Here is a 120,498-nt window from a genome sequence, read left to right on the forward strand (position 1 = left end):
GGACATAGTGAAGTTTATGAACTAACATAGGATTCGTATAAAGTGTCATCTAGATGGTCAATACAGCCAGGGGAATATGAAAACAAATAAAACCTGCAGATGTGCGACAAACAAAACCACCTGCATTTGGGTTTTTAAAAAGACTTGTAGGTGGTATGTTGCAAATTTGTCAATCTTAAAAGAATTTGGTTTAAAGAAATTAAAATGAATGCAAGTAGAAACACACACACCATATGCAATATGAGAAATTCATGATCCTAAAATGAGTGTGTGCATTGCATCACATAATGAAAATTGAAACATCCCAGTCTCTCCAAGCGTGAGCCAGTGCCATGCACAACCTTTTACATATACATCAAGTTTTTACAGAACTTGTAATTCATCTTAGCATCTGACCACATTAATCAGCAGGACCATAGGCTACAGAACCAGTACCCTCCTGTTGTATCAGATGGATCGTGAACGTGCAACACCAGGTGTTCTGTCTCTGTATACTTCACCTAATGATCTAATATTCAGTAAGACAGAAGTATTTCCGGCTCCTTGTCGAGCCTAGCATGTTTGGTTCCTTCAGGACGATAAGACTTTGCCTGATTTCGGAGACAAGCTATGTTTTCTCCATACTTCTGTACTTCAGCCACGATTCTGATGCACGATACATGGTATTTGCAAAACTTCACGCTTTTGATTCAGCTGCCTGACTAGTACCTGTATTGTCAACGTGATCTTTTACAAATGTTCGAAGGCATCCATTGATTACCCGAGGAGCACCACCGTCACAAAATCGTTTTGCCAGATCTACTGCCTGAAAAATAAGGTGTATGAAGGGACATTCATTCTATGAGTACCCAAATATAGATAACACCATTCTTTTTTTTTTACACTGCACAGATTGGGGGTGGGGTGGGGTGGGGGACCTCATTAATGACAACTTTGTGAGGTGTTCCTTTTGATGTCATCTCTGCCATAGCAATATGGAGAATGCAGAGCTCAAGTATCCTTGCCACAGGCTCATCCTGACCACAAAATTTTCCATGTGTGAACAGCAAGTTTTTTTCCAACCAAAATACTAAAAATACAAACAGGCACTACATGGACGCTAGTTTCAATAGCAAGCAGATTAAAAACTGAAGAACAAGGAATCAACAAAGTATAGATTATGTTTGCTTATTTTTTTATTCAAAAAGAAAGAGGCTTCTGAGCTCCATATTGTAGTAACAAACATTGAAATAGAACAATTAAGACCGAGGAAAACATTGGTGCATATAGCAAATAACTAATTAACTATGCAGGAAAATTAAGTATAGTGATGAGGTAAAAGCATAAAGTGTAAAAAGAGCATGGATTATGCCACAATGAAAACATCGGAGACCTCAAAATTCACTGCATCATACTGAACAAGTGACCAAGCAATGTCAAAAGGGAAAACAGGAAATAACCCTTGATGGCTATACAGCTTTTGGCATGCACCAGAGTGATTATTCACTTGTTCAGTGTAGTGAAAAAAGGTGATGCCACATATTATACATAATAAGGACACATATGAACCAAACTTATAAACATATGAACAGCTTCATGAATGTTGGAAAGATCTGATGGATAGAAACAAGATTAGGAAAAGGTACCCGACCTTCCAAGTCTGGGGAATTATTTTGTCGATGATATCAACATGTTTATCCCATCCACTGGCAACAGCCACTAAAAGTTCCCTGGACAACCTGTATTAGGAAACATCTAATCAGAAATGCAAGTATAATAGCAGTGGTACTAAATACCAAATGCGCATTAAATTTTATCGTATATATCAGAACACAGTGTGTCAATACCCAATATATGCCTTTATAGAATGGGACAGGAAGGAAAGTATACCTTAAGACAAAGTTGTTGTAAACCAGCTTTGGAGGAGCTGAAAGAACTTCTGCTTCTGATTATGAGGCAGTAACATGTCAAGTTATTTGCACAACAATAACCAAACACTAATGGAACATATTTACAGAAAAAGAAATCTATAGTTACTCAGTTGATTTCGCAAGAGGCTAAAGGAAGAAAAATGTATCCGGTTAGTTCAAGCCATGTAAATACATTATAAGGATATGTTTATGTGTTGAACAGTATAGATGCCATTGACCTGATGGAAAACATGCACACTGGTGAAGGTGAAAAATTATCAACTTGCCAATTTCAAGTGTTCCGTTACTTAGTTTGAGAATAGAACAGACAAAAACGAACTAGAGCTTCGAGTGAAGGATGCATGGCTCTCTTAAAACTAGGGATGTAAATTGGTGACCTTTAGGTGCACCTCCAATCCTCTTTAGTTCAAATATTTGTACTGCTTCTCCAAAATGAGATCCTATTTTAGAAAAGTGGCACAAATATTTGAACTAAAGAGGGTTGGAGGTGCACCTAAGGGTCACCAATTTGTACCCCCACTTAAAACTCAGCCTGCAAACAAAAAATTTGAGATACACACCCATATGAATTTTGAATTTGAGTTCCAACTCCGAAACTCATTATGTCACTGTTCTTAAAGGTGAACACCTAGCCTAATCTAGGCATTACATGCCACCCACCAGCCTAGAGCCTAATTGCCTACTATTCCAATCAGGTGTCATGCGCCACCCAGCTGCTCACCTAGCACCTTGCGCGTTCAAAAGTCAGAACACTGCATTAACTATGCTAGTTTGATGGTCTGAAGTTCACAGCACCATGTAGAAGTTTGCTACAATAGAATTGGCAGCCAACAGAACTCCATATTAGAAGCCTGAGATGTCCCAAATTTTGGAACAAGTTACTTTGCTATAATGGAATTGGCAACCAACTGAACTAGTCCTCTTTGGGAGCTCCCTGGATTGGGATATTCCATCTTAAAACTATGATCAAACTGGAAGCCTGAGATGTCCCAAATTTTAAAACATGTTACGGCTCCTAGCCTGAGATGTCCCAGAACACTGCATTAACTAATCAGGAAGCCTGATCAAACCACATTGACATCTAGAAGTGAACTGTCTTCAGACATGAACTGGAAGTTGCATGGTCATATAGAAGTTACCATTGGCCGAATCCATCTCGTTCTGGCTGGTCAGCTTTTCAGCCTCCTCCTCCGTCCCAACCTCGAGAGGTCCTCCGCCGAAGCTCATATGGTTGTAGCTCAACAGGCACGCCTTGTCGAAAACATACCCGGGCTCTGACCAAACGTGGTGGATCCGAAATAAGAGAAGGAACAGCAAACCGAATCCAACTAGAGAACGCCACATATTCGAGCCGAGCAGCTCGACACGCTGGTCCTCGAAACAAATGCGCGAGGAAGCACGGGAGGAATCCTGACCTCGCCTCGCGCTGATCCTGCGGTCGAAGAGCCGGACGACGTCGGCGCCCTCCAGGCACGCGGCGTAGGAAATCATCCTGCGACAACGCGGAAGCAGCGGTTCACCCCCAGAAAAGGCGCGGCCAAAGAAAAGGCCACGCGGAAGGAGAGGACTGAAGCGGCGGCTGAAGGCCTGAAGCTGGGGGAGAACGAAACTCACAGCGCGAGCTCCCGGGCGGCGCGGGGGCTGCAGAAGCGGCCGGAGCGGTCGACCTTGGCGTGCGCGGGCGTGGTTGCGGGCGTACCCGATGTCGCGGGCGGCGGCGGCGGGCTGGAGACCACCAGCGGCGCGCGGGAGGAGGCGACGGCGCGGGGCGGATGCGGTGCCGCGAGCGACCGGGCGCGCCGCGGGGCCGGGCCCGCCAGAACACGGCACGGCCTGGGTCCCGCTGGGGAGGACGACGAGGGGGAGAATGTGCGTACGGCCGGTGCTGCTTCCATTTCGTTCAGTGCGTGGGGGAGGCCGCCGGCGGAAGGAGCGGAGGGGAGCAGCGACCAGCGAGCTCGGAATGGAGCGGGCGAGGAGGGGATAGCGAGGGGATAAGGCCGGGGGGGTTGCTACTTGCTTTGCCGGAAGGAACAACTTTTGGGCCGGGCCCGTCAATCGGGAGCAAAGCTTCTGCACGGGCCTCCCGTCGTTTCGGGCCGTCGTTCCTATCAGCATATATTATGGGCCGCATCGCGCCTGGACGGCCTCTTGCCAGGCATATAACTGGCGAAGCTTCAGTCAGTTGCTCAGGACAGGAGGTGACGCCGTTGTACGTCACTCTCGGGCTCCATTCCAAAGCTGATTTCCTCCCGATCTGAGGTGGGGACGTGGATGATTGGCTGGGGCTGGCGTTATCCATGGCAAGGCATCCTCATCGTTAGTTCTACATGTGAAGCACGCACGCGGCACGCATGCATAGCCAGCAGCGCCGCTGGCGCTGGGAGGTGGGAGCCTGGAGCGCGACGAGATGACGTTGACGGGGAAGAAGGCGGAGCAGAGGCAGAAGGCCGGTGGCCAGTCCCTGGCTCCAGGTCCTTCGTTCTCTCTTCTCTGCGTGTCCACCGTGCTCCGTGCACGGCCGGTCGCCGACTCGCCGCCGTTCGTGTCCTCGTCAGCGTCTTGGCCGGATCGGGGGCGCTAGCTGCTAGCTCGTCGCGATCATACATGCCGCGCGAGCGCCAAACTGTAGTTTGAACAAGCATCAATTAGGACCTCAATATTTCTTACGTATATATATACGTCCCTTAAATCGAAAGGGATTACATTATGGACCTCAGAATGATCTGATAACACGAGATTATCTACAAAAACCGAACAAAAATCTTTACAGGCGAGATCCCCTCCTCTAGCCGTCAGCACCACACGCCAGTCACAGAGCAACCTGCAGGACACCACGAAGAACCAAGAGGAGCAGCGCCATCGCCGCCGGGGCGCGCCGCCGCCTCCCCGCGGCCGCCGACACCGCGATCTGTATGGTGAAGTTGCAGGTGTCCGTGGACGGGTTCTGCGCCGTCGGCGCCGCGAGGCCCTGGAAGTCGCAGCTGCCCTCCACCTGGTTCTGCGTCTGGAAGTACATGTTGAACGCGTACGACGCGTTGCCGACGGCGTCCATGCCGTTGCACGACGAGCCATACCCGAGCGCGGTGCAGTCGGAGAAGGTGCACGCGTAGGTCACGCTGTCGCCGATCTTGCCCAGGTCCGGCGCGTTCGGGTTCACCACGCACCACTGCCGGGGCAGGTACTGGACCCCGCGCGCCGCCACCAGCGCCGTGTTCCCGCCCTGCCCGGACAGGTCCATCGGGTACTTGGGCTGGCCGTCGTACCGCATGATGCCCCAGTGCCGCTCGAAGTCGCCCGGCGCCACGCTCTTGGCGTCCTCGTCGATCAGGCTGAACAGGTACACCTCGATGTACTGGCTCTGCCGCAGCGGCGTGCCGGCCTTGGCCGCCAGCTTCCGCAGCAGCCCCGCGTAGAACTTCTGCGCGTACGCCGCGGTGGCGTGCTTGTCGCCGTCGGTCGGCCAGCCGACCTCGCCGACCACGACGGGGAGGCCGCCGACGCCCGCCGCGCCGAGCGCGGACACGAGCGTGTCGAAGTTGGCGTCGAACACGTTCGTGTACTGGATGCCGCTGCCGGTGTCCACCACGGGGCTGCTCGTGCCGTCGAAGAAGGCGTAGTCCAGCGGGAAGCCGTCGTTGCCGTAGAGGCTCAGGAACGGGTAGATGTTCACGGTGAAGGGCGCGCCGCTCTGGTTGAGGAACTGCACGATCTCCGTCATGAGGTCGGCGATGTCCGCGCGGAACCGGCCGGCGGACGGGACGGGGTTGCTCGTCGGGGAGTTGTACACGTCGGCGTTCAGCGGCACGGTGGCCTTGATGGTTTCGCCGAGGCCGGCGTCGTTGAGCGCGCGCTGGATGTTCTGCAGGGCGGGCAGCGTGACGTTCAGAAACGTGCCGTTGAAAGACGACAGGAAGGGTTCATTCCCAACGGCTACGTATCTGCACGCAAAAATTGACAATGAGAATGCTTCATGCTTGTGTGGTAGAACTGGAATCAAATAATCTGCATTGACTAATTTACGTTATCTGCCATCAGGTTGTTTTCAGACAAGCTACAGTGCCATGAAGTGTTGTAAAAGCTCCTTTTCTGAAGATCTTCCAAGCGATGAACTTTACGCGCAAAACTAAAGCATTTATCAGAAAACTTTAAAGTGATCTCATGTCCTACAGACTAGTGCATGTCCAGTAGGCGCCCAGTGGCCACTGCAATTAGATAATTGTCCTACTTTAAGAGAACTAATCCCCAAGAACTTAGGGGGATTATTCTTGTGCGTTCAGGAGTGCATGTAACTTATCTTCAGACATCCCACCCCCACAAGGCCTAGCAGATAGTAACACCCAAGGTTAGATTCTTCAGACAGCAAGTGGATAGCACAAATGCAATGGATACCCATAGCTTTATGTCGCGACTTGTTGATGTCAAGTTTGACACTTTACTGATCATAAAGACTTACTCCGAATCAGCTGACAGAATAACCACGTCACCCCACGGTTAGTACTTTTAAGCGACAACCTCATAGTAGATCATACTATAAACCAAGAATAAGAGCTTCTAAGGATTTTTTTTGCATTACATGCTTGAAATTTGGAGTAAAAATGGTCAAATATGCTGCTGAAGAATCATGGACAGTACTGACATTTACATCCTTGAACCAGCATAAAAAGTATGCTTCCATGCAGTGTTTGCTGGACCCAAGAATGTCTAGCATGTCATAATCAAACTCAAAAAATCTCATTATGTTCATTAAAAAAAGATCAGCATCCCCATCCAATCCAGTGATTACGGGCCAGTTTTTTTACTGTTATGCTTATGGAATTCAGTTTGTTAAAGTGTATGTTTACGGTTTCGGATAATATTTTGCTGTGACCAATATAAAAAATATGAACTTTCTTCTTTGAGGGAAAATATAATTTTGAAAAAACAATTAAATTATTTAGAAAAGCACAGCAGACGCAGCCTACAAGCATGGCACGACACTGAAGCACCAACTGCGCAGTTGAAAAGGATTGCACCAAGACCAATTCGCCATCAAAGTAAAGAAGAACCAGAGAGCAGGATCATCATGTCAAAGCTAATACAGATAGATGGAGGCTCGAGCACCAGGACTCACTTGATGTTCACGCCGCCGTCGAAGTTGTAGCGGCTGACGTTCTGGTGCACCCAGTCCCTGGCCGTGCCGTAGTCCGTCATCATGTCCAGCATGTTGTTGGGGATGCCCACCATCACCTCGATGCCGCTGCCGGCGAGCGCGTCCATCGGCCCGGGGTCGGCGTCGAACAGCTTCACCTTCCTGATGCCGTTGTCCTCCAGCATCCGCACCACGATGTCCGACGGCAGCCTGTGCGTCGCCATCGTGCCCCAGTTCACCCCGAGCGCCCCCGCCGCCGGCAGCCCGGCGACCGCCGCCGCCGCCACCAGAGCGGCTGCGAGGGCCTGCCGGTAGCACGCCGCCATGGAAGACGGCGGTACCTGTCGCTGTCAGCTGTGCACGTGCACGCGCGCGCGAGCACGTATGAGCTCAAGAGACGCTCGGCTTTCTCTCTTGGGGCGTCGGAGGAAGAAGCCGACGCGAAATTGGGTGATGGAGAGAGAGATTGGAGGGAGTGGGCAACGGGTGTTGTTCTTCTAGTGGCCGGCTGCCTCGCTTTTGTTATTCGAGGGGAACAAGGACAGGGGATTTTGGATAGAACAACGTGTGATGACCAAGAACCACATAGGCGGAAGAAGAAAGGCAGAGCAGCTGCACAGCTCAAGGGAAAAAAGCTTCAAACTTTTACCATCCAAGAACTTGTACCGCACTTCGCTTTCGTAGACATCCGCAATGAAAGACTGTACATGAGGCTGCTGTCAATTTGTCACAAGGCCAAGCAGAGGAGAGGGAGGAACTGAAAGAAAGATCAAGCGACAGATCAGAAGGATGGTTTCAGCTGTTGATGACAGTCCTTCGTCAGGTAGTAGGAGAAAGGAAGGTGGAGACGGTGAAGCCTCAAGTCAAAATGTGACGCAACGGTTCAGGTTCAGTAGCCGGTGGATCCAGATTTTTCTCGGCGTAAAGGTGGAGGAAATGAGCGTGAGGCGGAAGGATTTCTCTGTTCTTGAGGTGATGGTAAGCCACGGGGACAGGTTCGTGGCTAATGCGGTAACGCGAGTGATGGGAATTGAAAGCGAGGGCCCTTTGGAGTGTTGTGTGTACAAAAGGGACGTCCACGATTCCTGCTCGACGCCCGTTTGTGAGCAGCTCCTTTCGACCAGAATTGGATTTGGAGAGCACATGAAATATCTAGGTTTTTCATTGAAATTCTTCAGGAATATAGCTGGCTGGAGAGTGGATTGAAGTGTCGAAGCATGTTGCCATTGTTTAGGGAGTAATGGAGGAGGTTAAAATTGGCACCAAGCTGTCGTGCTTAGCATGTGGATGACATTTGACAGGGGAGGGTTTGTGATGCACGCACGTAAGCACGTTGCTCTTGAGAGATCAATCGGCCACGGACAGGACGACCAAACGTTCATCGTGAAGACCTAGCAGGTTAGTAATGGCCAATCATTCGGCGTTAATTAAATTAGGCCCTCAAGTGATCCTTTTTTTGTCGTTTTATTTTCATTTTTTTATACGCAAATTAACGGGTCAGCCTTTCACTTCAGCTTGGACGGCTCGATCCTGAATTCCTGACCATCCACGGAGCAGTTCTAGAACAGCTGACGGGAGGAGAGAGCGAGTTTCCTCTTCCCTTTTGGGTGTTTTCATGATTTCATCAGACAAGACAGAAAACATCATGAAATAAAGCTTCTTTCTCAATGGCGCACATAGTAGGTTAGCAGAAGCAGTACTAAAAGCTTCTTTCGGGCATGTCGCTGTAACCAAACCTGCCCAGTGTGCTCGCCGGAGAAGAAGAACCGAGCAACCTTTTCTTTTCCCCACCGGTTCGCCAGACGAGATGCAAATGCGATGCGAAATGGAAGAAGCGAACAAAGCGCCAAAGCAGGGTCGAGAACGACGCACGGGAATCACATGAAAAGACGGACGGCATCTGCCGTTTTTTTTCTCTTCGCGGCGCGGCGCGAGACGACGACGAGAGAGGGAGCACGCACGGCGGCTCGCGCCTCCATCGAGCGTTTTCCACGGCCACCGCGCCCTAACGAGCTGCTCGCCTCCTTCCTATGGGCGGTTGCTTGCGATCGACCCGTCCGCCCAGGCGGCCGGGCGGGGCAGGTCGCGGGGCGTCGCTGTCGGCGGTGACCCCTGCGTGGCGTGGCTGCGGCCCGCGGGGTTCTGGAAGACGGCAACGTCTCGCTGCTTCGTCAGAGGAGGGGAAGCCTTTCGGTGGCCAGTGCGCGCAACGCAACAGCTCTCGACGCTTCTGGGGCGCCGTTTTCGGCTTGGAGAATTTGCTTGCTGGCTGCTGCAGCTGCAGTCAGGGAAGGAAATTCAGACGCAAACAGCAGACGGTATGGGCTCATTTCCTTTGTCTGACGAGGTATGATACCGTCGCACCTCTCTTCTATTCCATCTCTTTCATCCAGCATTCTCAGGCCTCCCGTGGGCCGCTAGGGTAATTACACGTAGAATTCAGTATTTTCAATAGCTTTTACAAATATTTGTTAGGATAGTTCTATTTTAAATAGTTTTAAGTATTTTTAATAGTTTTTAGATATATTTCTTAGGGTAGTTATATTTCGAATAGTTTTTATAATTGCAGTAGTTTTTGGATATATTTTTTAGGGTAGTTATATATCGAATAGGTTTCAGCATTTTGAATAGCTTTTAGAAATATTTCTTAGGGTAGTTCTGTTATAAATAGTTTTTAGTATTTTTAATTGTTTTTACATATATTTTCAGGGTAGTTATATTTTGAATAGCTTTTAGAAATATTTGTTAGGTTAGTTCTATTATAAATAGTTTTTAATATTTTCAATTATTTGTAGGAATATGTCTTACGGTACTTATATTTTTCATATAGATATGGCGCAGACACCAGAGCTCCTTGACGCGCACATCGACGAACGGCACAGGTCGTACCTGGCAGCGGTGGAGGGGCAGGAGCTTCACGAGTTGCGCCCTCGTGTAGCAAAGGAGTTGTTGCACCTGGACGACCGCTGGCTTGATAGGTGATACTTTATATTTTTTTACGAAACTAATGTATAGCTTGTACGATAATTGTAACCACAATGCAAAATATACAGGTTACGTGAGGCTGGTTTGCTGCCACTCGCATGTATGCTTCAGGCCGGCGACGGCCAAGACGGTGGCGCCAAGAAGCGGATGTAGCTAGACCGCTCTCTACTTGCAGCGTTGGCGGACAGGTGGCGTCCGGAGACGCACACGTTCCACTTGCCGTGCGGGGAGATGGCCCCCACGTTGCAGGACGTGTCGTACCTGCTCGGTCTTCCCATTGCGGGTGAAGCTGTTGACCCGGTTGCCGTGCCACCTTTCTGGAGGGCGGAGCTGCAGGAGCGGTTTGCTCCAGCGAACCCGCCACTTGTTGTGAACGTACCTGATTTGCCCGGCCCCGCCAAGAGTTGGGTAATACAATTTAGGGTACGTCCAGTTATTTTTTATTTAATTTAATTGAATCATATGTGAGTACCTCTAAGTTTTGAATAAATATATTACATGCTCAGGATCTGCACCCTCTGGCTGGGCAGTACGAGGTGTCACGATACCTGGAGGCATATCTGTTGTGGTTGTTCGGATGGACTCTTTTCTGCAACTCTACCGGCAATTATGTGGATAAGGTGCTCATGCAATACGTGTGCGATTGCGGATGCGGAGCCGGGCCAGGTACCTGGGTGGAGCTGGGGATCGGCAGTGCTTGCTGCCACGTACCGAGGCCTTTGCCAGGCCTGTTTGAAGACGGAGAGGACCGCCGTCATCATAGGCTGCCCACTTCTGCTGCAGCTATGGTCGTACGAGCGATTCGCCATAGCACGTCCCCTAATCAGCGAGGAGCCTTATCCGCCCGAGATGTATGGGATGTGGGACGAGGATAGCCCCACGATGGTTTCGCTTTGGACCTCCGCTGGTACCTCCTTCGCACGCGTCCGTACGTCACTCTTTCACGCATTGATGACGCGGAGTATCAGCACCAGCCGACCATCTCGGACACGTATCCCTCGTACCGTGATCAGGAGCACCGTGGCGCGGTACGTCTTTCGCAACTTGAATTATTTAATCTTTTTTATAAAAGATCGATAACAATATTACTCTGCATCACATTACGTATGCAGATTGATCTGATCAACTACGCGGAGGTCGAAGCTACATCTCAGATCACGTTGCTTGAACGTGGAGTACGTGTACCACAGTACAAGGACACCTTGCGTAAGATTCAAGACAACTTGACGCGAGCGTTACGTGCATTGACGTGTCGCGGCAGAGGCGACGTGGGGGCCTCTAGTTCATCTCATGCGTCAGCCCATGTGTACACAGCTGGCCCGTCGACCTCTGCAGCACCGCATGCAGCGTCCAGCGGTACTGCCGCTACTTCAAGCTGTAAGTCTTTTATAATTGCCATTTCAATCACCTTTAATTTACACGACTAATTTCATTTATTTTTATAGTCATGCACTCGACGGCAATGGGACCTCCTCCTGCAAGAATGGAGCCTCAGACGTTTGGCGCGTATGCTCCAGGAACGTCTCTCCCGTCAGATTCGATGCCAGCTGCACCAGCTGCACCGTACTCTCAGGGCTACGCTCAGCATGCATGGTCGGCGGGAGCTCCTGCGTACGGTGCTCCATTCGGTGTGCCGGACTGGGACGACTGGGAGGGCGGCTCTGCCACATGGTCAGAGCTGGTGGGCGGCGGCGCCGAGTCTGACATCATTGGTCCATCCCAGACGTATGACGCTCCAGGTCCGCAGTCCCAGGATGACCCCTTCACGCCTGCACCTCCTCCGCCTCGTCCTCACCGTGCTCCAGATGCATTTACATACTCGGAGGATCACATACGCCGACGGGTTAGGACTAGTGGGGGAGGACCAAGAGAGCGCGAGGTCCGGGACATGCGGGGTAGATACTCCTGATTCGGTCGACTTTTTATATTTAAACTGTTTTTGTATGATATTATTTTTTTAATTGGTTGATATATCGTAGTATCGTAATATTTGGATTCTACGTTGCAAAACGTTATCGTTTAACCATATTCATACGAGTTTTAGATAGAGCAATCTTCCTCATAAAATTGAATTAAAATTTTAAATGTATACAAAAGAGTATGGCGAATCAATATTGTATTTGAAAATAGTCTGAATTTCAAATAGACTGTAAATCATAAATTCCAACAGAAAATAATAAAAAAATAGACATTCAACATCCCGCCCACTGGCCGGGCGGGATGCCTCCCGCCCTGTGGCCGGGCGCGATGCTTCCTGCCTGCTGATCGGGCGGGATCCCTGCCTCAGGGATCTCTTCGCGAATAAGAAACTTTCTTATTCGCGAAGGGGCCCTCGGGAGGGGCCTGCAAAAAACTTTTTGAATATCCCGCCCTCTGGTTGGGCGGGATGTTCCCTCCCACCCGATCAACAGGCGGGAGTCACCCATTTTTCTTAATATTCGAAGCCGGCACCCCTTTTCGAATTTTAATTTTTTTAACCCTTTTTTTGAAAAAAACTCACCTAGTATACCCATCCGAGTAGGGTAAGCCCATACTTTCAGCCCATCCGGTGTAAATCCTGGGCCATGAACCCTGGGCCTTTCGGTCCATGTTCACCAGTGTCCATTCATTCGGTCTGCTCCTGAGAAGGAAGAAAGGGTGTCAACAAGCACACACGACATGAGTCAGAAGATGAGGTGCACCTGTCGCCGAGAACCTTGAAACTTGAAAGCTGGACCGACCTTAGTGACTGCCGTCTGGTCAACGGCTGACACTCTGTTACACGCTAGCATACCCGATCAGGTAAGGTGCAAGATGCGGCAGGTACCGGAAGATATGCCTTTCCCCCTGTTCTTTTAAAGACTTCGCCCTCTTTTTTTTCCCCATTAGACGAAGAAAATCTTTCCTTTGTGCACGTGCACCAGGGGTTAAAAGAAAATCTAAAGCTATTTAATGAAGCAATTACCTGAGAATTGTAGAGTTGCTAGAGACATGGCGCAGTTGTACACCACGGTGATCTTGCATCTAGCTTCGCCACTGGCATGAGCTAGCTCGATATGATCCAGATTCTAGTGGCACATAATTTATCATTAGGAAAGACCAGCATACCCCCCCCCCCCCCCGGGTGTCACAGGAGTGACTCACCCGGACGCGGTCAACCCGGCCGTCGGCACGTCCGCCAGCGTAGCGTGTTCGTGGCCGCAGCTCCCGCAGGTGCCCGTCGCTGCTTGCTCGCCCGCCGCCCCGCCGGCGCATTTATCCGTCCGCGCGCGACCCATCAAGATATCTATCCATCTCTCCACCTGCCGCTGCTGCCCATCCACGGATAGAAGCTTTGTACCAGGCTAGTAGGCTACCAGCAAGCTGCCGTGTCGCACCAACCCAGCGGTCCATCAGTCCATGAGTCCATCCTCCATGGTCCGGGCGCGGGCGGTGGTAACGCCCTAATGCCGAACGATGATGAATCGTTGGAGTGGGCGTGTGTGTGTGGTGCCCGGTGTGGACAGACACAGGACAGTCGTGGTCGTGGGGATGGGGAGCGGCGCAGGCGACCTGTCGACGCACGCGTCGAGTGGCAGGGGCTGGCTTTGGAAAGGGAGCGGCGGCGCCTGCAATCAGCTGGTGGTCGCTCGGCGTCGACCACATGCCGGGATCCGGGAATGCCGGCGCGGCGGCCCTCCAACAGAATTGAGCGTCTGAGCTCAGGCGTGCAGCAGCGGCAGAGCAAAGTACACCTGGCGTCCTGGCGATGGCCGATGGGGTACCACCGCCCCAGTGTGGGTGTGGCTGGTCCAGGCATCCCGCGCAGTGTGCCGCCTGTCCCTCCGACGGCAGCGGGGTAGAGCAGGAGCAGCCGCGCGGGAGAACATTTTGGTCGGGCCCTCGAACGCGATCGTTTCTCGTTGTCAAATCAGATCGTCGTCGTCAGGATCGAAGGCACGGCAAAATCGACTTTTGAGAAATACTTTCATGAATGTCAGCTGAAAAAAGATATAAAGAAGGAAAAAAAATGCACCAGCCGGGAATCGAACCCGGGTCTGTACCGTGGCAGGGTACTATTCTACCACTAGACCACTGGTGCTTTGGTGCTGCGAGTAATCGTTCATATATATCTGTTCTGTGTACGCTGTGTTGTACTAAGGCTGTCCCCAACGGTATCCTCCAGACCGTTCTGTACCCTATATATATAGAGAAGATTTCATTCTCTATTGCTCCAGCAGCGTTCTCTAAATGGTCCTCTAAAATAGAGAACGCTACAGGTTTCCTCTATATAGAGAGATTCTCTCTCCTCTTCTCTATTTTTTCTTTACGTTTTAAACATTGAATTAAATAAAAATAAAATATATCCATAGCATTTGAGGTATGATAAATACGTACGTACAAAAATTTAGAACAAAATACGTTTCTAATATAGGGTTTAATGTATAGAGAACGAGATTTAGAGAACGTTGTTGGAGAGAAATGAGATATAGAGGAGAGAATCTTGTAGAGAATTCTGTAAATTAAGGATATAGAGAAGGATATAAAGAACGACGGTTGAAGATAGCCTAACAATATACTAACATGACAAAAGCTAAGGCTACGGGGCCTGTCCTGTTTCCTCATCTCACTCCCTGTCCTTCCCTGTCTACATACGCTGGTGCTGATGCAGCACAGGCCTACAGGAGAAGGCGACAGAGAATGACGCGCCGTGGAGCACGATGCAGAACGGACGGAGCAGACATTGTCTTGTCCCGGAGTTTACCTAGCGGCTAGCGCGGGCGCGCCCAAACGCGCGGCGACGCAGACCCGGCTAAACGAAAGCGATCCAAGGCCGGGCGGGGCTCTAATGTTCCTGTCGGCTATCGCAGCGGTCGCGAGCGATCAAGGTCGCTGTGACAGGGCGGGGGCAACTGTTGGTTGAGAGTCGAGACATCAGCGAGCGGGCGGCGTAGGAGAGGGACGCGGCAGCAGTGCGCTACGCGTCTAGGCAGTCCTCGTAGCACTCTTATCTAGCAGAAAAGGCCCGGTGCCGGAAGCAACTTTAGCAGCAGCACCAGCTGCTGCTGCTGCTCCAACTCCAAGCAACGCACCTGGTGACACCAAGCTCAATCGATCCGCCCAGCTAACCCACAAACGCGGAGGGAAAGAACATCAGAGGTCGGTCACTTTGCTGATAAAGAATATGACTAGAAAAGTAGAGACTAGAAAAGAATCGGAAAATGGATGGTCCCGGGTTGTCCTGTTGTACTTATTTGACAGGATGCCACTCCATTTGTTGACGACGGCGAGGCCGAGGTCTCCCCGGCGTTTGCGCGTGAAGACCTGCGCGGATCGAACCGGAGTTACCTGCCGTCGCTCGTCAGTAAGCGCGTTACATGCTTGTAAACTTGCAAAAAGAAGTGATTAGTAGTCAAGGAGTCCACTACCGCAACGCAATTCAGAGGTAAACAAACAACCCTCGCTCGCTCCATCAACCGTCGTTGCGGCAACCCGGTCCGCGTCGCGATCGGCGAGAACAAGTTGTAGACCACGACGACGACGACGCCGCGACGAGCCAAGCTACGAGCACGCCCCGTAACACGGCAGGTTCTAACGACGGGAAGTACAGCGAACGGGAAGGGAGGTGGGCGCATTGCCAACTGCCTGAAGGTTTCGGTTCGCGTCAGTTTTATCGCGGGAAGGGCGGCAGATCCCGTTCCCGCGTCTCAGGCTGTCAGAAAGCTCGCTCGGGGAAGGGATCCCGGATTCCCTTGTCCTTCACGGGACAGTCAACAACGACGCTGAACGAGCGCCCCGACGAAAGAGGGCGCGGCGGGAGGCGTCGTTCCGGAGGAAGCGTGCGCCAACCCGACTGGGATTCGTACGAGAACATGGGGAGTTGGGAACCTTGCTTGCTTGCAGGGTAGAGGGAGACCGTGGTGGGGCGGTGGCGGGGCCTGGAGCCCTGGGCCGAGTTGAGCCCAGCGATTTCATCATCAACCAAAAACTGAGCGAACCAACCACGGCTTCGATTGAATTTTGACCCCCTGTGTTTTTCAACTAACCCTGTTATTTACCAGGGATTTTGAACAGTAGCAGACAATTGTCTGCCATCCTTCAGTCAGAACCCCTACCAAGACGGAAGGAGAGGGGAAAAGAAACAAATTCTCGGACACAACACTAATCAACACCTACGTGTGGAGTAGTGCTAGCACCTTTCTGCTACAGTAATATACAAGATTACCTATCTTTCACCCTTTTTTTACTATAATTTACTACCAATCTAGAACTACCATTACCCAGTCTGATGCTTCTTTACAACGACGATCAGCAGCAAGAAACAAACGAACGCGGGCAGGGTGAGGGGTGTCAGTCACTGGGAGCGCAAGCGAGGTGCCCTCGGCAGCTCGGCTCGCCTCTAGGTCCAGAGCCCCAGCGTCTCGAAGACGCGCACGGCGAAGAAGCAGAGGTAGATGGCGACGAGCCCGACGCCGTAGACGCGGTCGATGCGCATCCCGCGGACGGGCACCACGAACAGCGCCCACGCCAGCGCCGCGCCCAGGAACCCCACCGCCTCGTACGCCGCCGCGTCCGCGGGCACCACGAACGGCGCCGGGTGCTGCGCGCCCGCCGCCAGCGCCAGCGACAGGCCCAGCCCCACCACCGTGTTGAACAGCGGGCCCGCGTAGCACCCGGACACCGCCGTCTGCGCGCCGCCGGGGCCGCCGTGCACCGCCATCGCCACGTTCGACACCAGGTCGCCCAGGGAGTCGCCCCACGCCAGCACCGTCACGCCCAGGACGCTCGGCTTGATCCCGGCCACGTACCCCATGGCCACCAGGAGCGCCACGAGCTCGCGGGCCAGGGTGTAGGCCCACAGCACGCTCATCAGGAACCCCGCGGCGAGCCACGGCACTCGGTGTTTACGGCCGCGGGGAGGGGAGTTGGCGTCCGTGGTGGCCGCGGCGAGCGCCGCGAGCAGGAGGCCGAGGATGGCGCCGCCAAGGAGCTCCGCGAGGCTGTGCCGGTGGGAGGAGGACACCAGGTGGTGGCGCTGCGAGGTCCAGGTGAAGGCGAGGAGGACCGGCGCCAGCGCGGCGGAGGCGACGGCGTAGGGGCGGGACCAGCGGTGCGCAGCGATGTCCGGGATGGTGAGGCGGCGCGGGAGGTACAGCGGCATGCAGAGCGCGCGCGCGATGCAATGCAGCCAGGCTGTTCCCCTTGATGCGGCACCAGATGCCCCCGACTCTGTCTTGGAGTAGGACGGCAGGGACGGGACGTCGTCGCCGTAGTCCTCATCGAGGAGGAGCGGCGCGGCGAGCCCGGCGGCCGGCGGCTTGCCCTGCTCGGCGCAGCAGTGCGAGGTCCAGACGATGATGACGTAGCCGACGTAGAGCGAGACGAACGACACGGCGACCCAGACGGTGACCGCGCCGTTCACCAGCACGGCGAGCAGGTAGCAGAGCGCGAGGAGGAGGAAGCAGAGGTCGCGCACGAACCCGCGCCACTCAACGACGACCCCGCCGCGCGCGCCCACGGCGAGCCCGACGGCGCCCGCGACGACGGTGGACACGAACAGCGCCCCGCCGAGCGCGCTGCTGAGCCCGACCCCTCCGCCGTCGCCCTCGGCGAACGAGACGACGCTGGCGAACAGGTCGGGCGCGCCGTTGCCGAGCGAGAGCAGCGTGACGCCCGCGACGGCGGGGGGCAGGCGCAGCGCCGCGGAGAGGCCCTCGAGCGACGCGCAGAAGTACTCGGACGCGGTGTCGCCCAGCAGGTAGAAGAGCACCGCCAGCCACAGCGCGAGCGCGGCGCACGCCGTAGCCGGCGCGCCGGCGAAGCCGCAGTAGAAGAGGCGGAGGTAGTCCACGTACCCCGCCGGGGAGCAGGGGGAGTGCGCGCGGAGGTACGCGCACCGGGCCGCCCCGCCGTCGATGGACTGCAGCTCCGCGCAGTCGTCCCCCTGCCCCTTCCCGGAGGACGACGACGGGGTAACACCGAGAACCGCGCCGCTGGCCGGGGCGGTGGAGGTGGAGGTGAAGGAGTCGCCGTCGCGGCCGGGAGCAGCGGGAAGGGAGGAGGAGGTGAGGAGGAGCACGAGGAGCAGGAGGAAGCAGGCGCTGGGGACGGCGGCGGGGGCAGTGCGCGCGCGCCCGTGGGAGAGCGCCATAAAATGGGGAGCTTTGCGGGGGGTTTAACCGGAGCGGGGCTCGGCCGGCATGCCTTGCAGGGCGCGCGCCCGCGCGCGGCGGCTGGGGATCTCGGTCCGGTGCGGGGGCGGAGGCGGTCGTGGGGCTCGTGACGAGATGCGCGGGGGCGGGGGACTCGTGGGCGGCTCTGCTCGGTTCGGAGCTCAGAGGCCGCACGACTGGAGGAGAGGCAACCACTGGCTGGGCTGGGGGGCGGGCGCTTCCCAATCCCTCCGCGTTAAGTAATGGCCGGGAACAGTGGAGACGAAGAGGAGGAGAGGAGTCCGTGCGAGGCGACGGTGTGGTGGCGCGTCCGCGTGGAGGACGGGCGGGGGGAAGGGGATTCTGGTGGCCTCCTGGGGACGGGGGATTGGGGCGGTCGGTGGCGACGCCGTGAATGGGAAGGGGAAGGAGGAGAAGCGGCGGCGGGCCTGCCGGCAGTTGCCGTGTGGTGGTGTGGATTCGGAGGCGGACGCGCGCGGTTCGAGCGGGTACGTGGAGGAGGCGTGTGATGGTGACGGTTGGCTTCGGGAGTGCTGCCGGGCGCCGTGGCCCGTGCCGCGTGGCCGTGTCCGTGGCGCCGGCCTCGCGAAAACGAAAGGAGATTTCTGCGGCGGGCACCGGCGGAGCGATCGGCTTGGCTCGATGGGGCAGGGCGAGCTTGCCGACGGCGCTCGGCTTTGGCTCGGCCTGCAAGACGTCCGCGTTGGTCTCTGCGGCTTGGAGCGCGACGGGACCGCGTGCTGGAAATGTTGTTTCCACAGAGGACGAACTTGAGAATACATTTAGAGCTCACTGGAATTTGCACCGAAATGTTGTTCCACAAGAGGAGGAAAATTTCTCACGCCGCGGTCTCTGTCGGGCGAAAAGGCAGCATCGCTGTTAGCCCTCTGCCGAGATTGGGTTGCCATAGGCTCTCCTAGACATGATCAAGTAAGCCCACCCTCGTGCTGCGTAGGGGCAACTGGCAGGAGCGCCTATAATTAGCACAAAGAGGCGAAGGCGATTAAGGTATCCTGAGCCTTGAGTTATCCGCCGCAAGCCAAAAATCGGCAACCACTCGTTAGTTCTCGGACGGTCCATGTCCGAAACGGACGCGCGAAACTGCAAAAGGCGATCTTGGGCGTGCGCGAGTTCCCGGGCCGGCGCTGAACCCGGCCGTGACGCTGACGGCGCGCGACGCTACGCGCCGAACCAATCGGACGAGATCCCGCCGGCCGGAATCACCCGCGGATCAGGCAGCGAACCCGCGTTTTCCGCCAGCTCGTGCCGTCGCCGGTCGCGGTCGCTCTCCGACATCTGCCGCGCGGGGAGCCGCCGACGGCGAGGGCGAGAAGATGCGAAGTCCGGGCCTCCAGGGGAACGCAGGAGAGGGAGTTGCGGGCCGGCGGAAGAGGCGGCGGCGCCCGCGGTCGCCGTCAGCTCGGAGCGCGCGCGACCACGACGGGCATGGTATGGTATCAGCGAGCGCCGTGCCGTGCACGGACGAGGCGAGACGGCGGGGCTTTCGGTTGGACGCGCGCCGGGCGTTTCCACGTACGCGTCGGCGCAACTGCTGGAGTGCACGTACGTACGCGTGACACGAGCTTTCCAGCTGAAAGTTCGGATTCGATGTTAGAGTAATCCTGGCAGTTCCGTCGTTTTGGGGGGCAAAGACAGAAGCCTGGATGGCTGGATGCGGCGTACATTTTCGCCTCGATTCGCCTCTAAAAGGCAAGCCCACCAGAAACTGTGGTCAAACTCCAATCGTTCAGGTCTTCCCGTGCCCTTTGGGGAATGCAGCGTTTTTTTCTCTCTTTTTGAGAAGGAAGAAGAAGGCGATAACCTTTCAAAAAAAAAAGAAGAAGAAAAGAAATAGAATGCGAGAGGCGGCGGCCGGCGGCAGCCGTGCGAAGGACACCGCGATTGTGCGCTGGGATCTGGGGAACGCTGCGTCTGGTTTGGGTGGGTGCCTACCTACGTGGAGGCGACCGAGGATTCGGTCGGTCGGTCATGTTCTCCTCTGCTGTCTGATCCTGTGATTCTGATTCGTGTGGTCAGGGATGTACGGTTTCCGTGTGGTCCGCCGCCCGTGGCCTGCCCTGCCGTGCCCTCTGTCGCTCGACATCGGCTGTTGCTGGCCTGCCAAATCTTTGTTTCCTGGCGAGGGTAGAGTTTTTTTTTCCAGAAATTTTACAGAAAACGCAGCAAATCATTGGAAACCACTAAAACGTGCTGTGTCCCTGCGCTGTGCGCTTCTTGTGTCTGTCTGACGAAAGACAAACCTCCTGCACATATCTCGAATTTTAGCGGACAAAAGTGGGGGTTTAGCACCGAATTATTCACTAAATCCAAAATCCGGCAATGATTCGGTGATCCTGGGATTCGTAACGGCAGTTTGAGCATCTAAAGTCTCTCTCTTTTTTACTGTTTCTGATAAATCCCTCCAAGAAAAACACCCAATGCGGCCCTGCTCTTAAGCTTTCAAAATGGCACACCACAGCCGATGATTGGTTTTTAACCTAGGCTACGATGTGCGATCATTATCTACAGGTCCGCCCCCACTTTTATATAAGAAACGAATAGATAAGATTCTCCACTTGTGGTGACTGGTGAAGGGCGACGGTAAGGTCGTCGTCGTCGTCATTTTCTTCTTCTTCTTCTTCTTCCTCCTCTTCTTCTTCTTATTCTTCTTCTTCAGCGTGCAAAATGATCTTGCTCCGATTCTCTCTGGTTTTAGAGCATAGGCTTTCTGTAACACAGTGGCTGCTGGCTCAGGCTTCAATTCGTCCCAACGCATGCGTCGTCCTGCAAAAAGCCAGCACCAGCAGTGGTGGTGCACTACTCACACAGTGGTACGACAGCGGCAGATCAAGATCATACAGGAGTACATGTACATGACAGGAGTATGGCAACGGCAGATCATACCAGTACAGACTACAGACAGAGTCCCGTGTATGAGAAATGTTGACGTCTCTGGGCTGTAGTCAATTCTGGAGATGGACCAGCCCACCTAACAACAGCTGGCCCTCATCATTTGCGATTTGTACGCAACGGCCCAGCTCGCCATGTTCCGTATGTTTTTCACACTCTTGACGGGCCAGATGGACCACCCAGAAACCGGTCCAGCACTACACGACCGACTCTCTCTCTGCAGATGGGCCCTCTCCCGCCGGGGGCGATGAACCCGAAGCCGGTGGGGCTTGGAAATCTGAGAAGCAACAAGAAGCAGCTTGGGGGAAGCTCTCCGCTGCGACGGCGAGGCCAAGGAAACTTTCTTCTTGCAGAGCATGGGGGTCTCCGCTGGGCTCCGGCAGCCGCCCGTCGCCGCGGCGGCGGCGTCGCTCAGAGGCCGTCGATCCGTGCGGCCGCCGCGGCGCGCGGCTTCCCCTTCGACGCGGTCCGTGTCCCGCGCGGTTAAGGTGGCCTCCTTTTCCCTCTCCCCTCCTTTTCCGCCCCCCTCGCGAGGGATGAATAATCCGTGCCATTAGGGTCTGCGGGGTGTGTGGGAACTGACGGGTACTCAGCCTCGTCCTCCTGTTCGAGGTTGCTGCCTGCAGAGCTCCAGGGTCGTTGTGCCTTGGGGACAAATTTTTCCTGTAATTTTGGTGCGTCATTTTCGCCCCGCTTTTGCCTATATAATGTTTTCTTGTCGTAGCGATTGGAATGCAAATGGGCAGCGTTTTGATTGGAAGATTTAGCACCTGGACAGTACCTTGTGAACAGGGAAGGCCCCTAAATTTCCTTGGCCACTGAATATATTGTCGTTCCACTTGTTACTTCTCTAGATGGGCCAACAACATGCTGAAACCGACAAATTGTGTGGATTTGCATTCTCTGTTGTTAAACTGGCTTGCTACAAGTTTTGTAGGCAATCATGCTACCGGTGTTTTAGTTATTTTTGTTCCTGAAGGGATGATAACATTGGTGAAAATCCTCAATGCAATGATGAACTCGTTGCTTTTGTTTTAGGAAATTATTAGCAACAATAATGCATATGCTGCACATTAGTAAACTAAGCTACATTGAAGGATCGCTTAGTACTAATGAAGAGACTACAAGACATCTTGAGGAAAGTAGTATAGTGTAACCTGTCTGTAGGCTATGCCATTCACATACAGCCTTACTAGCTATCATAGGAAATTGTAGGTTGTACCAGTGGATGTGACATCATAGCTTGATCACCAGCAGAAAAGCTGTGTAATTAACCTTGTGAATATATCTGTACCGTGTGGGCATTTAGCTACCAAGGGTTTGCAAATACTAACAATATCATGGTGTTCAGCATTCACAGACCAATTGCCTATATGAATCGTTCACATACATACATGTGTGCACTGAATACACCAGGGGAGCAATCACTTGAATTTGTTGCAATTTTACATTCACATTATCTATCTTTTTGTTACAACCCCAGAACTATGCTTCTGGAGGTAGTATGTTAGACAAAATATTGTTTCTACCGTCCTCTTTTGCTGTGCTTGATTGAAATTTTGTCGTTCATATCATATATCTTTCTATCAAACCTCAATCTGCCAGATTATGCTTCTTGGTAAGAGTGTTCTTTTGTAGTCCTCGATTGCATGATTTGGATTGTGTTTCTTTTAGTGGACATTCAGTGGTAATGGGAAATTGTTTCAAGAGTCTCATAAGTTTTCTTGGCACATAGGTTAGAGCAAGTGCAATCAATGGCCTGCAAAGAAGTAAGAGTAACCTCGAATCCTTATTCTGCTATGACAAATCTGTTCCGGAGGAGGATATTGGTAAACCTACTGGTTTAAATGTGGAAAAGAAGAACGTTGGGGACAATCCTCCCTGCACAAGCTGTGAAGCTAAAGGTGCCGTGCTGTGTGCAACCTGTGCTGGTTCAGGCTTGTATGTCGACTCGATACTGGAGAGCCAAGGAATCATCGTAAAAGTCAGATGTCTAGGTAAACAAGATCGAAAGCATTTTGTGCAACAGTTGTGTTCATGCTATAGACATAATGCATGTTCTGATATTTCAAGTTACTGTAGGTTGCGGAGGAACTGGAAACATTATGTGCTCAAAATGCGGAGGCCGCGGCCACACATGAACTCCACTAGCATCCTTGTCAAGTGACATACGTTGGGATTTCTGTTCGTGGTGACAGTATAGAGTTCTTCCCATACGACTTTATGTGTGCTACTTTATGTCAAGGTAGCTGCTTTTTATATGGAGGCATGCCTCCGACGCTGCTGAACCAATCCTCTTTTTTCATTTCATTTTTGAAATCTCGATGTGATGGTGTGTCGTAAGGGTGTAATGGATTACTGTGAGGTATTAAATTACTCCAAAGAACTGCTTGACGATGTCGATCAATAGGAATTTTTGCGGGATCAGGTGGGCCAAGGCAGAGTTCCAATGAATAGAAGGGGATGTAACTGAATTTGTCTGCGAAACTGTATAAATAACTTGCTGTGCCGTGCTGCGTGCAACCACTTGCATCCCGCTGCTAGTGCAGTTTATGGTGTAGCACATCAAAAAATAGGACACAGTTTCTCCATCTGCTCGCACAAATATATACCACAAATTGTTCGCAAAAATATCAAAAATGGACTTGAGCTAGGCTCCACAATAGAAAATTTCATCAAAGTTGCACTGAGAAAATTTTGACACAAAATTGGAGGGCCTAGCCAAGCCGAACAGAGCCGGCTGAGGCCCATCATATCCATCACCTTCATTTGTTACTCCAGCAGACTGCTCCATTGCCGGTCCTGAAGTCTAAAAATACCTATCCCACTCAAATCAATATGCTTCTCCTGAGCAACCGACCAGCATCTCCTGCAAATTCACATGGATCGATTTTCCGTCCCCTGAAAACAATGCAAGCAAGGAATACTTCCCATGCTTTGCGTTGCCCGGGCAGGGAGGTGAGAAAATCCAGCGGCTCACTTCTCCACCAAGTCAAGTGCACGCTCGAATCTATTCTTCTCCTCTCCTAATCCATCTGCTCGATCTGTTCATAGAAGTGTTTGTATATATACATCCAGCACGAATAGCCATTGCCATCAACACATACCACCAGCAGGAGAAGCATTCCGATCGAAAGCACATCACATTCAGCCAGTTCGAGGGTAGCATCGTCGAAGAAGCCGCGTCCATGGACAGGGCCAGCAACCGCGCCTACGAGGAGTTCGACCCCTCCGTCGCGTGGAGCCGCGGCGCCGAGGCCGACAGCGTCAAGATCGTACTCCCAGGCAAGCGCGCGAGAGATTGACGATGACGCGGCTACGTCGCTGTTCCATCATCGCCTGAGAAACTAATGGGAAATTGTTGGTCGGTGAGATGTGGGTGCAGGGTTCAAGAGGGAGGACATACGCGTGCTGGTGGACAACCACGGCCACCTGCGGACGCGCGGCGAGCGGCTCGTCGCCGGCACCAGGTGGAGCCGCTTCCAGAAGGACTTCCAGCTCCCGGACAACTGCAGCGTCGACGGCATCCGGGCCAAGTTCGAGAGCGAGACGCTCACCATCACGCTCCCAAAGAAGACCCCCTCGCCGCCATCCGCCCCCGTGACGCCCGCGCCCTCCATGGGGAGGGCGGCGGCGGCGCCGTCGCAGAGGATCCCGCCGCCGGCGCTTCCGGAGCCGGCTGCGCCGCCCGCGGTGCCGGCGGCGCCGCTGGCTCCTGCCACTTCCCAGAGGCAGCCCGCCGAGCGCAGGCCGTCGCTGCCGAGGAAGCCGTCGGCTGTTGATCCGGCGCCGGAGCTGCCAGCGCGGCTGCCCTCCGTTCCGACGCCTGCTGCGGCAGCCACCAAGCCCGAGCCGTCGCTGGCCGCCGTCCAGAGGGCGAAGGAGGAGGAGGAGGAGAAGAAGCGGATGGAGAGGGAGATGATGGGGAAGATGGAGGAGGACAGGAAGGCGGCGCAGGAGAAGGAGAAGAAGGAGACGGCCCAGGAACGGCAGGACGAGGCGGCGATGGTAGAGATGGCGATGGCGCACCAGCCCAGGCCGGCATCCGCGAGCCGCCGGCTGCTGGTGAACGTGGCGGTCGCGGCGGCGTTGCTCCTCGGGATCACCGTCTACGTGTGGCACAACCTGCGGAACGCAGCCGGCGGCGCGGGCGATCACACCCACGGCCATGGGCACCTGGGAGCCGGGAGCTACGGCGACGAGATGTGAGCAGGCTGACTCGAGGTGTGGCGGTGGCGTGCGAGTGGCCGAGTACCCAGCAAACTGGCTAGGAGCCAATGCAAGTATATACACATACACACATACATGGGAGGTGGGGTACATATACGTGTGCTGTTTGTTTATCATCTGGTGTGACGGCTTAATGAGCTTAAAGACGGGTATTTGCTTGGTCGATCAAATTCAGAAAAAAGATTAAAATGATACACAAATATTGTATTACTGTTTTTCTTTGTTATATTACTAGCAGACACCACAAAATAATCGATGTGTTATGTGTGCGTACGAGAGAGTATGAATGGAAATAGAAAAGAGTAAATGGAGATCGGGATTTGTACGTGTGAAGTTGGAGGAGGTGAAATGTAACACATGGAAAAGCAAGATGCAAATATGAAAGATTCCTGTAACATATATTTTCTCGAATTGTCAATGTAGTAAACATAAAAATGGTGTAAATTAAGGTGCTAAGCCCGCCTGCTTTAGAAAGATTCGATAGTTGCATCTGCAACAGCCAACACAATTGAACGGGATGATACTTGACTCTCATTTAGTCTATACTTTTGATTATGTAAGTTTATACGTGTGCGCATGTGTATTAAGTAGAAAATTCCTCGAGTAATTATGCAAGCACTTGTGCCAATATAAAACGTACACAATGTGAAAGAGATATATACATAGAAACTAATAATAGATGATAAATGATACTGGTTATGTAAAAATAAAGTCTGAAAGGATTTTATTAAATTAAAAATACTTTAAAATGCGAACCAAGCATCCTCGAGGGGAAACTATGTTCAACTATGTAACACTGTAACCAATGTGAATGCGAACTCTCAGAAGGCGTGATTGGGTACCGAATGTGATAGCGAGCTGCGTCAGCTGTGTGCGTTGGGCGTTGGCGTATTTTCGTTGTGTGCGTGGAGCCCACTCGCCACTGGGCAGGGTGCGAGATGGAGATATTCGATAAACCCATCCCGTTGTAAAGAACCAGACATGTTATCTTGATTAATCAGTAAAAACAGACAGCTTCCTCGCAAAAAATAAAGACAGCTGAGGCTTCGAAAGGCAATCTTCCTCCTCGAACCACTACTACCTTTTAAGTCTTGCTGTACTGTACTGTCTAGACTCTGATCTACGAGTACTCAGCAGCGTATAGTTTACACGTGCTGCCGTGCAGTAGCTGTACAGCTCGAGAGCTCCAGTAATATTCTGTATAAAGCTATTCCCAGGGCATTCCCAGGATTTCATTGCACGATTTTATGGAGTTGAGTTCGCGAACGAAACAAGGTCTCCCAATGCAAAATTTTATTTCACCATTTCATAGACTAGCCATGGCATCTAATTGTGAGATATGTGATTGGGCGCAATTGTATGAAATGGAACTCTATGGCCTCCAATGCAAGTTTCAATAAGTTTCACAGTCTTGGAAACAGTGTATACATAGTTTCATCCTGATGAAACTTCTTCCTCTCTTTCTTCATAGTTACATTATTATGTCATAACAAATACTGACGTGTCAGTATTTAATGCGTATGAAATCTCTATAAAACTTGCACTGGGATTAGCTTAACTGCTCACATCGTGACGTTATTTGTCATAAATTAGAGAAAAGTTATATAATTTTGTTGGTCTTTTATTGTTGTAGATGTTTGCGTTATTTCAAACAATTTGCATTTCATTTTGCATAGCTTGCCAAACTGCTCCAGGTGTGAGTTTGTGATAGGAGGATAGAGTAAGGTGCAAATTGCAACCGTTTAATTTGTACGGGGTTATTTGCAGCTGATGCTGAGTTTTGAGGGTGTACTTGCAATTTTCCTTAGGATTGATATACACATACACACACCAGCTGCCTGATCTCATATATGTCCAAAAAATGATTTCTGCTTTGCCACTATCTTTTTTTTTTAAAAAAGAAATGCACAATTATCTGTTTTGCCACTATTATGTAATTCACGCACAGCGGTGCACGTTTTGCAGCTAAAGCAAGGCATCTGCAACTGGCTGAAGCAAAGCAAGGAGTTGCCTAGCAACAACCATCACCGTAGTCCGTCTCGGAGGCAATCTACTGTAGCGCTCACCGTCCTACCCCCTAATCCTCTGTCATAACCAACACTTCCTGCTCAAAAGCTTCAAGGATCGTGCCAGCCCTTTCGCTTCAGAAAAAGGAGGACCGTCAGCCCAAGCCCCATCATCATGCAGGCAGCCGCCGCCACGGCGCCGCCGCCGCCGCCGCCGCCCGCGCGCCGCCGCGTGTACACGGCCCTGGACCCGCGGTGCGAGTGGACGAGCACGGATGAAGCCGACACGCTCGCCGTCGACGTGTCAGGTAACGCTGTAACTCGCCATTCTGCGTTGCACCATGCCTGTCGCATCTTCTGAACAGATAGAGATAGATGATGGGACTCCATTCAGGGTTCAGGAAGGAGGAGCTGAGGGTCCTGTACAGCACCCGCCGGAAGCTGAAGGTCACCGGCGAGCGCCAGGTCGGCGGCGCCCAATGGGCGCGCTTCCTCAAGGTGTTCCCGGTCTCCAGGAGCTGCGACGCCAGCGCCATCCAGGCGAAGATGAACATAGAGAGCGCCCGGCTCGTCGTCATCCTGCCCAAGGGATCGACGGCGGCGGCGGCGGCGGCGGCGGCCAAGGACAAGCACAAAGAGCATCGGCCTGGGAGATCCCAGACTCTTGGAGAGCTGATGAAGCCGGGCAATGCGGATGGCTCGTCAGGTAGCAGCAGTGGCAGCATGTGGAGCGCCCAAGAAGATCCAGGGAAGGGCAAGGTTGAAGAGAAGGAACGTAGACAAGACCAGGCCATGGAGGAACCAAGACAAGATCAGGCAATGACCGCACAAGATTTACCAAGAAGTGACGGCGACGCAAATGAGAATGCCGGCAAGAACAATGATGACGATGGCAAGGGTGAGAGCAAGAGATGGTGGAAGAAGATCAGAGTTCTCCATGTTCTTGGCTTCGTTCTCGTCCTCACATTGGTGGGTGTTGGTGCCACCATCCTGTATATAGTGTTGCTGTGAAGAGTGTAACAGTTGTGTGTTCAAATGTATCATGTGCAAACGCAACAGCATGGCAATCCTCATATAAAGGAAAATTGAAAGATGGCAAGTAGCTGGTGATGCAATTTGAGGACTGCATATTTCATTTCTGTTTATACCCAAAGCTCACATGCCTGAAAACAGCCTAAAAGAAAAGACACACCAAACTTAGAATACAACTATAACAGCATACCATACCAATGAGACTAACCTAACCATGGAACAGGGATGAGACCCAAATTATTCAAAACAATTGGCCCTGTTGGGTGGCCCTGTTGGCTTTGTGTTCAACAAACCGTGGAGCTAACAAACGACTCATTTCGCGCTGGCAAGCTGGGTGCGGATGAGCTTGGTGGCAGAAACCATGTTGGTCAGGGCGGGCTTCACCTCTGTGTACTTGCGGGTCTTGAGACCACAGTCAGGGTTCACCCATAGGATGTTGGTGTCAAGCACAGCAAGCATCTTGTTGATGCGGTCAGCAATCTCCTCGGTGGAGGGGATCCTGGGAGAGTGGATGTCATAGACACCTGGGCCGATGCCAGCACCATACTTCACACCCTCACGGAATACGGACAGAAGCTTCTCATCAGATCGGGAGTTCTCAATGGTGATAACATCAGCATCCATGTCGATGATGGAGTGGATGATATCGTTGAAGTTGGAGTAGCACATGTGTGTGTGGATCTATCCAAGAAAAAGGACCATCAGGAGCTATGCTAACGAAAAAATCCAGATATCTCAGAACATTGAAAGATGGTTACCTGAGTGGTGTCCTGGACCCCACAGTTGGTGATTCTGAAAGAGTGGACAGCCCAGTCCAGGTAGAATGCATGCTCTGACTTGCGCAGGGGCAAGCCCTCCCTTAGAGCCGCCTCATCGATCTGGATCACCTGCAAAGAGCAAAAAATGTGTTGTAGCACATGGACATATTGATGAAATAAAAACTAGAAAACCAACTTATATTAATATAAGATACAAACCTGGATACCAGCAGCCTCAAGATCCTCAACCTCCTTTTTGATTGCAAGAGCTATTTGGTAGCATGTCTCAAACCTGTACACCAAGAAAACATAAATAATTACTCAATTCCAAATGAAGGAGCAAAAGAGCAAAACAATATTTGGAACTGTCTAAGTAGAATGTAAGAAATAACAAACCTGGGCTGGTCGTTCCTGACAAATGACCAGTTGAGGATTGTGACCGGGCCAGTCAACATTCCCTTCATTGGGCGAGAGGTCATGCTCTGTGCCATCTTGGACCAGAAGACAGTCATGGGGTTGGGGCGGCTGACATCACCATAGATAATGGGTGGCTTCACACAACGTGATCCATAAGATTGCACCCATCCGTTGGCAGTGAATGCAAAACCAGATAATTGCTCCCCGAAGTACTCAACCATGTCATTTCTCTGTAAACACATAGCCATTATGTTACATAATAAGTAAATGTTTCATCTTGTAGAAAAGTAATACATCAAAATGCTGTGGTCCATTGAGAAAAAAAGCTAATGCAAATACCTACAATGAACAATATCAGTACTCAAAAATGCTCACCTCAGGCTCTCCATGCACAAGCACATCGATGTCAAGCTCCTCTTGGATCTTGACAACCTTGCTGATTTCCTCCTTGATGGCACTGACGTATTCCTCCTCAGAGATCCTGCAACAACACATTTCGATAAGAAAAAAATGAAGACATGACAGTAATAATATCTCTGGAGCCACTTACTTCTTTGCCTTGTACTCACGGCGGACCCTCCTGAGCTCCACAGTCTGAGGGAATGAACCAATTGTAGTTGTTGGAAGAACTGGGAGGTTGAGCTTTTTCTGCTGAGCATCCAATCTAGTAGAAACATTGGTAGCACGGCGGTGGTCAGAGCCCTTCAAAGCAGCTGCCTGTAAGAAATGTATTTCGGGTTTAGAATTGATGTGCACTAACATCCAAAAGAGCATTTATTGAGTAAAGCTGTGTTACTTACCGCCTTCTGGACCTCCTCATTTGTCACTCTGGGTGATGACTTCCTTGAGGCCAGAGCAGCAGCATTGGCTGCAAAGTAAGCCTGTACACAAACATGTCAATATTACAAATAAAAAATTAATTTAGGTACAGAATGAAAAAAGTACTCTGCTAAAGTTAAAAGGACTCGGAAGAACAAAGGGTAAAGAACAGTGTCAAACCTCATCCTTTTGACCTGCCAAAGCCTTGGCAAGGGCATTGACCTCAACCACCTTCTGGGCAGCAAATGCGAGCCATGATTTGATCTCGTCATCGAGCTTAGTCTCATTAACAAGATCAACGGCAGTGTGCATCAGCGAGCAGGAGGTTGACACCACAAGCTTGTCTGAACATCATGTACATGGTTATTGAATAGCTTATGCAGTATGAGAAAGACAGATAGTAGCAATATATCCTTCACCACTTACCCTTGCCAGCAACAGCCTCAAGAGACTGAAGAGTGCTGAGAGAGGCAGCAAGATCATCAGCCCAAATGTTCCGGCCATCTACAACTCCGGCAAAAAGGTATTTTCCAGAGGGGAAGCTGCTCCTAATAAGATCAAGTGTCTTGGCCCCACGGATGAGATCGAAACCATAAGCAGTCACAACACTCAAGGATGTGAGGATCCTGCATTTGCAAAAGAAGTGTTAGTGTTTTCTTTCTCAACAAAATTACTTTGAAAGGACATCATGGTGAAGAAGACAATGTATTAATACTGGAAACCATACTTGTAGGATTCAGCAGGAATATCGGCAAAGTATGTCTCGATAAGCACATTCAATCCAGAGAGTGCTGACTCTAGTTCAGCATATGCTGAAGAGAATGCAGCCAATTCGTGAGCATCAAGGTCCTTAACAAGGGTAGGCTCATCAAACTGAATCCATGAAGCACCAGCTGCCTTCAGCTCAGCAACAACCTCCCTAAATTTCAGAATATACCACATTATCAACTAAGGAGGTTCGTGCTGGAAAACAAAGTTGGTCGCTTTAATGTGGATGCTTACTTGTAGATGGGAAGGATGCTACCAAGAAGTGAAAGAAGAGAGAACGACTTCTCCACACCCTTGGCAGGCTTAGAAAGCAACAAGTAAGAGACTGGTCCAATAAGCACTGGGACAGTATCAATGCCAAGCTGCACAAGGGGCAAAAACATGCAAGTGAGCAGGCAACATTTTCATAGAAAATAGCATGCCACTTCCTTTCCAGGGTAACAATCACCAGTACATAAAGAATACTCTGGATGGTCCTATGTATTAATATTATGTAATGTGGAATGAGTAGTTTTATATGGCAATTACGCACTATAATGTAGAACTACTGTTATATGGCAATTACACACTATAATGTAGAGCTACTGTCTTATGGCAAAGTTTGATTGTTCAGGACTGTCCATTTTTGTTCTTCAAATAAGGCTTGCAAAGGCCAACTAGTAAGTTACAATTTACTTCAATGTTGTGGAATGTCCATATATACACTGAAGGCATCGAACTAGTAAAGGACTCAAATAATGACTTAAGGTCTATTAACAAAATAGACATGCTAAACTAACAGTGTATGCCAGAGACAGATCATATTCAGATAGCTAGGAGTTAGAATGGTGCACTTTTTTCCCTTACATTACTTAATCGCACGGGCATACAGACTATGACTATATAAACTAAACTAAAGCTAGTGAGACAACACTATGGTTACAGGGAGGTTACAGGGACATACCGCCTTTGCCTCCTTGTACTCAGAGACAGCCTTGTGAGAAGCGTATGAGAACTTGGTGCTCGGGCCGAGTTCAGGGACAATGAAGTGGCTGCAAAGCGAAAGGTAATAATGTTAGATCAATACCACAAAAGGCGACCTGTTGGTAAACATTCAAGAGATGGGAGTTGACTTACTAGTTTGTGTCAAACCACTTGGTCATCTCCATAGCAGGAACAGTGGCATTTCCCCTGGCCATTGAGAAGTAGGTGCTCAGGCCAATCTCTCCTCCGGTCCAAGAGTACCGCTCTGGGACAGCGCCAAGCATGGCCGTTGTATCAAGGACCTGGTCATAGTATGAGAAGGTGTTGCTGGGAATGTACTTGATCCCAGCTTCTGACATTTGCTTCCAGATGCTAGATCTGAGGTCAGTGGCAACTTTCTCCAAATCCTCTGCGCTGCTCTTCCCATCCCAGAAAGACTCCAAGGCAAACTTGAGCTCCCTCTTGGGGCCCATGCGAGGGTAACCAACAATATGGGACGCCATCTTTCTATACAAGTGAAAACTAAAAATCAGCTTGATTCACAGCAACAGGGAAGATAGCTAAATGCTACTGAAACTAGCAGCAAAATAGGACAAAATGTATTCCTGTATGTTCCAACAGATCATAACTAAAACTTGGTTCTTCTCCCACTGCATTGTTTCTACAATGAGATTCGAATGCTTCAGCGCACAGAAATACCTTTGGTTAATCCGAGCCATTTCTCTAAATTGGGCAGGGTTAACCATACCATGGAGGGATGATATATGCACTAAGCTCCTCCATTTTGATTGCAACCTATCCTTCCCAGGCTGTGGGTACAGGAGAGCTAAAATCGGTCGGAAGGCAAGTACTGTCCCTCTCAGACATGAAGGTATCATGCTACAAATAACAGTCGTAAGAAACTATAATTCGGAAAATTTTGACTAACGAGTAGGATAATAAAGTGTGCATTTCTACGGGAAGCGTGCCAGGTGCAATAAGTTCATCAGTATAAAATTACTGCTACCCGCTCAGAGACCCAACCAAGGTAATCTCAGATCGTAAATGCGTAAACATGAGAAATTCTAAAGGTATGATCAGATCTAACAAAATATGTAAAGACTACGAACCCGTTTGTTGGCATCAATCAATATAATAATTAACGGTCCATGCTGCTGTTACCGAAAGTCTATGATCTGAGAAGCCAATCCACTTTAATCACATCAAAATACCTAGATAAATTCCGGCCAGCCCCTATGATCACGACACGAAAGCATCACATCGGACACCAAACAGAAGGAATTCGCTCTAATTCCCTAGTAACCCAGTGATCTCAACGACATACATACGCATAGAAAAAACCCACCAAATGATTCAACCAGCCATTCCCCAACCAGAACCACCAACCCCAGTCTCACACCGAGCCATAGTAACCCCGCAACGGAAGGAGACAACGGCTACGGATCTAGACGGCCGCCAGAAAAACACGAGAAACCGCGCGCGCGCGCGCGCGTCGTCGGACCACTCACCGCGCACCGAGGCGATCCGAGAGGCGCGGGAGGTGGCGGAGGCGAGGGAATGGGGGAGCGGGCGAGGGAGAGTGGGAGGGGTGCTATGTAGAGGGAGGGAGCGGTGGGGAGGCGCGCTTACCCTTGGACCGTGGAGCGGGGGAGTAGCGCCGGGGGATGAGGAGGACGAGAGGTGGGTGGCGATGATGAGCACGGGAAATCCGAGGGGTTTGGGGGTTTCATTTATAAAGGATCCACCCTGCGTGTTAGGTGGAGCGCGCTCGGGGATTTGGTAAGATGCCATCTGGCAAGCCCGTTCGTTGGTGGTGGCTGTGCTGTGCTGTAGACAGGCGAAATATCTCTCGAATGGAGGAGAGGGTTTAAAGCTCCTCCGTGCTTAACTCCAGGGCTAGTTGGAATTTGAAATTTCAGGAGAATTTCACATGAAACTGTTCAGATTTTATCATTCTAGGTTTAATCTTTGTGTCTCAACTCTCAAGAGGGATATGTTGTTTGGCCGCTTGGGAATTGGCAGATTGCACTGCCAACATCCACGGCGCCATCGGATCGTTCTAGTAAATTCAGTGTTCGAGCACTCGGTTGAGTTTTTCACTCTACCCATTGTAAATTTACTGTTTGTTCTCACGTCCTAATTTATGTATGTAAAGAAAATAATTGCAGCAGCAGTCTTGAATTTCGAACTCTAAGCAGCGTGACAGCGAATGCCAACTAATGGATCACAAACGGAAATTTTAATTCTGCAGGGAAAAAAATAACGAGGCCCTGCTGGCAGCCAAGCTGGTAGAAAATGGGATCGGAAAGGAAAGAAAAGAAAAGGAAAAGATAGTACTAACGGGGGTTGCCAACTAATGGAGATGCTGGTGAGACGTGCTTGCAGGACGGATGGGGGGTTGTTGGTGATGTGACGAAGTCCAATCCCAGTGAATAAACTCCACCTCCTTTTCTTCTCCGTTTTCTCCTGGGGAAAAGGAAAAGAACTTAAGCATGGGCGCAAAGAACATGCTCCCTCTTGTGAGTTGTGACCATACACTTCACTTCGTCGTTTAAACACTCACGAAAGAGCAGAAGACAAGTCAGCAAGGTGACACAAGTCTTTGGATAAGAAAGTACGAGTTCACTAGAACATGCTTGTTGACGGTTCTTCACCGCATCACTCGCCATGTAGGCACCAACTGGATCAGGCCATCTCTCACTAGCTTCGTTGCGTTCGCTTTTCAGCTAGTTTCGCTTGTCTTGCTGTTCCTCGTTTATTTTTCCTGACAGATGGACACTGGTAGAGGTTGGGACAAAACGTCAACTCTTTTTCTTGGTGCATTTTTTTTTGTTCAAACTGTAAACCATGATCGATTGGTGAAGCTACTAACAACACAAACAACCTCAATTCCTCCTTAAAAATGGGCCAGCTGCGAAAGCTTTTGCCATTGCAAAACAACCCAAATTCCATCCAGACAATGTGGAGTCGTGACGCCACTAAAGTTAGTGTTTATATATGGGATCTGATTAGACGATAATGACACTCATGCAATTCTAACAGATGTGCACTCCCCAACATTCCAACCATCCCAAGTGGAGTAGGGGCAGCTCCGGCATCCTGCCTGCCCCACCAACCGTGAAAGCTCCATCCAGCTACTTTTCTTGAATCTGGCTTACATCACACTCAAGACACACGCTGCATGAGTGTCTGCATTTTTTTTTCCTTTCTGGTTGAACAAAGGGTTGTTTGATCATTGGCTAGGCTATCATCCTCTCAGAAGCAAGACATGTGTGTGCCCCACTTGCCGGCTTTGGGGCCCACCAGGGAGGAGAAAATGGGGCCACGGTAGGTGCTCCTACCTCCGGGGTTGGTGGACGACGGATGACATGCCCGCATAAACGTGCGCACGGAGAGCACTCGTGCTTGGAAAAAGAACAATACGACTATACGAGTTCAGTCTAAGTGTAAGATTCTTGACGCTCATTACGGCAAGTGCCGTTTTGAACTTTTGATCGTGTGCTTCGTGCAGCTACACAATTCAAACTTCACGATGTTGCCACTTTTTTGCTATTTAATTGATTGTCGAAGTCACGTTCAAAAGGACCAGGCCATGGTAGTGTCAAAACACTGTATTTCTGTAACCGAAGGAACCAGTTTCATTAGTTCAGGTTTCAAAAGTTAGCTGATGCTGGCAAAAATGCATTGGCCAGGGCCAGTACTCCAAATTGCATGCGCGTACCGGCATGTAAAACCTTTACGAGACAAAAGTTGCACCACGTCCCAGGCATGCCATGATTCTGAAAAACCTATGGATCCGGATGACGCGTAGCATCGTCAGCGAAAGGCATCAGCAACAGCCTGTATCAAGGAAACTTTAACATATATTTCCGCTTGGACGTCGCTATGGAGAGTAATTTCGTCAAATTCACAAGTCTCAGGAGCATGTCACGATCCAAGAATCAACTTTGTTTTTTTTCCCCAACGAACCAGCCACTCTTCCAAGACAAGTCAATGGGCAATGGTTTTGTGAGCTCAAGTCTAGCAAGTCTCTTTCCAGGAAGAGAAACAAGGGTACAAAATTTTGGACTGTTGAAAGCAGTTCACCAGCATACAACTCATGCTGTACATAACATAGCTAGCAAGCTACACATGTGAACTGACCCTCAGACCGACTGACCAACCTCACCAGGAGCCAACCAAAAAAAAAAAAGATTCAGAGAGCTCAGTGTCTGTGATTAGGTTAAACAAGTGGGGTTTCTAGGCATGCTAATGAGAAAGAAATTTTAGAAGAATTCTAGGCTCATGGAGGTGACAGCTGGGACCTTAAATACAGGCTATAAACATGTATACAGCTATGCTCTAAGTGATTCCATTGGTGAAGAGGTTGTTAAAGATCAGCACCTCACAAGCCATTAGGGGAGGTTAGTGCAGGGAGAGAAGATCATTCATGCTCCGCATCGTCGCCAGTCAGCCCCTCATCTTCATCATCAGTGTCGTCATCGTCATCGTACTCATCATCACCACCGCCATCCGAGGAACCAAAGATTGCATCCTTGGCAGCTGCGGAATCACCAAAGCTGCGTTGGCCAGGGGTTGCATGCACCGAGTTGGGTGTGTTCACCGGTGGTAGCGAGGAGAGCGGTTTTGGTGCTAGTGGTTTCAGGTAATTTGGGAGGTTTTCACCAGGCCTGATTCGGATGGCGCCTTTTGACTGTGCTGCTTTTATGATTGAAGCTGCATCAGATGGAGACGCGATGCGCGCACCAGCTGCAATGGCTGCAGCCCTTATAGAAGAACCCTCAGGATTTGCACGAGGATCAATACTCTCAGGCGTTTTTGTCTGTGAAGGTGTAGCTGGCTGTTGTGCACACGAGTCCAGTTGATGAAGACCAAGTGACAACTTGCCATTGCTATTGGCATCTCCAGAATTTACAGAGTTCATACCAGCTGCGTCAAAAGTAACCCTTTTTAGTAAAATGGATTATGATATATGCACTAACTTCTAAAAAAACAAAATACCTCATATATATCACAGCTACAGCTCAAATAAAAGGTTCAGGCTAAATTCGCAAAAATTATGACATATAAAAAAGGAACTTGATTGGATGTTTGTTTGGAATAGCTTATAGATTTGAGTAGCAAGTAAAGTCATGGTTCATGGAGACACATACCTGCAGATATATTGGAGCCATCCATGGATGGAAGGCACAATCCAATAGGAACAGTCACAAGCTGTGGCGCAGCACTTGAGTTTAATGTATTTACACTGCATCCCCTGTTACCATTAGCTTGGGATAATTCATGGTTCTGCAGATTCCATAGACTTATTGTTAGAACACTGAAGCAAATGAAGTATATTATGATTGAAACTGCAATAACTCTGTACATGTAATAAGGAAATACAAGCTACTCATGACTACAAGGGGCAAGAGGGAAAAGAAGCTATGGCAGTAAAACTAAGCTGTACACTGAGGCTTAATAAGAGGGGCTTTGATATAGTCTCTACTGGTAATAACTTAATTAACTGATGTGCTAAATTCTTATAAATAAACCACTTTCTCAGAAAGGACTAAAGATAAAATGCTTGTTTGCCTGATGCAACTGAAATAGCTCCCGACCCAATTAAATGTCAAGAAAACAGGATTGCAGCTATTAACAATTTGACTCAATTGAAGACATCGGAGACTTAATTTTTTCATAAAAGATAGGTAGCCACATAATAAGCTAATAATATTTATCCTAGAGAAAACAAGATAAAGAGAAATGCTACAACTGCAATATATGAGATGCAACATTTCTGATATGTCAAACCTGGAACTAAAATTGGTAAGCATACCATGATTCTCATACACTACACTATTGACAGTTACAAAGCATGAAAGCAAACATGCCATATCCAGGATATAACTGATATGCATCAATATCCTGATACAAACTAACAAACCCATCCCAGTTCTCACTTAATCTGGATTTGCCACAACAATCCTGTGCCCATAGATATTTTAAACATTTACTAATAGATATGTTTCATAGCAAGAAAACCTCAAGCATAAGTGTTTATCAGCGCCTTATTAATGAATCATTCAAAGTAACTTTGAGAAAGTGGCAGCTATGTAAATCAAAATGAAATCACTTCAGGTTCTAAAACTTCCTTTACTAATGCAAAATAAAAAAAAATGATATGAACCCTTGATTCTCTCAAACCTAACTATCCATAGAATCACAAATTACTTATATGTATTCAAGAAAAAAGATAAATTACTTATATGGTTCCCACTTGGAGGTGAAAGGAAAAAAAATGAGATAGGCCAAGCAACATCTAATCAAGAATCCCAATGAAGAAAAAAGAATAAAATATAAAATGAAAAGGTTCGATTGGATGTATTTAGAATCTCAATCCAATAGGAAAGAATGCCTGCGAGCAAAGAAATACATAAAGACAACTTATTTCGCTAAAAAGTGAAGATTCCCTCTATATGCATTTTTTAACCTTGTACCCTATGTTCACGTGCAAGTGGGGAAAGGTTCTGAACCTTCATATGACATAATATCCCTCCATCCTAGATTTGCAAGCACAAATTAAAGAATATGTGTAATATAACAACCCTAATCCCCTATAGTTGTTGTTCATCCAATATGCGTCCAATATGACACCCTATCCTACCATTTTATCCTAAGAAACCAGTGAAGAAGGTGATCAATGGACGCATACAATACAATACTGATTAAACAAGGAACGGCAATCTGGGACACAGGGTTAGATTTGCTATTGATGATGTAGATCATCTCTTATAATGAACAAGAATTCACCCTAAAAAACACTTCGAAAAGAAGTGTGTATTCACAGGTATGGTGCCCTTTTTCCTGGAAATTCTGTAAGAACTGGCTAGAATAGAACATTTGAAAATACGCAGCATATGAACTTTGGTAGTCAGCATAATAAACTACCTCTTTTATTTGTGAAGCAGCCCCTGTAGATTTTGTTTCTCCTCCTTGCAGGTTTCCTAACGAAGGTGCTGATGCTGATGCATTTCGGTCAGGTAACCCAGAAAACTTATCAACTACAGAAGCAGGAGGTATTTTGTCATCAACCGAATTATTCGCGCCTGATGTTTGTCCATATTGGGTACTCAAAGAAAGAGGAGGAGCAGCAACTAGCTGACTAGGCCCTTGTAAAGCACTTGATGAACCAGAAGCAACAAAAAGAAAATTAACAGGTTGTTGCACATACATAAGTTGATTTGATGTGGCGTTCTCCCTTGAGCTGTTTGAATTCCTTTTTCTCTTCTTTTGCTTATTAGAACTAATCTCCTGAATTTTTCCAAAACTTTCTGGTGGTTGGGCTGCAATTGGCATCACTGCTAATGGTGCTACCTGTCCAATACCTCTCTTGGCCATATTAACCCTGTTGGTAGCCTCTTGAAGAGCTTGCATGGCCACAATATAAACCTCTAATGATGACGCTCCCTCTTCAGCATACCGTAGTGCTTCACGACACAAACTGTTGTAACGCCACGTTGGGGACTGCTCATCATCTTCAGCACTACTTCTTTGTTCCTCCTTGGGCTCCTCAACTCTGCCAACTTCATCAACTTTCTTGCTTGAGCTTCTATCCATGGCATTCTTTGTCCATCTTTTTACAAAATACTGAGAAGGAAGCGCAGAGACACCTCTTACACCAAACACAGCAAGTATGTGCCTACAGACAATACCAAAATATTCAAACTTCCGACAGCTACATGTTGCAGAACTTCCAGAAGAACTGAACTGAACAGTTCCAGGCTTCTCACTTCCTTCAGATTTGGTCACTATATAAGTGGAAACACTGCCCTCCTCTTTTACCGTTTCAGCCGTGTAAACAGAGGCATCGATCAATTCCTGTTGGAATTTCAAAAACATTGACCTTGTATATGACTCTGCTCCTTGCTTCTCTATAGGAGATGATGTCTTGATATCTGGAGGTGAATATTTTGTTTCAAATTCTTCCTTCACCTCCTTCTCATAACAACAGTCTAGAGCTTTTTCATACTGTTGAATGAATGACTGTGAATCAGTCTTGGCACTGATATAACCTTCAAATAACGAACTCCTGGTTGCACACTGCTGCTTTAATGCCACATCCCCAAAGAATGTATCCCTCAAGTATACTGGGACCCATTTATGACGGCAGTTGTACATTGAGTTGAGCCATTCAGTATTTTGAGAGCTGACCTTAGAAACTAATGCCTTCCAATTTGCTTCGAACTCATCAATTGTCTCAGACATGTTGATACAATTGATAAAGTCCTCATGGAAGGATGGGAATACATTCAGGAGATGAGAAAGCTTATCGTGTGCTTCATTGATGATGTGCCACTTACAAAACTGGAACCTAGTTAGAGGAAAAACTTTCGCAGCAGCTGATTGTAAAGCATTATCATGCTCCATGGTAAGAGAAGCAGGGTGTTGACCAGACATCGCTAAGAGAAATGTCTCAAACAACCAAACAAATGATGCCTCATTGTTATCTGTAATGATGGCACAGCCAAATAGGACTGATTGGCAATGGTGATTGACTCCAGTAAAAGCGACAAGTGGAAATTCATGCTTGCTCCTTTTGAAGTAGTCATCCAAGACAATGGCATCTCCAAAGTCTTTGTATGCCTTCCTAGCTCTCGCATCAGCCCAGAACACATTCCCTACTGGGCGCCCCTCAACAAACTGCATGGCATAAAAGAACGCTGGGTCTTCAGCTTGCATGCGTTTAACATAATCCAAAATCACTCTAGTACCATTCCCAATACCATCCGAAACATACTGAGGAACCACTCGAGCTATGGTTGTTTGAGGCACAGACGGCATAAGAGGTGTTTGCGGCGGTTCAATTGACAGAAGCGTACCACCATTTCGATGCCCCCCAAATGGCCGCTGCTTCCCGCACTCCGACAGTGGCTTGTGCGGGCGTAGACAATGTGCCTGGTTCGCAGGGACCAACGGATGGTTGTGAGCAGTCTCCAGCTTGGTCACAGTCCACCGGCCATTGTCCTGCTTCTTCACCCGGATCATGGCCTTGCAGCCAACCCTGGTGACAGCCCGTGTCCGCCGGCCCCTCGCACTATCCTCGTCACCTGCGTCGGCCGCGTCAGCACGGGCAACCTCGTTCTTCCCACGGTAGGTGCGGAACCCCTCCTTGGCGCAGACGAACTGTCGCGACATGACGGAGCCGTCCCGGCGCGACCGGTGCATGACGCTAATCCGGGTGCTGAAGCCCACGCGGTGGGCGTACACGTTGTAGAACGTCCAGGCGTCCTCCTCGTCGTCGAACTCCATGCCCTCGAACGGGTCGACCCCGTCGTAGGCGCCGGCGCGCGCGGCGTACGCCGACGCGGAGGCGGAGGCGGAGGCCGACGCCGAGCTCGCCGGCGCCGAGGCCCCGGCCGAGCCGCTCCCGGCGTCCACCTCCATCTCCGCGCCGTAGCCGACGCTGTCGTTGTCGCCTTCGCCCATTTCGCTCTCGGGCGACCCCTGCTCGCTCCCCGCCCCTCTCTCCATGGCCGCCGCGGCGGACGCCCCCCCAAAAAAGGCGGCGCCCGAGATCAATCCGTCAAGCCAGCGGCCTCTCCATATCCGTCCAGGACGCGAACATCCGCCCGAGGGCTGCCCCCAGGAACCGGCTCCTGGCCGCTCCGCCGGGGAGGGGGAAAAAGGGGCCGAGGCGATCCACGCGGCGAGTAAGCGCGGGGAGAAATAAGGGGAGCACTTGGCGGTGGCAAGGGCGGTAAGGAGGGGGGGCTGGGCGAGGGAGGCGGGTGTGCGCTTCGGCGAGGGGGGCGGTGCTCCGGCGAGGTGGAGGGGGAGGAGGCGAGGAGGTGGGGGTCCGTGGGGAAGAGGGGGTTGGGGGAGGGGAGCGGAGCGGAGCGGAGCGTGACCGGGTGAAGGGGGTTTGACCGGGCGCCCCGGATCAGAGGGTCCGGGTCCGGCTCGCTAGGGTTTGTTCGCTTTGCGCCGGGACCGGGTGGGGGTGGGGCTGCCCGGCGCCTGGGTTTGTTCCGTGGCCCACCGCGATTGCCTGTACTTTGACGTGCAGCTGGGTGGAATGGATCATCGGATGGTGGTCAAAAAGGCCCAAAAATAGGGCTTTGCATTTCCATTTTCTCTGCAAAAAAAAAAGGTCTGGCTGGCAGTCAGTGCATTTGACGGGCACCTCTTTTTCATATATATAAAAACTACATTATGATACCAAAAGGAGATGCTAGGAAGTGGATTGTGGGGTCATATGTTTTCCTATTTTAATTATTCACCTGGTCCCCCATTCAGAAATATATATCGGACAGTTGGAGATTTGAGTGGTCAAAGCATCTCAACTTTGGCTGATGTGTACAACATTTTCTTTCAAAGAAAGAAAAGAATGCCATTAATAACCTTGAGACAATAGAAAAATTAAATCCATTATGAGTTATCTGCATTAATAAGATATTATTTCATAGGCTCATCTTTTGTTAATCACCAACAACAGAATGTAACTTAAGCTAACCTGGTTATGCTATTAAGTTTATAAACGGCTTCGGTATGATGTGGGAATAGACCTCTACAATATTTCGCTTTCAATATTTTGTGGTAATAAATCACTAGTTCTAAGTGTTGAAACGGCTCTCATGAACTTTAGTTTTACTATACTAAAATCAGAAATCATTTTTGCCAAACTCATAATGCTCATTCCACTTTAGCTGAAGTTTGTACGGATATTGTTGACTTATTTTTTTTTGCGAGGAGATATTGTTGACTTATAGCCCCCCATAAAATAAAAAGGACTTCTAGTTCATAATTTATCCAAATTTCGCCATAGAATCAAATGAGACCCGAAATTCGGAAGCAGGATTGAACTTCCGCTTGAGACTTTGAGAGGCCGCCAAATCAAACTACGTTGTCTCCCCGTCCACTGGGTCAAGCAATCCCCTGAACCCTGACCTGCACAGCCGCCGGCCGCCACGCCGCCTCTGCCAGTGCGCTGTCGCCGCGCTCACGGGCTCCGGTGCCCATCCTCCGCTTCGAAGGCGGTGGCCGCGGGAGGCACCTTCCAGTTGCGGCGGAGAGCAGCTCGGCGGCAGAGGAGGGGCAGGCGTGGCCGGCGGTGTGACTGGGCGGGGAGGGCGGGTCGATGCTGTACTCCCGAATGTAGCCGTCTTGCGCAATGCTGTGTCCGCGGCGAGGAATTCACGCGTCCGCCGCCACTGCTCTCCTCACCGGTCGTCGTCTCGTTGCTGGATCATCAAGCCCAGCACCCTTCCGCCACGGCGGCCGCCCGCTCGCGCCATGCGCCTGCCGCGAGTTCATCTCCGGCTCGCTTCCACTGCCGCCGTCCGCCTCCACCCACCTCCGTCCGGCGCCATCTCTCACGAGGTCAGGGACAAGAAAGAATGGCAGCTGGAGCTGGAGCAGCACATCGCCCGGGGGCAGCTTGCCATTGCCCGCCAGGTGTTCGACAGAATCCCCTCGCCGGACGCGCGCGCCTACAACGCGCTCATCCGAGCCTACTCCTGGCGCGCCCCCTTCCACGCCGCCATCGACCTCTACCGCTCTATGCTCCACAGCCGCGTGCCCCCCAACAAGTACACATTCCCCTTCGTACTCAAGGCCTGCTCCACGCTCGCTGACCTCCGCTCTGGCCGCGCTGTCCACGGCCACGCTGCCGCTGCGGGCCTCCACACCGACATGTTTGTCTCCACTGCCCTCATTGACCTGTACATCAGGTGCGCCCGCTTCGGCCCTGCAGCCAACGTGTTCGCCCAAATGCCCATGAGGGACGTCGTGGCATGGAACGCCATGCTTGCGGGCTATGCTCAACACGGCATGTACCAACACGCCATTGCCCACCTCCTCGACATGCAGGGTCGTGGCTGCCTCAGGCCCAACGCCTCCACAATCGTCTCCCTCCTTCCTCTTCTTGCCCAGCATGAGGCGCTCTCCCAAGGAACAAGCATTCATGCCTACTGCCTTCGTGCCTGTCTCGATCAAAAGGAGGAACAAGTTCTTGTTGGCACTGCGCTGTTGGATATGTATGCAAAATGCAAACACTTGGTTTATGCTTGCAGGGTCTTTTATGCCATGCCTGTCAGGAATGAGGTCACTTGGAGCGCGCTTATTGGAGGCTTTGTGCTGTGCGACAAAATGGTGCAAGCTTTCAGTCTGTTCAAGGACATGCTGGCTCAAGGACTGTGCTTTCTCTCTCCAACCTCTGTTGCAAGCGCCCTTAGGGTCTGCGCCAGCCTCTCTGATGTTCGTATGGGTACACAGCTGCATGCTTTGCTTGCTAAATCTGGTATCCACACTGATCTCACTGCAGGGAACTCACTTCTTTCGATGTACGCCAAGGCTGGCTTGATCAACGAAACAATGGCACTCTTTGATGAAATGGCCGTCAAGGACACAGTCTCTTATGGTGCTCTTTTGTCAGGGTATGTGCAGAATGGCAAGGCAGAGGAAGCATTTCTCGTCTTCAAGAAGATGCAAGCCTGCAATGTGGAACCAGATGTCGCGACAATGGTATCTCTGATCCCAGCTTGTTCACATCTGGCCGCTTTGCAGCATGGAAGGTGTAGTCATGGCTCTGTTATTATCCGTGGGCTTGCAATTGAAACCTCTATATGTAATGCTTTGATAGATATGTATGCAAAATGTGGAAGGATTGATCTCTCCAGGCAGGTTTTTGATAAGATGGCAGCTCGGGATATTGTATCGTGGAATACAATGATTGCAGGATATGGAATTCATGGACTCGGGAAGGAAGCCGCTACATTGTTCTTAGGCATGAAGAATCAAGGTTTTGCACCAGATGATGTCACATTCATCTGTCTAATATCTGCGTGCAGTCATTCTGGACTTGTGACTGAAGGGAAACACTGGTTTAATATGATGACACAAAAGCATGGTATACCTCCAAGGATGGAACACTATATCTGTATGGTTGACCTTTTGGCACGAGGTGGTTTCCTTGATGAAGCCTATCAGTTTATCCAGACTATGCCACTGAAAGCTGATGTCCGTGTATGGGGAGCCTTGCTTGGAGCTTGCCGGATTCACAAGAACATTGATTTAGGAAAACAAGTGTCAAGGATGATCCAGAAACTAGGTCCTGAAGGGACTGGCAACTTTGTTCTGCTGTCCAACATATTCAGTGCTGCTGGGAGATTCAATGAAGCCGCAGAAGTCCGAGTGATACAGAAGGTCAAAGGATTTAAGAAGAGTCCTGGCTGCAGTTGGATTGAGATAAACGGCTCCTTACATGCATTTGTTGGTGGAGACCAATCCCATCCACGTTCACCTGACATATATCAAGAACTTGATAATATCCTGATAGACATTAAGAAACTGGGTTACCAGGCTGATACCAGTTTTGTTTTGCAAGATCTGGAGGAAGAGGAAAAGGAAAAGGCACTCCTTTATCATAGCGAAAAGCTAGCGATAGCTTTTGGTATCCTCAGTCTTGGTGAGGATAAGACCATTTTTGTTACAAAGAATCTCCGTGTATGTGGAGACTGCCATACTGCCATAAAGTACATGACATTAGTTAGGAAAAGGGCCATCATTGTCAGAGATGCTAACAGATTTCATCATTTTAAGAATGGAAAATGCAGCTGTGGAGATTTCTGGTGACAGCACCACCACAAAAAAGAAGAGCATTTCATAAACTATTGGTATAATGGTATCTGAGGACATCATGTGAGAGAACTCATGTCCTAACACAGCATATTAGCTCAGCTGTTCCTCATGAAAAACCATGTACATTGCTTGCCTCGCAATGTGAAGCTGAGAAACACGAGATCCGATCCAAGGAATTTGAAAGGAGGAAGTCTAAGCAAAGCAAATGCAAAGTAAGCTAGGGTTTAAGGAAAACTTTTTGACACATGGTGAACATGACATGAACCACACAGCCCATGGTCTGCAGTTTATAACACAATGTATATAAACCAAGGTTATGGTAATCAGATTTACGTGGGCATTCTTCATTCTTGCTCATGCGCCAAGTTGATACAAACCTTTAGTATGCATCTCATCATTTTCATAGTTGCAGAGTTAAACTCTGGATTATATATGAAAGGCGGAGATGAAGTGATGTTGGTTGCTTTTCGTTTCCTTCAGGAAAAAAAAACATGGGAGACCTGTCAAGGGCCATTGACCAAAATGAAATGTCGTAAGGCAAAAATAAACCTAACAGACTATTGACATATGAGACATGAGCAACATTTTGACGGCAGAAATTTGGGTCCCTATTTAGTGGTATAGAGGATTATTTTTTCCTAGTACCTGTGGCCCTGCTAATCTTCTATCCTTTTGCTGTTTGGTGGAATTTATCCTTCACTTTGAAAACAGAAATGTGGCACGTTTTTCTCTAAACTATTTCCAACTTCTTAGATAATTCAACATATACATATAGGTACAAAATTATCTTCTTGTGAATTTATGCTATACTGTATCATGCAATTTAGTTAGCCATTGAAGTTAATTCTATAAACCCAATGTATGCAGGACACAACCAAGCGGTCCTTTTAACTTCTTTCAGTTTTGGTTGAAATATATATATGCCCATTAATAATAATTATCCCAAAATATGATGAAAAGTAACTATTAAGGCTTTCTGGGGGCGCTCAACAATGACTTTCCACCTTTGTACTTAAATAGAAATTGTAGCACCAGAACTCAAAGATTGATCTATTGCTCTCCTTATTTCAAGATAAGTGCTTCTTTGACCATTGTTGCTCGTTGCTTCCATCATCAAATATACTAGATAGGTTGATAACGGGGACATCAAACGTTAAGACCAATTCGAATCGCTTGCGTATGCACATCGTAAGTCAGAGTAGAAATTGCTGAGGGAAACTAAGAAATCTACTTGGTTGTCTGTGTTGGATTCTGCTGTCTTCAGTGACTTGGATACTGCAGATTCTCATGTTCATTCTCTATAATATGTGCTTGTACCTCTGCATCTGTTTGATTTTGTACATTTTTGTTTCCAGGCAGCAGGTGCGTTGCATGGCATGATTTTTACTAAATCTGGTGAAGTAGAGCTGTTACGGCTGTAAGCTCATGGCTGCTTAACCACTATGTAGTATATATTATATCTAGGTAATCAAACATTCGAAACTTTAAACAATAAACAATTTCACTATGGGTCACAAGTGAAAGTGAAGTGCTAACAGAAATCATAGTGCGACGATGTGTAAGGCGGAAAAGATCGGCAAGTGCGACTCACTGGAGCATGAATACGACTTGAGTATGGAAAATAACCCTCTGTCATTTAAGCATGCCTGGAATGTGATATAACGCCATGAAAGATAAATTGAAATCCATGTAGTATGACAACAAAGTCTGAAAATTAGTGCAATGGCCTTAAGATTCATGTCATAGATTGAGCGGTAAGCTTCAATATCAGGCTAATTACAATGGGGGTTTCATGGCGAGTTTCGTGATATTAATTACCATGATACATCAGCATTTTTGATGATGTGGCACTGATTTAATGAGGGAAGAGAAGGAACCAGTTTCATCTCCACGACACTCTGCTAACTCGTTTCCAAGACGTTGGAAATGGTGTGAAACGACCACTGCGACCGTCGTTGTTTCATGGGGATCCCGTGCGCCAATAGATCAACTAGCATAAAATTACACTGGTTAGCTTTGGAAACAGTGAAATGAAACTCTCTATTGAGGCATAGTATTTTATTCATCCTCCAAGCTGACGAGGCATTCTTGGGATATAAAACCCTCCATTATGATTAGCCTCGGTGCTGTGGCATCAACCTTCAGTTCAGTACAGCTGTCCAACCTCGAGGTGCCTCGATACTGCAGTTTCACTCCCAGGAGTGCTCACCGGTGCACTCACTTTAGGCCAGCTCCAATGACAGTTTCATGGGAGTTTCATAAGTATTAAGTACATGACACGTCAGCAAAAATGATAGATTAAGAGAAGGGGGGGAGGAGGAGGAGGAGGAGGAGGGCGCCGGGGGGGTTCATCACCGCGACACGCTCTCGGTCCACTTACCAAGGCCAAGGCCACGACACGCGATGAAACTCGCGATGAAACGAATCCCCCCTCAATGCGAGTTTCATCGCGGGATCTGCTGTGCTCCCCGCTCCGCCGCCGCCGCCACCCTCCTCCGCGCGCTCTGCTCCCGCGCCCATCTGGCTCCCGCGCTCACCTGCGCGCCCCGCGGTGGGAACTCGCGCGCTCGCGAATGCCTCCGCTCCCGGCTCTCCCGCTCGCAAGCGCCGCCTCCCCCAACCCCTCCTGCTTCCCGCGCCCTACATCTGCCCTAGCGCGCGAAATCGTTCCAAATCCGCCCCCTCCCCCACATATCCCCGCCCCTCCATTGACTTCCGGAGCTCGCCGACGGGGAGGGTCGTCGGTCTCGGTGGGAGGGATGTCCCGGCGGGGGAAATCAGTACCCCAGCTCGGCGGTGGCCCAGAAAAGCGCGGTGGCGGCACTCCTCCAGCAGTTCCAACTCCGCCAGCAGCTCCACCGCAGTCGCAATCGGCACCCCCGCCGCCAAATGGTCCGTGGTTTCCTGGATGTGGAGGTAGCAGTGGTCAGAGTTCATTCTCCCATGGAATTGAACCGGGAAATCCATGGTAATCCCTCAATCCATGATTTGTTTACCATTTTCAATTCTGTCGCTAGTACTCTCGTTATCTGTTGGTGAAAAAGCTTACGTAACATGTGTGCTTCAGATTGCTAGCTTGTCCCTCGAACGGAATTTAGCTCGTTTGTTAATTGCAATCCAAGAATGTCTACTGTCCCTTGGTTCATTTGTCGTTACTAGTTCACTTTTTTTTTGCCGTGATAAATGTAGTTGAGATCTTGTCAGATTTGTCATCAGAATTAGTTGTATGTGGCCTGCCCTATATGGCTTCAAATGTAGTTGAAATCCCTGTCAGTTTTGTAGCTTCAAATGCACAGTATGTCCATATACTCTAAAACAGAATTTTTTTTTCTATATGGTTTGCCCTATACTTTTATTTTTGCATGTAACTGTAGCCCATTTTCAGACAACAGTGTTCCTCCAAGAAGTAGCAATTAGCTATTCAGTAGCAAAATGCTATTGCATGATAAAAGCATCATCTATTATGCTGTAATTCGAGTTTCTGAATAATTATACTGTTATATAAATCTGGGCGAATTGTGTGCATATTGTAGAGGTGGTTATTTTAATTTTCTACAGCAACCACATTTTCCACCACCGCCACATCAGACTGGAGAAAATTTCCATTTTGTTGGGCTTACAAAGAACTTCAACCCATCATCTCCAGCACCTACACCACAGACAGATAAGGTCAGCATTGATATTGATATCGATGATGGTGATGAGGAAACTAGGCCAGTTAAGAAAAGATATTGGGCACATGATGAGAAAGTCAGATTGGTAAACACTATTGACTGCCATGGTTTCTATATGATTTTTGCAATTCAGATATGATGATCATTTCCTAGATTCTCTTTTTGTAGGCAAGTGCTTGGCTGAACACTTCTAAAGACCCTGTACATGGTAATGACAAGAAAAGTGATTCATTTTGGGGTCAAATCACAAAAGAATTTAACAAGAACACCATACTGGATCGTAGAAGGGATACTAACCAACTGAAGGTACACTGGTTACGCCTTAGCAAATCAATAAATGAATTCAATGGCTTTTGGACTACAGTGTGTAAAATGAATTAAGAGTGGATACTCCGATGACCAACTAATGGATGAAGCACAACAGCGGTTTGAAAAAAAGAATAAGAAGCCTTTCACATTGGTCCACTGGTGGAAGATATTAAAAAATAAACCGAAATGGTGTACATACGTTGCTCAATCAGAGAAAGAAAAACCCAAAAGCATACTGATGTTGATAGTACTGGTGACAGCGAAGAACGTCCTATTGAGAGAGAAGCAGCGAAGGCAGAATGCAAAGGGAAGCGGAAGGCGGAACAGGTTATGGATGGTATTTTCATGCTTGGATATAACATAAGCAAGATAATTGAAGTTACACAAGAGCGTAAGAAGGAGCGTGAAAAAATGACAGAGGCGCAGGTAGAGATCTCAAGGCTTAACCTGGAGGATTGCAAAGGCGCAAAAGGAGGCTGGACAGGTGCAAAAAGAATCAAATTTGCTAGAAGCTTATAATTCTTTGCTGGTTCGAGATACAAGTCATATGTACGAAGAAGCCAAGTTGAGACAGAAGACATTGGAGAGGATGGAGAAGAAGTTATTTGGCACTGTTGATGGAGCATGAGGTTAGTGCTGGACATAATAATTCTGCTCCCGCTGTCTTCTTTTGAACTCAATAATTCATGATTTTTTTTTTGTCAGGGGAGAAGGTGGCTGGACAGAGAGAAGGATGGCTCTGGTGGCTGGAGAACTGATCTGTGTGAAGGGTTGCCATGTGATCCGGAGAGAGTTTTGTTTTTTTGGTTATTTTTTCATTGTGAATGGTGATGCCTTGGCATGTGAAACTGATCCACCTTGGCATGTGAAACTATTTGTGTGAATTCTAATGGTTTGCCATGTCTGTTCCTCTCTCTCACGGCTGAGTAATCTATAGTTTGAATTATATAATATGCACTTATTTCCATATATGCGACTTTAATGTGACATCTTACAAATATTGAAGTTAAATTAACCATATTCTAGTATGTTGTTTTACAAATGGTTACATAGTTTACATGGCACATTTGATCACACCACAATTGCACAATTTAATGCTGCAATCTGCCTATGAAACTAAACTGCGCATTGAGAGACACTATTTCATTCCGGTGTCAAGCTGACGTAGCAGCCTGATAACACTCCGCATCCGCATTGAGACTGGCATCGTTCACGGTCACTGCGACACTGTTGATCACAAGTTGTCTGATTTAATTTGATTCTTTCGTAGCCGCTGACTTGCGTGGGCATGGAAGAAGGCTATGTTGGAGTCCACTTCCCTGATGGTATATGGAATTTGATGCCTTGCTGTTTATTTCCAGTACGCCGCGCTCTAGGAGCGCCATGGCGAGCCGGTCTTGGCATCCATGGCGTAGCACGCTGTTCACCTGCGCTCTTCTAATTAACTTAGCTGCTTCTGTGAGCCCTCACGTCCAGGATGGCGTGTAAGGAAAAGAAACATCTATATCTGGCCACATATCTGCAAAGTACTCGTATTCTGTTGGATAAATGTTCCCCAAGTCTTGAACTTTGGAGCTATTCCAGTGATGCCCGCAATGATGCCTTTCAGCTCTATCCTCATTGCCAAGAAAAACATTATCATTGTCGGAGTCCCAGGCATATTTCTCTTCAACGAGTGCTTCTTTGATACTGTTCGGAAAAAGATGACCACGATACAGATTGTAGTTGACATTCTGGAAAACCCATGGTCCACTAGCCTGTAGGTAGTAGTTCTGACGTAGCACATACATAAGGTTGCAATTATGCTTCATAAACCGCTCCATCCGACCACACGATTCATCAAGCATCCAAACCTGAAGTAGACCATGGTGATCGCATGATGCAATGTACACCCCCTTCTCAGACTTCCCCAAGTAAACTTCTGCATTTTCATAAAAACTAACCGGCGGTTTAATTGCTCGGTATTTGTTGCGTGGCATAGATATCCTGCAAAATTGAAATAGTGGTGACAAAAAGAAGTTAGTGTCAACATGAGAGTTGAAGAAACTAATATTTTCTAAGCCAAGATAATAATTAAAGAAACTAATGGCGACGCTGAAGAATGAATATAACTATATATACATACATACATACATACATACCTCATCACATGATAAGCTTGTCAAAAGGCATACAGTGCTCCCCGTGAACAGGTGGAATAGGGCCGCTCCACACTTGCACGATGCATGCCAAGAATGGTAGCTTCGGCTTCCCCTTCTCGGATGAAGGACCTTTCTTCCCACCTGTTCACCCTTGACGAGAATACACGGAGGACGCATCTCGGCGACGGCCATTCAGCTTCCGCCACCGTGGGATATACTAGTAAGGATGGCTTCCAATAAAACTTTACATGTGGAAACGAGATGACCTCCTAGCACGGCGACAAGGTCGGACACATCTCCGCCCAGCGCGGGGGGCGGAGGCACCGGGGCCCACGCCCGCGTGGTTGGATTAGCGACGTGGTCATCCACGTCGAGCAGCAGGAGGCCGTTGCAATGCCCCAGGATGCATGTGCGTGTGAAGTTGGTGACGGGGTGCGGGAGGTAGCCCATCTGCCCCGAGACCCTAGGGCAGGTCGAGGGGCGGGAGAAGAGCTCCGGGGAGCGGTGGTACTTGAAGTTGAGGAAGATCCCGGCCACCGAGAGCGGGAGGAGGTCCGCGCGCAGGAGGCGGCCGCCGCCCACGGCGGCGCGCCACGACATGCAGACGGCCCGCGCCAAGGCGAGGCCGCGCGGCGCGAGGCGGGCGAGGATGTCCGCGATCATGTCGTCGGGCAGCAGCGCCGCCCGTGATGGCAGGCTCTCCTCCGGCTGATCCATCTCGTTGTTCCGTCCGTCACCAAGGATCACGCCGTCATTACCCGTGAAGCTCGCATGCGAGGCTCCTCCGATCCGCCAGGCCCCCGGTCACTTGTTCAACAGTTGGGCGTGAACGGATAAAGTTTGGAGTCTGCGCTGCATTACAAGATGCAGCCCATGGTTATATCCAACGAGATCGAGTCGCCCGGGAGCCGGTGACGGTAGTAACTGCTTTCGGAGTTACTTTGCATTTATATTTTTTTCTCCTACTTTGCACTGTAATTATAATTTTACCCTTATTTTTTAACTTTATAATTTTACCTTACTATTCACAAGTCAACTCGATTTTACCTGTATTCAACGCGATTTTGCCCTTAGTCAACGATCAAAATAGGGCAGAATCGCATTGGATAGGGGCATAATCGCGTTGACTCGTGAATGGTAAGGATGAAATCATAAAGTTAAGGAAAATAAGGGTATAGTCACAATTGGACTGCAAAGTAGGGGTAAGAACACCAATTCCTCTGCGCGCATGACGCATGGTCCGTTTCCCCGTACCTTGCTATAGATAAAATTAAATAAATAATGTTGCGTGTTCTATGAACCTTAAATTTGGTTTCATTTCTCAAAACTTTTTATCCTACTTTTTTCACACCTCTACATATTTTAGTTAGTCCTTGCTACTCCTTTCAAAAGCACAACGACAGATTATTAGAACCAGACCTCCCAACCCTAATCTTCATCATCTGATTGTGTCGAGCCAACATGTATGGTAACTTGCGTCTAGTTATGGTTATAGCCTTCCTATTGCCCTTTCCGAAGCAACTTATCTTCGCAAGATTTTACTTGTCAGCAAACTCATTTATTGAAATCAAATCATCATTGGACACTTTACTATAGGTCATTCAATTCCTGCCCATTATCCTCAAGTCATCAACTACAAACCCATGCCATCAGTACAGTATGGCAGCACGCAGAACACCTAACTTTGAGCAATCTATTTTTTACAAGTGTATGTACTACACAACCTCAACCACATGTGTAACACATAAATATATTACTTGCCTGTTCCTTCAAAACGAATTTTAATTGATGTCTCATCCAAAACTAATCACAAATTAGACCAAATCCTTTTTAGGCAGTTTTGAGCCAAAATCCCAGAGACTCCTCAAATTGATCACGGGCTAGTGTGACCATCCAACGGTAACCGCGGCGGCTTCGAACCCCTCCTTGCCGCCACCAAACCGTATGGCCCCACTGCTCCCCTTTCTCCCTCGCCGCCTCCTGTCCATGCTGCCACCCTTTGCCACCGCCGGTGCCGCCTTCTCGCTGACATCCTTCCTCCCCATGCCGCCGGACTTCTCAAGAAGCCGCACCACCTTGGACTTCCCCGCGGCGGCCGCGATCTCGGTGGCAGTTCTTCCCTTCGCCGTCGTGGTCTTGGCGTTCGCGCCGCTCTTTAGGAGGAGGTCTACCACGTCGGCTCGACCGGCCTCGGCCGCGCAGTGCAGCGCCGTGTACCCCTCGGCGTCGGCCGCGTCGACGTCCGCGCCGCGGTCGATGAGGTCGCGCGCCGTGTCGGCGCGCCCTTTGAAGGCGGCGCGCATGAGCGGCGTCCACCCGTGCGCGTCCCGCCCCTCGACGGACGCGCCGCCGTCGGCCGCGCGCCGTACAGACCTCACCTCGCCCTTGCGCGCGGCGTCCAGGATCGCCTCGCCGAGGCCCAGGAAGTCCATGATCCGGCCGCCGTGGCCCTCCTCGGCGGCGATCTCGAAGGCCGTCTTCCCTGCCACGTCGCGCACGGCGGCCGTGCCGGCCACGCCGTGCGACAGGAGGAGACGCGCGACCGCCTCGTCCCCGCGCCTCGCCGCGGCGTGCAGCGCGGTGGCCCCGTCTGTGCCGCACCTGGCCTCGGCCCTCGCGCCCGCCGCGAGGAGCGCCTTCACCGCATCCCGCCGTCCCGCCTCCGCCGCCAACCGAAGGGGAGTCTTGCCGTCCCTCCCCGCCGCGTCGATAGATGTAAACGAACATGAGAAGGACGCGGACGAGGACGAGGCGGGAGAAGCACAGGCGGGCTTGGCAAGGAGCAGCTTCAAGACGTCGTTGTGGCCGGCCGCCGCGGCCACGTGGAGCGCGTCGGAGCCGGCCGGATTCGCGCCGTTGGCGAGGAGGAGCTCGGCGATGAGGCACTCGCCAGAGGCGGCGGCCGTCTCGAGGGGCGTCCGCCCGCGGCTCGGCTTGTCGGCGTCCGCGCCGTACTCGAGCAGCACCTGGACGATGTCGGCGCGGCCGAGGCCGACGGCGAGGTCAAGAAGCGTGCGCCCGGACTCTTCGGCGGCGTCCGCCGAGCGCCACTCGGGCTCGCTGCGGTCGAGCACCTCCCTGAGCGCCTCCACCGCGCCGGCGGCGACAAGCCGCGCGGCCACGGACGCGCCCACGAAGGTCGCCCTGATGCCGCTGTCCACGAACACCTGCTTCCTCCTCGCCGAGAACCACTCCGGGTTGACCGAGTCCAGCGCCGTGACGGGCTCCTTCACCGCGGCGCCGGGCGCCACCACGCTGTGCAGCAGGAACGCGTCCTCGCCGCGGCTCCCGCCACCTGACCCACTGGGCCCCTCTGGCGCCCCGGAGGCCAGGTACTGCACCTCCACGGTGACCGCGGCGAGCGGCGCCAGGATCCCCGTGTGCGGGCGCACCGCGAAGCGCCCCCGCACGGCCGGCTGCAGCCTGAACGCCACCGGCATGGTGTGCATCGCGTTCCGCAGCGTGAGCTCCCCCCTCGCCTGCCTCCCGGGCTCCACCCGGATCATCACTTCGCTCGACGGCTCCGGTATCACCAACCGATCCATGTCGTCCTCTTCTCTTCCTCCCTTCTCTCACCGCAGCTGCAGCCTTTTGCTCTTCTTCTTGCCGTCCTAGAACACCTACTGCACCTCCTACGAGTCGTTGGTCGATCCAGAGATGGAAGAAGCAGCCATCAAGAGGAGTGGGAGGAGTGACGGGGTCTTATGTACCAGCAACGCGTACGGCTTTGGCCGGCGCGGCGCGGAGGCGTGCCACATGGTGGGTGTGAAGAACAAGGAGGACTTGTTCTATGTGGTGGCAGCTCTGGGTTTTTTAATGGCGGGTTTGGCGTCTGATGGCGGCGTGGGGTTTATTCCGGAGGGCAATGGAGATCGACCGTGGCGTCGCCTAGCGGCGGCAACTTCCCGGCGCCATAGCCCGTCGCTGTCACCTCGTCATTGTAGGCGATAAACAAATGAATTAATGACATGAACAAGGCAGAGGTGATTGGATGGAGGATCGTATTATCACTTTCGTTCTGGGTACCTGGCAGTAGGAAGCATTTTGACAGCAAGAACGTACAGTTTCGATTCTGTCAGTGGAGATTGAGCTATGGTATAGTTCGTTTCTTCAGAATGTTCGGTTTGCACCTGCTTGCCAGGCAGCTATTCTACAGCATGCTTGAGTAGACTTGACAAACAGTTGGCTCTCAGTTTCTCAGTCTGAATGCTTCAAAATAACCTCTACGATATTCTTTTTTCTGAAAATGTTTTGTTGCAAAGTGAGTCCTCAAAATGGGATGACAGGAAAAACTTTTTGGGCTGATTTATGTTCCAGGCCATTGTGCCAGGGACCCTGAATTCATCCTTCCATTGACCCTTTCGTGTGAGGGAAAGAGCCAAGATGGGAATGGTTGGTTTCAGAAGTTATTTTCTCAGGGGTGTGAGTGTGACAAGCCACTCTACAATGTAAAATCTTCACTTTTCATATGCTAGACCACTTCATGTGAAACAAATTAGCTCATTCACTTGCTCTCTCACTCGTACGATTAGTCGACATAGATTCGAACCAACAAAGTAGCTCATTTCTGTTTGTTAATTTTCATGGCCACGAACCAACAAAGTAGCATTCAGAGTTTCTGAGGGCCTTTCCTTAATTTATGCAATAACAAGAGACCCATTTAGTTCCATACGTATTTCCTTGGAGAAACTTGGTTTCCCCGTGGGCCGTACATGGTCATTACTCCTAACACATTTCGTGGACTACTGGATCTTGTTTTCTACATTGAAAGTGACATCAAAATTGACAAAATGCTCTTCATTTTCATGAAATCTTCCGTATCGGACACCAGAATGATTCTTAATCAAAACATTGCCTTTGTCATATTAATCGATCTCTGTCAATACAGACAAGCGAGTGTGATCGCTTTTGTTCGTGTTCGGTACACACGGTTGTCTAGTATTTAATGGATCTGCAAAGCAATTGCTGGCGTCATTAGCTTTGATTTTTAGTATGGGTGATAGATTTGGTGACAAACAATTTTTGCAGCATACAGTCCCACCGTTACAGTTACAAGGTGAAGTTTGTTGGATTTATGCCACTTCATGTTTATCCATCTGCTGACCTCTCTAATAATCTTCATTGCCAGTTAAGTTTAGTGTTTTGCGTTCGGTAGAAAATGCATTACCCAGTCTCCAATGGCAACATACTCTCATGAAAGTTACATTGCTTGGCATGCTCGTTAACCATGCTTAAAGAAATGCTTCTTTCTGTTACATTGCTTGGCATGCTCGTTAACCATGCTTAAAGAAATGCTTCTTTCTCTATCAGATTAGTATATAGGAGGCAAAGGTCTTGATGAATTGGTCACCCATGTGATTTAACCATTTCTTGATGGTCTGATGACCTGGTAATAATCTTCAGCTTTCACATTTGGCTTCTTCCATAAGCCATGAACTGACCAAGCAATTTATTGAGCATTCAGACATTTCACATGAGCATCCTACAACACTAGTGAATACACACATATGATCTATCTTCAAATTTATCAGGATAACAAATCCCTAAACTTTGTGTATCAATTCGGAAAGACTTAGTCTCAGAAGCATTGGCGCAAAATAAATATTTTATAATCCTATGGTACTAAGATATGCTAATGGCCCCTCGCTATGACATCAACAAAAGAAAATTTTACTCTTCTAGTCAAAGAACTGTTAGCACATTGCAAACTAAGATATGTTTGATTTGTGAAGCTGCACGGCATCGACACTGACATTGAGATCACAACTGCCTTGCATTCCAACACATGGAGTTGCTTGATTGGTATTCATCTCTCGTTATCACAATTCACAATAGATATTGGCATTTTTCAATGCAACTGGGAAAGGAGCATCATGAACTGCACTAGATGAACATTCCTCATATCTGTACTTGCCGAGTATTAACATGTAGTTCAGCTGTTAAACCACCATTGATTATTACATCTTGCCATTCATTGATCAATTGCAGTTTGCCGCTAGATGTAGGGATAAGGTTGATTGTACATTGTTATTGACGTTGTGTGTAATGTTTGCTCCTAATCATTGTGCATCCAGCTTGAGCTACATCACAGGCTCACAGCTAGATTGTCCAGCTAAGAAGTGTAGCTGAAGTGCATTACGGTCCATGGTAACACCCGTTTCACTAACCCTCCCCCCCCCCCCCTTTTACTTTTTTAATTGGTGAAAAGTTGTCATCACTTGGCTCTGTACTAACAGCTAAACTAAACAAAATCTAATACTATGAGACAGCGGAATGTTTTAAAAATAGAATATGTGGTATGCAAGCCATTTGCAGGAGCACCTCCAAATTATTAAGGGGAGGAGGTGAGAGTCTTCACCAGCTGGGCTCAGACACAGGCAGACATAGGATCTGAACCCTTACGATTTACTTCAAAGTTTGACTGAATAATAAAAATTCCCGGAGCAATCTCCCATCCTGATGACAAGAGTAAATGGAGGCGAAAGCATTACTTAACTAGAATTCCTTTTTATTTTTTACTATTCTTTTATTTTTTAATTTATAGATTTTTCCTGATTCAGCCATCGACAGTCATGTCATGCCCAAGCAAATGATGGAGAAATACATCAGCTAGGAGACAGTCATGTCATGTTCGTGTCAAAGCAAAATCACACGGTCATATCATTTTCTAGCTGTAGTGCATGCATCGGCGATAAGCAATCATTATTAAGGATCTCAGTTGCAGCTGCAGGTAAGATGCTGATTTGCTGAGCCTGTATGCTTTACATTTGGAGTCCGAAACAGGGTTAGAGAACACTCAAAGCTGACCAGGTTTCGTGTGCTCCCCTGTCGCGCACACCCTGGGATGGTGTTGTGATGGAATGTGCTAATCATAACCGTGCAATGTTTTAAACCGAGTTGCTGAAAACTTGGGCAAAGAGAAAAAGGAAACACGACTTGAACCGTTCGATTTACCTTGTGATTCGTGCTCCGGGAACCCGTCATATTTTCTAGCGTCACTGATTGCCGGTGCTTCCAGTCCTGCCTCTCCCCAGCCTTTAGAGGGATGGAAGGGAAGACGGCGGCTGTACCAACGGCTGCAGGATTGTAGAAGGGATTTGCTGGACAATTGGATCTTGGCTTTTACTCGGCAAATGACAAGAAAATTACAAAAGATGCTCTTCCTCCCTATGAAAGTTTCCGCATAAGACAGCACAGTTCTTTTTAATCAAATACCATTGCGTTTGTCATATTAACCACCCTTTACCCATACGGACAGGTGAACAGTGGCTTCTTGTTTAGTGCATAATGAAAGCGCTAAGACATTGCTGGTTTCACCAACGTTTGATATCAGCGCGAGGGAGAAGATTTGGAATGGTGAGCAATATTTTTGATCTTCTCTCATTGGTGCATTCACAAGGCAAAGTCATTGGATCGTCTTTCACTTCATGGTTATCTGTTCATCTGATCTCTAACCTTTGTTGCCATGTAATTACAATATTTTCTTGTTACTGTTAGCTGTACTATCTCAGATATCTTATGAAAACATATTAGTCAATAAATGCTTCTTTCTCTTTCTGCAGAAGAGTAACCATAGTCCATAGAACAAGGTATTGATGAATTGGCTGCACTTGTTCTTAAACCAGCTTGGTGGTTCCACACTTATGCATAGAGCAACAGCCTGCCTAACTGCTTATTTATACATGCTATCTCTCCAAATTGATCATATCAAAAAGAAAAGTCAAACTTGATCTAGAGACTGAGAAGTGACAAGTACCTAATCTCAATACAAGCCTAAATGACTGAACAGATGCTATGAGAATTAGGATACCATCTTACGACATGACTAAGATATACTAATGGCCCCAGTGTGGCCTCAACCAATAGGATATTAAGTTCGCAGTTGAAATAAAGTACTGATCTCCGCTGGAGATTAGTTCTTCTCCAGCACACACGGCAAACTGAGATCATCAAACTGCCCTGGCATGACACATATTGAGTAGATCAGTGGCAGCATTTTTCTTTTCACGAATATTTCACAATCACCACCTTGTCATGTTCAGTGTAGGAGCATCCTGATCTGGAGGGAAATTCTGTAAATCTGTACTTGCTGAATACTGGCATTACTATGAATTTCAGCAGTTCAGCTGTTAGCCATTGGTTACACCTTGCTTCTGATCAGTTGCAGCTTGCACTGGCCGTACATGAAGGAGTACTAGCCTGAGCACTACAGCTAAGTGTGAAGAAAATAATGCTTCATAATACAGTTTTATCTGCGCCGTTGTTCTATTGCTCCTAATCATTGTTTATACGGTCAGTTTAAGCTACATCTTCAAAGCTGTATTCATCACTTGATCGAAGGCTAACCAAATCTGACAAGTGGAGTCTAATTCGGGGTGTGAGGTGTTAAGTTTGCTATTGAACGCGAACTCCTCTGTTTCTTTTCTGAAGATGACAGTCCACCCACCCTCAAGCGTCGAGACAGTCATGTCATGTCCAAGCAGATCATTCAGAAACACATCCGCGACGCGACAGTTACGCCATGCCCAAGCAGAATCGATCGTACGCTCATTCTTGTTGCTTGCACATGGCTGTAGCGAAGGTGCACCGATGAGCAAGCAATCATTGGTGCGGATCTCAGTTCAGTTCAGACTTTCAGGTTTCAGCTGGCAGCTGCATGGATGCTGATGCCGAGGCATGTCTGCCTTACATTTGGAGACAGACACTGGGTGAGAGCGCGATCACGCTGACCGGGTTCTGATCCTCCACGCGACCACGCAGCTGTAGCCCAAAGCTTGGAGTCCTGAAATGCACACACGCTCCAAATGTCACCTTTGTTCAGTGAGAAGACTCTGTCGATCGCGAGACAAACAAGGCGCCACTGCATGTGAGACTGCTGTATCACTGCACGCCCAGTAGATGAATTGCTGATTGGAAATGCTACCATGACACGGGCAGGGTGTCAGAAGGGATCTCTTCCCGTTCACTTGTATTGTACATCTGCAATCTTTGACTTCTTTTTTATCGTCATGTGGAATTCGTGCTCTCACGCTTCCGAAAGTTTGGCCATCGATATGCTAACTCAAAATTCAGCAAAACTCTCGCCGTCCTTTTGAGTTAGCATTTTTTTTTCGTAAATGTAGATTATTTTAAAAATGCTAACACCAAAACTCTCAAATACTCCCTCCGTTCTAAATGTAGATTATTTTCGTAAATGTAGATGCATAATTTTTACTATGTATCTAGACACAATGTTATCTAGGTACGTAGCAAAATCTATATATCTAGATTTGCCAAAACAATCTACATTTTTGGAACGAAGGAAGTGCGAATAGTGTAACTATCATTAGTTATCACCCTAAGCTCAGCAAAAGTTCAATTCTTTTGACATCTCTTATTAGTTATCACCAACAGTACCTATCCAACTATCTTGTTCCATAGACCAAAACCATACGTGTGTAACTCAATAATATTCATTTGGCCATAAAGTATATGGCGAATCGTGACGGGCCGAAAGCTTTTTGGATGGTAATGGGCCGAATGCTATTACAAGTGTATGTGATGGAGCTGTGATCTGCTTTTGTCTGCTTTGTTTCCGCTCCGACGGGAGAGCGGAGTTCTCCGGCGTTGCTGGCGCGGCCAGCGGCTTGGGTGTCTCCTCTTCTCCGGCCGCGGTGGACGGCGGCCGATGGTTTTTCAGCGTCAATGATGCGTTTCGGTGCTCCCGTGCGCTGGCTTTTGCGGCTTTTCCAAGGTTTGGAGGTGGATCCTGGCCAGCTCTGGATCGTCTTCTCCGGCGAACGGGAGATCGACGGGAAGGTCCTTGGGCGGCGATGTTGAGAGCTTTCTCGAGATTTGGGGTTGCGTTTTGTAATTTCCAAGTTGTCCAGGGTGTTTTCTCTAAAATTTCGGGGATGTACTGTGCTTCATCAATTGACCCGCGCCAGCCCAATTTGTACTAAACTAAAATTCTCTTGGCCGATCTTCTAGTGAGATCTTGTATGTTTGACAAGAAAGAAAGAAAGTTACTACTACTATGGTGGTGGTGTATGTCCTGTTGACTTATTTTGCCGTTCATTTTCTAGACAAAGTGTTCTCAACTGAGCTGAGTTATCCAGTGTTCAACAGCTAACTAGATCTAGGGTGGGGAAGCAGGGTTGATGGGCAGCATGACACATCAACCCAAAAAATAAAAAAGTGGATCCCCTCAACCCTGCTTCCCCAACCTGACCCCTTTGAGAGCAAGAACATAAACTATAATAGCAAAGAAATAGTATGCATGATACCCGTGAATACATGGCAAAGACACAAGCTAGCAGACCAATTTCTGCATTAACATTTTATTACAAGCTAGCACCGTGAAGCCATCATTAGGAGTACAGTGATAAACATCAAGGATTTTTTTTTCATTTCTCCCTTGATTAGCACACACACGCATGACACTCGTGAAATATTACATTACACAGCTTCCGGTAGATAGTCCTCTCCAAACACCTTTTCACCTGTATGCACGCGAAAAAGATCACAAAATAAAGCTCAACGGACTTGAATATCAGATGATCCAGCAAAAAAAAAATGATGAAGACAAATAAAAATGTTTTTTTATTACTAATTAGAAAAGATCTGGCTGGTGTTGCGTGCAATGTTTACCGGCAAGCACACGGCGCGCGGCGAGGCGATCAGTCGCTGTCGCTGCTGCTGCTGCTGTGGCCGTCGTGGTCGTGGTGGCCCTCGCCGTGCTTCTTCTCTTTCTTCTTCTTCTTGTCCTTCTTTTCCTTGTGGTCCTTGTCGTCCTTGTGCTCGCCGGACTTGTCGCCGTGCTCGCCGGTGATCTTGTCCTTGATCTTCTCGACGATGCCCTCCTTGTGCTCCCCGTCCTTCTTGTGGTGCTCCTCGGCCTTCTTGTGCGCCTCCGCCTTCTTGTGCTCCTCCTCCTTCTTGTGGTCGCCCCCCATGTGGAGGGTCTCCTCGATCTTGTGGATGATGCCCGACATGGTGGTGGTGCTCTCTCTGGCTGCCTCCTCCTTTGCTCAAGAGGGAAATGGGGTTGGAATGCGATGCGGTGGTGATCTGCCCTGCCTCTTCGGCGCCGGTATTTGTAGAGCGCCGAGGTGGTCCGTGACTTGCGGTGGGGTGTGTGAGGAAACGGAAGGCCGATCGGATAAGAAGGACGTGATGGTGCTAAAAAAAAGAAAAATAATAATTGGAGGTAGCAATTGCTTTGTCTACCAACTATTGGTACCAACCGTTTCGTTCCATATTTTGCATATTCGTCTTTGCTGGATATTTTGCCTTGTCTACAAAAGAGAGCTAATAGTAAAAATATGATCAAATATCATGAAGCATAAATTGACGGTAAAAAGAAATGAATATGAATTTGAGCTTCAAATAAATGGGTTTGGCGAGGCTTCTAGGGCAAAAAATGGACGGTAAAAAGTTAACGCACGCGCCGCGGTTTTCAATTTATGCACTAAATAAGTATGCTCCATGGGGGGTTGCGTAGAGTTTTCCTCCCTAGATCCGGGTCATGTTAGCGCTAGCATCGTTTTCTGATCTCTACGTGGCGCCATCAACGTGTGAGGTAGTAGTAGAGAGGACCGGTCAGGTAGGTCGGCGTACGACAAGTGGGAGTGGCTGCACCGCCCAGCCCACCGGGCTAACCGCACGGCGACGCGCGCCGCGTGGACTCCGACGGCGTTGTCGGCAGCAGCGGCAGACGAGTGTACGACGCGGCGTTGGAGCCTGGCACCGCGGCCGGCGTCGTCCCGCGGAGCCCGTGCCGGCCAGTGACCGCCTGCCGCGTGCGCGCGGGTCACGTTATCTGCGCGTACTGGCCGGTGCCGCCCTCAGGTCCTTTGCCTCTCCGTACCTCCTCCTCGCTCGAGCTCATCCGAGACAGAGAACCGTGAGCGCAAGTGTGTGTGCAGCCGTGGAGGTGCGATAACCGCGGACTTCAAATTTTTATTTTATTCTAGATAATCTAAGGATTGATACTAAGTTGGATTAAATTAAAAATATATAAATACTAAGTTGGATTACGAAGAGAGAGGTCACTGGAACCATGATCCGTTATCTCTATCTGTAGCTAATTAATCAGAGTGAGAAGAAGATATTAAGTCGTCGCAACGCAAGAGGCACACGAGCAACGGTAAACTCTTCCCAATGCAGTTCTGCTGCGAGCCTGCGAACATTCGTGGATTTCAAGCTCAGACACGCAGATCCGGCCTGGACGGTTGTTCTCCATTGAGCCAAAAATACAACGCGGAAATTCATGACCTCAGGACATGGTTCCCACTCAGGCGCGCGAATGCTCGATGCCGGTTGCACTTGCACCCCACCATCTCCGCTTTTTTTTTCTTTTCTTTTTTTTTTGCAAATGGAGAACGGAATCTGATGCGGCATGTCGACATGTAGCACGGATTTGACCCGTAACGGTATCCATCCATCACGCTTGTATTTTTCATTTGTGCGAAATCTACATCTAGCTCAGAAGGATGCGTCGCCATAAATACTGTCACCGGAGCTTGTTGAACACCACGTTTGGCTGCTTGTCTTGTTAAAAAACTTGGTACTCTTGTACATAGAAACTTGCTCAAATGCTCATGGCATAAAATACACGTCGTCTTATTTTATGTCATTAGACTCACCTCTTCGTTGTTAAATATACGGCGTTCTGGGGGTACGTCCGAATCAAAAAAAAACGACGACATTGCATCAGTGTTTCGAATTTTCGATGGCAACGACGGCATTACAACACTAGCGAGCAAACTTATAATCAGTCAACGTGCCATCTAAATCTTGTTGCGTGAGAAGCATTCCTGATAAACTGGTAATACTCCCGATCTGGAACATGAAAATGTGCAGAGGCTTCGAGAAACATCACACATGGACCATTGCATATATAGTGCTCGAAGCACCCCAGTCAGACAGTGTTATTTAGAAGTGTTAAATAAAATCTGTTTATAAATAAAATCTGTTTATAAAACCCATCACATCAAAGAGAATCTTGCTATTTAGAAGTGTTAAATAAAATCTGTTTATAAAACTTTTTGCACAGATGGGTGCTAATTCGCGAGACAAATTTAATAAGCCTAATTAATCCATAATTTGCCACAGTGATGCTACAGTAATCATCCGCTAATCATGGACTAATATACCTCATTAGATTCATCTCGCGAATTAGCCCTGGGGTTCTGCAATTAGTTTTGTAATTAAACTTTATTTAATATTTCTAAATGACAAAATTCTCTTTAACGTGACACCTCTAAACTTTAGACTCTAGGAAACGAACACACCCTCAGACAGGAATTCTGAACCTCTGACCAAGCAGTGGAAAGCAACCACCTGATGCTCACTGCAATTCAATGGCACATAAACAGAGCGACATGGACATCAAACCACCCTGCCAGCCAATGATAATCCATACCCAAGATATCATGATTCCAAAAGATCTAGATGCATTGCGATAGTAGAATTAGGTCATCGACTGGCGTTAAGAGTTAGTCGAAAAGTAGGCAGCTCATAGCTACATTCAGAGCACAAGCTCACACTGGTCAGGAAAGATACCCGGGGATAAAAGACATGCGAAGCAAGGATCATGCCAAAAGTCTGGTGCCATCGCAAATGCTTTGCGGGTAATAACTATGTTAATAGAGAGCCTATCTGTCACGTCAATGATAACCTGTTACAGCAGACCTACTTCCTTCACCAGAGCAGCCATGTCACTTGCCCCTTAACTTTTCAAGGTCAGGGAGATCTGCAAACAGACGAACCTGTTAGAAAGAGCATGAAGCATGAATGATTGCTAGTTTGTTTACTGGGCAGGTATTAGAGTCGTTGTGTAATTCACGCAAATAATGTTTGAATATCTTCTAACTCTGAAGTGCACGCGGACAATGAAAACGAATATTGCCTGGCTACCATGCATAAGATGAAAGATAATGGAATGAATAAAAAGAAAACTGGCGACTCTGAAAAAGGTCTGTATCCAAACAAAATTCAAGTGAGCTTCTGTATGTCATGAGTGAAACGTGCAGTTTACATCTAGAGCCTAGTGGGTAGGTTCCATCAAGGAAAAACTTGTTCACATTAATAAACCTCTGTACTCTATCAAGAAGTGAGGGACAGAGAGAGCTATCAAGAAGTGAGGGACAGAGAGAGCTATCAAGAAGTGAGGGACAGAGAGAGAGGACTTTTAGTACAAGATGGGCACTCACATAGCATCCCATCATCATCATCACTTTCATCTCCTTCATTGGCCTGCAACAATATGAAGATGTCTATGACTCCAGGTTTACAAGAGCTACATTCAAACCAACAAAAAACTTGACTATACTTCATACCCCATCAAAGTCATCATCTGAATCCCCCGAGGCTTCTGCAAGAAATTGCTTGTCAGGTACGAATTAATACATCAAAGAAGGCAACATTTGTGAAGAAATCAGAAGCTGCATTATACAAGGTGTGTGACTCTAGCGACTGAAACAAGGCATAATAATGGTAGGCTCCATGATAAGATAGCAGTTATGTAGCCACTGTATGTAACATTGAAACTACTACTACTTCAGATGAAAATTACAGGTAAAACTTAATTAGTCTGTCACCAAAATACTCATTTATTGTCATGCAATACATCAATGCCTAAGGAAACTAAGAATATATATTATGGACTTGTTACTTGACCCTCGGAAACAACTATAGCATTAATGTGATGAAACCTGGATCTGGCTGAAGTTTAATGAAACCAACATTGATACTAGAAACATAAAAAAAAAAGCAACTTTAAGAGAAAGGTCTGAATTTGTGATCCATTGTAGCTTGTTAATAACTAGTTTAAAAATCAAGGATCTCGCATCCACTCCCACCGCAAATTCAAGTTCCATCAAAAGAATACATATTTCATCGATGTGAACTAGTTAATTGCAACATGACTTTCTTTTTATAACCCTCTAATAATGAATTCAGAATGCCTACAGAACAAAAAAAAATGCATGTATCTGTGCGTGTAGCTCTAATGCACATACCAGACTCTTCATCCTCATCGCACCATTTGTTCCAGTCAACTTTGATGTATGGATGCTTTTCCTCTGACTTCAACAAGCGCTTCCACCAACCTTTCTTTTCCTTCTGGATTGAACAGATTATGTTTCGCAAGCCCATCTTTGTCTTTGTTTTACTTCCCTATAGAGTACCAAGCACAGTTTATGGTTAGCCACTAACAATTCACATGAGAAATTTATGATGACTTTCACCAAGACTGGCTTGCAATTCGTTTGTTGACATTGAGCCCATATTGAAATCCAGAATAGCAACCAACAAATACCTACCTCTGGCAGTACGGAATCAAAGAGCTCCAAAGTGAAGCTAAAAGGTTCCCCATGGGCAACAGCTGAGAAAGTAAAGAGGCCCTTAGGTTCAGTCTTCAGCTCAACATCTTTTGCATCTGGCAATGAGATAGTCAAGTAAATCTTCTCAGAGCGCTGAGCCCACAGAACCTCAGGTTGGCGGCTGCATGCCAAAGAATAGACGGCATGTCATACCAGAAAAAAAAATACACTTCGAAAATGATATAAAATATATGCTTATTCTAAAACTTCAATTGATTGCAAGATTCCAAACATCACAGGTAACCAAAAAAATTGATACGATTGTGGAGACAGACAAGTAGAGTCTAGTGCCAAAAAAAAGTTCACTAGAAACAAGAACACTGACATAGGCAGTTCATCGTATAACAGATATGCAATGAACACTGACTTCGACCTTTGTTCCATTCGTGCCATTTTAGGTGACAAGAAATAATTAGGTGTCACCAGCCAAATGCAAAACACAACTGCTGGACAAATGGAAGTCAATTTAACTAAACTGTAACCAAATGCATGTCCTGACAAACATGCGATGTACAGAGCATTCTGCAGATGTCCGCATGTTGCACAATAGACTTGCAACCCATTTCAATGTAACAGTAACTGCAAGAGCACTATAGATCAAAAGTAAACAGAAGCATTCCAGAGCATCAACCAAACAGGGGCGGACCCAGCATAGGACATGGGTGTACACATGTGCACCCGATAATTCTTGCAAACGAAATCGAAGTTAGTAGGTAATATATTGTAACTGGATTCAGATCCGAATACAAATAGTTTTGTTAGGGTTTGGGGTGCTCCGTCTCGCACAGCAGAAGGAAAGAGAAGGGGCGCGCATACCTGGAGGATGCGCTCGTCGCCGGCAAAGGGCTGGGCGAAGACAGGACAAATGGCGCCGCCGCTCGCCCAGTCATCGCCGCCAGGGAAGGAAGAGCAAGGGAGGAGAGACGAGAGTCCGACAGAAGGGAAAGGTTTAAGAAACAGAGGGAGGAGATGAACCTGAGGCCTGAGCGGCTGAGCCCTGAGCGGGAGGGCTGTCAATGAGCCGACCTCGACCGAGCCTGCCACGTAAACCGGAGGATCCCGAGCCGTGGTCAATCTGAGCCTGAGATGTTTAAAAATTATGATAGAATAATTTTACTGATAACAGATAAGGAGAAATAACGCTAACGCTAATCTTATTGGAAATTTTATGGATATTAAATATTATATCACATCAGCAAATTTTGCTAACGTGTCAGAATCATTATAAGAAGAGAGAAAAGAGAGTTTTACAGAATATCAAAGAAGTTTCATCCCCGTAATACTCATCCGATTCAGTTACCAAGTTCACGGTAGTGCAATGAAACTATACGCTAAGATTGGTCTAAAAGATTTAATTCGATAAATAAATGGAAAGAGAAGCATATCTTGATATTTAGTGTTATTCCTTCTATTTTTTTTGACAGTCCTATTTTTAAAATTGAATTATTCTCTTTTGATATCCCATTTGAGTTGACATCTTGAGAATAATATGGATGGTCGTTCGATATTGCCCGTAGCAATGTATGGGCATATTTGCTTGGATTATAACAAATTATTCCAACTAAAAACTCTTATGCTACCTAAGTATTAGAAAACATGCCCTACAACACTTTAAATCATATAGTGGAGCAAAATATCACACTGATAGATATCTTATGTGATAGCTATGTAACAACTAATATAAGCTGGAAAAAATACTAGACGATCGTATACCAAATATGTGAAATCTTTATTATTGATCTTGAGAAGGTATTGCCTAAAGAGGAACAGAATTATATTTAAGTAATGATTTTTAGTTTGTAAAATAATATATGTTTCACATCTAGCTATAATGACTTTTATTTAGAATATGGTTAAGTAAAACAATATTTTTAGAGATTACGTATACCAAATTTTAAAATCTAATCCGTCACCGCAACCAAACAAGCAACCCCATTATGCTATTCTAAGATGAAGCAAACAACACAACCACTGCATAGAAAATTCTAATGAAAAATAATACAGCAGATGTTCCAATACCAAAATCTCTATTTGACAATTTAGTACTAACGCCCCTAATGCAACATTTCCAGATACTGCAATCGATTACATAGCCAAAATAAATTCTATTCACCAACCCACAAAACTCTTCTGATCCTGTAATCAATCAAGCAACCCATCAACCAACAGGTACACAACCACCCTAGGAAGGTGATGCTCTATCAATCCCAATGCCAGGAGCCCAACCATTCCCTAACTCCCAAGAAAAGAAGAACAAACGCGACAGCTTCTCCGTTCCAAAACCCTCGTCCATCCACGAGGCACGAAGCCACGTAACAAGACTATCGGGAAAAACAGGATAGGAGAAGGCAGGGAGGGAGCGGCTCATGGCGGCGGTGGAGTAGGGTTCGTGGATTGGTGGTGGGAAAGCGAGGGTGCACGGAAGGAGAGAGAGGAGGAGAGGATGATGAAGCACAGCGGGTGCTGTTTGCGCTTCACTTGCTGTCGCACATTTATTTTCCGGAGCAAAATTCCCGAACTGCCCCTACCCTTCAAGAGAATTCTTATTTTTGCACCCACCTCCGTCATTTCTTCAATACCCTTTACTCACCATTAAAATACATCTTCGTAGCAAGATAGCGGTTTCAATTTGTCCAAGCGCTTGAAAATACGCCTTCGAATATAGATGTCTAGATGGCCCGCGGCCTAGCAACCCAACACGAAGCATGTATTTTTGGCCCGGCAGCTTGCCTCTCTCTCGCGCGCCGCCACCCTTCTCATGCTCGAAGCTCCTCCCCTCCGCCGCCGGCGCCACTTCCCGGTCTCCTCTACTCCACCCTGGCGTCGCTCCCCTTCTCCTCTCCTCCGTCACCGGCACCGCTCCCCTCCCCCTCTCCTCAACCACTGGCGCTGCTCCCAGTCTCGTCTACTCCACCTCCGGCGCCGCTCTCCCTCTCCTCTTCTCTGTCACCAACGCCACTCCTCTCCCCCTCTTCTCAACCGCCGGCGCCACTTCCCCTCCTCCCCTCTTGCGCCGACGCCACTTCTCCTTCCTCCCCTCCGCCGCTGCCGCTCCCCCTCTCCTCTACTCCACTGAGCCGCCGCCTCCTTCCTTCGTGGGCTGTGGAGTGGCACGGAACGCGCAATATGCTCGTACTTCATGGGCTGGTCCGACACGAAATAGACCCGTGAGTTCTTACCTGGACCAACGACGCGGTACGACGGGTGATCCGAAATGGCCTGTTAATATGGTCATACTAGATCTAACTCGATCAGTTCGTACCTGGACCCGTCCGGGAGGTGCCAGACGGCCCGAATAGCCATCTATACCTTCTAACAATAAAAACGGTGACTCCGTGAGCACGGGCGGCCGTGCCTTCGAATGGAAGGCAGCGGCGCAGCGCGGTTAATCACCGTCCCATCGCCCGACCGAATCAAGCAGCTCTCCAATAGTAGTGTACCACCTGTCTCCTTCCACGTCACAGCTCCACCGCGGCCCCACCTCCCGGTCTCTACTTCCCATCCCTTCAAAATTGATTCAATTTAAAAATAACAAAACAAGAGAGGGGGCCAACGAGAAAAAGAAAGAAAGGAAGGAAGAAACCCCCTCGCCTTCCTCGATCTCGACGACACCGGCCGACGCGGCGATGGAATACTCCGGTGGCGGCGGCGGCGCGACGCTGTCGGAGATGTACCAGAGCGCGCGGCGGCTGCTGCTCTCGGCACGCGACGGCGTGGCCCGCGTCGAGCGCCTCGCCTCGGCGCCCACCTCGTCCTCCTACTCCTCGGCGCCGCTCGTCGGGGGCGGCGCCCCGGGGGACCCTGCGGTCGCCGAGGAGGTGCGGCGGGAGGTGGCGCAGATCCAGGGGCTGTGCGCGCAGATGGATCGGCTCTGGCGGTCCATCCCCGGCAAGGGCCAGCGGGACCTCTGGAAGAGGTGAGGATCTTCCCTGAATTCCTGATTCCTCTTAGCTTCTCGGTTATAAATTCTTGTGCCGATCGTGGATCAGTGGTTAGGTCATAGAGATCTCGCTGCGCTTGGGTTCTAGGTGTGCCGCAGATCACAGCTTCATCTTACCGAACTTTGTCATAGTATTTGCTTGTTCAGTTCCGAGGACTTGAAGTTTTGTGCCAAGAGGGGGGGAGTTGAACTTAATTTAATTTACAATGGCTTTAGGCACTTGTGTCGATTATGTACGCAATACGGTATGTTGGTTTGTACCTGGTACACTGCTACTTGGTTGGCCTTAGGCGTTCAAGTCTTTAGTTATGCATTGGAAGTGATGAAGAATTAGCATGTTGAAACTGTTGTTAGTGTGTCTACTTCAGTGCTTTTCTTGACCAAAAACCAGACAAATAGGCTTTTATATTAAGATAATTCTGAAGTTTTGTCTTGCCCATAATGCCATAATGGTTAACAGGGGATGGATAAATGAACTAAGTATTGATGGGATACTGATACTCTAATTGGACCTCCCAGAACATATTTTCATTTTCCTATGAGCCAGAGATTTTAATTGAACGTGCTTAATGAATAATGGGTGCCTCCCCAGCACATGCTTTTCTTTTGTCATGAGCCAAGAATTTTAACTGGACTTTTCTAAGTACTGGGTCAAAACAAAGTAATAAGTAGCGATCTTACACTATCATCTTCATTAGTTTATTGTCAATTGTGAAATTGCCGCTGTAACTTAAGCTGATTAGGATGCAAGCTTGATAACCACCATTATGCTAATTTCAAAGGTTAATCAGCAAAAAGAAATTGTGTTGCATCCTAATTTCATGGTTCATATTAGGAAACTTAATTTTACAAGAATTTGGATAAGCTATCATACAAGCAGACATGTACGATTTTCAGTTCCTACTCGTTTCTAATAAGAGATTGTGCTGCTTGACTTTTGAATTGCATTCCAATTACCAGATCATCTAGTACTTTGCATGGATTTGGTGTTTGAAGTTTGAACTTTTCCACATTGGATCACAGGAAACTGTTCTTCCTTGTGTGCACTTCTTTAAGCCTTAATTTTACCATTTAGGATAGCGATTTCTGCTTCCATTTAAAAAGATAAAGTTTCTAGTACTCTGTCATTTAGTTCAAGAGTTTGCAATAGCAGAAAGGGAAAATCTAGCAGAAATAACTTGAAGAATATATGAAACTAATATGCTGAGGTCTGTGGAACTGTGGTGTGTGGCAGTGCTGCTTGGGCTGTCCAAATTATTCATACCAATGCCCCTGAATTTCACAGAAATTGTTTAATCATTAGAATGGGAGTCTATGTCCCACTGATATTATAAGTTTGAAAGATTGATCTCTTCAGGGAGGTTTTACATTTTCTGGTTGTGTCGGAGAAATGCTATAGGATATGCATTAGGCTGTGAAGTTCACTTCTCCCTGCTGCATGTAGAAAGTTTAGTTTCTGTAGTTGGTAGTAGTAGGAGTTCTGTAGATGTAGTTTTCCAAGTTTATAACATTATTTTGTGTTGCCTTGGCAGAAAAGTGGAGCAGCTGTCTGAAGAGGTTGATTCACTGAAGGAAACCATTGACAGGCATACTTTGCGTCAACAAAAGCGGATTCTCGAAGCAAAAGAAAGGGCAGAACTGTTTGAGAGAGCTGTAAGAAATTCTTCGCGCAAAGCTAGAATCATTTTTTTCTGTATGATGATTTCAATTGATTAAAGAGTTGAAAATTCCTGTTGCAGAATGGTGAGTCCTCACATGTCCTTCGAATATTTGATGATGAAGCCCAGGCAATGCAGTCAGCTCGTAGCTCCTCACGTATGCTCGAAGAAGCTTACGAGACAGGCGTCGCTATCCTTCACAAATATGCAGACCAGAGGGATCGACTTAAGGTAAAAAAAGAAGAAGTATCTATTGAAGAAGAGCAAAAGATTTCTGAGGCTGCAATCAATCTTCATTGCTTTTGATGCTTTAACTTCTGCCTGCTAATATCCATCTTCACTGCACTGCAGAGTGCTCAAAGGAAAGCTTTGGATGTCCTGAACACAGTTGGTCTATCAAACTCTGTTTTGAAGCTTATCGAGAGGCGGCACCGCGTGGACAAATGGATCGCATATGCTGGCATGATCATTACCGTAGTTGTGATGATTGCGTTTTGGCGGTTGACGCATTAGTGCTGCACTCTGTTGTCTTTCTGTTCGAGATATGTATGTGCAAATCGGGGAGATAGGCCGGATACTCGGATGGTGAGAGTTTCCGAGAGTTTCATGCTGGTCGTGGACCAGTGTAAGCTTGCTCTGGCTGATCCTATGTATGCACCGTTTTGGCCGGTTGATGGCCGCACAAGTGTAAAAGCAGATTCTTCACGGCATCTTTTACAGGTTCGACGCAGGCATCCATATGCGTTAAGTATTCAAATTCCTTCTTTGTATGCACACCGCTGTGTAGTCTATTGCTACGACTTTCATGTAAGTACACATGTGCCCTTGATGCAAAAGTACAATGGCATTATCTATTTCTGTACAAAACATTGTATTCATAGCATATGAAGTGGAACTAGGATTCATCAGTGGAAGTTGATCCGGAGTACTTACTGTATGAACTAGGAATTGAATAGAACAATCTTATTAAATTTTTAGAAGAATAAAATAGAACTAGGTTCTGATGTAACTAGTCGTCTGTGTCTACCATGTCCGGCTCGTTTGGAGCCACGAACTGCCAGTTTACGACTACGAATCCTGCTGAAGCGTTGGAGCTCCGCGGGATGGTTGATTGGTTGAAACAACGAAAGTTTTTCTCAACACTAAGCTCGTTTCAAAAAGAAAAAAAAAACACTTGAAAGCTAACCAATTTCAAGGATAAGAGTCTCCTTTTTTTGAAGGTGATATAGGTGAAATAAGCTTACTTTTTCGGGCTGAACCTAATGATCGAACGGAATGGCTACCCACCAGCTGCGTCTTTTGCGGACCTGATGGACCACAGTTTTGAAGGCTAAATATGGATGGTATAAAAGGAAGGAAATTGAACTAGTACAATTTTGGACATGACATTATCTGGAATATACAATTGTGACTAGTACTAAGTTTTGTTATTAAATTAACAGAACTAGAAAAAAATGCACTAACAATAAAACTTCTCTTTGAGGCAAATATACTCATAAAATTTCCATGTACTCGAACTCAACGTATAAAAATTAATTCGCAGCCAAAGTTTGGTTTGCACATACAATGGTTGATACGTGTACATCCGAAACGTAACTTTCTGCAAGAGGGATATTAGGTAGCAGCTGGATCAAGACCCAAGGGGCCAAATAAATGGACTAGATTGGACGAGGAAAGTAGTTAAGTACTTTAAGTATAAGCTTAGGCAAGGTGCTAGTCCAGTCTCGACTCCTTTTTTCTTATGAGGGGTTAGTCTTGACTCCTGAAAGATGAAATGGGCGAGAAAAACCATGGAGCGCATGACACGGCGGAAAGCTTCCACCTTGCCCGTACGCCCTCTCTACACAAAACCACGGTGGTCGCTGGCGTTCACATGGCACGGCAACTCGGCAAGCTGACAAGTGACTCAATTCCGCGGCTCGCCCCTCCCCGGATCGCACCGGCCGAGCGCATCCCCGCCGTCCATCCGGTCGCCGGGCCCGCCAGCCGCCCGAGCGGTTTCCCAGCGAAAACGCGGGCGCCCGCCCGGGCGAGCGAGCAGAGGCAGGCCAGGGCGACCAGCCAAACCTTCCTCCTCGGTCGTCCTGGAACCCGAGGCCACGTCCATGGTTCCGGGGGAAAACCCACTGCTGCCTGCTGGTATCACCGCTCCGCGTCGTCCTGGACGGGCGAGGGCCCCCACACCATACCGATCGCCCGCGGTTTCTCACCACCACACCGCTGGGATCCGCCATTCCGCCTGCGCCGAGCTAGCCAGCCACAGCTGCTCTCTTTATACGCGAACGCGCCTGCTGCTTCCAGTCCCCCGCGCGCATGCTCCTGCTTACCCGTCTAGGTCTAGGTCTAGCTCCCCCCCCCCCCTGCTGCCGCGCCGCGGTTCTTGCTGCTGGTTTCTCGTCGGCGCGGCGACGGATCCTCGAACGGCGCGGAAAAGAAGATTTCCTTGTGATCTGATTTGAACGAGAGGCGAGCATTAAGCTAGCGCCTTCGGCTCCGGCGTCTAGCTGCTGCGTGGGCCGGGGTTTGATGACGACCGCGCCGACGTCGCTGCTCCAGCGGCTGCTCGCGGCGTGCCGCCGCGCGTTCCGGGGCCCCGGGACCGTGCCGGCGCCCGACGACGTCGCCCTCATCAGAGGCATCCTCGGTACGTACGTACATGAATCTAACGAACTTGGGATGCATCTGTTTGCTACTCTATTCTTCTTCTCAGTAGCAGTCTCACACTTCAAGCTACTCCTATCCAACGAGCACTGTTCCGACTTATCTCTATCACTGAACCAGAATTCACGAGGAGTATTCCTTCAGAAAAAAAAAAGAACTCACGAGGAGTAGAAGTTGTGAATCCTTTTGATTTTGCGCGACGCTGCAAGTGAATCAGCCGGATCGAGGAATTAGACTGCAGCTTGTTCTCGTCGGAAAGGAACATGCATCATGGCCATGGGCACACAGGTCTGCCGCACCCTGATTTAGAGCGGCATGCAGCGGCTTCTCACAATCTTTTATGTGCCGGCATGCATGGCGCTGTATGGCGATCTACTTTACTGCTGGATCTGGTTATCTGCATGCCACCATGCATCTGGTTTCAAATCTTGACTAGTCTGAGCTGGGTTCGGCAGGGCATGCATGCTGCACGCACGGCACCAGTGCACCTAGCTTTTCTTTGTTTTGTTTTTTTACCAAGTCACCATGGGTGTCGATAGCTAACATCGCCTGCCACTAAGTCAATGCAATAGGTTCCACCACAAAGTAACGTAGCCAGCTGAAGTACTGTGTAGCCGCTCGCTGTGCGTTTCGGGCACAATCAAGAATCGGCCTTGACCATTTCGCTAGCTAATCATGTCGTCTGCAGACAAGATGGGACCAGAAGACGTGCACCTGAGCGCCGTCACCAAGGCCGCCGCCGACTCCGGCGTCCAGAGACGACGGCGTCGGATCATCACGCGCACCACCATCCACGAGTGCGCAAACTTCTCGGTACGGAACGATCGAGCCGAGACGCGTGCATGTGCATCGATCCCACACTGACGTGTGTTCTTCATTCTCACCGGAGGAGCCTGCCTGGTATCTATCTCTGCGTGCAGGTCGTGGTCTTCCTGCTGCCCCCGGGCGCGGTCATCCCGCTGCACGACCACCCGGGGATGACGGTGTTCAGCAAGCTGCTCCTCGGCTCGCTGCACGTCACCTCCTACGACTGGGCAGCCGGGGCCGGCGCCGTCCCGACCCCACGTGATGGTCATCCGGCGGTGAGGCTGGCGAGGCTGGTGCTGGACGCCGACCTCCGCGCGCCGTGCGGCGCGCTGGTGCTGTTCCCGGAGTCCGGCGGCAACATGCACCGGCTCGCCGCGGCCACGGCGTGCGCGGTCCTCGACGTGCTCGGCCCGCCCTACTCCGGCGACCGGGACTGCATCTACTACCAGGACCTCCCGTACTCCCAGCACCGCCTCCTTGCCTGCTGCGCAAATGGTGACGATGAGGCCGCCGGCGGCGACGTGCGTGCCGGTGCCGCGGGTGATGATGAGCATCGTCGCCGTCAGGGGGCGCGCCGCCTGGGGTGGCTGCTGGAGACGGGCAGACCCAAGGAGCTGGAGATGTACGAGCTAGGTGCCGTGCAGGGGACCTCCGATCCTGGCCGTGTAGGCTGCAGAAGCACCGGCGGGCATGCTGACAGCAGAGATCGATCAGATCGTGCAGCTAGCCGCGCAGATGCATGAGGTAGAAGTACGTTCCGTGTCTTCGTTCGTTAAGTTGGCTCGTTGCCAACAGCTTCAATTCAGACTTTCAGTATACGCAGCACAGACGACCTTGTAATTACGTGTTGGCAAGATTGGTATCGTGCCCGAACGCCCGGACCAATCGGTTGTTGCTTTGTAGGAAGTGGATGAGCTAATGATATAGTCGAGTGTTTTGAGTCCTCCGGCATTCATTTCGTGATTCGTGCTCTCGGTCCTCTTCTTCCCCAACTCCGTCAGGTTCTACAGGCTAGCCTGCCGCCCGCCGCCGGCCGGCACCATCCTTCTGCGGCTAACCGCTGCATGTTGGCTTAGGTAGTTAGGTTAAGAAGAGAATCGCGGGTAGCCGAGCAGACCCAATCGAAAAACACACGCGCATGTATATGTTTACGGTTGATTTGCCTCCGCATTCTTTCCGTGCACACGCTGAAACTTGGGTTGATTGGCAGCTGGAGTTAGTAGCTAGCGTGGCATGCCTCAGCTTACCAAGACTCGGCTGGAGCTTTGGCAATGGAAAGGAGAACGCAATGGAGCAACGACGCACACGTACGTCTCCAACGGCCCTCTCAGAAATCAGAATCCAGGCAGCGTGCGGATTGGATCCATGCATGCATGGTCTCGACACACCGTGGCAAAATATAATAAACATATAAATATAGTACTACTCCTCAACCCCTGCTTCCTTGTCCGCTCCGGCGAGCAGTGGGCGAGCCTCCCGCCCGGTTTCCGGAATTGGCAATCCAGCGTGCCGCCTGCTGCTCCCACATCCGGTTTCTTTCGCCATCGCAGCTACTTGATCGGGTATACTAGCACCACTTGAGCTCTCTTGCTTGCATTGGTCGCACACCTAGCCATGACTGCGAGCTCCTCTTTTGGCCCACGCCATACACTTGAGCTTTCGGCCGGGTTGCAGATCATCAGACGGGGATCGATCCGGAGCGCAACCTGCACTTTATTAGCCTCTTTTATTCCAAGGTCGCTGTCCCGTCTTCCCCTTCTTTGCCGCCCCCTCTCTGGGAACTTTTTTTTGGGAACTTTTCATCCGAAACTTTTCGCGTCCTCCCTTTCTTCGAGAAACGGAATTAAGCAGATACGGGGAATTATCGCACGATTTCTTGGTCAAGTTGAATCACTTTCCGCCGTGATCTTCTTCGTTCTCAATCGTCGCGGCCTCAGCGTCGGTCGTCAGCGACCTCACCATTCCGCCGCCTCTCGGCGACTCGCCGCATCCACCGCTCGCCGTGGCTGCGCGCACGACGGCGGACCTCATCCGCCGCTTCCTCCAGACTCCTCTTGCGTGGAACCGGAGTCAGGGTCCTCGTGCAGGTGCTGCTCACGCGCAGGCCTGAGGACCTGCGTGCGGGACGATCCGCTTCCACCGCCGGCCTCGCGTTGGGGTCTCTGGCGAGATCATGTCGGCGGACTGGAAGGGGAGGCCATGGCCATGGAAGAGCAAGCGCGGTATGGGATCTATGCAAAAAAGTTGGATCCATATTAGGGTTTTTGTGTAAATATCCATCCTAAATGTTTCTAAAAAACACCGATTGTTTAATCGCGATCCGATCCAGGAGATTTTATGTAAATGGTACCTTCCAATAGTTTTGAAAAGCACCCCGAAATGGATCGCGGTTAATAATCGCGATCCAAATCGGGGACCCATTTGCAAACTTTTTTGGCCACGACTTCCCCGCTCGGCTGCTCCCTCTCCGGCCCCGGCGACGGCTTCCGCCCCGCCGTCCCTGTTCCTGGCGGGCAACCCGCACAGCATCGAGATGATCCAGGTATTCACCGTCTTTTGCCATGCACAACTGCGGGAGGCGGCGAGGAGACCGGCGGCAAGCTGGCTAGGGACGACGGGATCCCCCGAGGTCCGCCACCGCCGCTCATCAAGGCGCCAGCGTGTTCGCCGTTCTCTGTCTCCCGCATTCTCGTGTTCCGCTCGCTATAGGATTGGATAAACGGATTGACCGGCTTTCTTGATGCGCCTGAGCTCCTGAACTTGAGGCAGACGGCCATCTCGTCAGGGATGCCGCCCTGGATGCCCTTCAACGGCGAGCGCTGACAACATTGGCCAGTGCGCGGTGGACCTCTGCACCTCTGCTGCCGCGAGGAACGACGCAGGGGCTTGGGCGGATACACAGCGCAGGGCGCACCCAGAACTCGAAACCAGTGCTGCTTGAGTTCAGAGTCTCCAGACTTGACTGACCAGAGTGCACAGTTGGTCCGTTGCAGTGATCTGATGCCTTCCAAACTTGATTCAAAATTAGACTGCAAGATCACCACAATGCCTGCATTTATGTATTTCTTCCTCGGACCTCCCTGAAAGAGCAAAAGGACATCAGCAATGCTGGGCAGAACCATCATCTACAATCCAAGCTATCAATTCCCAACGAAACAAAAAAATTCAAGTTCCCAAAAAATCAGTATAACATAGGCATGATATATTCTACAGAAGGATGCTGTTGTTTATGGCGATATGGTTGGCCATCTTACATAAACGAATTTCTACTGGATTTTAAAGAGATGGTCATGCTTTAGTAACAAATTTCTACAGAAGCAGAATGCTTTAGTAAGATGGTATGATAGATTCAAAAGAGATAGTCATGCTTCGCTCTAAAATGTGCAAATTGTTCAGGATTTTCTCCAACCACACAGATCGTAGTGGTGACTCTGCACGATGGATTGTAGTAAGCAGATGTAAGCCCCAAAGTAAATATAGCGCTTGGTTGAACTCATCGGCATTGTGAAAACCATATCATTACTACAAACTTAGTGTATCACCACTAACTAATTGATGACGTGCATATTTCTTGCAGGTGCAGCAAAAGAGACCATGAATAAACTTAGTATATTATCAGCATGAATATGGGTAGTTTGTCCCCTTTTCTCCCTCCATTTCTAAAAATTCTGCAACGACACTCATGGCATCAATCAATAAATCAGTGCCAAGCTGGACACTGGCATTACCCTTCACAAGCTTTGCACCGACACAGTTCTCTCGGTGAACAATCAACTACTATGAACTTGTGAAGTACTCCCTTCGTTCTAAATTTTTAGCAAATTAAGATACATAAATTTTACTACGTATGTAGATATAATGTATATATCGATGTATAGCAAAATCTATAAGTTCAGATTTGCCAAAACGACCTAAAAATTGGAACAGAGAGAGTAACACACAAGAATTTCCTTTTTTTAACAGCAGAGAGGTAAGCCCACGTCAAGGAGCACACGCCTCTGGAATTGAAGAACAGGCGCTGCCTCGGGAATGTTCAAACTTCAAACTCCACTGAAATTTAATCGCACTGACAGGACAGATATGCGAGTAGCATTTGAAATACATAAAAGAAGCAAACTGAAGATTGGATTCAAACTGAAGTGTTTTCCGCCTGAAATAGAAGCTCCTCTGAAACTGATCGAGCAGTGAGCAAGGTGTGCATTTGCTGCTCCTTTTATAGGCGTCCCACTCTACTGGAACCCCGTGAACTTGTCTGGTTCACGACGCCGGGTCGCCGGCGTCGTAGGAGGTGGACGGGGCCACGGTTACAGAACGGGATGGGAGCGCCTGCATCCGCGCGCTTGCGTGCGCGACCAAGGCGGTCGGCGATTCGGCGCCGTGAGGCAGTACCGGTACCTGGCCTCCGGCGGAACTGATGAGGCCAAACACCTCGTCTGGGAGTGGAAGTCGAAAAGCTCGTGAGTCGTGCAAAGCGAAGACCCAACATCCGCTTCCATCCCCAGTAACGCGGATCTCTGGAGCATTCATGTCGCAACCGGCGGCCGGCGGCGGACGGGAATGGGGAGCCATGGCCTTGGAAGAGGGAGCGAGGAGGAACGCAGGCGCGGCGAGGGGGTTTTCTGCAAAAGGTTGGATCAGGGGGCTTTATATAAATGTTCTACCGCAGTATTTTCATAAAACACCCTGAATGAGGGGGTATGTGTAATTATTTGGTACCAACATTTACAGAAAAGGCCCCAAAATGGATCGCGATTATTAGTTGCGATCCAAATTAGGGACCCATCTGCAAAATTTGTTACCCTGGCCTTCCCTTCCGATTCCGGCGGTGGCTTCCGCCCCGTCGCCGTTGTTCCGGGCGGGGAACTGGTTCAGCACTAGGGCGCTCTAGGACGCCAGCGAGAGGCGGCAAGGGCTCGTGTTCCGTCAGAGGATTTGATCGCACTGCTCGGCTTTTTTGGTGCATCAGAGCTCGAGGGAGACGGCCATGTCGTCAAGGCCGGCGGCCTGGATGACCCTCAGCGGGGAGCGCGAGCGTCCACGACATTGTCTTGGGCGTGGAAGATCTCTGCTGCCGCGAGGGACGAGGAGTGGTACAGGGGATGCGCAGCACAGAGCGCGCCCACACTGGAAGCCAGTGCTGCTTCAGAATTTACAGGTTAGAACAGTGACTCACTTTGTCGCTTCAAACAGCACAGATGCGGAGTCGTGCACGAGCTTGATTTGAAAATAGAGTGCAAGCTCACCTTAACGTCTGAACATTATATATGTTTCTTCTGAAATGGGTGACATTCATCTTGATAGCTTCGGAAAGCCTGGAAGTTAGTTGGTCCAATCCTTTCTTCAGCTCAACACAGTTACGCAGATGGTGGTAAATGGCAAGAGGAGCTCAATATCAAAGGTTATACAGCTGAAAATTTCCATTCTTGATCACATCAGCATGGTTCACTTGTCACATGCTCAATAGCCTATGTGCTAAAAGAATATTCAGAAAGAATTAAAGTTAGTAAAGCATACCACCACAAAAATCTAGGATCAAGTTTTCAAAAAAAAAAAACTGGGATCAGGGATGTGGAGAACTAAAGAGCTCATGCAAAACCGAGCTTGAGACGCTGTGGTGCAAGCTACCGTGCACTCCGATAATGGTTGAGGATGCTGTAGGTCAAAAGCAACAATGATGAATGATACAGTAGCTGCTTTCCCCCTGGCATCATATTGCAGTTTGGCATTCTAATTACTCTATGTTCGGTACAGTAGGAAGCTTTTTATTATGCTTAATCTTCATGCTCTCCCTTGCCTGCAGCAATCGATTGGATCCACACGCTAGAATTTCTGAATAATGATATATGGCGCGGGAAGTTCAAAACTTGAACAGGTTACGAAGGAGGGTCATCACGTCTTGATGCCATCTTGATATGCGGATGGGAAATCATTGCAACACAGAGCATTTTTCGTAAAAATTAATGGCAGATGCTGAAAATAACAATGCATCTCGTGGATGAATCCATTTGCCAATCTCACATTAGCGAGATAAGATTTTTCCTATGCCACTAAGCCTATCTCTGTTAGCAAAATTTTTTTTTGCTACTGATATCAAACCAATATACCCATAACCGTTTCGCTAGCGACAATGTCCACTTTGTGATGACGTGTGTACACATGAGCAGAAACCATCCTTGGCCTCACGCGTTTGTAGTGACCGTCAATTGGAACTCCATTTCTATATATACCAGCTATAGCAAAAGAAATGATTTCAGTTCTTCATTCATGGATCTCAAAGCTCGTTTACACTACCAGGGCTTCCTCTTGCACATCCATCCCACCCATCCTACTGCTTGCGCCCGTATAGCGTCAAGTGTCCATCCCCATCTGCTACCACTGTCGTTGGATCCAAAGCACCACCACCACCACCATGCCTTTTGTCATCGCCAGTGCTCCTCTTCTTCCTCATCGACCAAGACTTGCTTCTCTCCTTCTCCTGCTGTTGCAGATACGCCACCAAGATAATATGGTCATATGGGATATCTCCCCCAACCAAATCCTGTGGTGGAAAATTTATGCCGTACACCCTTGCCAGTGTCCTCATTGCTTGCCACCATCTCCCGTGCCACATCATAGGCAAATTATATTTTGCGAAACTTTTAGCAATATTCTTACTTTTTACATGGGTGTTCAATTTACTCCCTAGTATAGCGACAAAGAATTCATATTTTCAATTCACCTTGCAATCATATTAGTTTCTAATTCTTTTTTTTTTGGTATGGTAAATCATTGTGCTGGCTATTCTTTTTGAAATCTGCTAATGTTCATCCATCTTTATTTTCTGAGAACAACTAGCAAGGTGGCCCGCGCAAATAGCGCGGGTACCTAATTTTTCCCCCTTTGTTCTCCAATCTCCAATTCCAAAAAAGTTTATGCATATATGCACATATATTATCCTGTGGTTGTTGCACCTTCCCCTTCACGTGCCATGTACGGGGTCTACAAATTAACTATTGCAGCTTTTATGTTCATCATCCTATACGGTTGTCATCACCCTCTCGAAATCTGACTCGTGTTAACTTTTTTCTCTCCTTTATTTTAGATATAGTTGTTCATGTAAGCTATTGCTATTAAATTGTGCTTCTCCATGGTCATTCCGATGATTTTTTTCTTGGTTATCAACATGCTCCCTAAATTGCACACTAATGACCAGTTTTGTAGGGCGTCATCTTCTTCCAAAATTGATTCAGTTCTGGCTTTAATGGTGAAACCATATTTTTGGTGGAGGCAAAACTATTTTAAAAAAGATATCTGGGAAACAAAATTATTAAAGGTAATGTGGTAATTGTAAGAACACTTTAGATCTTGAGGTGGGTGGAAAAGCTGGTTAAAACCAATTTTTTTTCTCCTTCTCTCTATTGTAAGTCTTTTTGAGATTTCATGTGGGCTTTTGGGTGAAGCCGCTTTATTTTTATCTATTTGGTAGAATATTATAAAAGCTGTTGGAAAAATCATTGGAGAAGCCCAGCAAACATACCCTAATAATCGTTAGTTACATGTGTTATTATAAAAATACTGGTGTTTAAGATATTAACGATACGATGAAGAGCATATCAAGACTCAACGAATACCATAATCAAGCCAGTACTTAGCTACTGATTCATGACAATTAATTTGTAACACTTAATATTAATTTATTTATTTGTAACTCAACTGAAAGTAGAAGCACACATAACAAACTGTAGTAAAATTGAATGTTAGAAGGTGCCAATTGTTCTGATGATGCAGTTGTTGTACTCTACAATATTGGACAACTCCTCAACCAAGCTACACACATGTGTAATTGAGGCAATGGTTAACTCGTTATAAAAGCAGTAAAGGAAGTTGTACCAGCAATGGCAATAGCATGAAAAATTTAGATACTTGTGCTCTTTATTTAAGTAATTTGCTTCAAAATATCAATTGAAACCCAAACCGAAATACCATTTTTCATTATTTTTTTATCATTTATTTATTTATTTATTATTGATATGAATTTTCTATTTCCTTCTAAATTTATGTAGAATAGTACAAAAGTTTTATTATTTTAATTTCAATTTACGGTAAATATTAATAACATTCAATGAACTCCTCGGATTATTCTAAACCATTATATTATTATAAAACTAATTTTTTATTATTTTTCTGTTAATGTGGTGATTTCAAACCATACTTTTAAATATAACTTAAATAAATTTACATGAGCCATTTACATATGTAATTTGTTTCTATCTCCATAAAAATCAAAATGTATATTTTTATTATCATGGTCGCTTGTATCATTATCAATCCTTAACTGTTTATAGAACACATATACTGATAGTGGTAGTAGCATAAAAATAAATGTCTAGCATGAAAAATTTTTGGGACCTATACCCTTTATTTAATTAATTTGCTTCAAAATTTAGGTGCCATTTTTCATTATTTTTCCTTATAATTTAGTTATCTATATTTGTGATTTACATGGATCTTTTAATTTTTATTTCTCACCAAATTCATGTATAATACTACATATTTTATATTATTGAGTTAAACTACATATTTTATGTTATCAAGTTAAATGACATATTAATTGTATTTAGTGAAATCTTTAGATTAATTTAAACCATTAGATTATCATAAAAAAATAATGCTATCTATCACTTTTTTATTAGTGTGGCAATTTTTCAAGCCATATTTCTAAATCTAGCTTAAATAATTTTGTTCCACTTGGGCTATTTACCAGCGCTAGTCTAAATGGTAAACGCTAAAGAATTGGTCGTCTATCATTTAGCTATTTATTCGAACTAAACGTCCAATTATACAGGGTAAACGACTGATTAAATGGACACAGTTGGCCACTGTGAAGCGTTTACATGGCATGTACACGGGTTAAACGGTTGTCTAGATGAACAGTGCATTTACTTACATATTTTGCTTCCCAACGTCAATAGGAATCAAACTACCAATTTATTATTGTTTGATCAACTGTTAATTTCCTTATGTTTTCAATTTTGAATGAAGTTATTTACTAATGGCACTCAACATGTTCTTTTTATCAAGTGTTAATTTTTTATTTTTTAATTTTGAATTTTAGCTACTTACTAATTTTATTGGACATGGACTCTTTGGTCAAGTCTTAATTTTCTTTTTTTAATTCTGAATTTAGCTATTCACTAATCATATTCGGCATATACTCTTTGGTTAAGTCCTAATTTTTTATTTTTTCTGTCAAGTTCTAATTTTCTTATTTTTAATTTTAAATTTGACTATTTACTTATTCATATTTGGCAGGGACTCTTTGATCAAATTCCAATTGTTTCTTATTTTTTAATTTCAACTTTGACTATTTACTAATTATACTCAGCAAGTACTCTTTGATCAAGTCCTAATTTTCTTAACTTTTTAATTCTGAAATTATATATTTATTGGTCGTATTTGATATGGAATTTTTGAGTTAGTCTATACCGCTAGATCTTCATAAAATTTAATAGTGTAAATCTTTTGTCTCTTTTAGATTAATGTAGAAATTTATAGATCATTTCGGTGAGCATGGTGGCTTCTTTTGACGCTTACTTATTTAACATAATAACATAGTCTGATCATCCAATCATACGGAAGTATCAACAATAATTCGGACACAGTTGAATGGAATGTGATGAGATTTGTTTGAGAGATGATGCAGTACTGCAATAGCACATGCATCATGAGTACGCCGATAACATGGCCATCTATACTCCAACGCATGTCACGGTCGACGGATCAGCGTCGATCAGATCATAGCTGATCGATCACTCACTTTACCCTTTGGTGCTGTGCGTCTGATCATGAGCGGCTCGAATCATTTGAGCTGGCTCAGTGTACGCAGTGACCAAATCCTAACATATTGAAAAGCATCACAAGCTGGTGTCGTCGTTGATCAAGTTCTAATCCTAACTTTTTAACTTTCTATTTCCGAAATATATATTATTCAGTTATATTTGATATGGACTTTTAGTTATATTTGATATGGATTCTTTGAGTTAGTCTAGACCGTTTGATCTTCATAAAATCTAACGGTCCAAATTCTTCTCTTTTTTAGATTAACGTGAGAATTTCTAAACCCTCTCGACTAACGTGGTGACTTCTTTTAACACTTCCTTATTAATATAATAAATTATTTTTTTCCTCTTATACCTACTAATACCTTAAGCAATAATGGACCCATGACACCTCACATCCAAACCTCCAAATAATTTTTTTTCCTACAAGCAAAATTAACCATGCAAACAACCTCCAACGTCGCAAGATGCGCATTTCATGTACCAGCACACAGAAACGGAGCGCTGCAGCCCAGCACATCCTCTGCTGCCTTGTACCACCCTATAGCATGCTGCACGCGTCCATTCATGTTCTTCTTCCTCGTCGCTATATCCTCCACCTACTGCTAATCTGCCAGTACGGCCGCAAGGAACCCAAGACCTCCCACACCCAACCTCTGCATCTATGGACGTATGTACATCCCAACAAAAGATTCAGGCAACCGAAAGATGTAGCTTGCGTCTTGAGACACATCAGTTTCTTCAGTTTGCAATGTATCCGTTTCTTGCCTTTCTTGTTGACGTGTCAGAGATAGATTCATGATGTGAATTGAATGATACTTTCATAATGCTCGTCATCTGCCTCATATGTGTGTGGTCCCTAGCCGATTTTGCTACCTAGTAACTCAAGAGATGGTGATTTGTGTGTATAAATGGCTGTCACCAGCTGCCGCCCCTGCTCCTCACCATCTCTACGTGTTTCTCCTCCTCCTCTACTTTCATTGTGGGCTCCTAGTGTTCTTCCTCTGAGATTAGGCGATCTTTGATGTGATCAGGGAGTTCGCATGACGAATTCAAGTTTTGATCGCTTCCTTGGGTTGCGGCCTTGCAGGAGTGGTGCTTCATGTGTGGTGCTATACTGTTGCTGTTGTGACGATGGAAAGGAGAAACTCAGTTGGCATACTGGTGGCGTCCGGAAGAGTAAAGGAGGCTGGCAATGCGGCAGCTTAGGGGGCAAAGCTGCTGATGGAGGACACTGAGGTGCCCCATGGACGGCTCAAGGGGCAAAGAGGCCATTTTTCGGCAGCTATTCGGTCGGTAACTTCATCTTCCACCCACGAAGGGTTTCGCGTGCCTTAAGTGAGGCATTCGGAATTATTAAGGAGTCGACCATTAACCTGGGGAAGCTGCACTTTGTATGCTCTACAGGGAAGCATGTATCCAACAAGATGGATGCTGCCATAACCTTTTGGAATGACCAGTGACAAAAAAAATGATGCTTGCAACATTGAGGCACCCAAACATTGTCGGTGCTTGCAGAATTTCTTGAGCAGGACACTTAATACCCCTGTTTTGATTAAGTTAGCTGTGAAGCAGGCATTAAAATTTAGATGTTGCACGTGGCATGGGCTGTGCCCACAGCCTTGGGTTCATTCACAGAGATATCATTGCTAGTCTCGTGTATTCACGAATCATGTTATGTTTGTCTCATGTCTTGTAGATAAGTATTGATGTAATGCATTATGAAGCTTGTTGCCTGTTGTGGTCATGGACTTGTCTGTTATGGTTATCCCAATCCCGGTCTCGTCGTGAAAAAAATGTAGACATGGAAACGGGTAGGAGCTCTGTGACACTAAATAGAGAGACGGGAAATCTGCAAAAAGTGTGGGATATCCCCTCCCGTGGCCACATGACACTAAAGTCATGAAAAGTGTTTTTTAGGAAAAAAAATTATGGTAGCCGTTGAAAAAGGATATCGTCTTTCATGGACAAACACCATTTACCAACCTCACAATAACCACACAAGATTTTTGCTATATCACTAAACCTATTTCTCTTAGCAAAAAACAATGCTAGTTGCATCCAACCAATATATCCATAATCGTTTTTGCTAGCGATAATCTCTACTTGTGATGACGTGTGTACACGCGAGCAAAAACGATGCCGCGTTTCTAGTGAAGGCTAAGTGGGACTCCACTTCTATAAATATACCAACTATGGCAAGAGAAAGGTTATCAATTCCCCATTCATGAATCTCAATCCTCGTTTACACTACCGGTGCTTTCTCTTCCCCTCTCCATTCCACTATTTGCGCCAGCGGCGGAGGGCCTAGTGTGGCGAGGTGTGGCGCTCGCCACACCTCGGCCCGGCCCAAGCGGGAATACCTTGGCCCGGCCCAACTAAAAAAACTCTAACCCTATCCCCAATCTCCAGTTCCCCACTGGCACTTTGCAGCTCTGCTCCCGCCTCCCGCCGTCCCGCACTCCCGCGCCCGCCGCCCCGCAGCCGCAGGCCCCGCGCGCCGCCGCCCGCAGCCCCGCCCCCGCCCGCCCCGTTTTCCTACTGTTATCATCGGGGCTGTCCCAAACTCCCAATTGATGTGGTATGCCTATTGTTTTCCCTTTACTGCTTTACATGTTCTATAGATGCAAAATGAGCTTACGATGTGGTGCTGTTATCATTACTTTCGTGTTGATACCTTCTTTGCTACCATAGATGCTATCACAACAGAGTTTGATCATCGATTCAGTGAGGTATTATCGGAATTACTTACTTGCTTTGCTTGCCTTGATCCTAGAGATTCATTCTCTAACTTTGATGTGAATAAACTTGCTCGCCTCACGGATATATATTTGGATGATTTTTCTTTTGATGACCGGAAAAGAATAAGAGACCAGTTAGAAACCTTCATTATTCATGTTAGAAGAGTTGAGGCATTCAGAGCTTGTTATGACCTTGCAAGCCTAGCAATGAAAATGGTTGAACTTAAGAGGCATGAAATATTTTCCTTGGTTTATCGCCTAATTGAGCTGGCATTGCTGCTACCAGTAGCAACTGCATCAGTTGAAAGAGCATTTTTAGCCATGAAGATTATTAAAACTGAGTTGCGGAACAAGATGTCCGATGGTTGCCTTAATGACTTGATGGTGGTGTATATTGAGCGGGAGATATTTAAAGGAATTGATCTTGAATCTATCAAGAAGGCTTTTCAGAAGAAAAAAGATAGAAATATGCAATTGCCAAAGTCTCCTAGACGCAACTAATAATAAATATACCGGTATAACTCTATACTCTAATTGTGTATCTTGTATTACATTTAATATTTTAACTCTAATATTTCGTTACTAATTTATGTTTTCTCTTTGTTTGATAGCTTCTTTGGTCCAATTGTTGATTTGATGCGTACTTTACGTGTTTTTCTTCATTTGAGGTATTTCTAAACTATATTTTTATTGTGAACTTTTATTTTCTTATAATATTTGAACATAATCTAGTAATCCACCGCCAGTCCGCCACACCTAAAATTTTTGGCGTCCTCCGCCACTGATTTGCGCCCATGTAGGCTTAAGCGCAACAACTATCGTTGGCTCCAAAGCACCACCACAATGTCTTTTCCCGTTGATGGTGCTCACCTCCTTCCTCATCAACCAATACTCGCATGTCTCCTGTACTCCCGCTCCTGCAGATACGCCGCCGAGATAATATCGTCAAGTCGGATATCTCCCCAACTCGTATCTTGCGGAGGCATGCTCTCCCGGATCAACGCCCTCATCCGTCCCTAGCCGCCGTCACACGCACCACATCATAGGTAAAAAGTTTTGTTTTATGGATTTTTAGGCAGCAGCACTCTTCATTTTTACATGCGCGTTCAATATATTCCCTAATCTTGCCTCGGAATTCAGAATTCTGATTCACCTTAATTGAAACCAAACGGGTCTATGATTTTTTTTATGCTAGGTCATTATGTTGGTTTCTTTTTTTAATATATCTACTAATGCTCATCCATCTTTATATTCTCTCCTGCTCCTCGTCATCTTGTGGTCTCCTTCTATGCTTGTGTTGCTAGCTCGTAGGGTTCTCTATAAGATCAGGCAATCTTTGGTTGTGATCAGGGAGTTCACACGGTGAATTCGAGTGCTTGAGTTTTGATCCCTTTTCTTAGGTTGAAGGAGCGGTGCTTCAAGTGTGGTGCTATACGGTTGTTGTGCCACCGCTGTATCGAGGAGCTCGGTTGGGAACTCAATCTTCCGTCCATGGAGGGTGTCACATACTTGCTTGCCAAGTGAGAATGCGCCGAGACACTCAAGAAGTACGAGGATTGATGTGGGTTGGGGAAGCTGCACTTGGAGGTGCCTTTGCACAAGGTGCCTTTGGGAAGTTCTCTTCATGGCGACACACAACGGGATGGGTGCTGCCATAGATCATTTGGAGCGACCAGAGGCTGACCCAGAGAAAGCTCAACTGCTGGAGCAATTTGCACAAAAGCTTATGATGCTTGCAACATTGAGGCACCCGAATATTGTCATGTCGGTCAATGCTTGCAAGAAGCCAATGGTCTGGTGCATTGTGGCAGCGTAGGCAAAGGGTGGAACTCTCGTGAAATTCTCGAGCAGAATAGGCAGAACACCTCTGTTCCACTAAAGTTAGCAGTGAAGCGGACATTAGAATTTAGATGTTGCACGTCGCATGGCCTATTCACAGAGATCTCATAGCTAGTATCATGTGTTCGTGAATCATGTTATGCATCATCTCGTGTAGATATAAACAGATGCAATGCATTATGAAATGAACTTTGTTGTTTGTTGTGATCATGGACTCATGGTCTGCTATGGTAACCACATGATTGGTAAGCGTTCTGACTGGTTAAACTAATGCCCATCATTAGCTGACAAGCACGTTTACTGTCACAAAGCTGCCGCCTTGATATAACGCTGAAAATGTAAGGAGATCGTCGAGCCCAAGGACTCGAGGACAATGTAGCGGTGTGCACGTACTGAAGATGTTGATGCAGTTGGCCTACTAGTCGCTGAAACTCGTGGCATGGATAGATACAACCAGTGAAGCCACGACAAGGACTCAAGGAGGAGAATTGAGGAATCGCGCGGCACGTCAGTGCACACTGTGCCGTCTAGCAGACTGTCTGAACTTCAGACTTTGAAGTGATCATGTTGGGCAAGAAAAACCCTGTAGGATATCCGCCCGGCACATGCAAACAACGAAACTGACTTGAGCCACCACGCAACACTAACCGAGACAGGGACGACGAATCGAGGTGGATTTGTGAGTTGTGACTTTGTGCCGCTACTACTGCACGCAGAGGATGTTCAAGGCTACTCCGCTCGAACACGCGATCTGACCGACCGTGACGGCAGGCAAACTACGGTCGACCGTTTGCTCGTGCCAAAGTGTTTCTGGCCTGCAAAACTGGTAAACCTCTCTCTCTCTCTCTCTCTCTCTCGTCGAGCGAAACAAGAAAATGAGTGATTGATTCGTCGCTTCCGATAAGCTTCAGATTGAAGCTAGAGCCCGGAGCGCTGTAACTGACAGGTGGGGCCCTTGCTCGTTATCTGTAGTTCTGTACAAGCCTCCGCGCCCCCAAAACCTCACCTGCGACTCCGCGAGCACCGAATTGCAGAATCCTCCGGCTGACCGGCTCCACGTGTGCGCGCTCGCTCGCTCGCACGGGCGCCACACCTCAATGGCCGCAAGCGCCACCGCCCACCTCCCGCTCCGGGCCCCCGCGCGCGTGGGCGCCGCGCCGTCCCGGCCATCCGCCACCGCTGTGGCGGGGCTCCGCGGCCGGCCGGAGCGGCGCGGGCTAGCGGCCGCGCCAAGAGGCGGGCGGGGACTTGGCGGGGTGCGGGCGGAGGCTGCGTCCGGCGGCGGCGGGGGCGGAGGGGGGCCGAGGGAGCCCATGGTGCCGCCTTACAATGTCCTCATCACCGGCTCAACGAAAGGTGGGCCGCTCGGTTTCTGGGAATTTTCCTTTGGCCGGGGAGGGTCTGCATTTCTGAATTCATGCTTATATTGAGCGAACAATGCGTGCAATCTGAATACCAACCGGTGACTACTGAGGTGTCTAAATGAATGCTTGCAGTCTGGCTCTTTCACTCAATCAATGGTCAATGGAAGCTTGACCTCGAAATTTCATAACAATTGATTGCAGGCTCTGTTTTCAGGAACATAAACCTTGGATACACATACAACTAGTAGCAAAAAGAAAAAAAATGAAAAACGAGGAAGTTCAGGCATATCGTAATTACTTCACCTTGTACAATCTGTTTCGTACATAGTGGATAAGAGTGGAAAACTCTTTTCTTTGATCTTACCCAGTGGTTTTCTGTATTCTTACGTAGGTATAGGATACGCGTTGGCAAGGAAGTTTCTGGAGGCTGGTGATAATGTTGTAATCTGCTCAAGATCAGGTATATAAGGAAGTATCATTTATATTATGCGATGTGTATTTAACTTGGTCCAGCATGCATTTGCAAATTGATCTGCATAGTTGCCCACCTCTTTTTTATTTTTATTTCTTTACTCCTTTTCCATTTTGATTACATAATAACCTATCATTAGTTTATGTGTCATCCATCTTTTGCCATCTGACATTCCCTGCACTTCTCTTTTTCTGTCTCACGAAAGGTTCTTAAGTTATGTGCCATTGTGCCAGATCTTTTGGGTCAATGATCTGTCATAGAAATCATTACTGAATTCTTTTTTACTAAATAACCAAAGGTCATTGAGCTACTTCTGAAAATATAGGATGAAAAAGAGAGCAAGCAAAAAATTACAATTGATACCAGTTCAGTCTTTCCTTGACATGCAGTCTATCTTCTACAGCTGAAAAGGTAGAATCTGTGGTCGGTGACTTGAAAAGGGAATACGGAGAGCAACATGTGTGGGTACCTACCGCTGAGCTACTCGGATCTTATTTCTTTCATCAAAAACTCTTTCATGTATTGTGTTTGCTGCTTGGATGTATCATGGAGCTGCACATTTTGCTTCTTAATGCTGAACTGTTGCCATATATATTGTGACAGGGAACTGTCTGTGATGTTAGAGATGGAAAGGATGTAAAGGCACTTGTGGAGTTTGCACGTGACAAGCTTAAGCATATTGATATATGGGTATATGTTCATCCACCCAACATCAACCCACCACACACACAAACTAGCTGCAGCTGCTTTCATATTCATCATCGTTGATCTAAAAACGTGACAACCATATGCAATGAAATGATGCTGAGACTTACTGCATAATTTCCACTGTATCAGAAATGTTTTGTAATCAGCTGCTCAGGGTATGAAATATTGGTGTGGCTTGTTCATGTCATAGCTCTGTCCTGTGCACATCTTTCAGCTTTCCTCCTTGATTGTTCTAACTTCATTTTCTTTTAATTAAAAATAACTCTGTTCTGTCATACTGAATCTATTTCTTCTTATTTACAAATGCCACCTAGTTCCCCCTAGATTGATTGAGGTTTTTGTTTCTTGAATTAGTTTGGGTTAGATCTGAATGTAAGTAGAAATCTGGTCTTTCTCTTTGATATTTTTATTCTGGTGCAGATCAACAATGCTGGATCAAATGCATATACATACAAACCGCTGGTGGAAACCTCTGATGAGGCTCTCATGTAAATTTCGTCCTATTTGAGCAAGCTAGGCGAGTACATCTTTTGTCGTTTGTGCCATTTAGTACCAATCGTTAATTGGCCCCTTTCTCTGATTTACTAGGGAAATTATCACCACTAACACCCTAGGATTGATGATATGTTGTCGTGAGGTATTAATCACACTCAATATTATCTTCCTACGTCCATTATGATGACTATGAATAATTATTTAACAAGCACCACACTCTTGCCATTTTAGGCAATAAACATGATGCGGAACCAACCTCGAGGTGGTCACATATTTAACCTTGATGGTGCTGGTTCTGATGGAAGGCCGACTCCAAGGTATGTGTTTCCATTGATCTCGTGCGTAACGTAATATGGAAACAGGACTGAGGATCATGCTACTTTATGATTTTATCTTCCTTTGAATTCTCCAATAGTATGATACTGTGAACTGTGAAGCTTAATATATTGCATGCCATCCTCCTGATTTTAAATGCTGGTAGGACAGAAACCCGTTTCCTCCCTCTCCACATTTGTGTATACGAGGGGATCAGTAGTTTTGATAAGTGAATTAGTTGTGAACAAAGACAAATATCAAGCAAGTAGAGTAGTATACACTAATTTGAATTTTGATGCCTAATATCCTGCGAAATACTAGCATATAACTCTAGGTTTTTGTCTCACATATATGGCCTGAATTTTGACTGATAATCTTACCAGGTTTGCTGCATATGGTGCAACAAAGCGAAGTGTTGTGCATCTTACGAAGTCACTACAGGTAAAGACAGACCTTTATGAAGATAACAGCCTTGGATGCTTGGTTTCAGTTCGAAATTCCCAGTGAAGTATTTGATTATGATGAACCATTTGATTTATTGCCTCATAGAATTATTAATTGCCTTGAGACATGAAGACTATACACTACACTGCCATAACAACTATTTCTCAATGTTCAGAATCATCTGAGATCTAACGAAATAATCAGTCGGTACAAACTAGTACCTGAATTTCATAGGTGTTTGTTTCTTATAACTTAAATGACTAAAGTTTTCCTGAGCATTCAAACCCTCCCCACCCCCACCATAACACACACGTGCGTACACATATACGCGTAAACGTAGGTAATACAAACAATCACCTTCCCGTTTCATCAAAAAAAAAAACCCTCAACCATGGGGGAAGACTCTTTCCAGACTTTGTTCTAAGAAGGCGTCGTGCTTCAGACCCGGGTTGCACGGGGGTTTCTATGAACCCCAGAGTTCAATGCTCTAACCGGTCCACCTAAAGAAGCTTGGCATGTTGCAGTTTTATCAGAAATTTCAGGCAGAAAAATAATTTGATTTTGATTGCAGGCTGAGTTGCAGATGAATGAAGTGAATAATGTGATGGTGCACAACTTATCAGTACGTAACCCCCAGCATTTCTTTTGTTGAAATTTCTGGAGTTTAGAATGAACAACATTAAATCATTGAAGTAGTTTGACTAGCTACTTTCTATAGCCTTTGGGCCATGTGTAAATGCATAGCTTATGGAATGTGTTCTGCCTCTATGATCTATAAAATGCTGAAGGAGCAATTATGTGAATTGTGTTTATGTGTACATTCTGTGCAGCCTGGCATGGTCACAACAGATCTTCTTATGTCTGGCGCTACTACAAAACAAGTAAGGGATAAGCCTCGTCTCATTTTCTTTCACCATAGCTAATACGAGAATTCATGGCTACTAAATTATGAACTTTGCTGATGCAGGCCAAATTTTTCATCAATATATTAGCTGAACCTCCTAATGTGGTAAGATATTTATCATTATCTTATATTTCCCTATGTATCGTTGATTTCTTATTGTACATCTTCCATGTGTCCAGACATGCAATCACTCACTAGTTGTTATATCCCTGTTATCTGTTTTGTTGTGCGGGATATCCAACCATCTTGCTTTAAGATGGTTTCCCTAAAAATTGAGACAATTCATTGTTGATTTGGTATATTATCTTTATGTTTGCTTGCATTATGAAAGTTTCAAATGTTCTAGTGATAATGATTTTATCATGCATACTTTTATATCTGGTGAACTCTTAATATTATGCCATAGGGTGGACAGGTGTATTTTATTTATCCATTAGTTTCAATGTGAGGATGCGGAACTTTGACCTTTATAACATATACTTAGGAAAAAAAATAATAGTAAAAAGTGAGTTGGAGACTGTATTGATGGTCTAACAATTAAATCAAACCATATGGAGTGACCTATATTTTCATAATTAGTTTAGTTGAAGTAACTGAAAAGGTATTCATGGACCATAACATGCATTGCTTGTTTAATGTTTATGCAACATATGAGCTGTTCACTTTATTTCTCTAATTATTCAATTTATATAAGCCTTAGCAGATCCTTTTTTAAGCTTCTGATTGGTAGGAGACTATGAAACATAAATAGTTACTCTTGTCTTTTATTACACAGGTTGCAGACTACCTTGTTTCAAACATCAGAGAAATCCCTAGCAACCAATCCATGAAGCCAACCTACATTCGGTTTCTCACAGGCTTGAAAGCCTACTCAAGAATTTTTTCAGTAAGAAGTCTCTGGATCACGGGTGCTGTCTTCAATTATTTTTTGACATCCTTGACAGTACCGATTTTTCTGCATTTGTAATACACCCTCTCTGATTTCACCTGCAGAGACTTGCTTTTGGTGCTCGAAGAAACAAGTATGTTACTGAGGATTAGTTTTCCCTGCTGCCACCTTCCAAAATTGAAGAGACTAGGGACAATTTTTTCATTGTCTATGTTGAGCCACTTATTTTTCTCAAAAGATGGAATGTATTACTGATGTCATTTCGTGAGAACACAGTAATGTGCTCCTCTTCAGCTCTTCTGTACAGTGGTAGCAATTTGATTACCTTATTAAAGCTACTGTCCTATGGTAAATCATTTGCAGTTCATGCGATAACTTGTTTGCCCATTTGATCTCTATGGCTACACAGATTTCCAACCATACTTGGACCACAGAATTGGCCAAGGTTGCATTATGCATGTTCTAGAGCAGATCATTATACATCTATGCACCATTGCAGCTATATGCAGTATTGAACATACTTTACCTGGTCAATTACTAGGATCTCTGTAGTCCTTTGCCTACTTGTTCCCCTTGCAAGTGGAGGCAATGTCAAAATTATGCACCTAACTGATTTATTGATGTATCAATATTTTGTAAGCATGCAGATGGCAGTACAACCACAAAACAAGGCACTACTACCTTGCTGCAAGGTGTTGGCAGGATATAACTTTGCTCACATGTCAAGCATACAGCTTGCTCTGATAAGTTGGCCTCAGCATTAATTACTTTACCTAAGTTATCATCTGCAATCATATGTTTCTTCATTATCACATCCATTCATACTTTCCATAAATATGATGCTCATCTACTCATTAATTCGTTAAAGGCTGCACGTGCTATAGAAAGTGAACCCCATGACAGATATGTTATTAACATTACATTTTGAGAAATCTTGTACTTTCCTGCCTACCTTTTCTCCTATGGACGTGCTGTGGAGAAGACACTATGTAATCATGCGAAGGCAGTGAGTGTAGTATCTCTAGTGTCTTACAGGAAGATCTATGTATAGGGGGCGATATGCTTTCTAGGTCAGAAGACCATTCCCCGCTCGTCTAAGTTCTCCCTGAAAGAAAGGATACACACTCAATTCCTTTTGTTCCTGAGTTCTCCCTGAAGAACAGATACAGGGTCGACTCTTTTGCTTCCGCACAAATATATATACTGATTACTAACGAGTTGTTCTCTTTCACAGCAATCGGCTTCTTTTTTATCTCCTTTTTTTCGTTTTGGAATTCTCTCAGTGTTCATCTGGGCAGAAGCCCACACTTAAAAAAAAAAACCAGTTTGATGGGTTCTGTCTTGTCTAATTAGACAAGGCAAACTGTTTGGTTTCCTTGATCTTTCCTTAAAAGTCTGTGAGATTGATTCGCAGAATAATGTCCAAGAACAAACGAACACAGAAGAATGATGTTACTGTCATGTCAAGCATGCTGGCTTCTCGCATAATCTGCGCAATGCAGCCGGCAAAGAGTCACTTGCGGTGGTCTGATGATCTCCATATGATCTTTGTGAAAACTGTGGCGTATCAAGGAGGTCCCCATGGTTTGTTTTCTCAACCTTTGAGCATAACTTGATGGGGAAAATATTTTTTATTTCCTTCAATCTTTAATTGTTCCATGAATCTGATGCTGTATCATATAATTGTTGCAACCTGTAGAAGCTAAACCAACTGCACTGAAGGAGATGATGGAAGCTATGGGAGTCAGGGGCCTTACAATCCAAAACATCAAGAGTCACCTCCAGGTACCTCTCCCTGTTTCAGGTCACTATTAGATTCCTCGGTCATTTTCATTCGACCATGCACGATCCCAGTACATTTTCTCTTTTTTTATGTTTATTTTTCTCATTTGCCAGAGGTACAGGGAGAAGTGTGAATTAGGTGCTGAAGCTCCTGCTGTTGAAGTGCCAGTCATCACATCACATAGCAAGGCAGCACTTAATCAGTATGATTTTTTATCTAATAAGATTTCAGTATATTTCCTCACGCCATGTCAGGTTGTTTTACTGTATGTTCTTAAACATGTTCTGATGTTCAGGGCGTCTAAGATACTGATGGACACTGACGCAGTTATGTTGGAAATGGAGGTAAAATTTCTTGGTATTCCAACTGAAATACTGATTGCCATTAGACTTCAGCTCCAAATCTGAAATATATTGTTAATTTGTCATATGAATTCCAACATCTGATTGGTGAAGCAGATAATGAACAATTTCCTTATGGATGACATAGAGGTATGTATGCTTTCTTTGCATTCTTGTTAATGCTCTTCATCTGTGTGGTCATAACTCGTGGTGGGTGCTGGAATCTTTCAGATGGTTGATAACAGCTTTTCTGTGGACCGGGTTCAGGTAAAGTCATCGTTTCATTCATAAACAAACCTATATTTATTATTTAATATGTATTCTTGCTAACGAACTTTGTGTTCGCTGTTATCTTAAAATGTGTGTTGATATAGATGATGGAGGGAGCTGATGGATGAAAAATCCAGGTTGTCTACAGTCACAATGACAATGAAGCTAACTGTGATTGATGAGTACATAGCTGACTTGGCCAATTATGCATTTGGCCATCTGTGGTTCCACTCTCAAGACATGTCCCTCCTTTCTCATCTATCTGAGCGAGTCTGATGCCAAGACTGTTTCTGACACAAAGCAAAATGACCATAATGAAATAAGAAGTTCCCCTATGTAAACTTGCGGCAATGCGTATTTCTTTTTTTAATAATAATGCATATTTCTTAGAGCAAGGTTAATAATAAAGCTGGCTGCTGGCTGTAAAAATCTTTGCAGCCTATATCTCAGCATATTCGCTCTTCACTATTAATACATGATCTACTCGTCTATCTCATAAAGTTCCGCTTCTCCTCTTTACTTTGCCTTAGCATTCAGCCTGCTTATAGATGAAATAGGACTGGCTAAAATTGGGAAAAAGGTATATTTGTGCCATGTACGGATGTACTCCAGACTGAATAAGTGCTTCAGTGTTTGAAATTTGAATACAAGCCGACGAGGGTCGAGAACGACGTGGCACGCAACCCAAGGGACTCTCGATTGTGTGAACGTTGGCTGCAAATTCCAAAAAATAAAAAGGAGTACTATCTGAAATTTGAATACAAGCATGACATCATGCTTATTTTCGTCCTTAATGTTTTGCTCGTTCTCAAAGTACTTGCGTACAAGATACACCTAGCGAAACATCATTTGGGAATTTCCTCGCAAAGTCTCACGCTGTCAGCAACTCCTGGACCCACTCGTCAGCCACCGTGTCAAGCTTACCCATTAAGACTCCCCGCGTGTAAAATGTAATCTGGCTCGTCTTTTAAATACAAAGTCCCTTTGCATTACGCACGCTTCCCACGAATAAACAACAGAACAGCTGCCTAAATCCCCGGAAACAAGGGCAGAGAAAAAACAGAGTTGAGCGCAACACCTGCGCGGCGGACACGCCCCGCCGCCGCGCGAGATGGCCCCCTACGACGAAGCCTCCTCCTCGTCGTCGGCGGCGACCAGCGCCGCCTCGTCCGCGGACACCGCGGGCGCCCCGGCCTCCCCCTCGCAGTCGTCGTCCAGGCGCGCGGCTCCCACGCTGCTCCTCCTCGCCTCCCTCGCGGCGCTCATCATCCTCTCCTCGGGCGACGACGGCACGGCGCACCCGCTCAAAGGTACTTGTTGCTTGCGTCTTTCTGTGCGGGTTGCTCTCTGTGATCGGGATTTTGGGCTCGCGTCTTTCTGTGCGGCTGTGTCGTCTAGGGTTTAGGGCTTTGCGTTGGCTCAGGATTTAGGTTGTGCGATTGTATCCCCTAGCTAGTTGGGGCCTTAGATTGTGCGGCTGGTTAGATTTCCAATGATGGAGTTGCATCTGCATTCCTTTTTTTTAAGAAATATGCTGTACTGCTGCGTGATTTTTGGGGATTAAGTGCTGGAGTGGTAAATGTTGCTGTAGTTTTATGTCTTCAAGCTTCCCTTGGATTTGATTGTTCTCAAGCATGGGTTCTCAAGTGTTCAGATTGTTTTTCTGTTATCATGGAGTAATGTACTCTTTATTTTGTTTTGTTTCTTAGTGGCAGCACGGTGTGTGATGTCCTGTCTGTAGCCCTTTTATATGCTTGTTGCAACTTAAACACGCAATTACCTTGATGGATGATGGTTTCATTAGATTCCTATATTGGTCACTCCTACAGATGTTAGTCTGGAAAATCCAGAGGTTTCCTTTGTTCCCTCGCCTATTGGTGGGCAATTTTGTGAGCGAGTCCGTCTATCTGGAGTGCCAAGGTTACATCTTGAAAGCTATGCAAGTCAAATACGTGTCAAAATGAATGTCTCTCAATCAATTCCTGAGAAGTTCCATTGGAAAATAGAGGTTTGCTTTCATCGGTAAGTCATAAATTTGATTCTGTAAGGGTAGGCAACCTTAGTGTTTGGAAAACTGAAGCAATTTGTTTGCAGGAACGCCTCTATGGGTTTATGCCAATGTGAGGCGGGTGAATGGCAAGGTTTTCAAGATGGCTTATGGACTGCAGTAAATTCTCCGTATGGAAACAAATACATTGATGTGAAATTGGCTGATAAGAAACCAGCTAGGTTCACTCTTTCCATTCAGGAAGGTCAGGAATGATTGTTCATGAAATTAGTTTTTTTTGTAAAAGTATTAGACTAAGGGCATCTGTTGCTATTCATTCTCTAAAATTATTTGGTCTTATTCCATATATTATGCAGAATTTCAGAAATGGCGTTTGGCTTGCCTTGGTATTGGATTTCTATTGCTATTCCTGTCTCCTACTGTTAGCAAATGGGCACCCTTTTACTATAGCAGCTCTATGGCTCTTGGCATCCTACTTGTTGTTCTTATCGTCCTTTTTCAGGTATATTTTCCTAAACATATTTATACATATTTCTGCCAGTAAAGGTTTATTCCACTGATACTTGCAGGCATGTGCACTTAAAAACTTGGAACGTAGTGCTTTATAGTCTGAGACCTAATTGATAACACTTTGGTATAATAGTCCCTTGACAGACCTTACTTAAGAAGTATTTGAGTTTCCACATGTGTTTTGATTCCTCCAGTGTTTTTGCTTGAACTTTTGGAGAAAATATGATCAGTTTGAATGCGCTGAGTACCTGATTGTGGCTAATTGTGAAGGAAAGGATGAACTAGAACTTCATGTTATGGTGCTTTTACGATGTCATATTGCCTTGATCCCTTGAATGCTGTCCAATTTCACACTGTTGCAGATCCGCCTTGTGCCATTGCCTATAATCATAGGAATACATGTGAAGTAGATTCGTTCATAAGGATATCATTCTTTTGGAATCCCAATGCCAATCAGGCAATGTCCCTGATTCTTGTTGTTTGTATGTTTTTGTGCTGATTCTGCATGTGCGCTTTTGCGCAAGAAATTTGCTGCCGGCTCCTTTTACAGTGATCCCACAATGTTGGTCTTTTGATTGATAATACCCACCCCCCCCCCTCTCTGTACATTCAGAACATGTGCATGTGCTGATTGGATGTATAGTGCAAAGGTGTTTCCGAATCTATTGATGAACAATGAACTTCGTATTGTTTATTTATTTGTCGATGGTCCACTGTGTTCTGTGATACAATATTGATGCCTGACCTTGCCCTTGTTATAGGGGATGAAATTGCTACCAATGGGGAAGAAAAGTTTATTTTACCTCACAATTTATGGATCTGTGGTACGTAACTTGTGCCTAAACTATTTTTCTGTTATTTGAAACACTTGTTAGGCAGTTCTAACCAATTATTTGTACTCATTCAAAATTTATTTTTGTTTTCTGCCATTTAGATAGGTGTTGGTTCCTATGTTATTCACTACTTCTCAACATTGGTCTCTTCTATTCTGGAAAACTTAGGCTTGAGTGAAGAGATGCACAACCCTGTAAGTAATTTCCTCTTGCATGTAGAATCATCTAATGGTGAATCTTGTGCTTTAGTTAATTTTGCTTCCCCCGTTTTGCTTGCAACTGTTTTCTTCTATGCTGGATTTCATTTTTATGCTGTTTATTCCATCAGAAATGTAGTACACCTCAATTAATCAGTAGTGCTACTATAGCATTATGGGAGTTTAGACAGAAATGTAGAAAATAATTCATGCATATCCAATCTAAGGTGATGTTGGTTCTGGATTTGGTCTTTGGAACTGATCTTGGTAATTCACCTGAAGCCTTTGCACCTGTTTGGCAGAGCTCGTAGAGCAGCTCCCAAGGTGATTCTATGAGGACCTCTGCCAAACACTGAGAATCACTCTAACTCTACCCCCAGTAATTCTCTGAAATGAACTAAGAGGCTGGGAACTGAGAAAAATAGCTTCTCCTATTCCAATTCCCACCCAGAATCACTTCCTCCATATTGAAAATCACTTTTAGCCACAGAATCAGTTCTCCTCAGAGAATCACTTCCAGATGAGCTCTACCAAACAGCCCCCCAAGTTTTTATTTTGAGATAGATTAGATTAGATACAACTGGTAGCCTAGAAACAAAACTGGTTTCTTGGTAATGTTTTCCCCAGATGCACATTAAACCAGCCTCTATTTGGGTTGTTATGATTGGCCTTCTGCCTGCAAAGATCACTTGTATTCAAGCAGTGCAGACTCCCGACTTTAACCAGTTATGCCCTGGACATTTTGGTGATGGTGTCAGAAATAATTTCATGTGATTGTAAGCTATGCAGAAGTTAATAATTTTTTAGAAGATTGCATACTATGATTAGATCAGTTTGTTGCACTTGTTGACCTGTATGGTATATTGATTATTCTTTACTTTTTCAAGTATGTCAGTCTGTTACTGAGTTCTACTGCATCCTCTACCCCTTTATTATGTCATCAAATAACAAAGTTAATGATGAACAGGTTTCACTGTTCCTGATGGTAACAATTGTCTTGACCGGAGCTGGTTTTGGTTATTGGATGGTAAGGAGATTTATCCTTTCAAAAGATGGAAGTGTGGATGCTGGGATAGCACAATTTGTTAAATGGGCTATGCGCGTTGTTGCTACATTCTTTGTTATGCAGGTGTAGTTCTATCTTATTTTCCCTTAACATGCTAAGTTTTCTTCTCAAGCACCTGAATCTTGTTCACTGCTTTGAATGAGATAAGTGTGCTGTTCACCGATTTCATATGTGACATGATGCTCATCTTTCCAGAGCACACTTGATCCTCGTCTAGCAATGGTTGCTCTTGCTTCTTGCTGGTCGGTTTGTGCTTTGTTGACAGGAAAGAAAGTTCAGAGGCCAACAACAAAGTAAGTCCATTAAGTTAGTTGATGTTGTGCATGTTGAGGTACTGAGTATGAGGTTCTTCTGCAGGAAGCAAAAGCAGTCAAAGTTTTCTTCTCAGCTAATGCTTACTCAAGGATCACCCAGCAGTCCTCAGGTCCAGTTCTTAAGTCCATCATCTAAGGTAGGCTTTGGAAGAACCGCATCTAGAAGTTCAGCCACACAGTACGGTTGGAGCAATTTGGCCAATGGAGGTAACATAACCGATGTTTTTTACAATTTGAACATCTTTTCTTTCCTTTATTGGACTGTAGTCACTGCGTTCCTTGTAGGATGCTGTCGTAAAAACCTTTACATGCTTGAAGTGTCGTTTTCATTTGTTTGAGAGTCAATGACAACACCTTTTTGTGTGATTTCTTCATTTAAAATTTTTATAGTTCAATGCATTCAGCTTCTGCCATGACATGTGGTTTTGCAGGTCTGGTGTCCTCCCCACTTAGGAAACAGGTAGTACCCAAGCAAGACAAAGACGAAGACTACTACTCCACCTTCCACAAGATTCAACCACGAAAATATTCTGAGCAAGAATGGGAAGACTTCACCCAGGAATCGACCAGGAAAGCGCTGGCGGAATGCACAGCAACCCCAGAGTTTGCCCAGTGGGTTGCGGACAACGCCCACCGGCTGCGAGTAGAGAAAGATGACGACCACTCCGAGGAGACCATTGAGAGCTCCTCAAGCTCCTCGGAGGAAACCGGGGAGGAAGCCGATGGAGCTCCTGGTCTGTTGAGATTGTGGAGCTAAGCATGCTGGTTCAACCTAGAAGGCTTCTAAGCGTATGCTGCTGCCATGCACGTGTGAAGAGTAAGGAAGCGGCGATTGAACTAGTTTAGCAGTAGGTTAGGGTGGTAGCAGTTCATTGTTTCCACTGTTGTTGCCACGGGTGGTTAGTTCTGCGCGGTGACAGTAGTTGGTATACATCATCTCAGGTCCATGAGTGCTAGGTTTTACCCGCAAAAAAAGGCAGTTGTTTAGCTGGCTGTCAGTTATTTGTGGATTGGTAGTTCTCCGGAACTGATGCATCGAAGGGCTTAACCAATGTAATTTATACCGATTTGACCCACCACTCCACCAGCAGCAAAGAGATTGCCCTATCGAAAAGTTACGCGATTGAGCATGTCTCGTTGCTGTTGCTCTCATTCTGACGGGGGTGTTGTATTGTAGCAACTCTCAAGGATGGCACGGCATGTGTGCCGTAGGAGTGTGGTCAGCGTCCAGACGAGATTCGGTCGGCTGGAAGAAGCTGCCATGCAAATGTGATGCAAGCAGATCAAAAGTGTGATGTGGTGCGGAAACCAAGTATGGCAAGAAATGGTGCCTGGAGGAACTTGCAGCTCTCTTTCTGTTGGGTGGGTGCCTTTTGACTGGAAGGATCGTTGCCATATTCTTTGCGTCTGCACACGTTCGTCTCATTATTTGGTATGCGCCCTGTTTAGTGTTTAATATGGGTAAGAGCTGGACGTGAAGCAACGTGAAGGAAAAAAACGTGTTCCTACTGGGACCAGCTGGATTGGCACCTTTTGACTGGAGACGATGCTGCTGTATACTGCGTTCGATGATCCGTAGTACCTGAGCTTTGTTTTCTATGACACTTGTATTGTTTTCTATCACATTTGCATTGTTTTAACGGCTAAATCGCTCATCCCTCAGTAAATGATTTCAGGATCCAATATACATATACGAAACCGTGAAACTTGGAAGTGCAGGAACCTGATGTTGATAATAACGAACTTCAGTACACACGCACGCGGGTACCTCATGGGGGAATTAAAAATGAGATGGAAACAGAAATGCTGGTGCAAAATACTTATAAAAATGGGTGATCTTACTCCTTGGCTGTTTTCTTTATTTCTTTTTGGATGGCCAGTTGATATGCTGATGTCTAGGCAGCAAGGTGTCCAGTTTCTAGCCGCACAGATACAGCATTTATTATTCTCACGTAGAGACATGCCTACTGCTAGGCTGTGTATTTGTCCATGACGGAATATCGTATGGTGCACGCAAACGCGACTTCGGTCTCTGGAAGTGCAAACCGGTATAAAACTATTTCTGACGCTGCCCGCTGGTCATGTCCGAGAAGATCTCATGGAGATTGTTCCCTTTTGGCACAACTTCACTGCTTATGCCCCGTTTTAGTTGGCAGTGGCTAAACTTTAGTCCGTCATATTAATTTTTTTTTGCCATTTTTGCTATTTAAGAGTACTAAATAAAATTTGTCTAAATTTTTTTTACAGATGGGTGCTAATTCACAAAATGAATTTAATAAACCTAATTAATCCATAATTTGTAACAGTGATGCTACAGTAATCATACACTAATCATTGATTAATATATCTTATTACATTCATCGCGCGAATTAGCCTAGAAGTTCAGCAATTAGTTTTATAATTAGACTTTATTTAATAGTTCTAAATAATAAGATTTTTTTTGATGTGACAGATTTAGCCCTCAGGAGACTAATTGCACAGATGATGTGACAGGTTTAGCCCTCAGGAGACTAATTGCACGGATGGAGTCTAATTTGCGAGACAAATCTATTAAGCTTAATTAGTCTATAATTTGATAATAATGATGGACTAATTAAGCATAATAGATTCGTCTCGCGAAATAGCCTCCATGCATGTGATTAGTTTTATAATTAGTCTATATTTAATACTTCTGATTAGTAACGAAACATTCAATTGATATAAACTAAAGTTTAGTTCTCGGATTCAAACATCCCCTTAAAACATGCACTGACCTAACAGTTTCATTGGAAGGGAAAACTGGTATAAAACTATTTCTGACGCTACCCGCTGGTCATGTCCGAGAAGATCTCATGGAGATTGTTCCCTTTTGGGACAACTTCACTATTTAAAACATGCACTGACCTAACAGTTTCATTGGAAAAATAAACAATAATACTCCATCTCTTCTTCAATATATTTTAACATAGAACCCGCGAGCGAGGGTCTATTTGGATCCGGGTGACTGAACTTTAGTCCCGTCACCTCAGATATTTAGACACCGATTAAAAGTATTGAATATAGACTAATTATAAAAGTAATTGCATAAATGGAGACTAATTCACGAGACAAATCTATTAAGCCTAATTAATCTAGCATTAGCATATATTCACTGTAGCATAACATTATCAAATCATGAACTAATTACGTTCAATGGATTTGTCTCGTGAGAGCGCCCCCCCTCCACGCGCCAGCTACGGGCCTTCCTCTTGTCGCAGTGAGAGCGCCCCGCCTGGCTCTGCTGCGGCCCTGTCGGGCGGCTCTGCTACGGCAGCAAAAGCACCCCACCGCGCCACGCCCGCGGGCTGGGGACCTCTGGGTCACGCTCCAGGCGCCGCCGCCGCCCCGGGCCACACTCCCCCAGGCGACGCGGGCATGCAAGGTGAGTTTTATTTTTCTATCAAATTAGTTTAGCTATTTTAGTTACTCAATTTTAGTAGTTTAGTTAGGTAATGTAGATGTTAAATTAATGTAGATAGTTAGCTAAATGTAGATACTTAGACAATGTTAGTTAGCAAATTTAGTTAGTTAGTAAATGTAGATAGTTAGATAGTTAGCAAATTTAGTTAGTTAGGAAATGTAGATTTAGTTAATTCAGTTCATTAGTTTATATAATTTAGTTAGGTAATTTAGTTAGGTAATTTAGTTAGATAAATTTAGGTATTTAGTTAGATAATTTAGTTAGGTACTTCAATTAGGTATTTTTAGGTAATTCTAGGTATTTTGTTAGGTAATTTAGTTAGTTAGGTAATTTAGATAGTTACGAAATATTATTAGTTATTTTTTATATTATACCCGTCATAATCTTCTTCTTGTGCAAACGAACTAGATGGAAAATTTGGTGACCTTGTATCATGGAGGCAGTGTCAAGGAAGATGTGTTTGGGAATGTCACTTTTGATGGAATGCACAAGGTCTCTCTGATTTTCGATGATCGGCCGTTGTTTCGTGAGGTGTTTGGTAGGGCTCGTGATGAGCTTAAATGCAATTCAAATGAGGATGCCATCTCAGTTCAAGGGGTCGTTCACTTTGGTAAATCGGGCCGGATTTTCAGACGTTTGATCCTAATTGCATGTGAGGTTGAATGTGAGAAGTATGTGAAGACTGTTACGAGGAATGAGTATCAATGTTTGGATTTGGTTGTGCGGAAGTTATCAAATGCTCCCACGCTCATGTGCATTCAGCTCCTAATGTGCATTCACCCCCTCGTGGGATTTTGCAAAATTAGGAGAATCTGCCACCTACTGACCCTTCGTTACCCAACCTTGAGGTGGATCAGGAAGATGCGGTTGTGGTCCCTGATGCTCAATCTGGCCTGAATGAGTTTGGCATTTGTCCTAATGCTGGTGCACATTATCGGATTGATGATGTTGGTACGGTCCCTTAGGAGATTCCTTTGACCTAGAACCATCCAATTGACCTAGAACCATCCAAGTAAGTATCATAGTAACACCATATTTCTTTTGTTATTCACTCTTAATTCCATTCCTTTATCCCAATGACATCTTTAATGTTGTTTAAATGCAGAAGATATTCCAGGTGATATCGGTGTTCCCCCTGTGACTCCGTCTTCCAATACAAGACAGGCTTCCAATAGTGTGGATGTTCAGATAGATGATGACGAGGAGTCTTATAGGAATGCAAGAGCCATTGATTCAGATGATGAACGCCTAGTTGCAGCATTGAGCGAAGAAGATATGGAGCTCATCAGACTTTTTTTTATCCTGATCGTGATCCACTAGTTCATAAATTTAGCGATCTCAGTCGTTTTCGTAGTGCATATGCAGAATGAAGAGATGGCGAGCTGTTAGAGGCTCCTGAGGCCGGGGATAGCATGGAAATTAAGAAGAGCCTTCTATTCAAGGACTTGCCTACACTGAGAAGGTGGTTACAGGATTATTCTGTGAAATGTAAAAGACCATTAAAGGTTAGGCACTCCTATATGGAGTGGCGCTACACAGTGGTTTGCGAGAAGGCTGATTGCAATTGGAGGGTCTGTGCTCGAAAACAGAAGGCCATGGGAAAGTTCAAAATCACAAAAATTGTAGGTTCACACACTTGTGCCGACATAAATCTACACCAGAAGCATAGATAGTTGACCTCAATCCTAATTGCTAGAAAGTTGTACTCAACATTGAAGTGTGAGCCCAATTTGAAGGTGAAGACAATTATAGATATGGCTGAGAAGATATTTGGTTACAAGATCAAGTATGGAAAAGCATGGCGGGCAAAGCAACGGGTATGGAGAATGATATATGGGGACTGGGAGGAGGGGTATGAAAAGCTACCTGCTTTGGTCAATGCAATGAAAGTAGCTAATTCAAGCATGCACTACGAGTACATTCCAAAACCGAATGAATGGAAGGACGGGGGGCAGATTTTCTTCCGTGCTTTCCGGTGCTTTCCACAGTGTGTGGAGGCTGTCAGACATTATCGTTCAGTGTTGTCCATTGATGATACTTTTCTGATTGGCAAGTACGAGGGCATGCTATTGACAGCCAGTGCAGTTGATGCGGACAACGCATTGGTTTCTTTGGCCTTTGCTTTGGTGGAGAGGGAGAACAAAGCCAGCTGGGGATGGTTCTTGCGGCTAGTTCGGATACATGTTGTAGGCGCTGGCAGAGAGGTTGGTGTCATATGTGATAGACACCAGGGTATACTCAGTGCGGTACAGGAGCAGATTTCAGGATTACACCATTGCACCACCGTTGGTGCACTCAGCACATGGCCCAGAATTTACTAGATACAGATGGGAACATGGATATATTTGCTCTATTCGAGGATGTTTCTCGCCAGCTTGAGGAGCATTTCTTTTAAGAGAAGTTGGAGGAGCTAAAAACGGCAACAAACGATGCATGTAGGAGTTGGCTAAGAGGAGTGACGAGGGAGACTGAAAAATGGTCAAGGACATACAATGATGGTGGCCGTAGGTACGAGTTTCAGACTAGCAACATGATCGAGCCATTCAATAGTGTGCTCAAGGGGATACGGGCCATGCCTATCAATGCTATCATATCATTCACCTTTTACAGACTTGTTGCATGGTTCAATGATAGATACTCACAAGCAATGGCACTATAGAGCAAGAACCAGCTATGGGCCCTTAAACCTATGCGTCATCTTGTTAAGGCAGTGGATAGGGCTCGCACACATGAGGTTGAATGTTTTGACCACACGACGGGAAAGTACGAGGTCACGGAAAGGGGTGGTACAACTCTCGGTGGACTTTATATCTGATTTGTTTGTATGAACCTTATGGACTATGGACTATGCTTCTGATATGTGTGGATATTCTGATTCTTGATGGATATATTGGTGGTATTTGGTTGAATGCATATTTGTATCATATTGTGATGTATTATTATCATTGTGTATGCTCGTAAAACAAGTGAAGCTCTTGCAAAAAATTTTTGTGATTAGTTCATCATAGTACAGAAGCGCATAACATGATTTTATGGCAATTATGAACGTACCAGTACATTTATTGCAACATGTGTTGTCCAATCGGCAAAAGCATCTAGCCTTTGCAATCTAAATTCGAACAGTCTTTTCAGTGTGTTTTTATGTAGGTTTTTCAATGTGTTTTCGTATAGGCTTTTCAGTGTTTGATATATAGGCTTTTCATTTATAGGTCTGTAGGCTCTAGGCTTTTTAGGTGCATTTACGACGCCACGGATCGGGTAGGAATCCTGCATCCGTCTATATATACGAATGGCTCGATGTATTGCTTCTAACTTCGAAAACAAGAGACACTGGAGTAAGAATATCTGGAGGGTCATCTAGTAGAAAGGTTTCGGCACCGAGAGACGGAAGGGAGGAATGTCTGGAGGGTCATCTAGTGGAAAGGGTTTCGGCACTGAGAGAAGGAAGGGAGGAAGGAAGGGACCTCCCATTGTGTGGAAGGGGTCTGTTGGTCCTGAATCCTATTCGGAAGCAGTGTATGAGTTTTCAGTTGAGAGTAAAGGTGAATTCACCAAGGAGAAGCCTCTTAGAGGATACGATGACCGCAAAGAAGACTGGCCAAAATGCATGCATGGTGAGGACTGCTTAGTGCTTATGTGCGTCGAGGGGGCGGATGGAGGTCGTCGTTTCTTCAAATGGCCGCGAGGTTAGGTAAGTGTTACTACTATTCATTTGTTATATATTTTTCTCTTCTTTTCTATGACTTATATGAGATATTTGTTACAGTCTTCAGATGCTCCAGAAAATTGCTTATTCGTTAGGTGGGTTGATCCTCCTCCACTTCATCCGCATCAGGAGTACATCTACTACCTGCAGGATCGTATCTTCGATTTAGAAATGGAAGTGAGCAGCGGTGACAAGGACGAGGAAGAGGATGACAACAACAATAGTGCCAGTTCACAGGAGGTGTCATGCACTGATTCATATTGCAACTGCCCTTGTCACAGGAACAAGGGGCCCCGCCACCACCGCCACCGCTGCATGCAATGGGAGGATACTATGGAGAAAGGGCAACACAATTTGCTTTACGGGGACAATACTATGGGTAACCTGTCTTATTCACATGTTACATCCATGTGTTTGTTGTTTCGTTTAATTACCTTAAGGCATGTTAGGTTTAGTCGAGAATCTCTTTACCTTTATTTCATACAGGTCCTCACATGCCACTTCATGTGCTGTGCGTGTTCAATTATATAATGCACTACTTTGTTAGTCTTGATTCCATTATGTTACGTTATTTTATTAGCTCTGCACAAATTGAAATAAATATTATGAACAATATCAATGAAAGAACGATACTTGAGCTCATGGAAGATGCAATAAATGATCAGTGCTTGGAAAGTCAAGTATATGAGAATACAATGCCACATGGAAGATGCAGTAAATGACAACACAATGAAAAGTTAAATACATGAGAATACAAATAGCAAATCTCGCATACTAGTGAGTGCAATGAGGCCACTTTCCCTTTCTCAATGCATCTGGATTCTCCTCCATTGCTGTCTTCGCACGGTGAACACGCTCCAACTTGTGTTCCCTCTCCTCCTTGTGCTGAGCAGCATGCCTCCTTTTCAGCTCTTCTTTCCGCTCTTTTTCTGCTGCCTACTCTTGCCGTCTCTTCTCAAACAACTCCTTCCTCTCCGCATTCCACTCCTTCATTCTACGTAGATACTCCCTGTCCCCCTCTTTGATCTCAGTGTCGATCCACTGCTCAAAGTCACAAAGCGGGGGGAGAGATCTGCAAAACATTCAATTATTACACACCTAATATTACTCATAAAGCATACATGATTCTATATGACAGCGAAAATATTATATAAAAATAAATATTCTTACCAGCAATCCAATACGGATTTGACGAGGTGTAGGGTCGAATGCATAATTTTCACACATCCAATACCTCTGGTTATATAATTGCTCTTCATCAGACTTGGCTACCTTGCAAGGATCACCGTAGAAGCACATTGGCACAGAAACACCACTAGGCAGCGGCAAACAGGTGAAGGTTGTTCCCACCATCACTTTTGGTTTACTAGATTTACCACGCCTAGACATTTAAGATTGCATATTACACAATAATAACTAAACCCTAAACCCTAAGCAATTACACTGAATAATACACATAATATAGACCAAATCAATACGTAAAAATTGAGGAGGGGAGAGGACACCTTGCTCTCGTAGATCTATGGATCAAATCAAAGCTTTAAAGGTCAAATACGTCGAGTGATGAGGTTGAACGGGTGGGAGAGATAGAAAAATTGAGATGGGGTAAGAACAAGGGGAGGAAGGCTCGGACAGAGGAAGGTGGTCGTGGTATGAGCTGCCAGCTCGGCGCTAGGTAGGCAGGGCATGTGGCGCCTGGGCGGCACCTCAGCGCCACGATTCATAGCGCCGAGACGTGTTACCTTGGCGTCGTTGGTCATGGCGCCGACTCTTAGGGCCCAAACGTGGGAATAAGTCTGCTAGGGGTCCAAACGTAAATTTTTTTGTGAAAAGGGCCAAAATGTAAAAAAGGCTCACGTGATACCCTTCATGCCCATATTTCAATGCTCTGTTGTTCCCCCCGCGCGTAGGGTGGGGAAGGGTGAGGCCGGCACGGGAAGGGGCGAATCTATTTTGTAGGTTGGCATGATGATTGGCACGCTAGGAGGACGCTGGCGTGCGGGGCGGCGTGGCCATGGCCACGATGGCGGCAAGGCTGGCGTTCCCCCACATGCGGGGCGGGGAAGGGAAGGCAGTGTAGTGCGTGAGTTGCGCGAGCTCGCGCGTAGCCCATCCATGGAGCTAGTAGGGCGGGAGAGGCGGCGGAGGGGGGTGCTCACCGTGGGCGACAGAGCTTCGGGCGGCGGAGCAGCTCCGGTGGCCGGAAAAACAAGGATTCGGGCTCGCGGAAGCTTGACTGGGGGCTGAGGTCGCGCGGCGAAGTCGAGGGACGCAAGGGCGGAGAAGGAAGAGGTGGAGTTCGTGCGCGGCTGCCACGCTGCCTCCATCCACTCCAGCCACATGTTCCTCGCGCTGGCCTTCGCCAACATCACACTAGCGGCCCTTGGCTCGCTGGCCGAGGCATCCCGCCGCCAAGCTCCGGCGCGCTCAGCGACTGCGCCGAGGCCGTCGCGTCGGCCGCGGACCAGGCGGCGCGCGCGGCCGAACGGCTGGCGGGGTCAAGCAGGCCGTGGGCCTTGAGGTGCTCTGGCGCATGGCCGACGCGCTCACGTGGCTCAACCTGGTGAGGACATGTGCGCTGGAAATCCACGCTGGCGCCAGTGAGGCTGAGCTGCGTGCCAGGATGCGCTGCGCCAAGTAGTATACCGGCATCGCTCTCGCGCTTGTCAACATGCTACTCGGTAATAACCCAAGTCATATTATACGGTGCACCAGCATCGCTCTCGCGCTGCGTGACCTTAAATATTTTTTTAAAGTAGAGAATTACACTAGAGGAGCAAATGTGTCTTTTCGAGATTAATTAACGGTAATATAACACCTCATAGACGGAATTGACATTGATAGCTTTTAAAGCCGTGGCACCGAAGGAATTTTAAAAAATTCTATAGCACTGAGAAAAATCATATTATACGGCACTGAGGGAATTGGCTCTAGTTGGAGACGCAAGGCATTGGCGTCCCACGACCAATCCGGGTAGTGCTGGAATCAGGATCCCATCCCTTACCATGTTTTCTTCTACTGTGGATGCCCACGAGCAGAAGCCCCCATTCCACTTCGCTCCCCGGAATCTGGACGGCCAAGTGAACCCTGCAAGCAACGATATTTCTTCAATTATTGGGTGCCAATGCTTTGGATCATCTGTTCCGCTGGCCTTGCGTCCCAGTTCGATGCCAGGTCTCGGAGAACCCAAAGTCTACGGCTCTGTTTGATTTGCCACAGCTTTGTGATGGTGCATAATCTGCTTATTGGGAAAGCCGATTCTGCTTGTTCAGTTCATTCTTGGTTTCCACTCATTAATAATAATTTGCTGCAGAATCCAGTAGTTTGGTACACGATCTGCATGATCTATGAAAAGGCTGGGGAATAAGTTGTGCCAAAAGCTGAGTAATATAGGTTAAATTACGGTGGTTTAATCCTCCTGCTTGAATATAAAACAAAGGGTGTAAAAAGCCTTCACACTCTTATAATGGATAGCAAGCCTCACACATTCTCATTCGAAGACGTAGAAAACTCAAAAAAAAAATCTCCATCCAAAAAAAATACGAATGAGAGACGGACAAGAAGACGTGACGGGATTATCAAAGACGACGACTACGCCAATAATATCAGTAGGCCAACTCTGTGTATATATTTATATTTGCTGATTATCTTGAACAGCCCTCCGCGTTGAGCACGTGAACAAGATCCACTGGTCAAGTGGTCATCGGCTCATCGCTGATTCGTTCAAAGGGCCCTATCGCTCTGGATTTTTTTTTGCCTTTTTAGAAATGGAGTGGTTATTAGGCTATCAGATTAGGTTTGTATGTCAAAATTGGATATTTTTCATTACTTCCTTAGACGCGCTGGACGAAAATGTAATGTAATTAAATTCTGTTGTCATTCATGAAAATACGTTGATGGGAAAACAATCGTTAGCGCGTGATTGTTTTTTCTTGAAAAAAAACACTTACCCAGGTTAATTTAGTACCAATTATAGCATGGATGAATATGACTACCCAGGAATTGTATCTGCATGCTAAGTTGGAGAGGAGTTCATCTTTAAATCTTTACAAAACTCAATTCATAAACGAAAATGAAAAGTTGTAAACCATGTCACCACCCAATTTTCGGCAGATTGTAACATGAATTCGGCATTATACCAATTCCTGGCAAAGCTCAAACGAAAGAAACACGCAAAAAAAAACTGCTCTTTTATATTTCCCCCCACTCTAATTTCCCAGGTCAAAAAATGCACAAAAGAAAAACAAGAATATCGGCGCTCAGTTAAATACGGCAACTGAATCTCGGCGAGTAAACATTCTATTCCCAGTAGTTTTCAACTAAAAGAACAGCTTGGTAGAAGTAAAAACCTCCACGTGTACCTATAAAAAACTCTCCTCTCCGCGGAGCGAGCAAGATTCCAACAGAGACGAAACCAGAAGAACGCACGGGAGAGGGGAGAAGCGCGACTGGGCAGCGAACCCAAAAGGCGAGAGGGAGAGCTGCCGCCGCTGAGCTCTCACCGTCCCCATCTCCCTCCCTCTCGCTTTCTCGCTCCGTCCAATCGCTGCGTGAGCCGTGGAAACTGATGCCCTTATCTGCCTCCTTCTGATCGAATCCGGCGAGAAAGATCGGTTCTTTGTCGTCGGCGTCGCCGGCGATCTTGATGGCATTGGAGACCGGGAGCAGCGGCCGCGGCGGGAGTGGATGGGGCGGCGGGTTCAGGTGCCTGATGCGGCGGAAGCAGGTGGACTCCGATCGGGTTCGCGCCGAGGGCCAGGCGCTGCTCGCCAAGGAGCTCAACGTCCCAGAGCTCGTCGCGATCGGTGCGGCTTCTTCTTTGTGATTCCGTAATGTGTTTCGCTTTTCTTTGAATTCCTGGTCCTTTGTTTCACGGAAAGGTCTCGGCTTCGGTAGTTTTTGAGCGCTAGTTCTTTTGCGAACTTTTAGCGAATTATGGTGAGGACGCAAGCTTTGTGGGGGGATTTGTTAGGCTAATTGGGCAATTATGCTGGTAAATTTGATCTCGGTCAATGGAGTTTACTGCAATAATTGTTTTGCTCCGAATTAATTTTACTTAGACTTGCTGAATTTGAACTTTTTAATCCTTCTGAAACACTGACGACAATAACAGAGGATTTTTTTTTCTTTTGTTAACCATGGTGTGTATTCTGTTCTTTCTCTTCGAATAAAGGAGTACAATTGTTTGTAATTTCATATTTTTTGGGGGATGGCTGCATTATTGTGTGACATAAGCTCAGATATTTTTTTTTTCGACGAACAAGCTCAGACATGCGTCACGCGGACTTGCCCTATTATAGGTACTTGCTTTCCTTCCACTTGTTTAGTTGTTTATAGGTCAGTCAATGTTGGTTGCCAACTCAGTGGTGGATCCCATGATCCCGCAACTGTCACATTGTAGTTCCGTAAGTTGGCATGCTCTTCCTTTGCTGTCAATAATAATCTACTATAGCTGGTGCAAGATTTATCACAATTTTACCTAGGTGATAATGAGTTATTTACTTGAATACTTATTGTTACTGAGGTTGGATTTAAGAGAGAGGTGGGATGGACTGAGTTAGGTTCTGGAGTAATGAAGTTTGTCATTTCCATTTCCTCAGAGCTTATATGTTAATTGCTCCATATTATCAATTCTTTTTTTAAGAATACATATTATCAATTCTTGTTAATGAATCACTGTATTATCTATCAGGAGTCGGTTCCACAGTTGGAGCTGGAGTATACGTTCTTGTGGGAACAGTTGCTAGGGAGCACGCTGGTCCAGCATTGACAATATCCTTTCTGATAGCTGGAATAGCAGCAGCGCTTTCAGCTTTCTGTTATGCTGAGCTTGCTAGCCGTTGCCCCTCTGCTGGAAGTGCCTACCATTATTCATACATCTGTGTTGGAGAAGGGTAAATTGCTGACCCATGACTAAATATGCATTGTTTTATGATAAGTGAAATACGACCTCTTTTGGATAAGTACGGTGAAAGAATAAATGAAGAATTGCACCTTAAGGTTTGATAAACAAATTCCTCAAATAAACTCACATGGTTGTTTTATTTACCTAGTGTTGCCTGGTTGATTGGATGGGCTTTAGTGCTGGAATATACTATTGGCGGATCTGCTGTTGCCCGTGGCATATCCCCCAATTTAGTAAGTGTGATTTCTCTAGCATCTAGCTTCTTTCAATGGCATTCAATAAATGTTTTGAACCATATGCCTAATTTGATGAACTTTCTTTATCTTTCCAGGCCTTGTTTTTTGGAGGACCGGATAGTTTGCCATGGATTTTGGCACGCCATCAGCTTCCATGGTTTAATATCATTGTTGATCCCTGTGCTGCCGCTCTTGTTTTTATTGTGACTGTTTTACTATGCGTGGGAATTAAAGAGGTGGACATTTTGATTGATTCATAAGTTTTTATTCCTTTCTCCTCAATTGTAGAACATTGATGAAAATTCTATTTGAATTATTGCAGAGTTCATTTGCACAAGGAGTTGTAACCGTTCTGAATGCCTGCGTAATGATATTTGTTATTATAGCTGGTAGTTACATTGGCTTCCAAATAGGATGGGTCGGCTACAAGGTTTCTGATGGGTAATGCATAAATGCTTGGTGCTTCCTTTCGTTTTGTGGATTCGATTAGTAGTTTGTTCATGGGTGTCTAAACTTTCCAGGTATTTCCCGTATGGAGTAAATGGAATGCTTACTGGATCAGCAACTGTTTTCTTTGCATACATAGGCTTTGATACAGTCGCTAGTACAGCTGAAGAGGTAAGGAAGGTCCCATCTGCCAAAGCTCGTACACTTCTGTTACAAGAGTCAGTCAGTTTTACCCTCTTTTGACCCTTGCAGGTAAAGAATCCTCAGAGAGATCTGCCATTGGGAATAGGAGTAGCCTTGGCTATTTGTTGTGCATTGTATATGGCTGTATCCATTGTTATTGTTGGGCTAGTACCATATTTTGCTATGGACCCTGATACTCCTATTTCATCTGCCTTTGCAAAACATGGGATGCAATGGGCCATGTAAGTTCTGTCTTTTTGTTTACCCCCTTGTGTATGACAGTCTTTTAGCACATTTGTCATTGGAGTACTCATTTTTCCATCTAATATAGGTATGTTGTGACAAGTGGTGCTGTTCTTGCACTTTGTTCAACCTTGATGGGCTCACTTCTTCCACAGGTACACACTTTTTAAAGCATACTGTGGATAACTCGTGATTACACCCAGTGGCTTACGATGCAATGGGATTAGAATTGATCCTAGATTCCTAGTGCATGTGAACTTCTAGTTCCTTTTTTTTGAACCGTGAACTTCCAAAACATTGCAAGATGATTGTTCTTGAATGCGCAGTTTGATTTTCACGTCTAACTCAAACATTCTCATTCAATTACATTAACCATCCTTCATACGTTTTCAATTGAATCCCATTAATGTCATAGTGAACTTTGATGTGCCATGCCACATCTGTGACAGGAGATGTTGTAGACATGTAGAAATATGGCCTGCCAGATCAGCACTAGGCAGACAACAACAACAACATGGCATGACATGTTATACTTGGACAACTTGGTGCCACAAATTTATGATTTTACTTACTATTTCTCGCAGCCTAGAATACTTATGGCCATGGCACGAGATGGGCTGTTGCCATCCTTCTTCTCTGATGTTAACAAGCAAACACAAGTACCTGTTAAGAGTACAATTGTGACTGGCATCTGTGCAGCTGCTCTGGCTTTTGCAATGGATGTTTCACAGTTGGCAGGAATGGTAAGGAACCAGCTGTCTATTATTGTTTGTATCTCAACTGTCATTTTTACATGAAACATAAACTTCCTGCAGAACTACACATGCATGTAAGCATTATAAATGCTGTAATGTGGAGTGAAATAAAAAAATGGTATTTTTGTTGCAGGTCAGTGTAGGCACACTCCTTGCATTCACCATAGTTGCTGTCTCGATCTTGATACTTAGATATGTCCCTCCAGATGAGGTCCCTTTGCCACCCTCTATGCAAGAATCATTTCGTTTGAACCAGGAGTGTGATGCGGAAAAGGATAGGGATCTTCTTGGAGATGGGAACTGCAACATATCTCAAATGAAGGATGTGATTGTTGTTGTAGAATCAATGGACCCTCTCATTGAGAAAAGACAACATAGAGGTACACAAAATTGCCCTCAGGTTTTATTATACTTCATTGTCCCGCAACAGATACATTTTACTTCAGTTAGCTAACTAGAACAAGTTTCCATGTTAATTCTTTAGGCAAGATGGACGAGACAAAACGTCGAAAGATAGCCGCTTTCAGCATAGGATCTGTGTGTGTCGGGGTTCTGATCCTCACGTCTTCAGCCTCTGTGACATGGCTGCCTTTGTAAGTACCCAAATAATAACTGTCTGAAAGGATACTAAGATCCTTCCATTGTTCACTTTTATGATCTAGCACATTAACAGAAAGCTGAAAGTCATTGTCCTAACAAAAATATCTGTCCTATATCAGTCTCCCAATATGTATTGGCTGCATTATTGGCATTGTGCTTCTTCTGGCTGGCCTCGGCGCGCTCTCCTGGATTGAGCAGGATAATGGCAGGCACTCCTTTGGTCACTGTGGAGGTACTGCTAACAAATTTACATAACGCAGTTTGCCAGTATATTCAGACTGAACAGAACATATGTGATTTGTTTTCTTCAGGATTTACATGCCCATTTGTTCCAGTGCTACCAGTTATGTGTATCCTGATAAATACTTATCTGTTGATAAACCTGGGGTTAGTATCAGTATCTAATCCATTGTTACATTTTCCATGCAAATTACTGTTCGTGGATGACTTACTTCTCTCTTTATGATTCATCGAATCGCTCTTTTGCAATGTATTCTTCAGCGGCGACACATGGATGCGAGTTGGCATATGGTTGCTGATGGGTGTTCTTGTGTACATTTTCTATGGGCGAACCCACAGCTCCCTAACAGATGTTGTTTACGTTCCGGTAGCGCAAGCTGATGAGATATACAGGAGTTCATCAGGATACGTATCATAGAAAAGAAAAGCTGCAGTCTCATGTGACTTGATAGAGTTGTTGAAAAATCAACGGATGATATAGTTGCTGAAAGTTCGACGATCCTCAGTTGCAGATTATTGGTTATCAGCCAGGAAGACAGGACTGTTCCTTCTTTCCCACTTGGCCAACATGATATCATGTTTGCAAGATATATCCTGGGCAAGGCAGATCAATGTACACATTCTTGGAGTGTGCATTGATGTGGTGTATATAAACCCAATTGGGTGGAGTATGCGATGTATGATGTGGTATAATTCATGTGTACACAAAAGCAGCCACCTTCTTTTATGTCATCAACAAACATTCTCTTCACGCTTTTGTTTAGTTGCTGATTTGCCCTTGATCTATGCGAGGGAAATGTCTATTACACTATTGTCACACAAGCTAGCCTCCCTACAGTAAAAGTTTACTGTTAACACTCGGATCAAATGCGCCATTCCAACACACAAGGTAGCCTCTTAATGTAAACGTTAGCATTTAACACTCAGAAGTCAGATCAAATGCGCCATTTCATGCCTGTGGGCTTCATCTTTTTTCAGGTGGTGATGATATATAGTAGCTAAAAATATCTTGAAGTGGTCTGCTATGGTCTGTCCATTCCTGAAACTGACCACCATAGAACTCATAAAACAGACAGACAATGATCTTCTCTCTCAAACACACACGCAGAAACAGCCGGCACATGGCAAGTTTTATTGGACATGTGGAGAGGTTTCCTTTTGTGTAACAATTTTTTTCTGAAAAAGAACTTATAAAAA

The 120,498-nt window shown here is 46.6% G+C and overlaps 18 protein-coding genes, 2 long non-coding RNA genes and 1 other non-coding gene across 34 annotated transcripts; 12 read left to right on the forward strand and 9 right to left on the reverse strand.

The window, feature by feature from the left end:
• Positions 1 to 237: 237 nt before the first annotated feature.
• Positions 238 to 3,900, reverse strand: LOC112877763 (transcription antitermination protein NusB). Its single transcript, XM_025942124.1, has 7 exons — positions 3,525 to 3,900; positions 3,326 to 3,402; positions 3,050 to 3,184; positions 1,870 to 1,924; positions 1,631 to 1,718; positions 918 to 1,016; positions 238 to 805 (listed from the first exon to the last, which is right to left on the reverse strand). Exons 1-7 carry the CDS (start codon positions 3,803 to 3,805, stop codon positions 677 to 679), a joined length of 864 nt encoding a protein of 287 aa, XP_025797909.1. The 5' UTR covers positions 3,806 to 3,900; the 3' UTR covers positions 238 to 676.
• Positions 3,901 to 4,539: 639 nt separating this feature from the next.
• LOC112877090 (glucan endo-1,3-beta-glucosidase 8-like) lies at positions 4,540 to 7,650 on the reverse strand. The gene is made up of 2 exons (XM_025941297.1): positions 7,024 to 7,650; positions 4,540 to 5,851 (listed from the first exon to the last, which is right to left on the reverse strand). The coding sequence occupies exons 1-2, from the start codon at positions 7,365 to 7,367 to the stop codon at positions 4,723 to 4,725; spliced, it is 1,473 nt and encodes a 490-aa protein (XP_025797082.1). The 5' UTR covers positions 7,368 to 7,650; the 3' UTR covers positions 4,540 to 4,722.
• A 471-nt stretch (positions 7,651 to 8,121) lies between these two features.
• On the forward strand, positions 8,122 to 9,933 carry LOC112877091. The gene is made up of 3 exons (XR_003225435.1): positions 8,122 to 8,439; positions 8,556 to 9,388; positions 9,872 to 9,933. It is a non-coding gene; the product is annotated as an uncharacterized LOC112877091 (long non-coding RNA).
• Positions 9,934 to 14,015: 4,082 nt separating this feature from the next.
• TRNAG-GCC lies at positions 14,016 to 14,086 on the reverse strand. Its single transcript has one exon. It is a non-coding gene; the product is annotated as a tRNA-Gly (tRNA).
• Positions 14,087 to 15,974: 1,888 nt separating this feature from the next.
• Positions 15,975 to 18,596, reverse strand: LOC112873643 (cation/calcium exchanger 1-like). The gene has a single exon (XM_025936657.1). It carries the CDS (start codon positions 18,134 to 18,136, stop codon positions 16,385 to 16,387), a length of 1,752 nt encoding a protein of 583 aa, XP_025792442.1. The 5' UTR covers positions 18,137 to 18,596; the 3' UTR covers positions 15,975 to 16,384.
• A 2,740-nt stretch (positions 18,597 to 21,336) lies between these two features.
• LOC112875575 lies at positions 21,337 to 23,548 on the forward strand. The gene is made up of 3 exons (XM_025939460.1): positions 21,337 to 21,556; positions 22,804 to 23,065; positions 23,151 to 23,548. Exons 1-3 carry the CDS (start codon positions 21,425 to 21,427, stop codon positions 23,207 to 23,209), a joined length of 453 nt encoding a protein of 150 aa, XP_025795245.1. The 5' UTR covers positions 21,337 to 21,424; the 3' UTR covers positions 23,210 to 23,548.
• Positions 23,549 to 23,861: 313 nt separating this feature from the next.
• Positions 23,862 to 25,699, forward strand: LOC112876442 (predicted GPI-anchored protein 58). Its single transcript, XM_025940562.1, has 2 exons — positions 23,862 to 24,353; positions 24,454 to 25,699. The coding sequence occupies exons 1-2, from the start codon at positions 24,257 to 24,259 to the stop codon at positions 25,275 to 25,277; spliced, it is 921 nt and encodes a 306-aa protein (XP_025796347.1). The 5' UTR covers positions 23,862 to 24,256; the 3' UTR covers positions 25,278 to 25,699.
• A 1,780-nt stretch (positions 25,700 to 27,479) lies between these two features.
• On the forward strand, positions 27,480 to 28,351 carry LOC112875370. The gene is made up of 2 exons (XM_025939196.1): positions 27,480 to 27,612; positions 27,699 to 28,351. The coding sequence occupies exons 1-2, from the start codon at positions 27,480 to 27,482 to the stop codon at positions 28,313 to 28,315; spliced, it is 750 nt and encodes a 249-aa protein (XP_025794981.1). The 3' UTR covers positions 28,316 to 28,351.
• A 57-nt stretch (positions 28,352 to 28,408) lies between these two features.
• On the reverse strand, positions 28,409 to 33,800 carry LOC112875369 (5-methyltetrahydropteroyltriglutamate--homocysteine methyltransferase 1). Of its 2 annotated transcripts, none has more exons than XM_025939194.1 (14): positions 33,691 to 33,800; positions 32,215 to 32,568; positions 32,042 to 32,129; positions 31,333 to 31,460; positions 31,058 to 31,249; positions 30,757 to 30,956; positions 30,511 to 30,674; positions 30,312 to 30,392; positions 30,062 to 30,228; positions 29,887 to 29,992; positions 29,491 to 29,741; positions 29,314 to 29,386; positions 29,095 to 29,223; positions 28,409 to 29,017 (listed from the first exon to the last, which is right to left on the reverse strand). In XM_025939194.1, exons 1-14 carry the CDS (start codon positions 33,789 to 33,791, stop codon positions 28,649 to 28,651), a joined length of 2,403 nt encoding a protein of 800 aa, XP_025794979.1. In that variant the 5' UTR covers positions 33,792 to 33,800; the 3' UTR covers positions 28,409 to 28,648. The 2 variants fall into 2 exon arrangements, with proteins under 2 accessions (XP_025794979.1, XP_025794980.1); XM_025939195.1 differs by lacking the exon at positions 33,691 to 33,800 and adding an exon at positions 33,570 to 33,588.
• A 2,265-nt stretch (positions 33,801 to 36,065) lies between these two features.
• LOC112875081 (protein FAR1-RELATED SEQUENCE 5-like) lies at positions 36,066 to 41,934 on the reverse strand. 2 transcript variants are annotated; one of them, XM_025938781.1, is made up of 4 exons: positions 41,508 to 41,934; positions 38,992 to 41,409; positions 37,215 to 37,350; positions 36,066 to 36,990 (listed from the first exon to the last, which is right to left on the reverse strand). In XM_025938781.1, the coding sequence occupies exons 2-4, from the start codon at positions 41,350 to 41,352 to the stop codon at positions 36,485 to 36,487; spliced, it is 3,003 nt and encodes a 1,000-aa protein (XP_025794566.1). In that variant the 5' UTR covers positions 41,353 to 41,409; positions 41,508 to 41,934; the 3' UTR covers positions 36,066 to 36,484. The 2 variants fall into 2 exon arrangements, with proteins under 2 accessions (XP_025794566.1, XP_025794565.1); XM_025938780.1 differs by having other exon boundaries at positions 38,992 to 41,934.
• A 1,011-nt stretch (positions 41,935 to 42,945) lies between these two features.
• On the forward strand, positions 42,946 to 47,078 carry LOC112873782 (pentatricopeptide repeat-containing protein At3g16610-like). Of its 2 annotated transcripts, XR_003224822.1 has the most exons (2): positions 42,946 to 46,000; positions 47,037 to 47,078. XR_003224822.1 is itself a non-coding variant. In XM_025936832.1 (1 exon), the coding sequence occupies exon 1, from the start codon at positions 43,336 to 43,338 to the stop codon at positions 45,673 to 45,675; it is 2,340 nt and encodes a 779-aa protein (XP_025792617.1). In that variant the 5' UTR covers positions 42,946 to 43,335; the 3' UTR covers positions 45,676 to 46,249. The 2 variants fall into 2 exon arrangements, 1 of the variants encoding a protein (XP_025792617.1); XM_025936832.1 differs by lacking the exon at positions 47,037 to 47,078 and having other exon boundaries at positions 42,946 to 46,249.
• Positions 47,079 to 48,023: 945 nt separating this feature from the next.
• LOC112872666 lies at positions 48,024 to 50,568 on the forward strand. 6 transcript variants are annotated; one of them, XR_003224711.1, is made up of 4 exons: positions 48,024 to 48,649; positions 49,215 to 49,440; positions 49,524 to 50,293; positions 50,370 to 50,568. It is a non-coding gene; the product is annotated as an uncharacterized LOC112872666 (long non-coding RNA). The 6 variants fall into 6 exon arrangements; XR_003224712.1 differs by having other exon boundaries at positions 49,240 to 49,440; XR_003224715.1 differs by having other exon boundaries at positions 49,328 to 49,440.
• Positions 50,569 to 53,400: 2,832 nt separating this feature from the next.
• On the reverse strand, positions 53,401 to 55,562 carry LOC112877382 (ankyrin repeat domain-containing protein 65-like). Its single transcript, XM_025941679.1, has one exon. It carries the CDS (start codon positions 55,348 to 55,350, stop codon positions 53,686 to 53,688), a length of 1,665 nt encoding a protein of 554 aa, XP_025797464.1. The 5' UTR covers positions 55,351 to 55,562; the 3' UTR covers positions 53,401 to 53,685.
• A 6,519-nt stretch (positions 55,563 to 62,081) lies between these two features.
• On the reverse strand, positions 62,082 to 62,869 carry LOC112877097 (dehydrin HIRD11). The gene is made up of 2 exons (XM_025941303.1): positions 62,435 to 62,869; positions 62,082 to 62,286 (listed from the first exon to the last, which is right to left on the reverse strand). Exon 1 carries the CDS (start codon positions 62,776 to 62,778, stop codon positions 62,464 to 62,466), a length of 315 nt encoding a protein of 104 aa, XP_025797088.1. The 5' UTR covers positions 62,779 to 62,869; the 3' UTR covers positions 62,082 to 62,286; positions 62,435 to 62,463.
• A 2,349-nt stretch (positions 62,870 to 65,218) lies between these two features.
• On the reverse strand, positions 65,219 to 68,178 carry LOC112873531 (co-chaperone protein p23-2). 4 transcript variants are annotated; one of them, XM_025936515.1, is made up of 6 exons: positions 67,987 to 68,178; positions 67,111 to 67,291; positions 66,808 to 66,964; positions 66,127 to 66,158; positions 66,001 to 66,043; positions 65,219 to 65,540 (listed from the first exon to the last, which is right to left on the reverse strand). In XM_025936515.1, the coding sequence occupies exons 1-6, from the start codon at positions 68,058 to 68,060 to the stop codon at positions 65,506 to 65,508; spliced, it is 522 nt and encodes a 173-aa protein (XP_025792300.1). In that variant the 5' UTR covers positions 68,061 to 68,178; the 3' UTR covers positions 65,219 to 65,505. The 4 variants fall into 4 exon arrangements, with proteins under 4 accessions (XP_025792300.1, XP_025792299.1, XP_025792298.1 ...); XM_025936514.1 differs by having other exon boundaries at positions 66,127 to 66,161; positions 67,987 to 68,176; XM_025936513.1 differs by lacking the exon at positions 65,219 to 65,540 and adding an exon at positions 65,578 to 65,917 and having other exon boundaries at positions 65,972 to 66,043.
• Positions 68,179 to 70,684: 2,506 nt separating this feature from the next.
• LOC112873617 (membrin-11-like) lies at positions 70,685 to 73,682 on the forward strand. Its single transcript, XM_025936627.1, has 4 exons — positions 70,685 to 71,086; positions 72,643 to 72,763; positions 72,850 to 72,999; positions 73,120 to 73,682. The coding sequence occupies exons 1-4, from the start codon at positions 70,797 to 70,799 to the stop codon at positions 73,279 to 73,281; spliced, it is 723 nt and encodes a 240-aa protein (XP_025792412.1). The 5' UTR covers positions 70,685 to 70,796; the 3' UTR covers positions 73,282 to 73,682.
• Positions 73,683 to 75,208: 1,526 nt separating this feature from the next.
• Positions 75,209 to 77,170, forward strand: LOC112877309 (plant cysteine oxidase 1-like). The gene is made up of 3 exons (XM_025941559.1): positions 75,209 to 75,412; positions 76,118 to 76,242; positions 76,350 to 77,170. Exons 1-3 carry the CDS (start codon positions 75,295 to 75,297, stop codon positions 76,977 to 76,979), a joined length of 873 nt encoding a protein of 290 aa, XP_025797344.1. The 5' UTR covers positions 75,209 to 75,294; the 3' UTR covers positions 76,980 to 77,170.
• Positions 77,171 to 91,731: 14,561 nt separating this feature from the next.
• On the forward strand, positions 91,732 to 96,592 carry LOC112877491 (chlorophyll(ide) b reductase NOL, chloroplastic). Its single transcript, XM_025941807.1, has 13 exons — positions 91,732 to 91,990; positions 92,390 to 92,458; positions 92,874 to 92,935; positions 93,074 to 93,160; positions 93,599 to 93,666; positions 93,767 to 93,815; positions 93,905 to 93,990; positions 94,372 to 94,429; positions 95,004 to 95,054; positions 95,263 to 95,313; positions 95,400 to 95,441; positions 96,112 to 96,222; positions 96,330 to 96,592. Exons 1-13 carry the CDS (start codon positions 91,732 to 91,734, stop codon positions 96,375 to 96,377), a joined length of 1,041 nt encoding a protein of 346 aa, XP_025797592.1. The 3' UTR covers positions 96,378 to 96,592.
• Positions 96,593 to 96,750: 158 nt separating this feature from the next.
• Positions 96,751 to 99,068, forward strand: LOC112877492 (myb family transcription factor PHL12-like). 2 transcript variants are annotated; one of them, XM_025941808.1, is made up of 8 exons: positions 96,751 to 97,423; positions 97,638 to 97,809; positions 97,925 to 98,010; positions 98,122 to 98,210; positions 98,304 to 98,352; positions 98,467 to 98,499; positions 98,581 to 98,616; positions 98,724 to 98,944. In XM_025941808.1, the coding sequence occupies exons 2-8, from the start codon at positions 97,644 to 97,646 to the stop codon at positions 98,745 to 98,747; spliced, it is 483 nt and encodes a 160-aa protein (XP_025797593.1). In that variant the 5' UTR covers positions 96,751 to 97,423; positions 97,638 to 97,643; the 3' UTR covers positions 98,748 to 98,944. The 2 variants fall into 2 exon arrangements, with proteins under 2 accessions (XP_025797593.1, XP_025797594.1); XM_025941809.1 differs by having other exon boundaries at positions 96,751 to 97,809; positions 98,724 to 99,068.
• Positions 99,069 to 99,619: 551 nt separating this feature from the next.
• Positions 99,620 to 104,677, forward strand: LOC112877490. The gene is made up of 10 exons (XM_025941806.1): positions 99,620 to 99,929; positions 100,449 to 100,641; positions 100,714 to 100,871; positions 100,984 to 101,129; positions 101,899 to 101,961; positions 102,072 to 102,164; positions 103,135 to 103,296; positions 103,429 to 103,526; positions 103,591 to 103,754; positions 103,979 to 104,677. The coding sequence occupies exons 1-10, from the start codon at positions 99,731 to 99,733 to the stop codon at positions 104,302 to 104,304; spliced, it is 1,602 nt and encodes a 533-aa protein (XP_025797591.1). The 5' UTR covers positions 99,620 to 99,730; the 3' UTR covers positions 104,305 to 104,677.
• Positions 104,678 to 115,078: 10,401 nt separating this feature from the next.
• Positions 115,079 to 120,052, forward strand: LOC112877489 (cationic amino acid transporter 2, vacuolar-like). Of its 2 annotated transcripts, XM_025941804.1 has the most exons (15): positions 115,079 to 115,497; positions 115,928 to 115,992; positions 116,385 to 116,586; positions 116,746 to 116,830; positions 116,929 to 117,069; positions 117,156 to 117,274; positions 117,355 to 117,451; positions 117,533 to 117,705; positions 117,795 to 117,861; positions 118,291 to 118,449; positions 118,595 to 118,841; positions 118,946 to 119,054; positions 119,181 to 119,293; positions 119,373 to 119,448; positions 119,563 to 120,052. In XM_025941804.1, exons 1-15 carry the CDS (start codon positions 115,379 to 115,381, stop codon positions 119,717 to 119,719), a joined length of 1,929 nt encoding a protein of 642 aa, XP_025797589.1. In that variant the 5' UTR covers positions 115,079 to 115,378; the 3' UTR covers positions 119,720 to 120,052. The 2 variants fall into 2 exon arrangements, with proteins under 2 accessions (XP_025797589.1, XP_025797590.1); XM_025941805.1 differs by lacking the exon at positions 115,928 to 115,992 and having other exon boundaries at positions 119,563 to 119,719.
• The last annotated feature ends 446 nt before the right edge of the window (positions 120,053 to 120,498 follow it).

The sequence above is a fragment of the Panicum hallii genome, chromosome 9 (assembly GCF_002211085.1).
Source record: "Panicum hallii strain FIL2 chromosome 9, PHallii_v3.1, whole genome shotgun sequence".
Classification (NCBI taxonomy): Eukaryota; Viridiplantae; Streptophyta; class Magnoliopsida; order Poales; family Poaceae; genus Panicum; species Panicum hallii.

What these genes read in the sequence shown, in the direction of transcription:
- LOC112877763 (XM_025942124.1), bottom strand. Translation starts at nt 3,805, where the DNA reads ATGGAAGCAGCACCGGCCGTACGCACATTCTCCCCCTCGTCGTCCTCC. An exon ending in CAGGATCAGCGCGAGGCGAG is followed by an intron (nt 3,185 to 3,325) that starts GTCAGGATTCCT and finishes ACGTTTGGTCAG; the next exon opens with AGCCCGGGTATGTTTTCGAC. An exon ending in CGAGATGGATTCGGCCAATG is followed by an intron (nt 1,925 to 3,049) that starts GTAACTTCTATA and finishes CCTCATAATCAG; the next exon opens with AAGCAGAAGTTCTTTCAGCT.
- LOC112877090 (XM_025941297.1), bottom strand. Translation starts at nt 7,367, where the DNA reads ATGGCGGCGTGCTACCGGCAGGCCCTCGCAGCCGCTCTGGTGGCGGCG. An exon ending in GACGGCGGCGTGAACATCAA is followed by an intron (nt 5,852 to 7,023) that starts GTGAGTCCTGGT and finishes TTTTGCGTGCAG; the next exon opens with ATACGTAGCCGTTGGGAATG.
- LOC112873643 (XM_025936657.1), bottom strand. Translation starts at nt 18,136, where the DNA reads ATGGCGCTCTCCCACGGGCGCGCGCGCACTGCCCCCGCCGCCGTCCCC.
- LOC112875575 (XM_025939460.1), top strand. Translation starts at nt 21,425, where the DNA reads ATGGGGGTCTCCGCTGGGCTCCGGCAGCCGCCCGTCGCCGCGGCGGCG. An exon ending in CCGTGTCCCGCGCGGTTAAG is followed by an intron (nt 21,557 to 22,803) that starts GTGGCCTCCTTT and finishes CTTGGCACATAG; the next exon opens with GTTAGAGCAAGTGCAATCAA. An exon ending in CGTAAAAGTCAGATGTCTAG is followed by an intron (nt 23,066 to 23,150) that starts GTAAACAAGATC and finishes AAGTTACTGTAG; the next exon opens with GTTGCGGAGGAACTGGAAAC.
- LOC112876442 (XM_025940562.1), top strand. Translation starts at nt 24,257, where the DNA reads ATGGACAGGGCCAGCAACCGCGCCTACGAGGAGTTCGACCCCTCCGTC. An exon ending in CGTCAAGATCGTACTCCCAG is followed by an intron (nt 24,354 to 24,453) that starts GCAAGCGCGCGA and finishes ATGTGGGTGCAG; the next exon opens with GGTTCAAGAGGGAGGACATA.
- LOC112875370 (XM_025939196.1), top strand. Translation starts at nt 27,480, where the DNA reads ATGCAGGCAGCCGCCGCCACGGCGCCGCCGCCGCCGCCGCCGCCCGCG. An exon ending in GCTCGCCGTCGACGTGTCAG is followed by an intron (nt 27,613 to 27,698) that starts GTAACGCTGTAA and finishes GACTCCATTCAG; the next exon opens with GGTTCAGGAAGGAGGAGCTG.
- LOC112875369 (XM_025939194.1), bottom strand. Translation starts at nt 33,791, where the DNA reads ATGAAACCCCCAAACCCCTCGGATTTCCCGTGCTCATCATCGCCACCC. An exon ending in ATGAGGAGGTCCAGAAGGCG is followed by an intron (nt 30,229 to 30,311) that starts GTAAGTAACACA and finishes CATTTCTTACAG; the next exon opens with GCAGCTGCTTTGAAGGGCTC. An exon ending in GGGTCCAGGACACCACTCAG is followed by an intron (nt 29,018 to 29,094) that starts GTAACCATCTTT and finishes TTTCTTGGATAG; the next exon opens with ATCCACACACACATGTGCTA.
- LOC112875081 (XM_025938780.1), bottom strand. Translation starts at nt 41,574, where the DNA reads ATGGAGAGAGGGGCGGGGAGCGAGCAGGGGTCGCCCGAGAGCGAAATG. An exon ending in CTGCTTCACAAATAAAAGAG is followed by an intron (nt 37,351 to 38,991) that starts GTAGTTTATTAT and finishes TGGAATCTGCAG; the next exon opens with AACCATGAATTATCCCAAGC. An exon ending in TGGCTCCAATATATCTGCAG is followed by an intron (nt 36,991 to 37,214) that starts GTATGTGTCTCC and finishes CTTTTGACGCAG; the next exon opens with CTGGTATGAACTCTGTAAAT.
- LOC112873782 (XM_025936832.1), top strand. Translation starts at nt 43,336, where the DNA reads ATGCGCCTGCCGCGAGTTCATCTCCGGCTCGCTTCCACTGCCGCCGTC.
- LOC112877382 (XM_025941679.1), bottom strand. Translation starts at nt 55,350, where the DNA reads ATGGATCGGTTGGTGATACCGGAGCCGTCGAGCGAAGTGATGATCCGG.
- LOC112877097 (XM_025941303.1), bottom strand. Translation starts at nt 62,778, where the DNA reads ATGTCGGGCATCATCCACAAGATCGAGGAGACCCTCCACATGGGGGGC.
- LOC112873531 (XM_025936512.1), bottom strand. Translation starts at nt 68,060, where the DNA reads ATGACTGGGCGAGCGGCGGCGCCATTTGTCCTGTCTTCGCCCAGCCCT. An exon ending in CAGATGATGACTTTGATGGG is followed by an intron (nt 66,044 to 66,126) that starts GTATGAAGTATA and finishes ATATTGTTGCAG; the next exon opens with GCCAATGAAGGAGATGAAAG. An exon ending in CATCTTGTACTAAAAGTCCT is followed by an intron (nt 65,918 to 65,971) that starts CTCTCTCTGTCC and finishes ACTTCTTGATAG; the next exon opens with CTCTCTCTGTCCCTCACTTC.
- LOC112873617 (XM_025936627.1), top strand. Translation starts at nt 70,797, where the DNA reads ATGGAATACTCCGGTGGCGGCGGCGGCGCGACGCTGTCGGAGATGTAC. An exon ending in CAGCGGGACCTCTGGAAGAG is followed by an intron (nt 71,087 to 72,642) that starts GTGAGGATCTTC and finishes TTGCCTTGGCAG; the next exon opens with AAAAGTGGAGCAGCTGTCTG. An exon ending in CAGAACTGTTTGAGAGAGCT is followed by an intron (nt 72,764 to 72,849) that starts GTAAGAAATTCT and finishes TTCCTGTTGCAG; the next exon opens with AATGGTGAGTCCTCACATGT.
- LOC112877309 (XM_025941559.1), top strand. Translation starts at nt 75,295, where the DNA reads ATGACGACCGCGCCGACGTCGCTGCTCCAGCGGCTGCTCGCGGCGTGC. An exon ending in CCTCATCAGAGGCATCCTCG is followed by an intron (nt 75,413 to 76,117) that starts GTACGTACGTAC and finishes TGTCGTCTGCAG; the next exon opens with ACAAGATGGGACCAGAAGAC. An exon ending in ACGAGTGCGCAAACTTCTCG is followed by an intron (nt 76,243 to 76,349) that starts GTACGGAACGAT and finishes CTCTGCGTGCAG; the next exon opens with GTCGTGGTCTTCCTGCTGCC.
- LOC112877491 (XM_025941807.1), top strand. Translation starts at nt 91,732, where the DNA reads ATGGCCGCAAGCGCCACCGCCCACCTCCCGCTCCGGGCCCCCGCGCGC. An exon ending in TGTAATCTGCTCAAGATCAG is followed by an intron (nt 92,459 to 92,873) that starts GTATATAAGGAA and finishes TATCTTCTACAG; the next exon opens with CTGAAAAGGTAGAATCTGTG. An exon ending in CCTACTCAAGAATTTTTTCA is followed by an intron (nt 96,223 to 96,329) that starts GTAAGAAGTCTC and finishes TTTCACCTGCAG; the next exon opens with AGACTTGCTTTTGGTGCTCG.
- LOC112877492 (XM_025941809.1), top strand. Translation starts at nt 97,644, where the DNA reads ATGTCCAAGAACAAACGAACACAGAAGAATGATGTTACTGTCATGTCA. An exon ending in ACATCAAGAGTCACCTCCAG is followed by an intron (nt 98,011 to 98,121) that starts GTACCTCTCCCT and finishes CTCATTTGCCAG; the next exon opens with AGGTACAGGGAGAAGTGTGA. An exon ending in TCCTTATGGATGACATAGAG is followed by an intron (nt 98,500 to 98,580) that starts GTATGTATGCTT and finishes GGAATCTTTCAG; the next exon opens with ATGGTTGATAACAGCTTTTC.
- LOC112877490 (XM_025941806.1), top strand. Translation starts at nt 99,731, where the DNA reads ATGGCCCCCTACGACGAAGCCTCCTCCTCGTCGTCGGCGGCGACCAGC. An exon ending in GTGAAGAGATGCACAACCCT is followed by an intron (nt 102,165 to 103,134) that starts GTAAGTAATTTC and finishes AATGATGAACAG; the next exon opens with GTTTCACTGTTCCTGATGGT. An exon ending in GTTCAGAGGCCAACAACAAA is followed by an intron (nt 103,527 to 103,590) that starts GTAAGTCCATTA and finishes GTTCTTCTGCAG; the next exon opens with GAAGCAAAAGCAGTCAAAGT.
- LOC112877489 (XM_025941804.1), top strand. Translation starts at nt 115,379, where the DNA reads ATGGGGCGGCGGGTTCAGGTGCCTGATGCGGCGGAAGCAGGTGGACTC. An exon ending in GCGGACTTGCCCTATTATAG is followed by an intron (nt 115,993 to 116,384) that starts GTACTTGCTTTC and finishes ATTATCTATCAG; the next exon opens with GAGTCGGTTCCACAGTTGGA. An exon ending in TACATCTGTGTTGGAGAAGG is followed by an intron (nt 116,587 to 116,745) that starts GTAAATTGCTGA and finishes TTATTTACCTAG; the next exon opens with TGTTGCCTGGTTGATTGGAT.